The sequence below is a fragment of the Rhinolophus ferrumequinum genome, chromosome 24 (genome assembly GCF_004115265.2).
Source record: "Rhinolophus ferrumequinum isolate MPI-CBG mRhiFer1 chromosome 24, mRhiFer1_v1.p, whole genome shotgun sequence".
Taxonomy (NCBI): domain Eukaryota; kingdom Metazoa; phylum Chordata; class Mammalia; order Chiroptera; family Rhinolophidae; genus Rhinolophus; species Rhinolophus ferrumequinum.
Genome location: NC_046307.1, coordinates 17244255 through 17388433, shown reverse-complemented (window position 1 = coordinate 17388433; position 144179 = coordinate 17244255). Strand labels below are relative to the sequence as shown.

The 144179-nt window shown below is 39.2% G+C and overlaps 1 protein-coding gene and 1 non-coding gene across 7 annotated transcripts; one reads left to right on the top strand and one right to left on the bottom strand.

Moving 5' to 3' along the window:
• The first annotated feature begins 46067 nt into the window (after positions 1-46067).
• NR3C1 (nuclear receptor subfamily 3 group C member 1) lies at positions 46068-141914 on the top strand. Of its 6 annotated transcripts, none has more exons than XM_033095911.1 (9): positions 46068-46284; positions 50637-51821; positions 119300-119466; positions 125470-125586; positions 129531-129809; positions 130971-131115; positions 135852-135982; positions 140137-140294; positions 140891-141914. In XM_033095911.1, exons 2-9 carry the CDS (start codon positions 50650-50652, stop codon positions 141041-141043), a joined length of 2322 nt encoding a protein of 773 aa, XP_032951802.1. In that variant the 5' UTR covers positions 46068-46284; positions 50637-50649; the 3' UTR covers positions 141044-141914. The 6 variants fall into 6 exon arrangements, with proteins under 6 accessions (XP_032951802.1, XP_032951805.1, XP_032951801.1 ...); XM_033095914.1 differs by lacking the exon at positions 46068-46284 and adding an exon at positions 46887-47052 and having other exon boundaries at positions 119300-119463; XM_033095910.1 differs by lacking the exon at positions 46068-46284 and adding an exon at positions 46923-47052.
• TRNAI-GAU (transfer RNA isoleucine (anticodon GAU)) lies at positions 134319-134392 on the bottom strand. The gene has a single exon. It is a non-coding gene; the product is annotated as a tRNA-Ile (tRNA).
• Positions 141915-144179: the final 2265 nt, after the last annotated feature.

Sequence of the window (144179 nt, the reverse complement as noted above, 5' to 3'; positions counted from 1 at the left end):
ACAGGGATCTTGAACCTCTTTGCAAAATCTCTACTTAGAAATCAATCATACGAGTAAATGTCCCCTTGATTAATATGCTATAGGTTATTGCCAATCTTTTGCTGTTACGAACAATCCTGAATAACTATTTACATAGACCCTTCACACATGTACCAGCACAATTGTAGGATAAATTCTTAAAAGTGAATTTCTGAGATAAAGCATATATGCTAATTGATGTTGTCAAATTGTCCTCCCTAGGAGTTTACCGATTTACATATCCACACGCAAAAAGAATGGCAGTATTTGTTTCCCAACAGCCCTCCAAAGAATAAGGGATCAAACACTTGGATTTTTGCCAGTATCATAAGTAGAAAATGGTGTCTCAACATAGTTTCTCTTAAGTGAAACGGAGACTCTCGTTATATGTTTAAATGCCATTTGTTTTGCCTTCTTCGTGAATTGTCTGTCCCTATTTCTTGCCCATTTTTCTACGCAGTTGTTGGTCTATTCTCAGTTTCAAGTCATTCCTTATATATCAGAGAGACAAACACTTTGTAATATAAATTACAGTTACATTTTCCCCGTGTGTCATATGTATTTTTTCTCTGCTTATGGGATTTCTGCCATGCAAAATTGTTTTTAATTTTTACATTCTTTAATTTATTAGTCTTTTATGGCTTCTAGACTTTGAGTCACATTTAGAAAAGACTTCTTTATTTATTTTTAATTAAAGTTTATTGGGGTGACAATTGTTAGTAAAGTTACATAGATTTCAGGTGTACAATTCTATAATACATCATCTATAGTATATCACATTGTGTGTTCACCACCAAGACTTCATTTTTAAGTTGGTCGGTTTCATTGTACATCAGATCACATTCCAAAAAGATCCAAGATTTCAACGTAAAAATGGAAACCTTGGGAGTTTTAAAAGGAAAGACAGATGCTTCTTGGTTTGAATTGAGTCTAATTTAACTGACACGTTTTGCATGTTTGGAGACATACTTAACTCCACCTGGGGCAGAGAGGAGGCACTTTGTTAACTCCCCTGAGGTCATACTTTCGTTACCGCACTGGCTGAAACATTTACCCATCAGCTGAGGCTGACTGCTGCTCTAACCATGAACCCATGTCTCTCACTGTATATGGTTCAGATGCTTCTTCTGTTTAAGTTGCTGTTTTTGTTTCTTTTGTTGTTGTTCTGTTTTGTTTTCTCGTGAGTAGGAAAAAACAAAGCTGTTTTCAACCAAAATTACTCCGAGACCCTTATCGTTGCCTTTTTCTGCCTATCACTAAGGGACAAGAGGGGGAATTAAATCGTTCGTTTATTCATTCATCCAACAAATAAATGTATTGAGCATCTATTAAATGTAGCAGACATGGTGGGGAAAAAAGCAGACAAAATACCCTCCTGGAGTTTATATTCTAGCAGGAAAGAGAGATCTTAAACATGTGATAAGAGGTAAGTGCCAGGGAGAAATATAGGGTGTTGTGAGAGTTTATAAAAGGGATCTTGTCCTAGTCTGACAGATCAGGGATGAATTCCCTGAGGGAGTCTCTTTCAAACTGAGCTCTGAAGACTGAGTAGGGGCTAAGCAGGCGAAGGCAGAAAGAGATTTCCAGACAGAGGAAACAAACAGGAAGACTAATGGCCTTGAAATCAGAAGGAGCATGGTACAGTATAGGCACTGAAAGAAGTGTGAGGTGACTATGTTGGAGGAGGACAGTGGCACCCCAGTTACATAGAGGCTGTTGTCAGCTGGGTTCCCTGGGTCTTGGGATCACTAACTAGGGAACTAGTGAGAGAAGAGGAGGAAGTAAGAGTGGGCAGGGGGAGGACTTGGGCTGTGGTGCCATCAAAAGAAGACTTCAGCCAACACTGCAGGGAGCTCTCAACTGAGATGGCCCTTCAGTGTTGGGACAAGAGGGACAGGCCTTCACGTCCCCATGATGAACACTCAGTGGACATAGGCTGCTCTCTAACAGCCAGGGCTAATAGGAGAGGGCTATGAGGCCGCAGCACTCGCAAGAGTGGGAAGCGTAAGTCCTTTTGTCCTGGAAGGGAATCTAGGCCCCAAAATACAGCACCCACAAATGGAGTCAAGTCATTCTGGGCCTTTTAGGTCATGGTAAGGAATTTGAATTTTATTCCAAGGGCAGGAAGAAGCCAAAGGAGAGTTTTAAGCAAACAAGAGAAATGATCTGTTTGTGCTTTTTGAAAGACTAGTCTGGCTGCCCTATATATATGTTTTTAAGTGAACAAGTATGGAAGAAGAGGAAGCACCAAAGAGGCCACTGCAATGGTGGCATGGACTTAAGTGGCAGCAGAGGAGAGAAGTGGGAGGTGGGAAGCAATTTGGCTGGGTCTGGCCACTGTGTCAACAGGATTTACTGATGGATTGAACATGGGTTGGTGGAGAAAAAGCGAGGAATCACAGATGATGCTGAGGTTTTGGATTGAGCCCTTCATAGATGGGGGTGCCATTTAATAAGATGAGACAGACGGGAGGGGACAGTGTTCTAGGACATCTCATCACATATCCAGGAAAATCAACTGGATGCTATACCTGTCAGCTATTTGCTATCTTTGTGCTATTCCTAAACCCACAAGGACTCATTACCTGTCCTTTGGGCCATGGTTTTCACTTGAAATACAAAACAAAATCCTTCTCATCCTTCAACGTCCAGGTCCAGTGCTACCTCCTCTGTAAAGCATTCCTTGACCATTCAAACATTGGTATATAGAGAGATCCTGACAGTTTATGATTGGGGAAACAACCAGGAAATTAACTGACTTTCCCAAGATCGTACTGGATATCAATAGAGCTGTGACTAGACCTCAGGTCTCCTGATTCAGTGGCTAAAAATTGTGTTAAATCAAAGAAGAATAGATAATCGACAGGTGGGCATAGAGAATGCCAGATCAGGTAGGAATTTATGACAGACAACCAAGCAAGAAATGATGGTAGCTTTGCCTAGGGAGAGAGAGAAGAGAAGTGAACACACGAGATCTGACAATTAAGTGCGTGAACTTGTTGCAATGATGTTGCTAACCTTTTTTTTGATATCAGAAGGATTATTCATTATGAATTTGTGCCAACTGGACAAACAGTTAACCAAGTTTACTATTTGGAAGTGCTGAAAAGGCTGCATGAAAAAGTTAGATGACCTGAACTTTTCGCCAGCAATTCATGGCTCTTGCATCACGACAATACACGGCACTGTCTGTGAGGGAGTTTTTAGCCGGTAAACAAATAACTGTATTGGAACATCCTCCCTACTCACCTGATCTGGCCCCCAATGACTTCTTTCTTTACCTGAAGCTAAAGGAAATATTGAAAGGAAGACATTTTGATGACATTCAGGACATCAAGGGTAATACAATGACAGCTCTGATGGCCATTCCAAAAAAAAGAGTTCCAAAACTGCTTTGAAGGGTAGACTAGGTGCTGGCATTAGTGCATAGCTTCCCAAGGGGGTACTTCGAAGGTGACCATAGTGATATTCAGCAATGAGGTATGTAGCACTTTTTCTAGGATGAGTTTGTGAACTTAATTGTCAGACCTCATATGTAAGACGTTTCCAGGAAATAGAATGGTCAGGATGTGGTGTTGGTTTTGAAGAGAGGGAGTGAGGGACAGGCCGGTATCTAGGATAACTCCTTAGATAATCTGATGTCATTCACGAAGCTTGGAAGCACCAGAAGACACAGTTTAGGGGAAAATATCATCAGTTTGGTTTTCATGTCAGTTCAGACCTTCAAGGGGGACTGCATTGTCTGAACTCATATTTATAGGATTAGGTGCATGACAAGGGGAGCTCTTGCTGGGATCACCAGGTGACTATCCTTCAACCTCTGAGGGGACACTGCAGGACTGGTGCTCATACTCTAATGGGTGCTTGTCACTGATACTTGGAACACCAGGAAACAATGGACTAGAGCTTGGCACTGCACCCAATCCTGCCTCCTGCCTCCCATTGGCAGAACCTAACTTGGAAGCTCAAGTGCCTGAGAAATGCATCACAGAACAGAACATGGACTCTGTGAACTCTGGGCTGGTTATTAGACCAATAACCAGCACAACAGGTTTAGGAAATGCGCCCTGGGTTAGGAAGCAGAAAACTGGGTTTTATTTCCAGCTCTGTCATCATCCAGCAGTGTGACCTTGGACATGTCACTTCCCGTCTCTGAGTCTCTTTTCCTTCAAATATGTAAACATCTCCTTGATGTTGCATACTTAGGTGTCCTTTAAGAAGCCTTCCCTGATCCCTATCCCTTTGTAAGAAGACTTGGTGTCGCTCCTGTTGCTCATATAAACATCTCTTCTACCTCTTTAAAAAAAAAAAATTGCTTAACGTTTTAATTGAAAAATAACTAGTTCACAATTAAAAGCATAGATCTTAAATGTTTGGTTTGATGAGTTTTGACAATTGTATATATCCATGTAGTCACCAACCCAAACAACATATAAAACATTTCTTCTTCTCCAAAAGATTTTCCCTACCCCTTCCCAATAAAAATCCCACAATCCCAAGCACATACCCTCTCATTTCCAGGACTATAAATCAGGTTGCCTATCATTGGATTTTCGTGTAAGTTTAGCATGTATATACACTTTTAAGTTTTTTATTTTATAAAATATATATAAAATAAAATTTGCCATTTTAACCATTACTAAGTATACAATTCAGCAGCATTAATTACATTCACAGTGTGTACGGCCATCACCACGATCTACCTCTTTGTATCAGGTTACATCTTACTTGCCTATTGATGAGTCTGAATCCCATAAGAGAGAAATCAGCCCTCAGGGACCAGGATCATGTCTTATCCAGTGATTGACATTTAGTAAATACCAGTATTTGTTGGTTGGTTACCTGAATGAATGAATGAATGTCTAAAGTCTCACTTTAATGTGTCTTTCTATCTTCCAATAGAGTCACCAACTTCTCCTTTATTCCTCCTCCATTTCTCAAATGTTTATTAAGTGTCAGCAAGGTATCTATGCCAGCCTCTAGAAATTAAAAGATGACCTAAGCAAAATGTCTGCCCCATAAGACCACAGCCAGGTTTAGGATCCAGACAAGTAAATAACATGTAATAAAACAATTAATCCTTGAAAGAAGGATGAATAGGGTGGGATTTGTGGGTGCAGAAATGAGGTGATGCCTTATACTGCCTTATACATCGAGGAGGCTTTCATAAAGAATCAGAGTTAGTGCTGCTGGTGGCCAGGGGTGGGAGGGTGAAAAGTGGGGCAGTGCAGAGAGTCTAAGGAACTGCAAGGAATTCTTTAGAGCCAGAGTCAGGATTCTTCCCCCTCCTGGACTCCGACTTTCTGCCTCAATGCCTGAAACTATGCTTGGCAAAAAAGTAAGACAGTTACACTAATTTTTTTAAGCTTGATAGGTTTTGCTTGTCCCCTTCCCATTGTACTTCCTCTTCATTAAAGTTCTTCCTTATTTCTCAGTATTTTCCTATTTCTCAATGTTACCTTTTCTTTTCTGTGTGTGCTCTCCTTTAGATAAGTGGCTTTTAATATTTGTGGCTTCTCATAAAAGGTCTTTGGTCAAGACCTTGGGGTTTTCCCAAGAGAAGTCTTGCAAATCTTTAGAATAGTTTTACATATTTATTATTCAAAAGTAGCTGCTGAATAAATCTGTACCCTTAGTTACTATGTGTACTGAAATTCATACCCACACAAACACGCTTTCACCTGTCCTGCACTCTACCCCATTCTCCCACTTATATATGATTTAAGAATTCAAACCATGAAGTAGTTGTCTATGGTCAAAATGGTGCTAATAGACTTTAAATATTAGGTTGGGGACCAAGACTCTCTTATTTAAAGGGCTGGATGTTTGGATGGATAGATAGATGGTTGGATGGATGGATGGATGGATGGATGGATGGATGGATGGACGAACAAATGAATGACAGAGACAGTCAACTTTCTAAAAGCTAGCTAAGGCCAACTTTGATAACAACCCCTGGCACAGAACTCAAAATGAGTGTTGGCAATGATGATGAAAGGATAATAGTACTGATGATGGTGATGATAGGTGCTACAACAGAAGAATGAAAAAAAATGTTCTGGGAGAGAATGGTAATGAGATTCCAAAGAGTTAGGCAGCGCTAAGACTTAATGCTCTCCCTCCTTTGCTCATTAAAAAACATTTGTGGAGTAATCTTCTCAGGTATCACCTTTTATTCAACCCCCTGCTTTGCATTTGGTGAATACAAAAGAAGTATCAGATGGCATCCTTCTCTGTTTTAGGGTAATTCATGGCCTAAAGTAAGAGAGTCCTTTCTCGTTAAACCTAAACTAAGTAATTAATTCTTTTAAAAGAGTTGGATGAAAGATTCTGATCTCTAAAAGACAGAGATCATCCAAAAGTGTTTTTCAATAAAGTTTTTTTTTTCATATACTGAAGATAATATTAAGTAATAATATTATCCATACTGTTTTCTTGGGTTCTGCTTATAAGTTTCTTTCTTGAATTGTTCGAGAAGGCCAAACAAGACCATACCCTGTTTTAGGAAGCACAGATAGAGAGGTCCGTCTACATTGGAAATTGTAGGTGGGGGGTGGGGGTTTCCAAAATGATTTATATAGAGAAAGATATAAAGATGTCGAAGAATATCTCATGCTTTCCTTTCTGCCTCTCGTTGTAACTAGGGTAAATTATATATAACAATGGAATCATCCAAGTGTTGCATTACCCTGAGGTCCAAAACCTCACTCTGTCCACATGAAGGAGGGATTGTCATGTGGCGATGGCCAGAAAGACGTCCAGAACATGCAGAGCATGGTTATCTGGGGACCCTGGCTGCTGCCCAATAAGAAATTTGACTCCAGTTGCAGAAACAGGAGTAACTCAAACGTCATACAAGCCAAAAGTGAATAGATGAACTGACCTAATCATCTTCCCTCCCTTATGAATGTGAAGGCAGAACAATTAGAGAATAAGTCCATCAGCAGAAGTAGCAGGAGCTGAAAAGACATGAAGACCTGTATGCAAGATAAATTTACATTTGAGCCGAAAGTATAAGCAAGCAGAAGCTATGAGGTAGCTAGCTGTTCGTGCCTGGAACGCGTTTTCCCCAGATACTCATTAATCCTATGGATCTCAATTTAAGAATCACCGCCTTGAAAAACCTCTAATCAACCCTATCCTCATGCCGCCTCCCTGCCCCACCCCATCCAGACACTTGGTCTTTTTCACTGACTGTTTTAAACTTTAGCTGCATTACTCTGTTTTGTTATAGGTTATTGAGAGAGAAAAAGGACCGCAATTGATATTTTATTAGTTGTTATATAATAATTTGTTTTCAAAATATTGTGTGTTTTTTTTTTTGTTTTGGGGTTTTTTTATTTAGGATACTACACATGTCTTTCCTGTTTGGGAGAGAGAGAAACGTACTGAACATCATGTTCAGATAAATAAGTGAAACATCTCCCTTCTCTTCAATGGTGCTACACATGATGTTTTATATGATTAATTTAGATATCCTGGCTGTTAAATTGTCTGGTTTTTCTATACTTTTTGAGGAATAAGGATTTTCCTTAAGGAATAGGTAGAACATTGCTCTGACGCAGGGTTTTTTGGATCAGATAATCTTTGTTGTTGGGGACCGTCCTGTGCATTGCAGGATATTTAATAGCCTCTCTGGCCTCTATCCACTATATGCCAGTGGATCTATCCAGCCCTAGTTATAACAATGAAAAATGTGTCCCAGCATTGTCAAGTGTCCCTAGGGGGCAAAATCACCCCTGCTGAGGACCACTGTTCTAGAAGGTGATAGAGGCCGGCAGGCAGGGACTCTCCTTACCCTTCACAAAGGCAGACCTAGATGAGGCAAGACTGTCACTGACTTCTTTGGTCATATATATTTTCCAATCATCAATTTGTTCTCCTTAAACCACTTTGGACCAGGTGCAAAAATGATTCATAGAGTCCCATTTTTCAGTGAAAACATGGAACAGAAAATGACATTCTGAAATCCTGGAGGCTTCTTTCCCCTTACAGCAGAAAGAATACTGTATGGTGATCCAGTCAGACAAGCAGTCTGCCTCTTATAGTCTGTGTGACCTACGGGGAGTCCCAAGTCCCCCAACCAGTAGGGATACAATACTTGGCTTCATATCAATAAATGGTTGGAAGAATCAAATCAAAAGGTACCCAATTTTGTTTTCCATAAGTGACAGAGTCAGACCAAGTAATACCTGTCAATATGTTGCCCTCTCCTGACGAAATTATCCTATCCTCAAGGAAGGAATAAAAGGCAGACCAGAGCATGGTTACGGAGCTGGTCTTTGAAATACAACAAACCAGGGCTGAAAGCAACTACCTCCATGTAGTAGCCTTGTAGGTGGTATACCAACTAGGGCACATAACCTCTCTGAGCCTCTTTCCTCGTCAATAAGATGATCCTAACATCTACTGTCTGGGGGATGGGGATTGTGAGAATTATAGAATATATGCAAGGCACTTTGTACAAACAAGTGTCCAACAGAGGGTAAGCACCCATAAATTATGTTTGCCATTGCTGCTATTATCGTTAATAAATGCAGAAAATACCATACGCTGCCTGGCTAATGGGAGAGACATTTGGGAGGAGAGTTTCCTTGAGAAGCCCTAAACCACAGCTTTGACGGGAACTTCCATTTCCATGGCTTTGCTTAAAGCCAACAGCACGTTGGAAAGATTGGTCCTTTATCAGACTTTGATGGCAAGAGCTGTGTCTTATTTATATCTATAGTCAAGCCACCTAGAACAATGCATGGCTAAAGTAAATGCATCCATTTCTATGCTTAACAGCTTATATTTTGGAGCATCTTCTACGGTCTGGGAGAAGGAGCAATGATGAATAAAAACAGATGCAGCCACAGCCCTCATGGAGATGACAGTCCTATTACAAAGATTGCAAATCAAGGGTGGCCGGTTAGCTCAGTTGGCTAGAGTGTGGTGCTAATAACACCAAGGTTGTTGGTTTGATCCCTTCATGGGCCACTGTGAGCTGTGCCCTCCTTTAAAAAAAAAAAAGAAAAGAAACAAAGAAACAAAGATTGCAAATCAAAAATTCACAGGGAACAGGCCGGGGCCAGAAAAACCACACATCTTTTTGGTCTCTTGAATTTTTTCACTTCTGATAGACATTTAGTTATAGAGAAATAATTATCTGCTTTAAGAACCCCAACAGTACATGAATAACAATCAATGACAGATGCCATTGTCTCAGTTTTAGAGATAATAGGGAGTGGTGGGGAATGTGGTAATCTAGAGAGGAGAATGTCACTGTTGAACAATAAAGGTGACACATTCTCCAAATAGTTTTTAGATTTCTGGTTCTGTCAGAAAAGAGCTGAGTTGTGACAGAGAGCTGTTGTACTAGACAGATGATGGTGGACCATTGGAAGGGATATGGGCAAGGTACAGCATGATCCCCGGGAGACTGGGTTACAGGAGCCAGCTTCCCTGAGTCCCCAAGCCCACCAGGCTCAGCCAGGTACTTGACAGTGTAAGTGATGTCACACAACTAGGAGATAGATAATGACTGTCCTACCTCTTTATAAAGAATTTTAAAAATATATTTACCCAAATTCTATGAATTGCATTGGGAGGGAGAGTCCTTTTCATTCAATCATCCTGAGAAGACTTTCAGAAAATTCCCCTCTGGGTGATTTTAAGCATCTTATTCCTACAGGAAGAATACAATGGGATTAAGTGTCATACTGCCTAGATTAAATCCTAATCCTTTTAGAATGGGTAATTGTCTATAAGACTTGTTAAATGGCTGGGGATGGTCTTACCCTCCTGGCTGGCTATGATTATTAGAGTCTTGGCAGAGTTACACAGGATGCTCCAAGAGAGATTGGGACCAGGCTGTGCCCAACTTTTCTGTTTTGTTTTTTTTTGGTTTTTCATTTGTTTGTTTGGTTTTTTTTTTTCAGGCCAAAGGGAAAAGTAATGAAATAGAGATAGGAGTATAGGGAAAAGAAAAAGGAGCTAAAAGACACTGAGAAAAGAGATTTCAAAAGAGTTTCATGATGTTAAAATAAATGCAAAACTAAATTTGAAAATATGTATTAGGACAATTAGCTGGGACAGTCTTAAGAAAAAGTGCACCATTTTACATATAAGGAAATGTAGAGTTTTGTGGCCTTTTCCTGCAGGTCTCAGAGTTGTCTGTTTTTCTTTTGGTGCACTTATAAAAGCAAAACAAAAGTAAAAATTGAATGCTATTTAAATAACCTTTATTTAAGGGTGCAGTATTATATATTAGATATCATTAATTGTTTCCTACCCCATATTTATTTCCCACTTCATAGCACTGCTTTTTACATTAGACAGTTAGGCAGAAAAGTGGGTCAAAAATATAAAGCTAGCCCTTTTTTTTTCCAGACATCCGGTAATTAGCTCAAGTTTTCATCTCTTCACAGCAAGATCCTGCTGCACAAAACAGAAAAGTTTTCTTTTTTCTCAACATGTTTTGGCCAGATGTTTACACACACACACACACACACACACACACACACACACACACAATGTAAAAAGTTTTTTGTGAGCACTGGTGCATATGACTTTATTTTTAATGACGACTTCAAAATGCTCCTCCTCCTTCATTAAGGGAATTAGTTCTCCCCCAGTTCCTCTGTAAAGAACATTATGGTCTCTGTCTTCACAGTCTCTCAGCATTTCAGCCATTTGTGATTTGCCATGTGCCCTCGAGAGGAGTCAAACTTTAAGCTCCTTTCACACTCATTCTATATTTTCTGCACAACAAACCCCAAATAACCTTTCGACAGAAGAAAACTCAGTCACTGTAAATTAACATGGGAAACTGCTGCTCTCTCTTCAGTTTATGTTACATTTTTGTCTTCTTAGGGAATGTGTTGAAATATTAGGATAAATGTGCACCAGTGTGCAGTCAGGCACTGTATATTTTATTTGAGATAGCAGTGTTTTCAGCTTTGCTAGAGAATATTTTTATGTTTTTAAAAATATTTTCCTTCTTTTTGATCTTACCTAACTCTGCCATCCACACAGAATTTTGTATGGTCAATACTGGAGGTGGCCTGAGGGGATCTGATTCAGCCTCCTTATTTGATAGCTGGCAAAACTCAGAGGAGGGGAGTTGCCCTAATCATATGATTAGTAAAGACTTCTTGACCCTCATTCTATATCCTAGATCTGCTAATAACAGGTGGCACTGAATTTTCATATGGAAACCTAAAACAAAACTACAGCAAGAAAATCCTATCACCTTTTATCAGTGGCATAAGCTTGAAATCATTGGCCATGATGCCTATATGTATTTCCTACCAGTTGCAAGTCAGTATGCTTTGCTCCAGCTATCTCATGGGTTGGGCTGATCTAGCCACACCCTTGTTAATAAATTTGGGATACAAAATGAGTGTCACAAGGATGGATGGCATATAGTTGAGACTTTTAGTGGAGGAAAAGCTTTGTACACTAGTCGCCTCTTATCTGTGGGGCATATGTTCCAAGACCCCCAGTAGATGCCTGAAACCACAGACAGTACCAAGCCTGTATATAATATGTTTTTCCTAGGCATACATACCTATGATAAAGTTTAATTCATAAATTAAGCACAGTAAGAGATTAACAACAATAACTCATAATAAAATGGAACAATTATAACAGTATACTATAATAAAAGTAATGTGATTGTGGTCGGTCTCTCTCTCTCTCTCTCTCTCTCTCTCTCTCTCTCTCTCTCTCTCTAATAACTGATCTGATAACCGAGATGGCTACTAAGTGACTAATGGGCGGGTAGTGTATACAGAGTGGATACTCCGGACAAAGAGATGATTCACATCCCGGGGGGGATAGAATGAGATTTCATCATGCTACTCAGAATGGTGTGCAATTTAAAACTTATGACTTGTTTATTTCTGGAATTTTCCATTTCATATTTTCAGACCATGGTTAACCACAGAAAGCAAATCTGCAGATAAGTGGGGACTTTATCTCTTATAAACGATGACCTGGGAAAGGTTATTCCACTTCCCCAAGCCTCAGTTTGCTCATTTAAAAATTAGATTAGTAATAGGAGCTTCTTCATAGGACTGTTGTAAAGAATGAATAAATGAATTGATGAGCATAAGCCTGCATATACAATATCTGACACATAGCGAGTAGCTGACATATTAACACTTTTGTTAAAGTGTTAAAATCACAAGGGTTGGTGACTGCCTAGATCAGTAGGTGGGGAGAAAGGACAAGAAGGCAATGTCACAGATGAGGCTGAGGTTTCAAACCCAGGTAACTAGACATTCCTAGTACTTATATCCACCTTACTAATACCCGCCTTACCTCTCACTCCTAAGTACGAGAAACATTACATTTCCTTTATTTATGACAGGTGCCCCCCTTCCTGTGAGGTGGGGCCAGGGCCAGAACTAAGGTGTGACCAATAAGTTGCCTCAGGTAAAAAACATAAGGTAAAAAACACTGGCTCTCAGAGTCACCCAAGTGCCAATCCTGTGCTTGCATAACCCTAACAGGCAATGCCTCCTTACATTTTACATTAGGTGCTTCACCGCTCTCACCCTAGTCCCAATCCTGGGAAAGGCCATGTCGTAAGGTCTGGCCAGTGAGCTGCACCTGGAAGTGACACTTAAGAGCCAGCATTCAGTGAGTCTCCATGCCATCTTTCTCTGCCACAGCAACGAGGAGATCACCTGCTGTAAACAATGGAACTCAGTGACTATACAAAGCAGTTCAACCTATATGATCAGGAAGCATGATCAAGAAATAAAATGTTGGGCCGGCCCGGTGGCTCAGGCGGTTAGAGCTCCGTGCTCCTAACTCCGAAGGCTGCCGGTTCGATTCCCACATGGGCCAGTGGGCTCTCAACCACGAGGTTGCCGGTTCAACTCCCCGCACAAGGGATGGTGGGCTCTGCCCCCAGCAACTAAAATTGATCACGGCACCTTGAGCTGAGCTGCCTCCCGGAAGGCTCAGTTGGTTGGAGCGCGTCCTCTCAACCACAAGGTTGCTGGTTCAACTCCCCCAAGGGACGGTGGGCTGCGCCCCCTGCAACTAGTAACAGCAACTGGACCTGGAGCTGAGCTGCGCCCTCCACAACTAAGATTGAAAGGACAACAACTTGACTTGGAAAAAAGGCCTGGAAGTACACACTGTTGCCCAATAAAGTCCTGTTCCCCTTCCCCAATAAAATCTTTTAAAAAAAGAAATAAAATGTTGTTGTTGTGATAGGCCACTGAGATTTGGAGAGTATTTGCTACTGCAGCAAAACCTAACCTATTCTTACTCTTACTCTTAGCATTATCCCAATCAAAAGAAATCACTCCTTTTTTGTCTCTCTAAGCATGAGTATTGAACCTAGGCAGAGTAAAGTTTAAATCTTAGCCCTGACCCTTTCCAGTTGTATTTTCTCTGAGCCTCAGTTTTCTCAACCAATAAAATGGCCCTAAGCCATAGCTTGCCACGTTATTGTATGGAGTAATTTGCATCCTAGTTGAGTATAAATTGGCATGTCCTTCCTGAGAAGTTTCTTATGGGCAAAGAATATCTCTATAACCCCAAAGCCTCGCCCAGTGTCTTGGCATATTACAAAGGTTTAACAGATGTCTGTTGATTAAGTAAAAGAAGATTTCGGCTTACAAAATACAGCAAATTTTCTACAAGGTGAAAGCTATGAGCCACCTAGGTTTCTATAACCAAGAAAATGGCCCAGATTTTCTCCTGTGTCTCTCTGTGAATCTGTTATTATTTCAGTGCCTGCGTCAGCAAGGCTGTCAAGGTTACACTGACCATCTTTGGAATATTATTAGATGTTGACCCATATTGTGTCAAAATTATACCTAGATCTGGATGTATGTTTCCCTTCCCTAATGATCTGACTGTTGTCACTCTCTTTTCTGATCTGTTTCCCTCATTCTACTGTATTCAAATTTGTGAAAGATCTTACAGCTTGGCTATTCACCAGAATGAGATAATATTCTGTATTATACTGACTCAGTAGGATTTCAAGGGACTTAGATTCAAACCATGAACGAGTGGCAAAGTTGTTTTCTTAGCATGTAGGTGAGATTCTACCTTTTCTTTCTAAATGTGTAGATAGTGTATGGAGTTCTCCTCATAGTTATGACCAGTTCTCTTCCTTTCTTAAGCTGCCATCCTCCTCCTCCTCTCCATCACCTTCATCACCATCATCATCACGCTCATTACCTCAGCAGTTTATTTATTTGGTCCTATGTTATGTCATCTGCTAAGTACTGCACATGCATTTTATCACTCAAGCCTCACCACAACCTTATGAAAGAGGTGCTGGTATTAATCCTATTTTATAGATGAGAAAACTGAGGCTCAAGAAAATAATGTAAAGTACAGCATAGGGAATATAGTCAATGGTATTGTAAGAGCTATGTATGATGTCAGAGGGGTAGTAGACTTGGGGGGGTTATCACTTTGTGAGGGGTGTAAATGTCTAATTATGCTGTTTTGTACACCTGAAACTAATACAAAAATTTTTTTTTAATTTTTTAAAGAGAAGAATAAATAACTTATCCAAGGATACATAGTTCTACATATCAGAGCTAAGATTAAACCCAGGTTCAGTTTGACTTCAAATCTTGTGATCTTAGCTTTTCATTGCACTGACTAAGAGATAAAAGTAAAGGGGATCTCAAAGATGGCCTGATTCCTTCCAGTTTTGTTAAGTTTTAAAACTTACATTTGAAAAATGGGAATGATACTTCAAATTCTGAGTATTTTAGTAGGGATGGGAAAATGGGAAGGATAATTGGTGACCCAGTCTGAAGAACTGGGATGAAATAAAACATGACTCAGGAAACTACCCTCCAATTTCTTTATAACCTAGGCTTTTAAGAGAACAGGAAGGGAATGTTATTTGGCAAAATTGTTTATTGGGAGGAAGTATTTTTAAAGTCACTTTTAAAGGTATACATAGTAAGATTAAAAGTTAAGGAAGAGAAAATATACAGTAATATTATTCTCCAGGCCAATATAAAGTATTATACCTTGTTAAAAATAACAAATTTTCTTCAACAAATGACCTTTTCATACTGAATTTAATTGTTGAAGTTTAGCATCTTATGTGTGTTGGCCATCTTTATTTCATTCTGTGTGAATTATCTGTTCATAAAATCTGCCATGTCATATTGAAATATATGTGTACATAGAAACAATTTGTAAGAATGTTTTATATATTATAGAAATTAGACCTTTGATTGTCCCTATATTATAACTATTTCCCTTTTGTTGTTTATACTTTGTTTATGGCATTTTCTGTTGAGATTTATTTTTCATTTTTACGTGTAAAAAGGCAGTTTCGATGCTTCCTATGACAGGGAAAGATTTCGGCTGTCAAACCTAGTTCTACAAAATCTATTTCATGCCAATAACAAGAAGGCAGGGAGCCACTGTATAATTTGTGAGGCAATTTGCAGACGGCTTCCTGTTGGTCTCTGGGCATCATTAAGTAATAGCCATGTGCGGACTTGGCCACTTTCCATGCAAGGCCTTAAGGCCACTCTATCTGCACTCACATCAGCTCACAACGCCTGGCTGGTCATAATAGGTGTTAACACCAGCCCATAAAACCACTGCTACTTTATGGATTTGTTGAAATGTCAAGTGATTTGCTGCTGAGGGAAAGAATGAAAGAAAGAACGGGAGGGGGAGCGGGAAAGGAGGGAGAGAAAAAAAGAGTAAAGAAAAGGAAAGAATAAAAGAAAAAGAAAAGAAAAGGAAGGAAATAGGACAAGTAAAAAGATAAAGAAAAAAGTAGGAAAGAGTTATTGAAAGCAAAAGGAAAGGTAAGAATAAATGAGAAAGAATAGAAGGAAAGAAAAAAGTAGAGAATCAAAATATAAGGATGGATGGATGGGAGGAAGGAAAGAACGGAAGGAGGGAGGGAGAAAAGAGAAAATCAAAAGTAAAAAAAAAAAATTTAAGACTAAATCCATTTCAACTATACAAGAATCAGAAATCCTAGGGATGAAAGAGAATACAGAATCCCTTTAAGTGTCCTCTTACAGGAAGAAAAACTCAAGCCCAGAAAGGTTGAGTAACTTGCCTCAAGCTCACACAGCGATTCATAGCAGAAAGAGAACCAGATTCCAGCCAGGTCTCCTGATTCCAGTCTAACCTGCCTTCTCTCACACTTTTTTGTTTCACTGGCAACTTGCTATTGGTTTGAACTGACTTCAAGCAATATCCAACATAAATAATATTATAAGCCAAAAAATGAACCTTCTGCTAGATCAGAAAATCTTACCCCGCGTGATTTTTTAAATTGTAGCACATTGCCGTAACAGAAATGTGTAAACTTTAAAAATACAAATGAGCTAGCAGTTCCTTCCTATTAAAAAAAAATTAAAGGAAAGTTTGTATCTTATGATACAAAAATAATGTACGTCAAAGGAAATTACTTAAGATACCTTAGGAAAAGGCTAAAGTCTTTAGTGCCGTTCGGTAGAATTTTTATTTTTTGCCGTAGACACCTGAGGGACACTGTACTTTTTTCTCTTGCTGTTTGAGACCTGATGGTCATAGATAAAGAGAAGCAGGAGGTTGATGTCATCACTGTTGGCTTTTCATTTCAGTGAGTGTGATTTAAGGTAGAGATATGAATTTTTCCTAAGAAGGGAAGCGGATGGTGAGTTGTTGAACGTCAAAAGGAACAATTGTGAATGACTAGAAAACCAAAGCATCTCTCCAAATGCCCAGAAACACAAAAGAGATCCCCTTTCGCATGATTTAAGTGTGCCCTCTTGTTCTTGCAGTCAGGAGGCTGGATTGCGTGACAGCTCAGATTTCCTTTCAGTCCCATGATTCTATATGATCCTATAACATTAAAGAATGGAAGGGAGAAAGGAAAAAAAAGAAAATCCCTTTGCCCTAATTAACTGGTTGTTGCTTTAATTTTCTATTTTACCTTGGCAATGGGGACCTTGTTTCATTCTCTTGATTTTAGGTGGCACTCTGTTACATTAGCTTAGCTGTTTAGAATTTGTGCCAGTGAGGCCAGAGTATTTAGTTTTATCCATATTTATTGAGCTACCTACCCATCTGGCACTGTTTTAGATGTTGGACATAAGCATAAACAACACATTTTAAAAAAAAAAAATCCTGCCCTCACAGAATTTGCACTCTAATGGGGAAAGGGGTTTGGAGGGGACAGGAATAGATAATAAATCCATTGGTATGATAATATATAGTATTTTATATTAGGTAGCAATAAGTGCTATGGAGCAAAATAAAGCAAGGATGTAGAGACGGCCAGGGTAGTAGAGGAGACTTACCTTTAGGTAGAATGATACGTATTTCAAGTAAGATGGTCTCTCTGGTGACAAAACACTTGAGCAAAGACCTGAGAGAGTTAAGGAGTGAGACATGGGTGTATCTGAGGGATCTCTGTAGGCAAAGGGAGCAGGTCTGAGCACTGACAGTCAGGAGGCATGGCCGACACACCAGCAGGGATGAGGAGAGCTCAGAGAGGTCGGGGGATCAGGTTGTGTGGGGTCAAGTAGGCCATTGGAAAGACTTTGGCTCTAGCTGTCCGTGAGATAAAAAGAAAAGCAACCACTGGAGCTGCCTGAGCAGAGGGACAGGATCCACATTTTCACGTGATCCCACTGGCTGCTCGGTGGAGAAGAAACAGCATGTTCAAGAGCAGGGCAGAGTGAGCACTAAACGAGGCTACGCCAACCCAGACAAGAGATGATAGATGATGGTGACTCGCATCGTGACAGTAGCAGGTGCAGAAAGTATAGAGCAGATTCCAGATATGTCTTGCAACTTAAGAATAACACAATTTGTTCATGGATTGGATGTCAGGTATGAAAGAAAGGAAGGAATCCAAAGGGTGATTCCAATATGGGTCTGGTTATCTTTATTCCACTATAGATTCAAATAAATCTCCAGTGTCCACCACAACCTTCTTCTTTTCTACCTCCTCCCACCCCAGGTCCAGCTGTATTTACAACCAGTGTAAGTTGTCTCCCACTAGGACTTACAGGATCTATTCAGATTTTCCCCTTTCATGAGTTAAGAGAGAGCCCAGACTGAGTTGTAACTGTAATTGTAACTAGGCTTTTGTCATACTTATTTCTTCCTCATTTTCTATGGTTTCTAGGATTTTATTTATGTTTTAATGGGCTGATTACATATGAACCTTTTTTGTTGCTTTTAAACTTCTAGGGAAGCATATATGGAAGGGAGAAAGGAAGGGAGGGAGGTAGGGAGAGAGGGATAGAAAAAGAGAAAGAGATAGGCAAACAGAGGGAGGGAGGGGAAAAGGAAGAAAGGGAGAGAGAAAGAGCGAGAGAGGGGCAGAGAGAGAGAGAGAGAGAGAGAGAGAGAGAGAGAGAGAGAGAGAATATTTGAAATGACCAAATAATAAATAGATAAGTTGGTTAGAAAATAAAGAAATAATTCAAGGACACAGTTACTAGGCAGACAGAGTGAAAGAATCTGATGGATCAGAATAGATTCATCACCCCTCCTGGAACTATCTATCTATCTATCTATCTATCCATCTATCTATCTATCTATATATGATACTCACTGACAGTTTGGCAGGAGTGTGTCCCCAAGTTGATGACTAATAGAACCTAAGATCATAGTTCACATTAATTTATTTTGAGGCAAAGGATTAAAAAGGGAGAACAAAAATTAATTTAAAAGACTAAGAAGAAAACCTAAGTTCAGTATGCACTGATTCAGAAAAGAATTAAACTGTTTTTATAACTTCAAGAAGGAAGACAACATTCTAAATTTATTGTCCTAAAAAGAGAGCAAGATAGGATAACTAGTAACACCAGGGTGATGATTTTTGATGAGACCATGTTTATTTATATATTCATGCTCCATCTCCTTGTATGACAGCTTTTAAGAATGTATATAATAGACAAAGAGAAAAGAAACAGTTGAAGGAATCAGAGTGAAGAGAAAATATGGATAAGAAAAAAAAGCCAAGGATAAAATTAATGCATCCTCCACTCACCGCCCCCCACAAAAAAGAAAGAAAAAGAAATGCCAACGTAAAGTTCTGTTGAGTCACTAGAGATAGTCTGTAAATTTGGTTGTGAGTTTCCTACCAACCAAAGCAAAGAGGAAAATGTGATCATGAATAAAAACCTACAGTTTCTATAAGATTAAAACAAACCAGTGGTGTTACGGAAACTAAGACTAAATCTAAAGAAACTACATTCTCTGGAGCCATACAATATAGATAAAGACCTTGAAAACATTCTTTCAACAGAGACAATCATAAGTTTCTTAGAGGCAGTTTCTTCTTACGTTCTTAATGAATTATTCATCTTCTCTACTTCTTAAGCAAAACATCACCACTTAATTCTGGTAACTTATTTCACGTCGATTTTTTTTTTTTTTAGAACAGTTACAAATGTGCCATAAAATGGTTCTTACCACTGTGGAACAATTTGACCTGGCTGTCACTTTGTGTAGGCCAGCTAATGGGGTAATAAGGCAACTGTTTGTAGGCGTAATTTCCACAGGTATTTTGTGTAAAACAATGACATTTTTGCAACTTCTGCCATTTGACTTGCCAAGAAAGTTTTCTGGAAACAAATCCATGTGAATGATTCTACTGTGATTAGCAGCGAATGCACTAGATCAAAACCTTCTGATGGAGTCCAAAGCCAAGATCATTGGTTCTGCTGTGGATGTTCTTGGGATGAGATAGCTCCGGCCAGTCACCATCATCAGTAGCAATATGGCCATCTAATACATCTCTCTTGCTCAACCATAACAAATGTGCTTAAAATTGCGCTCATTTACATTCTAAATGCATGTGCAGGATGGTAATGGCGGCACTGGGCTAAATTAGGTATTGTGTTTTAGGGGAAGCAAGAAAAATGCTAATACGTTATTCATCTTCAAATTAACTATAAATTGTGCATCCTTGTACAGCTCCTCCTCAGGCAAATGAGGAGGTCCTAGTTATTAAAATTAATGTATAAAAATCAAAATGAATTTTTTTTTTCCTGACACCTGCTTGATGACAAAGAATTATAATCAATAGCAAACTTGCTCGGGAACACAAGTTTTTATTTCCTTCCCCTGGGTGGTCAGAACGTACATGAAATTTGTTCTCCGCCCCTCAAAAGTCCCGTCTTCCTCTTCTCTTGCTCTCTAGGCCCATCATCCTTTGCCTGCGCAGACGTGTGGGTAAACCTGATCACTTTCACTTCTGCTGGGGAAATTACAACACACTTCTTTAAATGGTGGAGAAAAGGAGAAAACGTAGGTCTTCTGAAACCAAATCATTGGACTTTGGAGGGTTAGTGATCTGTCAAGCTCAACAGGACCATAAAATGCCCATGTGTCTTAAGGAAGCACTGGGGCATGAATGAAGATGAAAGAAAAGAAAAAGAGTCAGAAAGGGAGTAGGGGAAGAAAGAAAGAGAAAGACCTGAAGACAGAAACCACTTGTTGAGTGTGACTCTTCCTGCAGCCATCTATTTTACAAATTCTCGTTGAGCATCAGAACGTGCCTGGCACCAGATATCACGTGTTTGTTTCCACGAGGGTCTGACTCAGAATATCTGCTGATTCAGTAGCTCTGACCCGAACCAGAAAATTCACCAAAATTAGGAGAGTCGTGGTATTAGTCAGAGTCAGTCCAAAAAAAGTTATCCCCGAGAGGAAGAATCCTCTGATTTGAATTTTTCTCCTCTTGTTAAATTCCGTTTCATGTTCAAAGCAAAGAATACACCCATGCTAGCTATTTGTTCAAGCAATGTGCAATTGGCTTCTTCTGGGGAAAGAAATCTGCATCACTTCTAAGTCAGATTAGAAAGGGGGCCAGCTGCCATGATGACTGGTGCAGAAGCATGTACAGTTAAATGTCCCACAGATATTAACTTTGATAAGCACTTTATGAATGCCTACTCTGTGCAAGAATGAAGGGAAACAAAGCACAGCGCCCACCCGCCCAGGGATTTAACTGTAAGTTCATAATGAGAACTTTCATCTGTGTGGGTTCTTCCCAGCAAAGAACAAAGAAGACTTTAGAGGCGATTTCATTAACGTATCAAGGAAGGCCAGAAGGTGGTATTTTTATCCCCATTCTACAACTGGGTAAAGTGAGTGCCAATGAAGTCAAGTTACTTGCTAAAGGTCACCCAGAGGTGAGAGCATCAGAAAAACAAACAAATGAGCACAGGACTGATGTCATGTGCTGGGTAGATAAAACTGAAGAGGAAGAAAACATTTTTTGTGTGTGGGCTTATCTAAAAAGAAAGGTGTTGCTCTGAGTTTCTCAGTTTCATTTATTCAGCAAGCAAGTGCCAGACACTATTCTAGACAATGAAGATACAGCATTGATCAAAACAAAACTCACATGATGTTTACAACTAGTTAAGACAGCCAGACAATGCTTTAAAAAAAACAAACATATATATATGTGTGTGTGTATGTATATATATATATATATATATATACATGTGTTAGGTGAAAAGTGCTGTGAAGAAGATGAAAACATAGTGAGATGACAGAGAGCAATGCGGGGGCTGTTTTAGATAGCGTTGGGTGAGGGGCTTCTTGAGGAGGTGACATTTGAACAGAGATCTGAATAAAGTAAAGGACAAGTTATGTGTATATCTGGGGGACTCCAGGGAGGGGAGCAGCAAGGAGAAAGGCCTTGATGTAGGAAGGTGCTTGGCAAGTTTGGGAAATGGCAAGATGACCAGTGTGGCTGGAGTGAAGAACTTGGCAGTGGCCGGGAGAGGTGGTCAGCAAGGCAGCCAGGGACCAGGGTGTGGACTTTGGCTCTGACTCTGAGTGAGACGGGGAGCTATCGAGGGTTTCGAGCCAAGACTGCCATGACCTGGCTTCGTTTGACTAAGATCCCTCCGGCAGGTGTGTGAAGAACGGACTGTAGAGGACAAGTGTAGAAGCAGAGAGAGCCGTCAGGGAGCTGTTGCAATTGTCAAATGAAAGACGGTGAAGACTCGGGGAGGGGTCCACTGGTGGCGATGGTAAAAGGGTCATGCTCAGCACGTATCTGAATGAGAAGGCAGGATTTGCTGAAGGACTGGACATGGGGGATGAGAGAAGGAGAGAGGTCTACAGATCAGATAATTTAGCCGAGCTGTAAGTCCCTCACAACATAAGATTCCAAGACACCCAGAAGGGCCAAGGAAAATGCCCTTGTCTTGGACACTCGACTCTTTGGCCAATATGAGGTGATATTATCAGTGTAGTCCTGGTCCCACCCAGTACCAGCTGAGAGACTAGGGCAAGTGAGTAGCCCTCTCTATCCCTCAGTATCTTTGCTGCAAATTAAGAATGATCATTTCCATTCTATGTACCTTGAGAGGATGTACAGAATAAAGTTCTGAAGTTCAGGCAGCACATGCTTCAGGATTACTAGTTCCATCATCAGTACCGTCAGAGTTAACTTGATGAGTCAGTCGAGTTGTCTTTGGGGTATCATTAATAGATTCCAGGAAGCTCCCCTGCCCAAAAGTCTCCCTCCAACGGCCTTGTCATGAGGAAAGAATTTACAATTAGCCTGATTCCTTTCTCTTAAAGCATTGCGGACCCCAGACATCCTCCTTTAAAATAGAAACTCTAACTTGAGCTACTGCTGGTCATTTGTCATTTTAGGTTAATTTCCCTATCAGATAGCTTCTCTGCCATTATAGTTAGCTTAAGTGTGGGAGAAAGGAAAGAATAAATGTGGGGCAGAGAACATAGCAGTTGGAGTGGGGGAGTTGCTGAATATACTGTGGACAGATTGAGAAGACCCCTTGAGGGAGGAGCCTCCAGAAACAAACTCTGTCTATGGTGAAATATTATCTTGATTTGCCTCACGTCATGGTGTTTCTCTCATCTAATAAAAAATGAAATCCTAGAAGGGCACCTCCTTGAAATAGTTATAACAAGTAGCTACAGAAGACAAATCACTCTAGAAAAACACACGAATTCGTGGAGAATCAGATGCTTTAATAGCCCCTTTGGCTTGCTTTGTTTAAACAAACTGGTCCCCAAGCATTTCACACTTCTCCAATTATGGGTATCCCTGCTTTATCTCAGCCATTTAAAGAATCCCATTCCCCCTAACTATTTCTGGAAATGCCAAGGGGTGCTGACATAATTCAGGGGTTCAGAAATAGTTCTGTTGAGTATCCTGACCATGGTGGGAATCCACAGAGCTCTGATGTTGCCATCAAGATGCCTTTTGGGACTAGATGTCTGTCTCCATCCCTGTTGCGCTCACAGTGACCACCTCCTGAAATCCTGCAGGCCCAGTGCTGATGAATTTGGAATACCTGCCAGTTGCTTAAGCTGGAAGCCCCAGGCCCCACTCATTAAAGTGAGCAGGGAACACGTGGGGTTGTACTCGGCTAGGAGTCCCACAGCAAATTTGCTCAACCTTAGATGCTAATGGCTCATGGTAGGGCTTTCTCACCGGGGGTGTGGTGAGCCCAGCAGGGAAGTAGTTACACCAGACCCTGACAGTTCTCCAGATGTCCTGCGTCTCCATGCTTGAAACTCTGCGCCTGTCATCTTTGCAGCTAACCATCACCACCTCAGGGAGAGTCATCTCCGTGCCCAAGCCAATAAAACTGTGATTCAAAGCCCAAGGATTTAATAGCTATAACACTCTCAGCTGGGGGCCCCACTGCAAAATTGCTTGAATCCCAGTGTGTTAATATTTTTTAGGGTTATCATTCTCCCAAATCCCACCCACTGCACCTTTCTCCAAGGCTGTGACCTGGGAACATGTCAGGACAAGTTCTAGTGTTAGTTGAGAGACTAGCCCACTCTCCACTAACATCAGCCTTTATCACTGGAATTACAGTGCTGTTTCCTTCTTCCCTGGAAGGACCTGTTCCTCTCTACAATCTGCCCTATATTTGGAGCACTCTCATTTCACAGACATAGGATTGCAGGGCATTGGTGGGCAGGATTTCAGCCTTCTTTCTGGGGTTTTCTAAGTCCCCCTGTTGAAAATCAGATGCAAATGAATGCACTGGGGAAGGTTATGATCTACCTCCACCCCCAGAAGCTCCAGAACCACAGTTCCTGCCCAGACCTGGCATCCTGTCTGAACCTTTCCCTCTTCTCCCCTGAAGGGACACCAAACAGTACATCCCATGAAGCCACAAAAACTAAGACCTTCTCTTTCCTCCTCACATCTCTGCTCAGGTAGCATTGTAGAGGATTGAATTCAAGACATGGTTAGCTACTACTGATGGTTAATTAGAGTTCCTAAGTAGAATTCAGAGTTACTTACAAGTTCAAAGTGGAAGTGTGTTTTTAGTGGGTATATACGTGACATAAGTATATATTTTTAATAAGCATAATATAATTGGATATATTAGTAAGTATTAGGTTGGTGGAAAAGTAATTGTGGTTTTTGCATTTATTTTTAAACTTTTAAACCACAATTACTTTTGCACCAACCTAATATAAATTATATATGTGCATATATATTTATACATACATATATATTCACACATTATTTTATTGTGAGCATTTTCCCAGGTAATTAGAAAACCATGATTTTTGGTGGCAGCATTGCATCTTATGGATGCAACATAATTTATTTAACCATTCTCCTATTGGTTGATATTAAGGTGGTTTCTAATTTTTTTTATTATCACACACTTCCTCTCTTATTCTTAATGAGGTGGGGCATATTCTTAGGAGCAGAATTTCTTTCTCAAGGGATATATATATATGTCTGGCATTTGGGGAGATATATAGCCGAAATGCCATCCAGGTAGTTTGTTCTGATTTAGCGTCCACTGGGTTCTAGGTGCATGGCTGTGCTATAGAGGAGGCAATTGCATACAGTTCAAGTGTAGCTTTTGCTCCCAACTCAATTTCTGCGGTTTCAATTACCCGCAGTCAACCATAGTCTGAAAATACTAAAAGGAAATTTCCAGAAATAAACAATTCATACGTTTTAAATTACATGCCATTCTGAGTACCTCACTTCATCTCATCACATAGGCATTGTAACATCTCACATCTCAAGAAGGGTACCTACAGTGCAGTAAGCTATTTTGAGAGAGATCACAGTCATAAAACTTTTATCACAATATATTGTTCGATTGTTCTACTTTATTATTAATTGTTGTTAATCTCTTACTGGGCCTAATTTATAAATTAAACTTTATCATAGGTATGTATGTATAGGAAAAAAAAATCATAGTATAGGTAGAGTTTGGTACTATCTATGGTTTCAAGCATCTACTGCAGGTCTTGGAACATATTCCCCGAGGATAAGGGAGGGGACTACTGTATTTCCTCTGCCTTAAAGTGGATATATAACCCTGTCAAATCACTTACTTTTTCCTGCCTCAGTTTACATATCTGAAAAATGAGGATAATCTCACCGATTTTGTAATCTGTAAACTACTATACAGGGATGAGATATTATTAATAGTTTAATCGTATAATATGCTTATAGAACTAAAATGAATTAATTAGTGGTCTGGTATCAGACTGCTGGTTTTAATTTCTGGATCCATCATTCATTACTTATTATTATATAATTTGGGCAAGTACATAACTTCTCTTTTACTCAGTTTCCTCATCTCCAAAACGGAGAACAAAGGCCCTTACCTCAGAAGTGAGGATTAGATACAGTCATGCATGTAGTATGTGTTACTATTATTATCATTGTTAGTTATTATCAATCGGTAAATTTAGACTCGATGTGAAACTGTTTGGAAACCATCAAGGCTTCCTGTTGAATGTTCTTAAAGCCTTGGTGGTATGAGTGTGTCTGTATCACGTAGTGACAAGTTTAATCAAAACACCAAAGTAACTTTATTCAAAATGTCAAATCACATTAGTAAAGTCCACATTTTTCAAAATGTGTACCCTAAGGTTATAAGTTCTACAGTGTGCCCCTGGGGCCCTTGGTGGGGATGAGGTCATAATCACAGCAGTAAGGGTAATGGTGTGTAATGGTGGTTTCACAACCCCAAGCACAGAGCAAAAATTGCTAGCTGTCGAACAAATCCGTTTTTTCTACCTGGACTCACAACTAGACCTCATTTCCTAAGGCCCGTGCAGTTAGGTGTTAGCCATATCATCTCTGTCTCAACCACTCAGCTCTGCTGCAGCTGCATGAAAGCAGCCATAGGCAACAGAGAAACAAATGCAGGTGCTGTATTCCAACAAAACCTTACAAAACTTTGCTATAGTCTGTCAACCCTTGGACTAGATAGAGCCTGGCGGGCAAGGGAGAATTGTACTCTCTGGTTGGAAAGGCGGAAATTGCCGGATAGTAAGGACCTTGTGTGAAGTTTGCTTTTTATCCAAGGGGCAGGAGGGAAGACTTCAGAGGGTTTTAGGAAGAGCTATGACCTGATCTGCACAAGCCCAGGCCTCAGTTAATCAGTATTTCAGCATTCAATCACCATGTAAATCACTGGTCCCGTTTCATTACTTCCTCTGGAGAATCTCCTCTAAGGAAATTCAAAGCAAGCACCTAACTGAGATCTTCAGGGAAAGACCAGCAGCACGCAGACCCCAGGGGGCTTCATAGGGTGGCATTTCTAACTTTGGTGAATTTGTCACGGCTTTAGCACTAATCCACAGGCAGGATCAGAACCCCGAATCTGGCAGGCCACCATCCTCTCTTCCTGTCAGACTTATAAGTTCAGGTGATTAACACATCAAGTCAGAAGCCCAACTTAGTAATTGTCAATGGAAATATAATTGCCACCTCCGAGCAGCACAATGACAGTAATCACAATGGTTAGCATTTATTAACAATAAATTTATGCCGAGCACATTAGGAAGCACTTTACATGATTGCCTCATTTAATCTTCACAACAAGCCTATCAGGTAGGAACTGTGGTTAAGTCCCCTTTACAGAGAAAGTCAGCGGTTATGTGACTTATTAGATAACAGACTGGTGAGTAGTAGAGCCGGGGAACTGAACACAGGTGGGGTAAACCAGAGTCTGGGCACTTAGCCATTACAGCAGTGTCCCATAGAGGGTTAATATGCTCAGAAGTTTGCTAGTGGACATTGAATCTGTGGGGAAAGGAAGGCAGGGAAGTCCAGTTTTAAGGTCATCAGGTGCAGCTCACATAAGAACGGTGTAGCCAACAGGTCCTCACCTTGCAAAGTTCTTTGTTTCAACAGTCTGTCTACCTCCCCACTGGCCACAACCTTCCTACTGGGACAGGAATTCCCAGATCTTCTGGATGGGGCTGCAGGAAGCAAGCTGAGGTTTGTTTTGCCAGCCCTCTTTTCTCTCTGAGTCATCTTACCTGCCATTCTGCTCCTTTAAGATAATACTTTGCATCCGTTTTATGTGAGTTTCTTAAACTCTGCGGGTAATTCCCTCCCGTTCTACTCCACCATCAGGGCAGTCCCCAACGTGATTACTCGTTCCCACCCAGTAAGATGCAAAGTGCTACAGAATCTTTATTTATATCTTCACTTAAAAAAAAAAAAAAACGCCATATATGGAGTGAAATGGTCAGTAAGAACACAGTTTGTCACACTCAGTAACGAAAATCCTAACCTCGCACAGTGAAGACCAAGGCTCCTCCTCAGGGATTAGAAATGTGACACTTGCCAAGGTGTGCTTGGGAGTTCACTGAGGAGTGTCTTAGCTTTTGAACTCCTTTAAGAGAGACCAGAAAGGAAGGAAAAGATCTGCTTTAATACACAAGACTAAGTCCACATGATTTATGAATTATTTTCCCACGAACAAATCAAATCGCACATCCATGACCTCGGACACGCCACCCACAGAATACTCGAGGAGAAAGCACTTGTAAGGAAAGGAGCAGATGGTGGAGTCTGCACTACCAGGAGACACAGTGTGAGGAGGCGATAATGCACCAGAGCCCCGTGAGTTAGCCCCAGACTAACAGCTGTTCAGTGACTACAGGAGCTGGTACCTGTCTCAAAATGACTACCTTGTACCTATGAAACAGAATTTGACCCACTAATTAGTGTACTGTAAAGTTTTAACAAAAACTATTTTTTTCAAAGTGCCGCTTTGATGAGCCCATGAATTATCATGTGGGAATTTAAAAATTAGTCAAGGAGTCTTGACAACCAGGTCCTTTAAACTTGGCCTTCCCTTGGTCCCTGACTACTCTTCATCATAATCTGCGTGAACTTTTACTTCTCATCTAGAATGGAACATGTGTCTTTTTATAAAACAAATCTAAATGGCATAACCCTTTTGCTTTATGGTTTTAGCTGATATGTATCAATGTATCAACAGTCCAAAGAAAATAGAAAGCATATGTTGGTTTTTAATAACTATTCTTTTTTATTATTACTGTTGATATATAATTCATTTAACATAAACTTCACTATTTTAAAAAGTGTAATTCATTGGGGCTTAGTATCATCTTAATTCTGTACAGCCATCCCCACTAATTGCAGAACATTTCCATCACCCCAAAAATAAACCAGGTACCTATTAGCAGTTACTCCCATTTCTCTACTTCCCAAACCCCCTGGCAACCACTAATCAATCAACTTTCGGTCTCTATGGATTTATCTAGTCGGGACATTTCATATAAATAGAATCATATAATATGCGGCCTTTTGTGTCTGTCTTCTTTCACTTAACATAACGTGTTAAAGGTTCATCCATGATGTAGTCTCAGTACATCAATCCTTTTTATGGCTGAATGATATTCTATTGTATGTATATACTACATTTTGTTTATCCATTCATCAGTTAATGGACATTTAGGTTATTCCTACTTCTTGGCTATTTTCAATAATGATGTTATAAACATTCACATATAAATATTTGTGTGGATATATGCCTTTGTTTCTCCTGGATATATAGATACCCAGGAGTGGAATTGCTGACTCATACGGTAATTCTGTTTAACTTTTTGAGGAAATGCCACAGTGGCTGCACCATTTTATAACCCCATTGGCAATGTTTAAGGGTTTCGTTTTCTCTATATCCTTATCAACACTTGTTATTTTCTTTTTTTTTTTATTATAGGCATCCTAGCAGTTATAAAGTGATAGATACCTCATGTGTTTTTTATTTGCATTTCCTTCAAGAGTAATGATGCTGAGTATCTATCTATCTTTTCATGAGCTTATTGGCCATTTGTATGTCTTCTTTAGAGAACTGTCTATTGAAACCATTGGCCCACTTTTTTAAAAACAAGGTTGTCTTTTTATTACCAAGTTGTAAGTATTCTTTATATATTCTAGATCTATACCCTTATCAGATATATGATTTGCAAATGTTTCTTCCATTCTGTGAGTTATCTTTTCATTTTTTTCATAATGTCCTTTGAAATAGAAAAGTTTTAATTTTGATGCCGTCCAGGTTATCAATTTTTCCTTGTTTACTTGAGTTTTTGGTGTCATAGTTAAGAAACCTTTGCCTAATCTAAGGTTATAGAGATTTATACCTATATTTTCTCCAAAGTGTTTTATAATTTTACCTCTTACATTTGTCTTTGATCCATTTTGAGTTCATATTTGTATATGGCATGAAGTAAGGATCCGACTTCATTCTTTTGCGTATGGCTCTCCAGTTATCCCAGCACCATTTGTTCAAAAGAGTGTTCTTTCTGTGAATAGTCTTGACATTCTTGGCAAAAATAAAAAAGACTATAGACATTGACTTTCTGGACTCTCACGTCTATTCCATTGATCTATATGTCTATCCTTTTGTCAGTGCCACAGTGTCTTGATTACTGTAACCTTGTAGTACATTTTGAAATCAGGAATGGTGAGTCCCCCAATTTAACTCTTCTTTTTAAAGATTATTTTGCTACTCTGGGTTAGTAACTGTTTTAAACATCTAGTTAACAATGAAGCTGCAACTCTCTAAAAGAAGACAACTTCAAAATGTCACTGTAACCTATGCTCGGTAGGTAGTGGGTACTTTTGAAAATATTTGTTGCTTGGAATGGATGAATTTCATCTGTATTCTAACTCTGGATACCAAAGTCACTTCTTTGGAGCCTTTTTTCAACTCCCTTCCCTTTCTAAAAAAACCAATAATTTTTGCATTAATACTCTGTATATATATATATATATATATCTATCAGAGGACCTGGAACACTTCATTATACTATTTACTTGTTTATGTATCTATTTTCCCCATTAGACTATAACCCATAAAGGACTAGACTCATGTATAATTCATCCCTGATTTCCCAAAGCCATGTCCTGAGAAGATAGCCAATACACGTTTGTCGGAAGGAGAGAAGGTAATAATGAAGGAAGGGAGGATAGGTGAGAAGATGAAAGGGAAGGAAAATTACAAGAGAAAGAGAAAAGAAACAGCTAACATTTACTTAACGTTCATAACATTCCAGGCATTGTTTTAAGAGGCATTATTGCATGCATTCTCATAGCAACCTCATGAGATAAGTATTCTTATCATCCCCATTTTATAGATGAGGACAGTGAGACACAGATTTAAATAACGTGTCCAAAGTCACACAACTAGCAAGTAGCCTAGGCAATCTGGCTCCTTGGTCACGTTCTTAAATACTACACCATGCTGCTGCTCAGAGAAGGGCCCTGGGCTCTACCCTTAGAGTGGGGTTCAGTAGGTGTGAGGTGGTACCCAGGTATCTATACTTTAAACAAATTCCCAAATGATTGGATGGATAGCTCGGTTGGAAAGCAGTGCTCTAGGGGGCGGCCAAAGAAAACACTATGGAGGGCCAAAGCAGGGAAGGCTTTGGTGAGACTTCACACTTGGAAGGAAGAGCTAGGAAAAGTAAGAGAAAACTGGGTACTAATAAAGATGAAGGGAAAGGAAAAATAAGATATTGGTAGTCTAACCAAGAAGGAGAACTGATAGCATTTTAGCCACTCCCTGCCTTGGCCTCCAGCTGGTCTTGGCTGTGACTGTGTTGCCGAAGGTACAATGGCATGTACCTTCTACCAACTCTACATCATACCTAAAGTCTACTTCAGAGTATCCTATGAGCAAATGAATGAATCATGAGAGCAAATAAAAATGAACACAAAGAGAAGCAACTAGCATTTATTTATTGCTTATATGTGCTAGGCTGTGTTCCAAGTGCTTTATACATAAGAACTCACTTAATCCTTCTTACAATCCTGTGAGGCAGAGACTGTTGTCTCCCCTCTTTTTACATGTACAGAGTGTGGGGCACACAGAGGTTAAAAAGTTATTCAAAGTCACATAGGTAAGAAGTGGCAGAGCCAAATTCAAACCCAGGCAGGTTTGCCCCACAGCTCATCCTCTTAACCACTTTGTTGCTTCTAGAAGAAAGAAAGAAAAAAGAAGGAATGAAAGATGAGGCCCATGAACACTGCAGTTTAGCAAAGCTACTTGGAGCAAATTCTCATCTGGGAAAAATGAGCACAAAAAGCCCACTGGGTGCCCCTGTTGTTGGTCCAGCTCTGGCAGGAGTGTTAGGAAGACCATCAGAACTCCAAGGGCACTTACCCTCCCCGTGGCTGCAGGAGCCCACCTTGGGTTGGGTGGCTAGCCGTTTGTGTCCTTGTGGCCGTGGAGACAAGCCAAGACTGTTTCAAGTTTCTGTACTCCTGAAAAGGAGACTCCCAAATTAGGGCTAATCGAGTCTCTTTTGGGCGAATTTCATTAAAATCACCACCTGAAAAGGAGGATGTTGGTCCTGAGTTCTCCGTGGAAGGGAAAATTATTTTTTTGTTTTTAATTCCACTGTTTTGGTAGCAAGAAAAGTTTGAATAGTGCTACCAGGGGCTCTCAAAGACTTTTGTTTTCAGAGGAGATGGTGAAGGTGTAAAATGTCTGGAGGATACAATTTTGCGCTGAATTTAGGCTCTTTGGAAATACTGCTTTACTGTATTTCCCGCTGATTAGTGAAAGTGATCAGTACATGGGCCACATCGAGGGTAGGGACTGGCAAACTTGTCACTGCTGACATTTGCGGGTAACTTTCATGGGGGCCTGTCTTGTACCCTGCAAGGCGTTTAGTACCATTCCGGCCTCTGCCCACTAGATGCCAATGAGACTTCTTCCCCCTTCCATCTGCGACAACCGAAAATGTCTCCAGGCATTGCCAAATGTCTCCGGGGGCAAAAATCACCCCCAGTGGAGAACTACTGATCTAGGAGAGACTATTCTAATGAATGGCACCACTGTTATCTCTTCAAGGTATTATATGGAACGTTCACATTTTTATCACAGTGCTTTAAATACTTGGGTGTTATCAAAAAATATTTATCAACCAAATATATTTAATAGCAGGCTATGAATATGCTTGTGTCCTTGGAAGAGGGAGAGGGGACAATATGTTGTTGGCGATAGTAAATTGGTAACGCCTCCATTATTATTATTACTATTAACTACTACTCCTATTATCATGTCGAGGATAGTGCTAAAAGTAGCATACATAATCTCACTGAATCCTCACAAGGACCCTATTTAATGGACAAGGAAACCGAGGTCCCCAGCTCAAGCTCACACATCAGAGCCTGCATTCTTTCTAGTTCTGCCCTAGTCCGAGGCAGTTCTGTTAACACTGACCATCACTCAAGCCTCACACTTTATCTGCCTGCCCCCACCAACTCTTGTTCGTCCTTGAAGTCTCAACCTGTCTCCTCCAGAACCTTTCCAATCCCTGCCTTCAGCCTCTCACCTCCTGTGGTCCTGGCACATCCTGGGCACCTTTTGTTGTTGATTTTTTTGCATTTACTGTATCACATCCTCTGTGCTTCTGTCCCCTTTTCACTGGCAGAACAGGAGCCTCCCTTACTCATCTCTCCAAAGCGTTGCGTATAGGCAGACAGTAGAAGCCCAATAAATACGGGCTGTCTAATAAAAGCTTCGCAGCTAGAGGTAACAAGAGGAACATAATTGCTTCTGTGCGGGTTAAAAGAGGTGGGGAGTGAAAGTCCAGAGACCTGAGCAGAGAAAGAGAGTCAAAAAGAGGAAAAGAAACTTACCCAAGATCATGCAGTTGGGGATCGGGGAGGGACAGCAAAAGGTCCTAAAGCCAAAGCCAAAACCCGGTCTCCTGTCCCTCTCGCTCAGTGCTTCACCCTGTATGTTATACAACCTTTGATGATGACATGAAAGGGTTTTTGATGGCATTGATGTAAGTAAACAAACGGATTTGTGGGTTGACATATGGTCAGCAATAAATTCATTAAAGGTAAATATTGACGTCTGCAGGTTGTATATCACTGTTTTAGTGCGTTAGGAAAACTTGCATGTTCATTTTGGTTCCTTGGCAAATCAGTGAGAGTCCAGACAAATCATTCCATTTCTCTGGGCTTTTATTTCTTTTGGCTGTAGAATTTTGCTGGTTAAAGAGCACGTGATCAACTTCTATGCTTTTAAATGTCTTTCATTGAGCATGCGCAGCTGGATATGGAAAATCTATGGTTCTCTTGGGTTTCATAAGGATCAAACCCCACAGCAATATGTAACTTGTGTGGTTTATAGAATTATGGGACCTCAAAGCAGTGAGGAGCCTGATAAATCATATAGTTAAAATTCCCAGCTTGTGGTTGAATTTCTTTAACAGAATCTCCAGCAGGTACTCACTGAGCCTCACTTCACAATCCATGATAGAAGGAAAGTGGTTTAGTTTGAAGGCAGCTAGTGTAGTGTCTGTGTGTGTGTGTGTGTGTGTGTGTGTGTGTGTGTATAAGAGAGAGGGAGAAGGAGGGAAGGAAGGAAAAAAGGAGGGAGGGAGGGAGGGAGGGAGGGAAAAAGGGAGGGAGGGAGGGAAGGAGGAAAGGAGAGAGGGAGAGGGAGAGAAAGAGAGAAAGAGAGGAGTGTTTTCTGGTCGAGGTATGCCTACAAGTTCATTTCACTTTCTGCAGGGATGATGATGACTTCTTGGTTTCTTTGCATTGCCAGTCCTCCCCTAGCACAGGGCTTAGTGACAACAATAGTCATGTAACATAACAGTACTTAAGAATTGTCAGAGACTGTGCTAAATGCTTTCCAAAGAACAGCTGATTTAATCTGTATAGGAATCTTATTAAGCAAATACTATTATTACCTTTATTTTTCCAATAAGAAAATTAAGATTCAGAAAGTACTTTGCCTAAAGACACGTGTCTACTAGAGGTAGAGTCCCAAGTCTATTTCAGACAGAGCTGGAGCTAATAATAACTAAATAAATGTTTATTGAATCCAACTAATGATATCCTTATCCACTACCATGCCTATTCCCTGGCTACATATGACAGAAAAGTATACATAAGTAAAACAGTAGCAATATTTGTATAAGAATTGTGAATTTAATTCAACTAAGGGAATAATTTTTCATATTAGTGAACTTTTCCATTCAGCTGTCAAGTTTGGGTTTCAAAAACCCAAATAATAAGAAGATATTAAAATATTTTAATACATACTTCACTAGACCATATTTACAGATACTCTATTTAAGTTAACATATTATCAAGTCTACTATAAACAAAGCAATAAAATATAAGGCTGGATAGATATGGAAAGCAGAGTAATAATTTAGGCTGCTCTAAAGAGAAACTTGATAAGACATTTCTTTGGGAGGATCACCAGGGTTTTTGTTAGTGTTTTTTTGTTTTTTTCCTTTTACAGCATAGCCTAAAATAGAGATGCAATTTCTATATTAATAAAAATGAAAATCTGAGGCAGATAGGGCTAAAATGAGTGAATTAACTAAAGGTTGATATTCTCATTTAAGTGGGTGTATTTTAAATAAAGAAGGAGTTTGACCATCTCATTTATTAATCATTAACAGGAAACTCTAGCCAAACTTGTAAAGCAGGTAAAGTTTAGGCATTCAACTGGCTTCTCTCTCTGGCTTCCCTTCTCTTTTGGGGCTACCCTAGAGGCCTAGTAAACCTTAGCCTGCCTCTCTCTTCCAAAAGGAGCAGCACTCCATATTTTAGGCCTTTACTTCTGATGTCAAGATGCTTTCAGATGCAAGTGTTGAAAGCTAACTCCAACTGGCTGAAAAAAAAAAATTATCAGAGTGTGTAACGGTCAAGTCTAAGGGTAACCCTAGCCTCAAGATTGAGACATTTGAATCATATAATTGGGATCTATCTCCAGATCTCTTTGCTTTTTTAAATTTTTTGTCAACCCATTCTGATGGAAGCTCTAAAATGGTAGAATACAGCTGCTCCAAACTTGCATCTTATCAGCTTAGCTACTCCAGTTGAAAAAGGGCAAGTTTCTGATCCCCCAGAAGACCTCGAATGAAGTGTCATGTGCCCATCTCTGAACTAAGGCTGCAATAGGCGAGGCCTGGCCCATCCATAGATTTCAGGATGGGGTTAATACCACCACAAACACCTGGACCAAAGGTGGGGAAAGGATACCTTTCCAAAGTAAAATTGAGGTCCCAGTGCCATATGTGGAGAGTGGCTACGTGGCCAGCAAAAACCATTATCTACCCACCATGAGGTCATGATCAAGGACACACCAGATACCCTCATAGGATGGAACTTGGTCATCAAAAGTATTGTGGTGGCCCTAAATAATCCCTTGCAGGTGGTGCTTCCCACTTCATGTGTAAACCGATCCTTTTGAATTTATAATATAGTTACCATGAGGACGGATTCAGCAAAACTGGGTCTATAAGCAGCACACGAGGGATCTTCAGGTTGTCGCCTGTTCTGCATCGCCATCCATGAGTCCTGCTCTAATGGAATTTTTGTAGAACGCCTAAAAGAAGATGAAAGTGGAAAATGAGCTGGTAATGGACAAGCATTTTTTTAATAAGCCCATTAATGGGGCACATTTGGGTGCTTAATGACTGTTATGAATCACACTGGCCTGAGCATTTTAGTACTACCGAAGTGCTTTCACAATGGTGCAAAGATCCACAGAGGGCACCAAAAAAATGTACACACATTTTAAGAAAGGAAAAAACTATTAAAATTACGCTCATGGTAACCACTTTGAGCACCTCTTGTAATTGCAGAAGTCAAATGTGACTTGTATTCATCTTTTGTTATCGGTATATATTGAGTATTACAAGTTTAATACAGTTTTTTCCTTTTTTAAAATGTGTATATATATATCTTTTGGCATCCTCTGCACATACAAGAATATTCACTGTAACATGGCTTACAATAATGAAAAATTGGAAACAAATATTCACCAACAAAACAAAGGTTAACTAAATGATAACATAGCCAAACAATAGAAAACTGTCCTGTATTACCTGAAAATATTGACATAAAAAGATGTCCAAAAACATGTAATGAATAGAGTTGAAAAATGCGTATAGTAAAATCCCATTTTTTAAAAAATTAAGTATGTGTATGCAGGGACACACACACACATTCTTAGACAAAAAAGATCTGTAAGAATGCATACCAGCTCTTAAAAATAGTTACATCTGCAAAACGGGATTGTGTGGGGCAGAGAGTTTTTACTTTTTACTCTATGTATTTCTGCCCTCTGTATGTTTAGATTTTTAAAATAAGTACGTATTTTTTTAGCATGTATTATTTAAAATTAATTTTTAAGACAGAAGTAATATCTAAAATTGTGTTTTGTTTTCCTAAGGCCCACAAATTTTTCTTCGGAGCTTCCAGTCTTCCTTCTGTAAAGTCTTTCCCCATTTGTCATATTCTTAACTTACACCCTCACTCCTCACTGTTCTCCATTTACTCTGCAGAGTGACCCAGTCAGGACTTACAGTCTTATTAAGCATTATTTCTAATTAAAAAAGACTGACTTGTAAAGCACATGTGGAATGTAATAATAAAATAGCCATTCAATAACCTTTTTCTTCCTCTTTTTGTTCACAATATATTCCCTCACTAATTCCAGACAGATCTTAATTCATAATAAAAAATAAATTTAGATATAGATAGGAGATCGATAGATGATAGATAGATAGATGTAGATAGATAGATAGATAGATAGATAGATAGATAGATAGATAGATAGATCTCATAGGTGAAATAAAATTGAGTAGTTAGAAACTGATCAAAGAAGCTCTGCTGGTCTGATGAACAGAAACACGTGTTGAAATTACTGAGAGGTAAAATAGAAAATGAAAATCAGGAGCAAGGAAAGGGGAATAAAAATATGCTGGACATCATTCAATAACAATTTGCTGATGGTAATTTGAGGGATGGAAAACCCATCAGGCCTATGGAGCTAAAATTAATCAACAAGTATTCATGGACTACCTCCTTCTTCTATTACTGGTTCTGGCTTCCTGCCTGCTCAGTGCCCAGGCTGGAGACATTTGCATGACATTCAGTTTGTCAAGACAAAAGGAGAAAAATAAGCAAGCAGAGGCTCCCAGCAGCCTCTATACCTCATCATGTTCGTTGGAATCACAGTCAAGCGAGACAAATCTCTTCTGTGAAAGACTATAAAACTAGCTTAAACATTGTAAACATCACCACATCGCCTGAAAAAGGCCCAATTAAGTAGAAGTGCTATTTCTGCAAAGCAACAGTCAATTCATTTGTGTACTCTGAAATTTTGTAAGTACAAATCCACATTCTTTTACTATTCAAGCCAGGAAAGGAAATTAGTAGGACGTGTAACAACCACACTTAATTTTCCGGGTTCTTTCTCTTGCTGACAAACATTTCAGGTCATGACTAATTCCCTTAAAATGTAAAATATGATGTTTTTGTCACCGTTAATATTTTGATAAATAGCTATTGTAGTGGACATCTGTTGTTTTCTTCGTGCCCTTTTCTCCCAGTTTAATTCAAAAGCCCAATTACTTGGGGGAGCATCTCTCTCTCTCTCTCTCTCTCTCTCTCTCTCTCTCTCTCTCTCTCTCTCCCCCCCCCCCCCTTTTCCCTCTCTCTCTCTGATTTGTACCCCACTCCTGGATGTCAGTGGTGGGCACTTGACCTAGGCTCTGCCAGTCAGAGTACACATACGCATGTCCCTTGGTCATAGTAGTAATTGGTTCAGGGATGAGCATATGACCCAACTAGATTAATGAAGCCCCTCCCAGGGACACCATTAAAAGTACTGGGGGGAAAAATAACTCTCTCCCACTGAAGTTACTGAGCTGGTAGGATATTTTAAATCCAGGTGCTGCAGGCCACCAGGTGGAGATAGCCTTCCCAGGAATAAAGCCAAAACAGGAAAGTAAAGCTAAGAGATAGAGTCCAAGCCCTTTTGACACCATTTGAGCCCCTGGATCCAGCCTGCCTAAAACCGAACTTCCTCTGGATGTTTCAATAAATTAATACACTTTCTCTTTGCTTTCACAGTTGCGTGTTTTTTAAATGTTCCAAAAAAAAAAATGTTCTGATAGAATACTAATGACAAGCTTTCCTTATAAACGTTATTTTCCACGAGAAATAACCAAATAACTTGGAGGACGAATTCAAATCAGTCATGCTCACCTCCTAGAAAGCCTCCCTGATCACCATCTGCATGCAACTCTTACCTCCGTGTCCTTCAATATCAGATGATATCTTGAGGCATGCGCCTCTGTCACCACACTTCCACAATTCGGGATTGTTTGACAATGGCTTGTTACTGTACCTGTCTCCATTTCCTCCAGAGTACAGATGGAATCTTAACCGTTTCATATCCCTGCAGCCTTACAGTGGAGCCCAACATGTAATAGTGGCTATTTTGTCGAAGGAATTGTATTTTGCTGAAGACATAAATGAACGGGAAAGAAAATTACTTGGGGAAGTCCCTTCTGTTAATAAGGATTCCACGATTAGTTGAAACCATCAATAAGATAGCTAAACATCAGAAGAACAAAGTGAACCAAACTGATATATACCCAATTGACACTGAATCCTGAAAGTGTCAGGCATTGGTAGCTATTTTGTTGAGAATTTGTCCTTTTTCTGGTCATTGGAGTTGAAAGGATGGGTGAATGGAGAGTGGTTATTCTTTCTTTTACAAAACATTTACCATTTTTAAAGTGTCATAAAATTTAATAACCTCTCTTGCAAAATGTTGAAACCAAAACACACAGCCTGCAATGTGGAGTACAGGTTGTAGGTTGTAAGGGAGGAAGCAGGGAGAGCACTGGTAGCCAGAAACCTTCCAATAATTCATAGGCAGCGCAGTTGAGTGGCTTATTTAGGGCCCTTTTTTATGATCGAGCGTGGAAAACCTGGGAATGAGGTCATGAGAAGGGTAAAAACAGGCAGGACTATCTATGTAGCACAGAATGATTGAGAGAGTTTCACAATTAAAATGGGCAAATGCTAGAAAAAAACATCTCTAATTTGGGATAGGATCAAGGCATTGGGGTGAACAAATAATCCCTCTATGTAGGCAAAAATCTTAATAAAATTTCCAATGAGTAAGAAAACTTCTGAGTACGTGAGTTCCAGTTAAGACACGTTACTGGTGTTTGGAGTTTCCCTTCCTGCTACAAGGCAATGAAGCCTAACTTTCTCCATGTGCTTCAAAGACATTTACTTAAAACTCCGGAACAGACTTACCTCCTTCCCTCCTTCCACATGCTGCTCCTGACTCCTTTTCTCAAGTGCAGCTTTCAGTGTGCTCACCCACTGAACCCTCCTAGTCTTTGCCAGGTCTTCCTTTAGCATAGGCAGTTCCTGAAAGTCCATCTCTTCCATAGAGGTGCCCAATGACTGGTTTGCCTTCCTTTGGCCTCCAAAATGTTTCCCCCGTCCAACCATAGCTTCCCACCTCGGCTGCCACTACTCCAGTACAAATCCCCATCTTTCCCAGGGCCAATGCACCTGCATCCTTACTGCTCTCTTTGCTTCCTCTTTTAACTCCTAGAACACAGGCTCCACGTTATAGGTGGAACGATCTTTTCAAATGGCCAATTAGATTATGTCCATGAATGTACTGAGAAATGTTTAACAACTGCTGGGAGGGGCAGTATGTAGCTATCTATTACAAATTTTACTTATGTAAAGTCTATATAGCATACAATTTATTTAAAAATATAAAATATGTAACACTCTTAACCTTTTGAGCCTCTTCTTTTTTTTGGCCTGTTCCAAACTCTTTGGAGTGTACTTTTTCTCCTAATAATGCCACCTTGGGCTCTTGAGCCATTCTCTGCTGCTCGGGTCCGCTCCTTTGGAGTGTACTATCTCTTCTAATAAACTACTCTTTCACCACTGTAAAATATATATATATATAATTTATTTATATTTATATATATAAATATATATATTTAAATATATTTCTCCATGTGCTTCAAAGAGTGTATATATATATAATATATGTATATATAACATATATATACTCTTTATAGTAAATTCTATATAGCCTATTGATTTTCACAGAATGGTTTCAGTGATTTTTGCTAAACTTTTGTATTCATAGTAAACCTACAGCTGTAATTCAACCAAGTTTGGGGAAGTGGATGACACATAAGTGTTTGATTAATATTCGTTTCAGCAAAGAAGTTGTTTATGCCACTGAAGTTCAAACAGGAATGTCGGATGATTTTTTTTTTTTACATTAACAAATGAGATGAAAGTGAAACAACAAATATGTATGATGGTCTATACTCATTTGTCACTGATACGAGCAATTTCTTTGCTGATCAGGTAATAATTTTCAAGTATGGGAAAATATTTCCTCAATATTTTGTGTTATTCGTAAACTAATACACTTTTGAGTTTAATCTCTATAAATAAAATCTCTTCCGTCACTTTCTAAGTTTGGACAACCAAAATAAATCAAGCCTGATTTGTAGTGTTTTCAAATTTCTATAGTGTAAATACTCCACCAGGGTTGATTTCAAATTACCAAAATAACATTTCTGAATGCAGAGTTAGAAAGAGATATGCTTTATCACACCATTCATAGTATGTCCAATATACAGAAGGAAATAATTTTATAAAGCATAGATATTAGTAAAGTAGTAAAAAAATAGTAAAATAATTAAGTGAAATTTTGAGCATTTATTATATTAAAAAATATTTGTTTGTAAATAATTTAATGTTTAATATTGGCCATAATTAACAACTGACTTTTTAAAAATCCCAAAAAATGTAATAATCAGCTCCTGAAAGCTGGCACAGCTGGCTCCAGCACACCACTCAATGTCACTTCTCTGCTTAAACTTCTGGCTACCTGTTACACTGATTATCTGGGGAATTACTGAAGAGAGGCAATGATGATTTTCAATAAAATTAGTAATCACTGTTGCTGTGGTGAATTGATGATACAAAAATTTTTCAATTCCCTCCCTATTTTCCCAACCAAGATTAGTGTTTAAAAACTTTTGTGTGTACCACCTCATTTGAGGTTTACAGATTTCCTGTGAGATAGGTGGGGTAGTTATCATTATCCTTCCTGTACAAATGGAAGGAACAAGAAGTCTGGGAAGAAGTAAATGACTGGCCTCAGCTCATTCAGTTAAGTCAATTGCAGAATAGGATTTCAAACCCAGGTCTTATGTTGAAAATTAAACAAGAGGCTAGAGAAAATTTAATCGACTAATACTGACATCAAATTTTAAAAATTGTGAAAAATGCCCTTTGTAACTCTTTAGAATTTGATATGAAGTACATTCATACGTTGTTCAAGGATCCTTATACCAAGGATGTTTTGACGTTTTAAACTCCAGTATTTCTAACTTAGCTTTAAAACAAAATAAAACCTAGTTTGAGCTAATAAATAAATAGGATGTAAGCACAAAAATGAAAATTTATATTCTCAAAAATAAGCTGTTTCCACCTAGAAATTGAGCAGATTGAAACAATCTCTACCAAAGAACATGGGACAGAAAAGGAGATTAAATCAGAAGAGGAAGAAAGCTAATGACATAATGGACAGCCACAAATGCCACAAATGAAAAACAAAGTACGTAATACTAGTGACAATTATTCAGTATGCTTGCTCTAATGTCTCAAAACACTAAAAACATTAGGTTCCTGCTTATCACAAAATTTATCTCTTTTATCTGCTGATACTTACCTCATCCTTGAATCAAGTGTTGCTTAAACTAAATTCTGCCAGCATAAATAGTATAGACTTCACAAGATATAGAGCATTTCATGCATATGAGCAGTTGTGATATTGTAGGTTGTTATAATGAAATCATTGAGAGTATCATGAGAAACAGCAAGACACCAGGGATGTGGGTAACAATTTAGCATTTCCCAGCTCATGTGGGAATATTAATTCCAATTACAAAGAGAAGTACCAAAATGTAATTCACTATGATTCAGAACATGTGAAATGTTTATAACAGGCATGTCTGGTGTAAAATATAGATACTGAGGCAGAGAGACCAGGCATTGAAAACTCAGCTGGGTTCCCTTGAACTCTTATCTTACAAAGTTAAACAAGAATAGAAGTGTTTCCTAAAGTCAAGATATTATTTTCAAAAAGGCATCTAATAGCTATGATAGGTGCAGGAATAATTTTTTAAAGTAAGTTCTGACAACCCACAAAAGCTGCTTGTGTTGGTTTAATATAAAATTAACATATCCAGTGAACTATCCTTCCAAAATTATTAATACATACAAACATGATAAAAATTTGATTCCAATTTACTTGTAATATCATATATTTAAAGTGTGTGTGGGGGGGAGATAGAAAGATAGAATAACTGAAACTGGACTATAAAAAGGAATTATGGACTTTAGGAAAATAAGTCACAAGAAGGTATCCTTATGTAAAAGGAAATATATGTGATAAATAGTAGAGGTGGGAATCATGTGTGACCTTTCTTCCACAGGATCTCTCTTCACCGACACTACTCAATGCATTCATCTCAACTAATCCAAGTTCCCTATTCTCCCTGGAAAACATACCAATTGATGCCCAGGGCATTCTGAACACTGGAGCCAAGGTTAATTCTTGTACTTCACACATTTCTTCTCCCACCTATTAAGCTGTATGCTAATAGTTTCTTATGGTTCCCTGCCCCAAAAAATGTTTATTCCATTTGTGCTTGTTATTGTAATTACTTAAATATTAAGTAAAAGAATGAAATATCAGTAAAAAAAAGAAATAGTTGTTCTATAAAATCTAAATGGAAAGTTGCCATATAAATAATTGCTGTCAAATTAGGTGGCTATAAGACAACTTTGAAAGATTGGGGTGAGGGCAAGGGGGGATGAATCATAAAAATCTAGAAATCTACAATCATATTATTTTGTTAAGTACTTTTAATTTCTTGCTCTACTTTTAAAAAATGGGGAAAATAGTAATACTAAATATTAATAATAATTGTTAAAATGATTAAACACATACTGTGTCCCAGGAATTAGTCTAAGCACTTCACATATATCGAAGTTGTTTAATCTTTGTAACTTGAGTTAGTACTGTTATCACCCCCTTTTTACAGATGATAGAAACTGAGGCACAGGTGGTTAGGTTTCTCAATGTTACATTCTTCATGGCAGTACAGGGGACCCAGCCAGTGTACTGATGCAATGTGAGTGTAGTTTATACATGAACAAAGACATGAAACTCCAGACAGTGGTCTGACATAAAAGCATTAGAGTTTCATCAAAGGATTAGGAAACAAATGTTCAATTCTAGATTTTATGTTTTAAAGCTTAAACTTTGCAGGTATCATTTTTTTATGATTCCCTTGCTTTAACTGACTTTAAATGAACTACCAGTCCAATCACATCAGCTAGAAGGCTTTGCCTGCCCTAGAAAGGGGCAGATAAAAGACGATGGTCTTAAAAACCAGAATGGGAGTTGGGGTCTGTACACACTGGAATAAGAGTTATTGTAGATGCTTGAGCAGGAGCATGGCATGATTTCACCGATGTTTAAGAGTGATCTGGCAGTGAGGCTTGAATTATTTTAATGAAAATGGGTATAATAAAGCAGATGAACAGAGTGGGAAAACTCACTTGGGGGGAAATAATGTATCAATTGCTGTATAAATGTAAAAGGTGGTTTGGTTAATATTTAAGGTTTTATTGGCCTTAGGATATAGTCTCAGACCCTTTCTATTCATTCATTCAACCAATATCCACTGAGCACCTACTATGCACTAGTGATAGTGGTAAAAAAGAAACACAGGCCCTGCCTTCACTTCACAGAGCTTATGTTCTAGTGGGGGAGACAGAAATTTAATGAATGAGTCCACAAATAATGAACTATCATTATAATGTGCTATCAAAGTACAGGACACTATGAGAACACATAATAATGGGTCTTAGTTGTTTTTGTTTTGTAGAAGGGGAGCACGCAAGTGTTTAAACACAAGACAATAAAAATGAGGATCTTCACTAAATCTTGTACACTCTTCATTGACTCATTTGGCCTCCACAACAACCCAGTAAAAGTGGTATTGTGCCTCGTTGACTCAATGTCTTATGATAACTCTAAAATGTTTGCTGAGTGCCCACTATGCACGTGGCTGTTCTAGGAGTGGGACATACAGCAATGAATGAGACACATCAGGAGTTTGGATGTATCACCTTCATTCCCACCTCTACTTCTGAGACAATCAATTATATCCTCCTTCAGATGAGGATTCATCGTATTTCTTCTTTTGTAATTATAACTTCCCAGGTTACAGATAATTGTCATAGCTAAAGACTTAAGATAGCGTATATAAAACACTTTCAATAGTGCCCAGCAGACAGAAGCTCAGTAGATTTTAACTACTAAAATTGCTATTATTATAATGTTTAATCTCATGTCCTATTATACTGGATTTCATTTCTTGAACTAAATTCCACACACACTTATTGCAAGCCTATCATAGGGATTTACATACTCTTTCGTGGGAATTATGAGATCAGTAAAGAAAAATCTCTTTAATATTGTCTAATTCTATCCTCCACACTTAGGAGCAGTGGAGGAGTTGTGATCTGGAATAAGCATCAATCTCTGTAAGCTTCAGTTTCCTTATGTTGAAAAATTAGAATTATACCCGTGTATTCAGCTATTGTCAGCAAAAGTGGGTAGCAGAGTTGGGGGAACGGGGAGTCAATACATGTTATCCATGAAGCATAACAATTTAACTCTGAAAAATGAAGTTAATAATCTACAGTTTATGCATGTTTTTCAATGAAAATGAAAGACTGAAGAAACTGCTTTTTCCTAAACAATTCAAAATTAACAGACATATTTAGACCACTGAAAAGAAAAATTAGGAAACTATCACACTTTTGCTCAATTGAAAGTGTTTTCAACAGCAAGTTTTTATTAAAACGATGTGAACTTTCATTTTAAAGATGGTCCGCTGGAAAAAAAATGAGTGGAGAAAAAGTTAATTAGGAACTCTTGTAAAATTGGATATTATTTAAATGCAGAGTACCCACCACCTGGAATTTGAGCAGGTAAACAGAGATGAGGCATATTCTCTTCTTAGAGCAGAGATTCACCTATAAAGTAGGTTTACGGTGTGGGGAGAAGTATTCTATTAGGTAACTTATGACCCCTTTATGTATGTATATACAAATTATTATATATAATATACATTTACATATGAAGTATTTATATATAAAGAATCCCTAGTATAACTTTTAAGCAGATTTACAAGGATAATCATGTTAGCATGAGTTACTTAACTCACTTTTAAAACATGCATACCATTATTCTACGTTTGGGTCTTGATTTCCCCCCGCATAATGTTGTGGTGGCTTGGGGACCCAATCCACAGATGACATCTGATTCTAGTACTTGAGACTTGGAAGGTGGAAAAACTAGCAAATTGGCAAGCAGCGTTCTCCGAGTAAATTCTCATTTTTTTAATCTTCTATGAACACCCAAGGCCTTCCTATAGCTAGTTCGCACCAAGTGAAAGGAAAAGAGGAGCCATCTCTTCTGGATTCAGAAGAGGGTTTTGTTAATAACTGGGTTGCTCAGCGCCCTTCACGAAAATTCTACTTGCGGAGGGTTCTACGTTGGCAAAGGTTTTGGTTCCCTTTTCTGTGGGCTTCGGACAGCGGGCTTCTCTTCCTTTGCCAATATGGCGGCTCTAAAGTCGTCTGGAGGCGGCCCGTGTAGATCGTCTCCGGACAGGCAGCTAAAAGCCTAGTTCTTTCCTTTCGTGTTGGACAATACATAGGGCAGCAACTACTCTCAGAACCGAGGAAAGGCGACTTCGGTTGCCACGGAGGAGAATCTTTGCCAAGATGGTGGCCGCGCAGCCGGGCCGGCGTCAGCCTCCTTTACCAAGATGGCGGCAGGCGGCTTCCGGCATGCGCTTCCCCAATCCTCTTCAAGATGTCAGAGCAGAGGCGGCCGCCGCCGGAGTCTGAGCGCGGCCTGAGGGAGAGTGGCTGTAGCCGAGCGCCCCAGCAGGGACTAGGTGGAGCTGCGGCAGCCTCCGCCCCTGTCAGGAGCTGGCAAACGCTGTCACCTGTGGGGGCGCAAAACTTACCTCCCGAAACCCTAAAGCAACACAGCACCACCTTTCCCCGAGTCACAAAAATCATGTGTGCTGCACAAGGTAGGAGGCTCGGTCCCGGCGTCGCCCAAGCTTTCCCGATGCGACGAGGTGGGGCAGGGGGCTGGTCGGGGGCCTCCGGCGCGGACACCCCTCGCCCCACGCCCCTCTCCTTGGGGATTGGCCACGTGTTTCGCTGGGACTGAGGGGGAGGCGCGTAACGGGAACAGCTGGAGGGAGTTTAATGCTGACATCTTGAGGCTGCGTGTATTTTGTTTTATTTGGAGGGGTTGGGGGTCCCGTGAATAAGAGAGGGTGGGCGACGCATGGAGTTGAGAGCAGCAAGTCAAGATTCGGGGATGGGCCTCCACGGGACACTTGGACGCGGGCCCTGGAGGGGGTGTCAGGAGAGGTCAGGAGTCTTTGCGGGCGGGGGGGGGCGTACTTTGCAAGCAACTTATGCCATTTCGCCTGCAACTTGCTTTTAAGCCTGCCACCCCCTGCTTTCCTTAAAAATAATGATTAAAAAGTGCAAAGAAATCCAGCTCGCCGGAGGTTTTGCATTTGGCGTGCAACTTCCTTCAAGTGTGAGCGCGCTGGGAGGGAGGGAGGGGTGGGGGTTGAACTTGGCAGGCGGCGCCTCCTTCTGCCGCCGCCGCCGCCTCGCAGACTCGGGGAAGAGGGTGGGGGACCGCTGGGGCGCGGGGGAGGGTGGATTCTGCTTTGCAACTTCTCTCCTGGTGCGAGAGCGCGGCGGCGGCTGCAGACGGGGCCGCACAGACGATGCGGGGGTGGGGGACCCGCCGGCACGCGACTGCCCCCCGGCCCAGAGTACGTATGCGCCGACCCCTCCTCTGCCCTGCTCTCCCTGAAGCGTCCCCAGAGGGCGTGTCTGGCCGGCCAGCCCTGAGCGCGGCCGACACGCTGCTGCCCTGCTTCCGTGCAACCCCGTAGCCCCTCACGAAGTGACACACTTTGCGCACCTCGGCCCGGGGGCGGCGGCGCGGACCATCCCCGCGGCTCTGCTGCGGGCCGCGCCCCGGCTCCCCTAGGCAGCCCTATGTCACCCGCCGGAGTGCTGGCGGGGATTGCCGCCGAGGGACAGGGCGAGCGCCCGAGTGGGTCGGGAGTTGCGGAGCAGGGCGGGGGCGGGAAGGAGGCAGCAGAAGAGAAACTAGAGAAACTCAGCTTCCCTCCTAATCTCACCCGGTAGAGACCAGGTTGGCCCCCGCCTCCTCCTCTCTTTTTCCTGGGGGTGGGATGGGTGAGCGAGGAGAAGCCCCGTGCGCCCTGGGAGCAGCGGCGGGCTGCTCCGGCGGGGGCCATGCCCCGGCCGCGGGCGTGCGGGCGCCGTCGGGGCCAGGGTGGCGGGGCCCGCGCGGAGGGCGTGGGGGCAGGGGCTGCGGCCTCCCGTGCAATTGCCGAGCGTCGCCAACAGGTTGCACCGTTCCCTGCTGCCGCCGCACGGCCCCTCGGGCGGGGAGCGGACGGGGGTGGAGTGGGAGCGCGTGTGTGCGAGAGTGTGCGCGCCGTGGCGCCGCCTCCGCGCGCCCCGCCCCCCCCGCTCCCCCCGCTCAGTCCCGCTCGCTCGCCGCGGCCGGGCGGCCCTTTCGCGTGTCCGCGCACCCTCCCCTCCTCCTCCTCTTCCTCCTCCATTTTGCGAGCTCGAGTCTGTGACGGGAGTCCGAGTCGCCGCCCGTCCGTCGGGGACGGATTCTAGTGGGTGGAAGGAGACGCAGCAGCCGGAGCGGCCGAAGCGGCGGAGCGTCGGGACAGAGGACGCGCGCCCGGAGCCCGGCCCGCAGAGAGGGCACGGGGCGGGGGTCTGGCTTGTCAGCCGGGAGATGGGAGACTTTCTTAAATAGGGGCTCTCCCTTCCCCCCATGGAGAAAGGGGCGGCTGTTTACTTCCTTTTTTTAGAAAAAAAAAAAGCTCCTGCTGCTCCTGCTTTCACATGCTAAGTTGTTTATATCGGCTGCGTTGGGAGCTGCGGACGGTCGCGGGTGAGCGGCACCTCTACCAGAGGTAAGAGGCTGGGGGCCGGGACCCGCGCGGCCGCTGGGCCCCCCGAGGTGCGATTCGGGAGCCGCCGCGGGAGTCTGCAAACTTTTATTAGCCTCCGGGAATGGGGGTGGGGGCTGGTGAGGGCCGGGTGACGGTGACGAAAGGGCATTGCGCGGGTGACAGCGCTGGCCTCTTCCTCTCCGTCGGCCTCCTTCCCCCTGCCAGGCCGAGGGGGAGGAACCTAGGCTGTGACTCTGCGAGTGGAGCCTCGTCGAGCTGCCCCGGGTCTCCAGCCTCTCGTTCCCTGGCGCGGAATCCTGGCCCTTTTTTGCTTTTCTTTCAAGTTCCCTTCGTTTTCCCTCCCAGGGGGCCGCCCAGACGCCCATTTTAATGGTGAAGGTTGAGCCGCTTCCGAATTCTACTCGCCCGAATATTTCCACTCCACCCTGGTGCGCCCGAGCGCGATCAGGGTTTCTGTCGAGGCTCCAGCTCGTCTTAGTTCTGGCGGGCGCGCAGGGTGTGAGTGTGCGTGCGTGTGTGAGTGTGTGTGTGTGTGTGTGTGTGTGTGAGCGCACACTCAGGGGGCTGACAGCCTGCAACTTGGAGACTTCGGTCAGGTCTGGCGTTATCGGGTAGGAGTGGGCGTGTCGGAGGGAGAACTCAACAGGTCTGTACACATTTCTCTTTTAACCTCGCACTTCACCCCCCCGCCCCCGCCCCCACAGAAGGTTTGTTCTTTGGCGCTTGGCAGCATTTCGAGTCTGACGTTTATAAGTGGCCCGTTTTCGAAAAAGACCCTCCCTAACCGTAATCGTTTTCTGGTGCGATTTTTGACAAGCGCGAGTTTGACGTTTGGGGTTGCAGACTTGATAATGGCAGCCTTGTAATACCACTTAAGACCCCTTGGCATGGTTCATTGAGGCCCATTAATGTGCCAGGGTTGTTTGCAATTTAGACTGGAGGATAAAATCGTTGGAGGGATCGTTTCGTTTTATGAGCTATTGTTTTGGTTTCGAGTTTGAAGGCAGCTGTCAAAGCGGCGTGGAAATTCATTAGGTTCCATTTGATACCTGGTGTTTAGAGATCGAGATCGTTATCAGATAAACGGGGCGGTGGCGTGGGGATATAAGCAGTTTACCCTCAAGATTTGTGTGGCAGGTTCCCACCCTTCTCTCCACCTTCATCACTCTTCATTCTCAGTAAGGGCCAGTGAAGTTTATGTTTCTTAAAGTCTCCGTACCGGAAAAGTTTCTTTTCATTGGATGGGATTTGACTATAATGTCGCAAATGTGTATATATCCCGCCTCATAAAACATTCTGATTATTAACAATATGCTAGCAACCTAATCCTCTTGAGAATAGCCTCAGAATTGGGATAGGTGAAGGTTTAGAACGCAGAGAAAATTATTCTGAGCATTTTATTGGATTTTTTAAAACGTGGATTGATACGAATGTGATTTTTTCCAGTTCTGGGTTTTCCTGTTTTTGAGTACTTAGATATTCGGAAGAGAAAAATAATAATTTAAAGAATAATAGTATTTCATGCTGAGGGTCTTAAGCAGTTTTTAAAATAAATGTATCTTCTATATGTTGTGTTGTAAGGGTTGTCAGGAATTGCATTTGTTATATTTAAACAAGCAAAAATTGTAGTGAAAAGCTACTACATATTCTCTTCTTTTTAAAATCTAAATTTTAGTTGGGCTACATATAATGTATTTTATTTTTTGTATGTCCAAAATTTGAAGGCAGGCACTATTCAACAGGTACATTCAATAAGAAATACTGGTTAAAAATAAGAGCGTTTTTCTAGCCTATTGGAAGATGAGCAAATCATCATTATTTATTTTTCAAATAATACGTCCACGGTTCACCAGCAGGTTGTACTAAAAGGTTTGAATGTGTGGCTAGCTGGTAGGAGGGGAATTTGAGAATAATTAGAGAATTCTAGCATATTATTTGTCAAATTTTATGTGTATTCTCAGAAAAGCAAACAGCCTTGATTGAAAAGAGGTAGGAATTTTAATGACCATACTTTTAAAAATTAAATACTTGGACATCAACTTGAACCTTTAGAATAATCAGATGTAATGAATCATAACGTCTGTGATTAACAAAGTTATAGTTCTGTGACTGGCAGGATGAATAACCTAGCTTAGTTTGACGCAATTTTGTCCTGAGCGGTGCAAATGGACTGCATTGTACTTTTAAATGTGGCACACTGAATAGAAGCGGGAGACACGGCTTTTTTTATTCTGAAAGACAGAAACTACTCTTCTGATAACAAGGAATTAGAATCGGAGTTAACTAAAAGGTTCATTTAACAGGCTCTTGCTTACTAATCGGATCACAGAGATAATGTGACTTTATAGCTTATTGTGTTTTCCTTCTCTCTCTCTTTTTTTTTTTTGTAGCTGATATTCACTGATGGACTCTCAGGAATCACTAAGCCCCCCAAGTAGAGAAGAAATCCCCAGCAGTGTGCTTGGTCCGGAAAGGAGAAATGTGATGGACTTCTGTAAAACCCTAAGGGGAGGAGCTACTGTGAAGGTTTCTGCATCTTCATCCTCACTGGCTGCTGCTCAGTCAGACTCCAAGCAGCAACGACTTTTGGTTGATTTTCCTAAAGGCTCAGGAAGCAATGCGCAGCAGCCAGATTTATCCAAGGCAGTTTCACTCTCAATGGGACTGTATATGGGAGAGACAGAAACAAAAGTGATGGGAAATGAACTGGGATTCCCACCGCAGGGCCAAATCAGCCTTTCCTCTAGAGAAACAGACTTTCAGCTTCTGGAAGAAAGCATCGCAAACCTCAATAAGTCGACCAGTGTTCCAGAGAACCCCAAGAGTTCAGCATCCGCTGCTGTTTCTGCTGCTCCCACAGAGGAGTTTCTAAAAACACATTCTGATGTGTCTTCAGAACAGCAAAATTCGAAGAGCCATACTGGCACCAATGGGGGCAGTGTGAAGTTGTATACCACAGACCAAAGACCCTTTGACATTTTGCAGGATTTGGAGTTTTCTTCTGGGTCCCCAGGTAAAGAGAGTCCTTGGAGATCAGACCTCTTGATGGATGAAAACTGTTTGCTTTCTCCTTTGGCAGGAGAGGATGATCCATTCCTTTTGGAAGGAAACTCGAATGAGGACTGTAAGCCTCTCCTTTTACCGGACACTAAACCTAAAATTAAGGATAATGGAGACCTGATCTTACCAAGCCCCAGCAGTGTGACACTGCCCCAAGTGAAAACAGAGAAAGAAGATTTCATTGAACTCTGCACCCCTGGAGTAATTAAGCAGGAGAAACTGGGCCCAGTTTACTGTCAGGCAAGCTTTTCTGGGGCAAATATAATTGGTAATAAAATATCTGCCATTTCTGTTCACGGCGTGAGTACCTCTGGGGGACAGATGTACCACTATGACATGAATACAGCATCGCTTTCTCAACAGCAGGATCAGAAGCCTGTTTTTAATGTCATTCCACCAATCTCTGTTGGTTCAGAAAATTGGAATAGGTGCCAAGGATCTGGAGATGACAACTTGGCTTCCTTGGGGACTTTGAACTTCCCTGGTCGATCGGTTTTTTCTAATGGCTATTCAAGGTAAGATTAATGTTTTCATATTTCTTACGTTTAAGACAGATGGATAGATTTAAATATTCACTTATGTGTATGTGTTCTCCAAGGAGTCATGTACGTCTTTTTGTGAAGAATTTGAAGTGGTCTTTAGAAAGCAGGCATGGTAGACAACCTAAGTGAATTATACGTACATAACCGTTTCAAGTTTCTTTTTGAAATAATGGTATTCAGTATCCCATTGGCCAGTGGTTGAAAATTTTATTAAAACATGTAAAATCCTATTGCTCATCACAGGTATTTTAAATAAAAAATGTGTAAGTTCAAGGGGGTATAACGCTTGATAATACGTTTATTGTACATGTTCATTTCATCTATTTTAGAATATGCTCTTATATTAGAAATACAAGTACCCTTCGTGCTTTGCATAATCAGAAGTTGTGCTTCTGTATTTGAACATTTGTGAAGTGTTAAGCTGAGGAGACTAAAGGGTTAAAAACTAGAAGTACTGACAGTCAGCTAAAGCGGTGCAGTGAGCAGTATAGTCACCACAGTATTAGACCTGGCACTTGCCCACAGGGTTCCTGATCCGAAGTTGTCACGTCGTGTCTGCTGATCAATCTCTTTAAGAAAGAATTGGGGGAAACATGGTGAAAAACAAAATTTTACTTTCAAATGTTCCCACAAGTTCTCGCATAGATAACTGATGGCCGACATTGTGCAACTTCAGTTCTTGGCTATGGTTTGATGTGTTTGTCCGGCTTCTTTTTTCTCAGTTATTTTTAATTACACTGACATTACTCTTTGACCTCAAATAGGTCTGTGAAAATGAAATTACCAGAAAAAAGTTTTGTATTTTGATGTATCTGTCGGTAGGGGTTAAGGTGTCTCCCTTTACCCTCACCCCCAATTCAGATAAGTACTGGTTGTACATCACATTTTAGGTGTGAAGGAAAATATAAAAGCGTGATTGTAGAGACAAAAAGTTGATTAATCTCAGTGGATTTTTTTTGAAAGGCATAGTGGACACTGGTTTATTTGTACATAGCATTTCAGGTTTTTTCTTAAATGTTAGTGATAGTCATTGTTACCATTAACTAGTCATTGAAGGTTGAAGGTTTTTATTTAAAACACTCTTTAAAATACTTTTTTCTGTTAAAGAGATATCTTAACACTGAGGTGTCTCTTTCTTTAAATAGGAAGCTTTTTTGGGGAAAATTTTAGACTTAGATTTAGGCTATGTTCTATTCTTTTGAAAAAGCTTAGTTGTTTCTCATCAAAAGAAGAAAAAAAAAACTTTAGTTCTTGTGTGTCTTAATGTAAAAGACCTAATCTGTTATTTAAATAATATCTTTATTTAGAAGGACACTACTTCAGTTTTTTTTATTGCTTTCATTCTGAGCCGAAGGTTTAAAATGTTTTCAGTAAGAAGATTTGAGATGTTTCTTATTGCATAAACTGTTGTGTTTAAATGTCAGAAGTCATGCTGTGTTTTAAATTTTTCAATCTCAAGTTTTTGTCAGTGGAATTCATGATTGAACATGCTTGGTTGATTTGACTAAGCTATCTGTAGGAAATGATTGCATTGGTTTATATAAAACTTGTAATTGTACAAAGAAAAGTAACGTATTTTAGGAAACTCTGGGGGATTATTAATGCATTATGTTCTGATAATCACCATGGTATTGTTTTCATTTTCCTTACTATAAAAAAGTCATGGAACAAGACTTGCTATTTACTTTTCTATTTACAATGAACTTGCATTAAGCCCCATGAAATCTGGAATCTGGAGCCTAAGTCTTAGGTGAACATTGTTGCCCATAGATCATTAAAGGTAATTTTAATACCTTTTGTTGTAATTTATGACATATAAAGTGTCTTCACATATTTTTAATTTGAGCCTCAGAGCAACCTTGTACAGTTGGCAAAGCAATGATGATGTGGCTCTTTCAAGATTGTTTAATATCCAACGAAATAATTATTTCTATGCCGATGTATGACTTGGAGTTCTAATGAAAAGGTGTGATATACCAAGGATCATTTGGTAATGTTTGAAAATTTTATACCTTTTGTCATTAACTTGATATTGGGAACTATGATTACCCAGAACAAAGCCTCTTCCAAATAAATTGAAACAATGCTTCTTTTCTAGCCACCACTGAATTAGTCTATTGTTTCCAAACAACAGCCCTGATATAACTAAAATTGGTGGCTGTCTTTTCTCTATATGTTACTGTGGTTCTAGCCAAACATTAGCTGTGACCAGTGGCCCTGAGTGATTAGCAGATAAGTCATCACGTTGAGAACACAGCTGTATTGAATACTGACTTTCTGACTTCTGATATAAAAATATTAAATGCCACTAATAATTTCACTTGCATGCCTTTTAAATTAAAAAAAAAAAGCGTAAATCATGGTTTGACTTTTTAAGATGACACCTAAATTGCTTTTTCTCAGAATGCTTAAAAAAAATTTACACTCTGTTTTGAAGGGGAAAGTAGTTTTTTCTGATGTGTCAACATAGCACAATGTGCAGTTATCAGATTAAATTGTAAAATTAGGTATGTCATGATTGAGCAAAGTATTTTCTTTTTAAGGTTTAAGTTCATTGATAGTAAAACAAGAGAAACCTTATTTGATGCCCAGTACAGTCTTTAAGTAAAACAAACTATCCATTCTAACTTAATATGCTTTTTAAATATTGAAATTCACTAAATTTAGCATAAACTTATAATGCTGATGAAGGCACATTTCTGCATAATTTGATTTTCAACATTGTTTCCCTTCAGCATTAATGTCGAAACTGCTTATAAAAGGCAGAGAAGTAAATAGTTTCAGGTGGAATTAGAGCCTTTCTTGGGATTATATTGAAACTTTAGTGTTAAAAAGTTGACTCTTTTCTAAAGGGTAAGATTATTGGAGAGGAAGAATGATGCAAGATGAATGTGTAAACTCAGTTTTAGGTGGAGTTTAGCGCTCTGATGATTGGCGCCTAATGAAGCTACAAAAATTTATATAGGTTTTAACTTCTCTTTAATTTATATAGATATTAACGGTATCTGTGTCTAATTTTGTTAATGTAATGAAATTGAAGACCTGTACAAACACAGGATGAGTGAAGCAAATTCTGTCCTTTTCTCATTTTTCTTGTTAACATCATCATGAATGTTTTTTCAAAATGAGGGGAGCGATAAGGAAGAGATTTTGTTTGAATTCGATTTACCCTTTTTTTAATGGATACTTTCTTTACTTCCTAGCTTTTCTTTTTCCTTTCCTTCCAAAGGTTCTGGCAGTGTTTCAATGTCTTTTAAAACTTAACATTTCTGATATTCATTCAAAGAACATGATTTCTGAATGTTAAAGGAGGTTTGCCTTTGGTTATTCATTCTCAGCTTTATGATAAGAATTTTTTCTTTTAACCCTGTACTATGTTATGGCTAAATTATTAGTAAAAGATTAAAAAAAAAAAAAAACAACGCGCACTGTGTAATCAGGTGTGTCAGTTGAGTGTGGAATGACTCCGATACAGAAATGTGACTAGCATGTGGTCAGATTTTATTGAAATTACTTCTGGTGATGTTTCTTTGGCTATTCCATTGTTTTGTATCATAATGCTGTTTTGGTTTTGTCCATTGGTGTTACAGATATTTTAGTTAGTCTGACCACTTTCACTATATTATTGAATGTCTATAAATTTTATGAAAGACTTATTTTGAAACATACCTTGCATAAATGTAGGTTAAATGCAAATTGAATTAATCGTGAGATTCATATGTGGGTAGAGATCACTTTAGAGGCCTTTTGAGATTTAGTGGAGGAGAGATTGGGTCAAAAGGGTTTATTTTAGTATGAGAGCCGAATGTGAAAGAGCTTCTGTATTAATTGGTTGGTTATATAAGTCTTATCCTCTCTGGCCTGCAGGTGATTGAAGTAGCCTAGTTGTTAGGAAATCTTAATTTACATTGTGTTTAAAATAAGTCTGGGGCATATTTCTTAAAACATATTTTTTCTTACTTTAAAGATCACACCTAATTTTAATTAGCAGTGACTTCTCCTTACGTAGTACTACTTATATGAGCAAATTAAATGGGCAGAATAGGTTTGTGCTGAATAGCATTTATGCTTCTAAGGACTTCCTGATAATTGTGTAATGCAGTATTTGCCAAATTAATGGGCCCTTGCTTCTATATTTCTGTCATGGAAAAAAAAATATATACACACACACACACACACACACATATATATAAATTCTTTTGCAACATGATATATCTATATATCTGTACTGTTATGGCTAAATTATTATATATCTATCTATATATCATGTTGCAAAAGAGTTTTCAAGAAATATTTTTGAATTTAGCTATAACTGAAAAAAAAAAAAATTTACTTACTGACCTTACAGAAGTGTTTGAAAGTCCATGTTCTCCTTATTTCTGTAGTTTCAAAGAGCCAACTGCTCTCATTTTCTTCTGGCTTATTCTATGTGAGTTTTGTGTTTTTCAAGTAAATAAAAATATTCCTATGGAGAACTTCCATTTAAAAAAAGAAAGAAAAGATCCATTAAGCGTTCCTTTCCCTTTGAATTGTGTATGATGATTTCTATGCTAAGCTGGATTAGAGTGAATTTTGTATTCATTTTACACATTAAGATATATTTTAGAAAATGTGCAATTTTTTAGCAGTTCAGAATTGTAGACAGTTATTTCAACCCCCAAATACCTAATTTTGACAGGTTGTCTTATTCTTCCCTACCATCACAAATGTCCCTGAAATAAATACAGAATTTCCAGAGGAGTTTGTGAATTAATGGACGTCGTGGGGAATGGGAGCGGGAGAGGGAGGAGCAGTAGAGGTGTGGGATGCTGGGAAGTGAGTTTAGAAATATCAGGAACGATTCTGAAAAACAGCAGTTTGGATCAACTGTCATGAATTCAGAGGACTAAAAAGAAAGAGATTTGGGGCTGTGTTTATGTACAAGGGAGAACACTAAGCAGGATTACAATTGAGTTTCTTTCATTTGAGATAGAAATCTAAAGCTAATTGAGGCGATATAGTCCTGTTTATACGGGTACGTTGGTTTTTGCTGTGCTTTAGCACCAAAAAAAAAAAAATGAAGGTGGAATGAACATTTTAATTCCTTTTAGATTACTTCAGCTAATATCAAGTTCATATTGGTCGCATTTTTATTTAAGCTACTATGTAATCAATGAAAAGCTAACTACTGGAATGCAGTTGAAATAATGATGGTGTCTTTATGTTGCTATAACTACTTCATATTTCATAGTGCACTTTTACATGCATTGTTATCTGACTGTGGAGTACAGACAGCCCTTATATGTTTCCATGGGTTGTGTATTTTTCTGCTGGTGTATTGAGGAAATTGAATTCTTATTTAATGGTCCATATATAAACTAAATTATGGGGTTCTGCAATTGTGAGACAGTCATTTAAACTATTTAGATTGCAATATAGTCCTTAAAGCCAATTATATTGAATGGAAGTGTGTTATCCCCTAATTTTGTCTCTTGGCCAGTTAAAATATTAATGACTTATCTTGGTAGAGCTGCATGCTTAAACATACTTTTACAGAGTAACTCAAATATTAATTTTGAGTGCTTTAAAATATTTTTTCTTTTGAACAAGTTTCAGCAAGATTAATAGAGTCTACAGGGCAGCAAATTTCGTGAACAGACCTCTTATTTTAGAGCTCATTTTCATTTACCCTATAGGGCATCAAATATATACACGTAGAGGGTGCCGGAAAAATGGGGCGCCAAAAAATTGTGTATACGTTTTATATAGATTTAAGGGGGATAGAAAGTAAATATAAGGGGAGAGAAAGGTTTAATGATATGATTAGTTGTAGATGTTCATTTATCACAGATGCTTACATTGGATTTTTATTTTTGTAACTAACAATTTGAGAGTTCAGCCTAATGCAGTGTTTAAGACATATAGTTTGTTGCAATAAATGTTAACTTTTATTTCTTTTCCTATTAAAATTAGCCTTTATTCTAGTTGATTTCATAATTTTCCATAATACTTAACTGTGGCTATTATGAAAATATATTTGATAGCCAGTTTTTAAAAGCTATTGTGAAATGACAAATAATTTACTACATGATTTATTCATGCTGGTTGGGGCAGTGCAGTGACTTATGACCTGATGATCGTCACATGTTGGACATCAAAGTTCTACTGGTTTGTTATGAACACTTTTACTTCGTTGTTGTTTTTGTGTTTTGTTTTGTACTTACTGGGCATAAGGCCTTTCTTAATTTAAACATGATTTAAATAGCAAATTTGGTGCTTTTTAAAAAAAAAAAAAAAACCCTCAAATCCTTCCCAAACATTATGATTTAGTTATTCAATAGTAAAAATAGGAGAAAAGAATTAGGCTACAAATCAGAAGACTTGAGTTCTAAGGCTGAACTGAGCCAATCTCTGTCCTTGAGTAATCAGTGTTTTGGAGTCAGAATACTTTCTTTACAGTTAAAAATGAATTATTTTCAAGATATGTGTTCGTGTTTCTGTTTCTAAAATTCGGTGATCCTCTTAACCTGTCACTTTAGTGAAGGAGGCGATTGTGGTAGGGAATGATATACTGAAGTTGGTTCTTTAGTATTTTTTTGTACATTACAAAGTACAAGACAAAAAAATTAACCCAGATGTGATATTTTTATGAGGTGTCAATTTAAAATAAGGTAGTTGGTGGTACATAAAAAATAATACATAAATACTGTTGTTGGTAGACCCAGAGAGGTGAGGGGCCCTGGAGGTCTCAGAGCTTGCTTTATTGTATTAAGTACGATGGTTTTAGATGAGAGCTTAAAGAGACTTGAAAGTGCATGTAGTGCTCACCTCTTATTTTTTTCCAATGAGGAAATGAGACCCATAGAGAGTGTCTAGAGAAAGATCACAGAACTAGTGGTGGTGCTAGATTGAGTATCCTAATTCTCAGTTGCCTAAACTCCCCAGCAGACTTCTCTTAACATCTGGTCTCTAGTTCTAGGGACCTGAAACATAATACAGAGCAGCCAGGTGTTTTATAAACGTTCACATGAAATCAGCTGGTTTAGATTTTTAAAAATACACAGTATCCACATTCTTTCTCATATATTGTTAACCTGTTTTATTCTTCTAATAATGTTGAACACTGATTATGTGGCCACGCTGTGCTGACGACTTGGTATGTATTCATCTCATTTAACCCCCTTAATAGCCTTATGAAGGTTTTAAATTCTAGTTTCTAAATTAAGTTATTGATTCTGTCAATATCTGTAGTACAGAGGCAGCTGTTATTTACCTTAATTTTACAGGTGGGGAAACTTTAGACATTTAAAGAGGAAAAAAAGAAAAGCATAGTTGGGACAAGTTAATACTGATCTGCAGGGAAATAATTTAATATTTTGTTAGAAATTCAGCATGGATCTTTAAAAATTTTTATTTGTCAGCAGTGACTCTTTAAACAATATATAAAGGAGAAACGAGATGAAGCCTCTGCTCTCCTGCATGTATCTGTGTAGTCACTTTATTGCTTTCTGTCAAGTTTCAAGCTTCTGTAAAATAGTAGGAACACCCAGCATTTTTGCCTGACACCCATGGGTGTTTACTTTGAAAATTAAAGTGTACTACAAAAATTCAAGGTGGAATTTTTGAAGCTCAGTCAAGTCTACTTGGCAAAAATCAGCATGTCTCTCATTGGCTAAGTACATTAGGGCGTCAGTATTTCCTGTTCATCAAACGCTTAGACTTTTACAGTGTCTACTATGTATAATCCTTGAAGGAACATGCATCCCAATGTCATAAAGGCGACTAGATTTAAAGCCTTCAGGGGCTAAAATCATTATATTTACATTGATTTTTTTTTTCCAGTTTTTTTTCTGTTGTTGGCTTTTCAGTGGGTTTAGTTAAATATTAGGTAAGCCATCTAAATTTAATAGCCATAGCAATAACTTCAACCATATTGTTATATTTTTATTAATAAGTGCTAGAATATCCCGTTTCTGTTTTGTTGTCTGGCATTCTTATAAAATCAAGTATGGAAAGAAACTTTGCAAATGCATGAGAATGAAGTTACCAGTTTAAAAATTTTTTTACATTTATGATATTTATCAAAGCTGTGTGATAAAGAGTTTCTGACTATATTGAATACCAAAATTATCCTAAGTGGCTAAATTTGGGAAGGTTATGAAACTTATTTCACTGCATTTACTGAGTTTTTTCTTTATTAATTAAGTGGTTGAAAAGAACTTGAGTAAGACAAATTTGATGGATTAAACCAAACCTATAAATCTCTTTTTTATATGATAAAGAACCAAGTACAGAAACATGTTAAATGACATGTTAAATTCATAAACATACCAATGTAAAATATAATGTATTAACTCTGTAGGCAGCTTTCTTCAAGGGAAACTTTAAAAAATTAAATTAGAACTCTCTGTGAAATTTGTCATCTGGAATCCAGCTGAGTTTATTAACGGACAAGGTGTGACTATAAAATAGATTGTTTTTTTTTTTAAAAAATGGAAAACCCAACATGAAAGTTGTATTTCTAACCTTCTACCTTGGGAGGCTATGTATATATTATTGCTTAATCAGAAAATATATTTACTCCTTAGCTTGGTCATTTACCTTATTGATGCGATTCTAAATGATGTGAGTACTTCCAGAAATTTAGAAATTTAATCTTCTCCCAAATTACAGCATTTGTTTTCGCTGAGGTTATTTAAAAGAACCCGTGTAGGTATTTCTATAGGTGTTTGAAACTGGGTTGGATATCCCTGAAATAAGTGCTTGGCCTCCCGAGGTGACTAATCTGAAATGGGTGATGCCCACGTGGTTAAATTCTGATTGGTTTTCTGTAAGCTATGGAGGAGCTTTCTGTTAACATTTTGTATATTCCCTTCTCTTCACACAGTACAGAAAAAATAGGGATTACTCACCCCTAAGCCTGATTTTTCTGTGTTTATTTTGTGTTCAAGTAAGGTAGGCCTAGCTTTGTCTTGGCCTTGAGGGAATGTGATGGTAGCAGATACAAAGTAAATGCAGATTCCTGCAACGACCTCCTGTGTAATTTCCCATCCCTGTTCTCCGTGTATCAGGCAGGGAACTAACTATATGACAAGAACAACTCAAGTACACTAACGTTATTTATACCCATGCAGTAGTTTGACTTATATAAAATTCACATATTTTCTATTTTGATGCCTCATCACCTGAAAAGAAAATTTCTATTTACGTGAAAGTATGGTTAAAAATCTAAGTGACTTTTGGTTGTCATTACTGGTTTGTTTGTTTTTTTTTTTAATTTGATCATGTTTATTATTCATAAAATGCTAGGATTTAATGGATCCCAACCTTTGAAATCATGAAGATACATGCTGTGACACTAAAAATAGGACATACCTTTTGTAACCATTCTGTTAGTGCTGAAATTCTTTATGAGAATAGTCTGCTTAAGAACTTCAGGTTTCATATATTTGTACTGAAAACAACTTGTTTTCTCAGGTATTTATTCTTTCTCCCTCCAAAATGACTTCGGTTTTCAGTGGCTAAGGAAAGGGGATAAAGAAGGAGATCTGCTTTACTGCTAACTTTGGCTTTTTCACTTTTTCATTAGCCCTAACTATCCTAGTTTGTTCCATTAGCTCAGAGGCTGGTAGATTTTTCTGTTAGATAGAAAATGCTTCTTATAACTAAACATGTACAATGGGTTAGTGCTGGCGCAGCCTGTGGGCACCAGATTTTAAATACAGTCCAAGAAGAAGAAATATTTCAAAAGGAAGGTAAGAAAAATAGGTGAAATAATCTCTAATTCAGTATATTAGAAAAAGTGTGATCCTTTAAAGGATGTGTCTTTTAACAGGACTGCACAGTGCTTTGGGGGTGCCACAGACATATTTAAAAAACATAGTAAATGACTGAAGCCATAGTGAAAAGTTAGAACCAAGAAACCCATGGAAAAAGAAAATGAAAGTTCTAAATTCCAGTTCTAGTATCTGGTGAAGTTTGATTTTTCTAAGGCTCAGAGTGTCTGTATGAACACTGGAAAGTGTATAGTGATCTAGCTACATTGTGTTGTCAATAGGTGGAAGATCTTAAAATGCATGTTCCAAGAAAGGAATCCTTGAGATCGGTTGAGTGAGAGGTTATCTCCATGACCTCAAAGGTTCTTCCAACTGCCCTAGCAGCAGCCAACATTTATTGAGCTCGGCATTGAACATGCAGAGATAAAGAAGGTAAAAATCCCCAAACCACAGCCTCACAGAGCAGTCCAGGGGTGATCTTCTGGTGACTTTCATACCTGCTCCACCCCATGTGCTTTTTGAAATGTGCACTTGAAGAATAGTAAGCTTTTTCCCAGGAAGGCATGACTGAAACTTCATAGAGGAAAGTGTGTGGATAAATGGCAACAGCAGTTGATTCAGCTATGTGGAGTAAAAAAAGGGGTAAGAAGCAGTCTGAGGCAGAAGAAGGAAACGATGGAAAGTCTGAGCCGGTGAGATGAGGGCTGAGTAGTTAGTAATGAGCCAGCAGGTAACTTCAGTCCCGTGTGGAGGAAGCCGGTGTGTGCACGCTGTCATCCTGTACACTTGTGATACAGCACAAGGAGAAAACACGGTTTTCCTCCCGACTCGTAACCTGAGGTTCTGCAGCCCAGGTATAGGGCATTTATTTTTCCTTCTAGTGCCTTAAGAATATCTTCTTCTCTAGAAGAAGCATAGTCCTCTTTCCAGGTCCCCTGATGCATTTTTGCCGGTCAACATCTTCCCACATACACTCCATGGCTCATTCTCACTTTGCTTTAGGTTTTGTCTCCACTTAACTGCCAGCTCTAAAAGAGAGACCTCTGACTGCTCTGTCTCAAACAGTGGCATCTTGCATACATTGTTCCCTCCCCTCAACATTGAATATCTAATTATTTCTGTGCGCCCCTGCTAGAGTAAGAGCCCCAGGAGAGCAGTGATACTGTGTTGCTTGCTTCTATATCCCAGCGTGGAGAAGAGTGTCTAGCACATAGTAAGACCTCAGTAAATACACACTGAATATACGAATAAACAAACTTGACATATAAACCGAGACGTGTAGGCATGGGTTGCACTTCTGTCTTTCTGGAGAAAGGAAATGTCAGCAGATCGTGACTATCACTAAGACGGATGAAGGGATAGCCCCGGTTAGCTTCTCCAGAGAGTACGTCAGTTTTGAGATGGACCAGTGCTTAAGTATACAGAGAGAAAATATTCATAAAGAAAATGTATTTTTAATTGGTGTCAGTCTTTAAATTTGCTGTGAGGCTTTGAAATGGACTGCTTTTCAGAGTTTCTTAGAACAACTCTGGTACATTTACCAGTGAACAAACTAGGGTAACCAAAGCTTGGAGGTGAAGAGTTTGAGGTTTGGCTTTGTTTTATTTATCTTGCTCAGGAGAGTAACCTTTTGTAGCAGAAGCTTTCACCTTTATGTTTTTTACTTGTTTATGAATTGTCTAATGTATACATTTGTGTTGACTTACCTAGAAAGTCAGGTAAGAAATTGATTTGCCTATTTTTCAGATAAGTGTGTGTGTAATCAATCACTGAATACCCCAAGAGAGGAGAGGGCTCCTAGTTTTGCCTAAATTTCTAGACTATCTTTCTTCAGATTATTTATATTTTAGATTTGACTTATTCTATCTATAGTTTTGTGGGTTTTTTACTTACCTGTAGTATGTAGCAGCAATTTAAAAGGTTGGCAAAATAAGTTGTTTCTTTCACTGAGAGTTGTGGGAGAGTTCAAGCTAATATGGTAAAGACAGCAAAGAAAAAAAGAAAATGCAAGGTAAGTAGGTATTAGCTAAAGCAAGAAAATCAGATGAGGTCATTTAAGAATGAACTGCTTTAGTGTTCAGGAAAAAAAGGGGAGGACCAAGGACAGGGCTCTGGAAGACATCCAGAGAGTAGCCATGAAAGATACTGAATGAACAGTTGGAGACTTAGGAAACAATAATATAAAACTGGGGTGGGGAGAGCGTAGTTTGTGCTGTCGAGTCAACTAGGGTAGAAGAGAGGGAACAGAGTATCCTAATTATGAGAGATTGTTGTTGAAGCCACTCCTTAAAATATGTAAACATTCTCAAAAGTCGAAGCCAGAGAAATCAATGAAATCCTAAATAAAACAACACCATAACTAGTTTATAATGTTTTGAAAAGAAGGAGCCGTAAGTTTGAGAGCCTAAACAGTCTTTGAAATTTAGATTAAAATATTAAAGTGGATAATAAGAAACATGCTTCTGAGACCGCAGAGACCCCGAGACTGGGTTAGGAGTAAGACTGGAAACCAGCGGGGCGTGGAGTTTCTGTCCCCCCCGAGACGCCAGCACAACAGCAACAAACTGGCGGTACCCTAGTCCAAACTCCTGCCACTTCAGCAGTCCCTGAAATGTGTTCTTACTTTTCCCCTCTCCCTTCTCAGTCCGTTCTGCGCTTCCTGCCAGATCAATCCTCCTGCACCAATAAGCTTTTGGTGTTATTCTCCTAATCAAAAAATATCTGTGCTTCTGTTGCTCATAGCATAGTGGTTCTCCGTCTCTTCCCACCACCACCCATATGCCAGACGGCAGCCGGCAAACAGCCACATCAACACCCCAGAACCCCTGAAGGATTTGGGTCGTGCACAGTTTCATGCAACTCCACCCTGGTCTGTCTTATCCACGAAACCATGTCTGAGTATAAGCAAGATTACAGGGACAGTCTGTGGGTTGGCTCTTGTTAGAATTGTTTTTATTCATTATTATTTTCACAAATGCCTTTTCAGAATTTGCAAGACTAATGTGTTCATTCCCTTCAGTAAAATTATACCAAGAAAAGTTAACAAACGTATTCACATCGCCTCTCCTTTCCTCTTTCCTCCTGCCCTTCCTGCCTGCCTCCCATTATCCTCCACGTTTCTGTGCGATCATCTGAGCATAGATATACACATGGAAGGCATTCGGGGCTGTTTCCTTTTAAGTCAGAACAGGATCGTCATATGCCAGTTTCTCTGCAGCTTCCTTGTGTCACCTAACAGTGCCTGAGCGTCCTTTCAGATCACCAGCTGTGGATCCCATCTTTCTAATAGTTGTGCAGTGTTCCATTCAGCTTGTTGCATGATTTTTCCCACTACAAACATAGCTCCAATAAACATCCCTTTCTATATGTCTTCACGTACAGCAACTTTGTTTCTAAGCATGTAGATTCCCCCAAAGTAGAGTTGTTGAGTCAAGGGTACATATATTTCCATTTTTAACAGATACTTCCGAATAACTTTTCACAAGGATTACAGCAAATCACAATCTAACCTAGCAGTGTTTATACTTTTCTTTACAATGAAAATACATAAATCATTATTACTAACAAATCTCTTGCCACAGATATTAAAATGAGCCACAGCATGCTATTATGCCATGGGATGTAGCTTAGGACTTTTGCCGTCTGAATTCAGGCTCTCTCTGCTTTTGATGTTGCATGACCTTTGAGACTCATTTAATGCTCACCTACTTTGTACACTTTCCTCTATGCAGCTCCCCCTGCACCATCCCCTTTATCTGCTGGTGTCCTTTAAAGACAAGGAATGTTTTCTCTACAGCACCTGGCACTTAAGGCATTCAATTCAGGTTGGCTGTTTGAACAAAGAACCATGGAGAAGAGGAAGCAAATGGCATGACCGTGCCTTTCATCAGACGTTTTACCCCCCTTGGGGGCACATTGGGACTGTAGGAATCCAGTAACAGCAGTGACACCAGCACTTGTGTTGCGCCGTCACTGTGTGTGAGGCACAATTCAGTTTGCAAGGGACGCAGCCGTGAGCAGGGCTAGTATGGTCTCTAGCTGTTACCTGTAAACGACTTGTAGGAAACTCTAAGGCAGTTCCAGGCTCTTTCCCACAGAGGCTGTGGAACACTTATCCGTTCATTCACATTTACGTAGTGCCTACTCTGCCAAGTGAAGAAAAAGCCCGGGGCAGCCGGACCTCTGCTGCAAGGTGGCAAACGACCAGCGGGACTGCTTTGTGGGTGGCAGACTTACTTCCCAAACGAGCTTCACCACTGTGCATACTGTGCATAAAGGAAAGGACTCGAGAGAGAGGTGAATGTTAGCATGCAACTCCAAGGCTGTTCTTTTTAGGGACACATGCCGTCGCTACCCCAAACACAAACCACGAAGGCCCGGGCCTCTGTTGTTGTCACAGAATCCCAGCTCAAGCCAGTCTGGATATCTGGTCCTCACCTTTCATGTGAGGAAAGACTAAGGCCGGGTACAGTTGGTTAGTGCTGTGGGTAAGAATTAGGGCTCTGCAGTCAGAGTCTCTGGGTGTGAATCTGGTCAACAGTTGTGTGACGAGAGCAAGTGCGTCACCCTATAAACCCTCAGTTCTCTCTCCTTTAAAATCAGCACAACGAGGTGAGGCGTGCAAACCGCACAGCACAGCGCCTGGCAGGTACCAACCACTCATGAAATACTAGCTGTGCCTTCAGTGACACGGCGCAGCTCAGGCAGCTCGTAATGCCAAAGGTTCTCCTGCTCGAGAGCGCTGTCTGTTGTGCCATTCCACCCTATTCATAAACCTTCTTCATTAATTGTTAGTTCTTCAGCTGGCTTTCAGACTGAGTGCAGGCATACCTTCTTTTATTGCATTCGTTTTACTGTGCTTCACAGATGTGTGTTTTTTTGGTTTTTTTACAAATTGGGGTCAAGGCCCTCCACCAGCAAAAAGATTACGACTTGCTTTATTGTGGGAGTTGGGAGTAGAACCAGCAGTATCTTCGGGGTATGCCTGCAATTGTACTTATGTAATGGAGACTTTAACCTCTGGTACCATTATCAGATTTTTTTTTGGCCATGAGTTTGAAGAGGAACTGAAAAATGCATATGTGATGGATATTTTGTTAAACCGAGTGCTTCCCATCTGGCTCCCACACCCCCACCCGCACCCAGTTCCTCTACTCAGAGACGCTCTTCCACTACTTGCACCTCTTAGGATCCTGATTGAGGTAAATTAGAATAAATCTGAGGAAGAGCAATCCCCTACATCTTCACAAATTCTTGGGGTTTTATAAATAAGTTAATTGCCTGTATTATCTGATCTCTTTATGTACCTTTGGCTTCTTACTGTGAACTCATATTACAAAGGTTCTATCTCATGAAAAAAGGACTTTAAAAAATAGTTTTTGTGATTCAGTATGAGTTAAATCCTACAGTTAAAAGGACTTGACTTTCTCCGTGTAGATTTCCAAGTACACAATTGTTCATGTTCATATCTAAACTTACTAGAAACTCTGAAGCACTTTGCAAATTCTTGATGGATCAAGTCATATGTTTCAGCCTTATTTTGCAAATTTAAGTCAAGTATTTAAGGATTTGTTGGACATCTCTTATTTTAATACCAACAAGCTTTTCCACGTTGGGGCCCATCGTTTTAAAGCAACTTTTTGTTTCACTTTCTCAGCTTGCTCAAAGTGGGTTTGTTTGGTAGTTGTATCAAGTAGTATCTGCTCTATAACAAGCTACCCCCAAATTTAGTAGCTTTAAAATAACAACTATTTATTATTTCTCATGAGTCTACAGGTCAGCTGGGCAGCTCCACGGATCTGGACAGGCTCAGCTGACTTCAGCTGGGCTCACTCAGCGTGTCTGTGGCAGCTGGCTGGTTGACGGTGGCAACGAAGGCTGACAGCCACATGTCATTATCCAGCAGGCTCTCCAGAGCTTGTTCACAGAGTAGCAGCAGGGCTCCAAAAAAACCAGCAGAAGCCTGCAGAGTTTCTTAAGGCCTAAACTTGGAACAACTCTTATCTCCACCCGTTCTATTGATCAGAGCAAGTTACAAGGCCCATCTAGATTTGGGAGGAGGAGGAGCTGCAAAGTTACCCTGCAAAGGACTTGACGACCAAAGGGAGGGGTCGCTTTTTAGCAACCTTTTACAAGTAGTTACAGGAGTTGGGTGCATTTGAAATTCTGATCCTTCAGTTGGTGATATTCTAATTGCTTATGAAATTTGCTCAAGGTGGAAAGGCAGAGTCATTATAATCAAAATGATAAAAGCTTGGAATTTAGAGACTGAGGTTCAAATTCTAGCTCTTATCACTTACTTCTGCAATCCTGTACAAGTTACTTAACTTTCCTGGTAGGTACTCAGTAATGGTTGATTCACCTGAACTTCAGATTCGTCACGTATAATTTCTTATAAAGAAAGGGCCAGGTAAATACTAAGAACTTTAAATAATGGCTTTTATTCATATAAAATAAAATTTAAAAATTGCTTTTATTCCTGTCTCCCACACTCCCAGGTACTTCCTTGGAATAAAAAGGAAGGAAGGGAAAGTGTGTTAGGGGAGGGAAGAGACCTTAGAGTCTAATGTAGGGATTTTTTAAGCAAAGAATCTTGTTGCCATGTCGTGGGGACAGAGTCCCAGAGAGTAGTTTCCAGGCTCTCAGCCTCACATAGAAAGGTGCTGGCTCGGGTAGTAGATGGCCATCAGCTGTGGCTAGTTTGACTAATTGTGGCCTCAAAATGAAGTGACACCTCACTGGAGTATTATCCTGTCAGAAAAGAATGACTGAGACCCATAGTGAAGAGATAACTTTGGTACAGTTCACTGTGATTCATGGGGTGAGAGATGTAACATTAGACACAACCCAAATCTACATTTTTTTGAAAAAGAATTCTGGCCCCTCTTAGACACACTGGGTGCCTTAACACTAGACTTAGGAATTGTTAGCACCCAGGAATCAGGCATTACCTGAGCTGGGGGGAAAAACAGTATCATCCCACATGATCAGTTTAAAAATTTTAAAGAGACCACCTAGAAATAAAATCACATGAATTTCTTTTCCTTGTGTTGAAAACAGTTGTAATATTGGGTAGCAACTCAACACTGAAATCTCTTCATTCTAGTAGGAAATAGAAAGAGGCTCGTATGTACGTGTGCACTCACGCAAAGTAAAATGGGATCAGGTTGAATCACACAAAGACCTGGCTATTTCAGCATCCAGACAATGAGAAATGTTAACTGGAGTTCTGACTGCCTCTCTTCGGAGAGGCACCAGGTAAGTATTCTCAAAGAAGTGAAAACTGGGATTGAATCGACTGAGGCACTAGCTAACCATGTGAATATGAGCAAGTCAGTTGCTCTGTGCCTTAGCTAACTTTCATATTTAATAATTCCCGTTATTCTAAGAAAAGAAAGTTTGAGTATAGTTTTTTGATTAATGACAAAATATTTCAGTGTGGACAATAAAAGCATTTGGGGGCTTAGAAGTGCTTAGTCTTTTTTTCTTTTCTTTTTTTTTAATGCCAAACTACTGGTCTTTGTGGATTTCAATCTTTGCTTTTTTTTAAATCAACATTTCCCAATTTCATTCTTTACAAAGACCAATTTCACCCATAAACTAAGGGAAACTTCAGCTTCCCCAAACGTTTTCCCCAAATGTTCAGTGCTAATTTCATACCACTACATGTTTGAAGAACCCACGAAAATAGACTGTGCTGAGGAAAGAATCTTAGCTTGGGAGGGCAGTTAATTGGAAAGAAGAAAATTTTGACCAGCAAGTAAAGTTCAGTGCTCAGAAGTGGAGGGTCATAAAGAGGTGGCACTAGAAGAGTGTTTCTCCCCAGTCTTAACCTGCTGGTCAGGTGGGTCAGTAACTGTTACTGAGGACCTCCCACCTGTTCAGTGCTGCGCCTTATGCTCAGGGGAGGAAAGAGCACTCCTGGGTTCTTTCTGACCCCCGTGGTTCTGTATCTGGCTGGGGAGACGTGATTCAGATACATGAGATAATTAAGGAACAGTTAGCTATCGCAGGCGCTGAGGAGTATTCCAGGAGCTCAGGGAATGGGGTCAGCTTTCCCATCCTCTGAGCTCCCTTCTCTCCAGAAGGGGCAGTCGGCGTGTCAGGTGGTTCTTCCTTGTGCAGATTGACGTTTCCTGTGGGTCAGGTCTGGCCTAGCACACAGCGCCATAGATACCGCCCAAAGGCTGGCCTGAGGCATGTTGCAAAATCTGCCATATTGAGTCATGGCCTTTTAGGGGGTCATCCTTTCCCTCCAGGACCAGGGTTACAGTGCCCTCCATAGCCTGCTTTGTTTTAGTGGCCTGTGGAAAAGAAGCAAGTGACTTTTAGCTGCATCTGTGAAAGATAACAGTTGAATACTCAGGTGTGTTTCTATTTTAACAAGTGACACAACTTCAAGGAAAGAAATCACAATGGTGGAATTTCAGGCATTTCACTTTTATTTTTTTTAAAAGTTAGCGAGCTAATTTGAGGCTAAATAGCTTTCCCAGTGTACCTCAGTCACAGCACCTACCTCATACATGCACGAAGCCAGTGCTCCCTGCCTTGCTCACGAAGCAGTACGTGCCTCCTTTTCCTCCCTTCCCGTCATTCTTCATCTTCAGGTGCCAGCTGCACCTTTGCTAAACACCTTTTCTAAGTCACAGATCATTCAGTACTGGTGTTGAGAACTCATGGTACCCAGTTCTTCCTGGGATACTATAGAAAATTATAGCTTCTGTACATTGCCTCTCCTTCCGACCCCACCCCTATTTAAGAGGTCTAGGACTAAAGCCCAAGAATCTGAATATTTTCAAAAACTCTAGAAACTGTAGATGATCACCCATGTTTGAAACCGCTGCTCTGAGAAGGACAACAAAGACGCCAATAAACTCTGACCATGGGACTTGGAGCCCTGCTGACAGGAGAAGTCTGCGATAGACACATAGTCCCTTGTCCCCAGCTTACACAAGAAACCCAGAGCAGCTGGGCAGGTGGGCTCTGGCTCCACACGCCCACTTGTCTGGCCTGACTTTCTCCTCGGAGGTCACCCGCCTAGTGGGAATGTGGGCAGATAAAGAAGTAGTTCTGAATGGAGAAGGGCCAGAGAAAGGCTCCCGTGCAACAAACAGGTTCCCTTCATGTCCCAGCTCTGCGAGGGCCTCCGTGACTCAGTGCCTAAGGTTCTTTTCCATTCTTGTAATCCGGTTCTTACTGTGTTTGGGAGACAGAGAAAGGCTGTGCTCTAACCCCCTTCAGTTTTTTAATTTTTCAATGTATTTCTTCCCACCGCGTTTGTGTGCCAAATATGAGAACTTTCTCAGCTTTCTGTAATCCTCCAAGTTTACTGTATTTCGCCTTAGAGAAATTCTGATTGACACACAGACCTAATTTCAGGGAGCCTCCCTTTAACAGCTGACTGACATTGAGGGTTTATGAAAATATAGAGGAGCATTCATTGTGCCTACTTTAAAAGAGAAATAGCTAAAAGTTGCAGAATACCAAACCGGGCCCTCTGTTTTGTATTCTCTCAAATATTTATCCAAAGACTATTAAGAAATTAACATGACTGTTTTGAAATCAGGATTTTTTTTTCCAGTTTTCAAAAAAAAGCACTTTATACTTTAATTCTTGTTCCTCTTTCATTAATCAATTTAGCAAATAATGCAAACTGATATAGTCAGGTCTCAGAAGTAGAGTCTTGATAGAAAGTCTTAAGTGGCAGTGTGTTATGATAAGTGCTAATCTTTTGATTACTTTTGATTTTTTTAATACTTTCTGGAAGTTGAAAATTTATAGTTGACCTTTGAACAGTGTGGGGCCAAGGGTGCTGAACTCCAGTGCAGCAGAAAATCCTCATATAACTTTTGACTCCCTCAAAACTTAACTACCAATAACCTGTTGTTGACGGGAAACCTTACTGAGAACATAAACAGTCTATTAACACATATTTTATATGTTACCTGTATTATGTACTGTATTTTTTCAATAAAGTAAGCCAGAGAAAAGCAAATGTTATTAAGAAAATCATGAGGAAGAGAAAATACATTTACAATACTGTACATATTTACTGGGGGGAAAAAATCTGCATATACATGGACCGGCACAGTTGAAAACTGTGTTCAAGGGTCAACTGTACTTGTAAATAAATAATCTTTAACTCTTTAGAATTTTTAACTTTTTGAGTAACATTCTCATTTGTAAATGTGTGTGTGTATAAATTATGTCTCTTAAAAATGTATCATGGACATCTTTCCACTGCTTCATTCTAACAGCTAAATGGATATACTCTAATGTATTTAACCAGACCTCTGTTGAAGGGAATTTTGATTAACTCTATTTTTGCTATAATAGTGTTGCAGTGTGTGTGTGTGTGTGTGTGTGTGTGTGTGTGTACACATATATTTTTCCCCCTTTCGAGTATTTCTTTAGGATTAAATCTTTGAAAAAACAGGTTTTAAAATTGCCTTAAGTAACATTAGCAGCATTAAATAGGTTTCTTGTATTTTTTTAATTGTGTTATCTATACAACTAGCTTTCAGTAATTTTTTTCTGCATAAAATTCCTGAAATCTTCAATTTAAGTATAGGAGGGATGACTAGACTTTCTTTGCTGAGAGAGTGAGGGCCTGTGAAGGACTTTGGAGCAGTGTGTCCAAATACGACTCCTGACCTAAACGTCAGCCTGGAGTCTGCCAAGGCGATGTGTTGAATCTAGCATCTGCCGGCAGGCCAACCAACACCCCATTACTGAAATTTGTGGTTTCCAGCACTTCATGGTAACCATCCCAGGTTATAAGACGGAGCCTTTGAACAGAGGTAGAATATGAAGACCCAAGGAGCTTGGGGAAAGAAGCATAGTCTAGATACTAAATAAAACATGACCTGAGAACTTAAGTCTCAGGCTCTGAAGTCAGCTCCCTTCTGCTGTCCTTCTTTTTGATTCACCGTAAGGTTTTAGTCCTTTGGTTTCATTTACTGCTCTGTAAAACACTCCTGCTGATAGGAGGCTGAGGCAAACTCTTAATGATGTAGAATATGGGAGGGGTAACCAATATAAATACTGAATAGTGAACATCCTGAAAAGAATAAAAAGCAGTAGCATATTTTATATATTAATAGAGAGGCAAAATAAGACAGCTGTCAGAGCTGAAAGACAGGAAAGAGAAACTAAATTTATGAACTGTCTTGAAAACACATCTGTTTTATCATAGGCACCATAATTTTTTTATTGTTTTATACATATAGAAAAAGGTATAGATAACTTACGTGCATGATTTACAGAATATTACAACAAGCAGGTCTTTGTGTTCCCCACCTAACATGAAGAAGAGACCATTAATATTACCTTTGAGGCTCCCTGGATGCCCTTCCCACTCATGTCCTCCTCCTTCCGGATCTGTGCTAACTATAATACTGAATTTTGTGTGTTTGTATTCTTTTGCTTTCTTTATGACTCTACTACCAATTTATGTACATTACAGGCAGACCTCAGAGGGTTATGGCTTCAGTGCCAGACCATCACAAGAAAACGAATATCGAAATAAAGCGAGTCACAGGAATGTTCTGGTTTCTGAGTACAAATAAAAGTTATGTTTACACTATATTGTACCCTATTAATGTACAATAACAGTATATCTAAAAAACAATGTATCTTAATTTAAAAAAATATGTTATTGCTACAGCTAGTTGTAATCTTTTTGCTGGTGGAGGGTCTTCGATTTGTAAAAAATGCGTCTGTGGAGCATACTAGAACGAGGTATGTCTCTAGTTCTAGGTGTTTTTTAACTTCATGTAATGGACTTATATTGAATATAGTCTTTACAACCTTTTTTTTTTTTTTAAAACAACATTGTAATAAGATTAGTCCATGTAAGCTGAAGTTTATTAATACAGACATATGTTTATGCCTTTGGATGAATATAGTACACACATTTGTCTTTCTCTTGTTAATGGACATTTGGTATTTTGAACAATGCTCCTGTAAAAATGTCTCGTGGTCCAGACTATAAGAGCATTTTCTTAGGGTGTTATATCTAGAAGTGGACTAACTGGGTCATAGGGTGTACACCTACAATTTCTAGATAATGCCAGATTGTTGCCAAGCAGTGTTGTAAGTGTCCTTTTTGTCCCACAGCCTCACCAACGTGATAGTGCTAGTCTTACTCTCGTGCCACTATGGTGGGTGTGAAATACTTACATTTAGGTTTTTCATGGCACCACTTCAGTAGATTGAAAAAATATTTAGAAATCAAGGCAGTTTTTTTGTTTTGTCATGCAGAAATGGAGATTAGGCCTTGGAATAAGCATTTGTTACAAAAGACTAAAAGGAAAAGTCTTTTGGTGTTCTGGAGTTACTCTGCCTGAATGAGAAAAAACTAGTGTGTTAAATTATGCATGTGTGGTTTAGAAGTCAGAGCAATAATCGTGCTTGTTGAACAGAATGATAGTAAACTGTTTCTGGATGATAGAAGGGATTGTCGTGGGTCAGTTTCAGTCCCCCCCCCCCTTTTATATGCTAAAAGTTTGCAACAAGTTTTAAAGACTCATGTTAGCTGAGCAAGATGGTGACCAACTGGTAAAACTTGGGGAAGCCCTGCAAGAAGTTTTGAAATTTCCTATTAAGTGTTAAATGAAAGCTGAGAAACAGGTGGGGAAAAGGTTGAAGAGGGTCAGTTCAGCAGTACGCAGGCAGGCAGAACGCTTACTTAGAAAAGGAAAAAACATGTGATTCGTAAAGTACATTTAGCAACAGTGGCACAGATAATGGTTACGCTCCAGTCCATGGAACTCTGCCCATGTATAGAATATTCACATTTGTAATCTCTCATTTAACGGAAAAGCTGACGGGAAGGTATCATTTAGCGCTGCTTTACTGATAGTCAAAAGGTAAGAGGTGAAACAAGTGGACCAAAGACACCCATCTGGTGAGGGACAGAGTTGGGGTGTTTCCTCAGGGCTCCTCTTGCCAAGCCCATGGTTCCATTGCTTCATACTTTTCTGCTTCCTCCCACCACAGTTGCAGTTTCTGCTGTGGGTAATGTGTGTTGAGAAGCATCTGTCCTCTGCTTTCTGAGTACTCCTGTGTCCTGGTACGGACTAAAAAGAAAAAGCCAGATTCCTGCCTGGGAGCTCACCATCTTACAGAACTACAAAAAAGACAGATACGAAACAAAAAGAGGTCAAAATGGTTTCTAATGAAATGCTAGACTGTGTAGTAAAAATCTGCTTTTGTTAGAAATCAAAAGCAAGCGCACTTTTCAGAGTGGAATAAATGTGAGAATTGAAATTCAAAGTAATTTTCAAAATTTGAATTGAGTTTTCTCTTAAGGAAAACACTTAGCTTTTCATTCTGGTCTTTAAGGTATTACTAATTTGTCTGGTAGCCAGCTAATGTAATGGACGATGTATATATAATGGAAAAAATATATTTTTTTAAAGGCAGCTACTGGATCTAAAGTAAAGTCTTTCCCTTTAGTGGTCTCTGGTCAATTAGGAACTCAGATAGTTATCAGAGTAAGACTCATAGAAAACACTTCGTTACCTATATTTCTGTACTTTTGTTAATAGCCCTCCATGCCTGTCACCAGACTTTGCATCTGGCCGTGGTCTAAAGAATCCAGGGACGTGTAAAGGACAAATTTTAACAGCTTTATTCTGAATTGCTACGTCTCCAGTATCAGATGGCCTTCACTCTCATATACTAAGCTTCATACCACATACATATAGGCTCTTGATCATTTGCTTTTATGTCGACCTAATTTCACTTCCTTTAAACTCTAGTTTTTATTTCCTTCAGTTACTATTTTATTGAATTTTTGAGAATCAATAAAAACTTCCAAGTGGGAATTTGGAGGCTTCTGCATCTGTCATAAAGCTGCTCTCGGATAAGTAGGTGTTTGAGTAGGGGTAGAACCAGTAATAGCCTGAAGCCAGACTAATACGGCCTCCGCTAAATGCCAGTCATTGCTGAAGCCTGGGAGGACGAGCGTGTTGTAACAGACCCATCTGTAGCCAGTGTCTTTAATACCCTGGCTACATGTCTCAAGACTCTCTTCCCTAAAAATGCTGCTTAAGAAATTCAACTTATCCTTCTGCCCCAGAAGAGATATTCTCAAAATTAATTTATCCGTTCATTTTAAGTAAAGTTGGCTAAGTAATGGCATGTTTACAATTAGTGAATTTTGAGAAGGATGATGATTATGCACTTCTTCCTCAGAATTAACATGTTGCAGGTCTTTAAAAACTAAAGTCAGTGGGCTGCCTCTGCCAGAGGCTGTGCAAGGGGTATCGTCTTGTCATTGGCTCCTGGCTGTCAGCCCAGGATGACAGAGAGAGAGAAAGCTTAACAAATCGATAACGTCCTCAATGTGGTTCAGAGTTTTTTCGGAATCTTATTTTTGGGTAGATACTAGAGACCATCTTTTGCGGGGCATTAGGGGAAGAGGGGTTGGAGGGACTATTTTTATGAAGGTCGTAATATCTTAAACCAAAGAGCCAGTTTCTACTTTAATCTCTTCCATGAATTTTTAACTTTGTTCATTTAAAAAAAAAAAAAGCCTCCATTGAAATGCATTCTTTATTAGGCAAGTGATTATTTATTAAAACATCTTTTATAAATGGTATTATTGTTTGATCCTTATAATCTGGTGAAATACTTTGGGCAAATTTAATTTTAATTATTCCCATTGTTTTGAGTGAGGAAACAGGTTCAGAGAGATTAAGTGATTTGGATGTTTCTTCAGTGGAGTCAGGATTTGAAACTAGGTCGTGACTCTGACTCGGCTCCTTTTCCCGCTGCACGTTAGTAGGAGCTTTCTGCTTCTCAGAATTAATACACATCAATGTTTACTTCTCCTATTTTTCAGAAGTGCCTGTGTTTGGTACATTAAGGCATTTATGCCCATGTTCATGGTTTTCAGACGCCTTCACCCTGAGGACTCCCTTTGAAAGCTTTTATGAACACCTTTTATCTCGTCTTTCAAAGAAGCATAAAAAGACTGGTGGTTGGTCAGCTTCCAGTTCCAGGGAAAAGATCAGATCATTACACAGGTACCAGGTGCTCACAGCTTTTGTACAGTTACACACATTATTCTGTAGAGCATTACAGCAAGCTGCACACATGACCACGCCAACAAGTCCTGGATCCCAAATCTCAAAAGCCATAATCTCATCTTCTCCAGTAACTGGAGGTAAATGTACAATAGGTTGGCGATGTCTACAAAAGAAACATCCTTTAAAAAAGTTATAAAAACACTGTGATGGCATTGAGATTTCCTGAAATCCTTATATCTAATATGGTCAAACTCATCTCAGACAAAGAAATTTATTTGAATTGTAAGATCTTAAAGGTGTCTTAAAATAGGCAACCGTTAAGGAAAGCTCTAAACTTGAGACTGATACTTGAACACTCCTTCACCATCTGATTCGATATTGTCAAAATGCGTGAAGAATTCGAGCTCTAAGAAATTTGGAGTACTGTGTCCCAAAATGATAGTGATGTACTTTTACCTGATTGGTTATTTTTTCCTATTTAATAGATGCAACTTCAAACAGAGTTTTTCAGCCTCAGCAGCACTGACATTTTGAACTGGGTCATTCTTTGTTGTTGGGGGATGTCCTCTTCATTGTCGGATGGTTGGCAACATCCTTGGCAACCATTAATCTTAACTTTCTGTCTCCATGGGTTTGCCCATTCTGGACATCCCGTGTAAATGGTACACAGAATGTGCCCTTTTGTATCTGGCGTCTTTCAATTCACATGTTTTCAAGGTTCATCGTTGTCTCATTGAACGATACTTCATTCCTTTTTATGACTGAATAATATTCCATTATATGACAGTACCACATTTTGCTTACTCATCAGCTGATGGACGTTTCTGGCTATTCTGAATAAGGCTGTTACGAACATTCATATACAGTAGGTCCCCCTTATCTGTCAGGAAATTCTTACAAGGCCCCCAGGGGGTGCCTAATACTGCAGATAGTACCGAAGCCTGCATATACTATGTTTTTTCCTATACATACCTATGATAAAGTTTAATTTATAAATTAGGCACAGTAAGAGATTAACAACAAGAGCTAATAATAAAATAGAATAATTATAACAGTATACTATATTAAAATTGTGCGAATGTGGTGTCTCTCAAAATGTCTTACTGTACTGTTCTCACCTTTTCCCTTAAAGGAAGCACTTTACGGCTTCTCTTTGGCACATCTGAATTGCCAGCATCACTACTCTTGTGCTTTGGGGCCATTATGAAGTAAAATCAGGGTGACTTGAACACAAGCCCTGTGAAACCACAATAGTCGATCTGATAACTGAGATGGCTGCTAAGTTACTAATCAGCAGGTAGACTACGCAGCGTGGGTACCCTGGGCAAAGGGATGCTTCGCGTCCTGGGTGGGATGGAGTGGGTAGTGTGTGAGATTTCATCACGCTACTCAGAACAGGGGGCAGTTTAAAACATGAATTATTAATTTCTGGAATTTTCCATTTAATGTTTTGGGACTGTGGTTGACCACGAGTAACCAAAACCGTGGAAAGCAAAACCGGATAAGTAAGGGGAGATTGTAATACAAGGTTTTGTGTAGACATGTTTTTTATTTCTCTTGCATAGATACCTAGGAGGGGAATCACTGGTTTATACGGTAACCCTATGTTTAACCTTTTGAGGAACTGCCAAACTTTTGCAGAGTGGCTGCACCATTTTCCAGTCCCACCAGCAATGTATGAGAATTCTAATTTCTCCACATCCTTGCCTGTGCTTGTTATTATTCGTCTTTTTTATAATGGCCACTTGAGTGGGTGTGAGCCTCTCGTTGTGATTTAGATTTGCATTTCCCAGGTGACTAATGATATTGAGCATCTTTTCCTTGCTTCTTGGCCATTTGTGTATCTTTGGAGACGTGTCTGTTCAAATCCTTTGTCCATTTTTAAATTCAGTTGTCTTTTTCTTATTGTTTGTAACAGTTCTTTACATATTCTGGATACTAGACCCTTTTTCAGACGTATGATTTGCAGATTTTTTCTCCCATTCTGAGGGTTGTCGTTTCACTTTCTTGATAGTGTCATTTGACTCACATTTCTTAATTTTAATGAACTCCAATATAGCTATATTATCTTCTAATGCTTTTGGTGTGGTATCTTTAAAAAAAAAAAGCCTAATCTAAGGTCACAGATTTTCACCTATGTTTCCTTCCAATAATTTTATAGTTTTGGCTCTTACATTTCAGTCTTTGATCTATTTTGGTTTAATTATTGTACGTGTGTGAGGTAAGGGCCAATCTTTATTCTTTGGTATGAAGATACCTAGTTGTCTAAGGACAATTTGTTGAAAAAACCAGTTTATTCTTCAACAACACGGGTTAAAGGCGCTGACCCCCTGTGCAGTAGAAAATCCACATATAACTTTTGACCCCCTCCCGAACTTAATTTCTAATAGCCTATTGTTGACTGGAAGTCTTACCAATAATATAAACAGTTGATTAACACATGTTTTGTATGTTATATGTATTATATACTGTATTCTTACAATAAAGTAGAGAAAAGAAATAGAGAAAAGAAAATGTTAAAAAAAAGCATAAGGAAAATACATTTACGGTACTGTATGTATTTATTGAAAAAATCCACATATTTGTGGCCCCTCGCAGTTCAAACCCACGTTGCTCAAGGGTCAAATGTAGTTCAAATGTAAACACAAAATAATTTTGTAGAAACAAATCTATATATGTCCGTCGTCATAAATGTAAATGCACTAACTTTCCACTTGAGAGATAAAATTGTCAAGCTCTATAAAAAAATACAACTCTTCTTTCTGTAAAAGATCAAGGATATAGAACAGTTGAAAGACTAGAAAAAGATCCACAGGCAAATGTTAAGACTTTCTCCATAAAACTCTAGCAATTAAAACAACTTGGTAATTGTGCAGGCGCTCATGCCACACTTGAACGCTGAAGCTAGGGACAAAAGGTGGAAGGGCAGTGGTGTTGGTGATAGAAGTGGTTACAGTATGAACTCTATTCGTACAGTTCTAGTAGGTTTGCTCCTCAAGTTCAAGAGAAGCAAATTTATTGCTTGGTGGTGGCAGCAATAATTTCCTCATTGAGACCATTTCTGCAGTGTGATTTTGGATGTTTTTCCTGGAAAATTACCTGGAGGTAGGAATTCTGTGAGCTACCCTATACCTTTAAACAAACACTTTCATGCTGTGCCTTTTCATTCAGCCAGCTTTTATTACTTGCAACTAAGAATCCTGGCTCGTACAAAAAGTGCTTTCCTAAGAGGAAGAAGAGAAAAGCTCCTCAAGGTGCTTGACCCACAATTGTTAACTGGGACTCTGTCTGTCATTTTGATCTTTCCTGTAAAATGGGGGCACATTTTCTGAATTTCCTACTTTGCAATGATTTCAGCTCCTCCATTTTCCAACAAAATGTGAAAGATCAGGATCTATGTTCAGAAATATCATTGACCCTTGAGCAGCGCGGGGGTTAGGGACACCAATCTGGTGCATAGTCAAAAATTCATGTAGAACTTTTGACTCCGCAGAAACTTCACTTGTCCCTCAATATCCACAGGGGATTGGTTCCAGGAGAGAGACACACACACACACACACACACACACACACACACACACACCCCCGAATCCAATCTGGTGCATAGTCAAAAATTCATGTAGAACTTTTGACTCCGCAGAAACTTCACTTGTCCCTCAATATCCACAGGGGATTGGTTCCAGGACACACACACACACACACACACACACACACACACACACCAGGACACACACACACACACACACACACACACACACACCCCGAATCCAGGATGCTGAAGTCCTGAATATAAAATGGTATAGACGGATGCATACAGTTGGCCCTTCACATCCACAGATTCCCAGCAGCTGCTCGAAAATGTTTTTGATCTGCGGTTGGTTGAATCCGTGGATGTGAAACCTGGAGATACGGAGGGCTGACTGCATATTTATTGAAAAAAAATCTGTGTGAAAAAAAATCTGTGTATAAATGGACCTGTGCAGTTCAAACCCATGTGTTCAAGGGACAACTATGTTCTCTCTCCGTTGAATGATTCCAATACCCATGTTAAAATCAGTTCACCATCAATGCATGGGTTTATTTCTGGACTCTGAATTCTGTTCCACTGGGCTATGTGTCTAATCTTATGCCACTACCACCCTGCTTGGATGACTATCTTCATGTTAAATTGTGAAAAATGAGAAATGTAAGTCCTCCAACTTTGTTCTTTTTTTCAAGATTACTTTGGCTATTCTGTGTTTCTTGCAGATCAATATTTTAGGATCAACTTGCCATTTTCTGAAAAAATAGCAGTTGGAATTTTGATAGGAATTGCATTGAACCTGTAGATACCTTGGGGAGTATTGCCATCTTAACCCTATTAAGCCTGCCAATTTATGAACACAGAATGTCTTTCCTTTTGTGTAGATCTTTAATTTCTTTCATTAATGTTTTGTAGTTTTCAGTATACAAGTCTCGTACTACTATGGTTAAATTTATTCCTGAGTATTTTCATCTTTTTGAAGCTATTGCAAATTTTTTAAATTTCATTTTCAGATTGTTCATTGTTACTGTATAGTAAATCAACTGACTTTTATGTGTTGATTTTGTGTCCTGCAACTGCTGAACTCATTCATGAGTTCTAGTAGGTTTGTTTAGGTAGATTCTTTATGATTCTCTATGTATAAGATATTGTCATCTATTGGATGCTGTCTTACTTCTGCCTCCTGCCTAATTTCCTTAGCAAGAACCCCTGGTCTCATGCAGAATGTTAGTGACGGGAGTGGGCCCGCTCGTGCTGGTCCAGATCTTAGGGGGAAGACTATCAGTTTGTGTTGTTAGCTGTGGGTTTTTCATAGATGGCCTTTATCAGATTGGAAAGTTCCCTGTTTTCCTAGTTTTTTTAGTGTTTTTTTCATGAAAGGGTGTTAGATTTTGTGAAATGCTTTTTCTGCATCTATTGAGATAATCATTTGCTTTTTTGTCTTTCAGTTTTTGGATACAGTTTATTCATTGATTTTCACGTGTTGCACCAACTTTGTATTGCTCGGATTAATCTCACTTGGTCGTGGTTTATAATTGTTTTGTATGCTTCTAGATTCAATGTGCAAGTATTTTGTTGAGGATTTTTCCATTTATCTTCATAAGGGATATTGGTCTGTAGTTTTATTGTGATCTTTGTCTGGCTTATACATATCAGAATAACACTGACCTCAGACCGAGTAATGAAGTGTTCCCTTCTCTCCTATTTTTTGGAAGAGTTTGAGAAGGATTATTGTTAATTCTTCTTTAAACATTTGGTCAGAGAACATACTTTGTATGGATGATTTCAGCATTTTGAATTTATTTGACTTGTTTTATGGTGTTATGTACAGTCTATCCCAGAAGGTGTCCCATGTGCACTTGAGAAAAATGAGCATTCTTTGTTGCGTGGAGTGTTTGATACATGTTTCTCAGATCTAGTTGTTACATGACGGGGTTCAGTCATCTATTTCCTTGCTGATTTGTCAACTTATTCTGTTACTTAAAGTGGGATATTAAAGTCTCCAACTAATATTATTGGATTGTTTATTTCTCTTTAATTCCATTTTTGCTGCATATATTTTGGGGCTCTGTTGTTAGGCGTATATATGTTTATATCTGTTATTCACTGTTGTATCATTATACCATGTCCTTTGTCTCTGGGAACAATTTTTTGGTGCCTATTTTGTCTGATATTAGCATAGACACTCTCTCGTTCTCTTGTATCCACTTTGCGTGGAATATCTTTTTCTGTGTTTTTCTTTTCAATCTATTTGTATCTTTAAATCTAAGGTGAGTCCATTAGCGTACAGTTGAACCATGTTTTTTATATCCATTCTGCCAGCCTTTGCTTTTTAATTAGAGTTTAATCTATTTATATTTAATGTAATTATTGATAGGCAGAACTTGTCACATTTTGCTATTTGTTTTCTTTATGTCTTTTTTGTTTCTCAGTTCCTCCATTACTACCTTCTTTTGTATTGAGTAAATGTTTTCTAGTGTGACAACTTTAATTCCATTGTCATTTCTTTCACTCTTATTTTTTAAATTATATTCATACTGGTTGCCCTGGAGAGTGCGTTAACTTCTTTATTAGTAATAATGCTCTAATTTAGGTTAATACCAACTTAATTTCATTAATGCACACAAACGTTGTCCCTGTATTTTTCTGCTCTCTCTCTTTTATGCTGTTATTGTTACAGATTTGCTCTTTATACATTGTGTGCCTATCCACTTAGATTTATAGTTATTCCTTATGCAGTTGTGTTTTGATTCAGACACACAGAAAAAGGAAGTTACAAACAAAGATACATTTATACTGTCTTGTACATTTCCTTATGTAGTTAACCTTTCCTGGTGTTCTTTATGTCTTCATGTGAAGTTCAGTTACTGCCTAGTGTCCTTTTATTTCAGCCTGAAGGACTCACATTAGCATTTGTTGGAGGGCACGTCTGCTAGTGATGAATTGCCTCAGTTTTTGTTATTTGGGAATGTGTTAATTTCTCTTTCATTTTTGAAGGATTGTGTTGCCAGATAAAGAATTCTTGGTTGACATTTAATTCTTACAGCACTTTGAATATGTCATCCTGCTGTCTTTTGGTCTGCCCCTATGTAGTTTCTGATGAGGAATAAACTGCTAGTCTTACTAAGAAGCACTTGTACACAATGAGTTGCTTCTCTGTTGCTGCTTTCAAGAGTCTGTCTTTAGTTTTTCCTAGTTTATGATGTGTATAGGTGTGGATCCTTTAAAATCTGTCCCATTGAAGTCTGTTGGGCTTCTTGAATGTTTTTCATCAAATTTGACATATTTGACCATTATTTTAAATATTCTTGTTGCTCCATTCGCCGCCTCCTGTGACTCCCATTATGCATATGTTGGCACATTTGATGCTGTCCCATAGGTCTCTGAGACTCTTGTTTGGCTTTTTCATTGTTTTTTTTCTTTTGGTTCCTCAGACTGGATAATCTCATTTGAACTATCTTCAAGTTTGCTGATTCTTCTGTCTGCTCACATCTGCTGTTGAGCTCCTCGAGTTAATTTTTTTCATTTAAGTTATTATACATTTCTGCTCCAAAATTTGTTTGGTTCAGTTTCATAATTTCTCTCTTAATTAATATCAGTTAATGAGAACTTTTTTTTACTTTAGTCCTTTAGACATAGTTTACTTTATATCACTGAAGACATTTAAAATAGCAGATTTTAAGTCTTTTATCTAGAATGTTCAACTTCTAGGCTTGCTCAGGCAGCTTTTATTCTTTTTTCCTGTGCAAGTACCATACTTTATTATTTCTTTGAACACATTGTAATTTTTTTGTTGAAAACTCACCTTTTCTGAATATTATAATGTGGCAACTCTGGAAATCACATTTGGTCCCCTGTCTGCAGTGTTGTTGTTGCTGTGTCCTATAGATGTTGTTTGATTATTCAGTGACTTTTATGAACTAATTCTGTGAAGTCTGTATTCTTTGTCCATTGTGGACCCTAAAAGTCTTCATCCTGTTAACTTAGAGGTCAGCTAACGATTAAAGAGAGATTTTATTAAATGTCTGGAAGCAAAAAAATCTTCCAACCTTTGCCTAGTGGCTCACTGTGTGTGTGTGTGTGTGTGTGTGTGTGTGCACGCGCCTGTGCGTGTGTTGGGCGGGCCTTCCACTCTCACCCCTGGAGTTTACCGCTCTGCCTTAGCCTTTCCTTCCAGCTTCCACAGAGCATCAGATCGATAGGAGGTGAAAGCCTAGGGCCTTCTTAGCACTTTTCTGAGCATATGCACAGCCTGACTCATCCCCGGGGGCCTTCTGGATTCTCAGTAATATGTCAGTATCAGACCTTTCGAAGCCCCCGTCTTTCCTCCTCAGCTTTTCGGTTAGTCTGTTGTTTGCCCCAACTGTTACCCATCACCTCAGACAGAAGCAAACTAAGACATTAGCACGAACGTTTTCAGTTCACCTCCTCCGCCCCAACCCTGCCCTTGAAGCGTAGCACGTCAGTATGAGGCCCATTCTGAGGTACCGTGTTTCCCCGAAAATAAGACTGGGTCTTACAGTAATTTTTGCTCCACAAGACGCATTAGGACTTATGTTCAGGGGGTGTCATCCTGAAAAATCATGCTAGGGCTTATTTTTCGGTTTGTTCTTACTTTCGGGGAAACACGGTAGGCAAAATAAAGACAGTGTTTTTGATGTTGTCTTCCAGGGAGCCACCAGAAAGGTCAGGACAAATTATTAATTACAATTCTTTGCAAATGAGTTCATTCTACTACCTCAGGCACCAGGAATGTGAGCTGTTCCTTTCATGGCTCTTGCTGAGGTTGGGAGCAGGGGATAGATGGGACTGGGTAAGTTAAAACACTTCAAAGTTCACTGTTTCCAACCAAGAATCAGCAAGTGGGTGAGCTTGGAGTATACCTTCCCTGGGTTACTGCAAGCTTTTGATTCATTTTCAGAGTTCCAAAAAAGTTGATTCTGACAGTATTTGCTTTTTTTTCTTTGCTCTTATATACAGATGGAATCTGGAGTTCCTTATTCCACCATTTTTGCTGACTTCACTGTCTTATATTAAAAGACTTTTTGTAAAACCCAAATGTTTCCTCTGAAGTGTCTCCCAGGGCCAGCCCAGTGGCTCAGGTGGTTGGAGTGCAGGGCTCCTAACGCCGAGGTCACCAGTTCAATTCCCACGTGGACCAGTGAGCTGTGCTCTCCACAGCTAAGATGGTGAACAATGGCTCTGCCTGGAGCTGGGTCCACGAGAGCTGCTGTGAGCGGCGGACCGGTGACCGCTGTCTCTGCCGGGGGGAGCGCAAGGCTCCTAACACCAGCATAGGCCAGGGAGCTGTGTCCTACACAACTAGACTGAGGAACAACGGCTTGAACCGAAGTGGGGCTGGGGGAGGCGGAAAAAGGGGGGAGAAATCAAAAACAAAACAAAAAAAGTCTCTCCCAATTATGAATAATGAGAAATACTATTATGGTCTTTGGTTTGGAAAATGAATTCATATCAGCCAAAACCCAGTATTAGAGCTCTTGCAAACTGTTTTACTGTTTGTCTTAACTTTATCTTTTGAGGCTTGTATATTATCTAACGTACAGGTGGTCCTGAACTGTCGTAAGTTCAAGTTTGGAACAAATAAGTTTTTTTGTAGAGGAGTGTGGTTGTTTGAAAAGTACATATTGATGCCTTCTTCACCAAGGTGCTTTTCATGGGAAATCTAGAAATTTCGTACAGCATTGGACAAACACTTCAGGTCACTCTGTGGTAGTACCTCCTGCCAGCCAGCAGTTTCAGTGGTAGTGCCATTTTTATCTGTATAGTGGTATTTGGGCAACTGGTTTATTACAGTCTTTTTCAGACTATTTTGAGGAACTGTCAGAAACTATAGTGGTAACTCGGGGAGCTGGGGTCAAGCAAAGAGAAACCTACCCATACCTTTTATTCCATGCCTTATTTATAGTGAACCTTTTCTTTGAAGAATTCTATAGTTTTTAAAAATTTAATTTCAAATGCCACTTGTTATATTTTATTTTTAAAAATTAATTGAAAATAGAAAAATTGTGGTACTGATCTAGGGATTAAAATGTTGGGCTTCTATAGTTAATAAAATTAGGACAGCAGTAGAAATTGTGAGTATGCCCCAAGCAGTCTTCGGCATCACGTGTGTGCTCCTTACACCTAATTAGGTTGACTGTTCAATAAAAAAGGAGGAAAATCCAGAACGTGTATGAAGTATGGAAACATATCACTGAATATCGTGTCTTTAGAATATGTCACTGAATGGTGTGTCTACAAATAGAGATGGTGTAGTATCTTTCAACTCTCTTGCAAAAGAACATTCCCTTATCCCCCCCCTCCCACTCCCTTGTGAAGAGTAAATCTTTTCACTTATCACAAAAGATTTTAAGAACGTTTTGTTTGTATAGAAGTAGGGAATGCCTGTGTTTATCCCTGAATCAAGACTCTCCATTGTCTAGGAAATAATTTATAGAAAACTTCTGCCAATTAACTTATCTTTCTTTTCCTTTTGTAATTCTATTAAAATTTAACTTTTTATTATGCTATCATCCAGACCAAGGTTGTATCCAGTGAAGTTCATTCCTGTGTTGCTGCCGCCTATTTTGTCTTCTGTCATTCAGCAGTGCTTTCTATCTCTATTCATTAAAACTAGCTTAATCTAACAATCAGAAAAGAAAGCTATTGCCTACATTTAGAAAACCCCTCTACACTGTTTCCAAACTAAGTATCCAATAGACGGTCCCGTTGCTGAAAGGAAAATGCTCCCTCCAGAATAGTTGTAGGTGATGTTCCTCATCCCCATTCCTCTTCTGTGGGATTCTGTACTTGTTTTAAATTGTATTCCGCGTGTTGTCACTGTTTTGTGTTTTCTTTGTTTCTATTTTTCACTGGGTAGACTCAAAACAAAACTTTTTAGGTCCCCTACAGCAGTAGCTGTTAGTTTATAATAAGGCCGACTTACATAGAACTGGGCTGTGTGCTTACGTGAGTCTAACTTACAAGGCCCTCTGCTTACTGTTTATCAGTTGCTTTACCAAGTCCCTAAATGAGACAACAGAAACTATGGGAACATCAGTAGGTGGAACGATGTCATTAATGTTTCATTAAATGTTATAAGTAAGATTGCCTGGTATCAGTTTTGGCATCTACAGTATGTGACTAAACACCGTATTCCGTTATTTTATTATCAGCAGTGTTTCTTTTATGTGGCAGTTAGAAAATTTATAGACTAGGCTTAAGTTAATCAGCAGAGATAAAAGTCTGACTATTCTAAAGATTTTGTGTTTCTAGATAATTTTACATGATCTAGTAAGCTACTCTTACAGATATGTAATTGATAAATTTGAAAATTTCATTCTCTTTTAAGTTATCTTCTTGAATTTTACATCTTTTAAAGCTGACTCAGGTCCTTTGTGAAACAAAGCAAGAATCTTTTATGAATTAAAAAAATAGCTTGACACTACAAAAAGTTGCAGAGAAAGAAACTTATCTTTCAAAACTGAATCATATATTTAGGGTAGATGTTGAGGACAATTTGCCTTCATTGGTTGATGTGAGCTTTTGTCAATTAGCTTTTATCTGTTCCTGCATGTGAGGTGATTTCTGTGTGTGATCAGGGGGTGAGTAAATTCCTCCTTTGGTCTCATTCTCCCGAGCAGGGGAGATGTGGGATGAGTTTGCTTTTCTGTTTGTTCTGTGAGTGGGGGTTGAGTAAATTCCCCCTTCCCGCTCTTCATTACACTACACAAGCCACTAGAAGCAGTTTTACTAAGTTTACAAATAGTGATAGAGATTAGAACTCATGCATTCAGTATATTTCAAAATTTGATCAAATATTGTGCTATAAAAAACACTTTGAATTCATTATTTTTTAATCATGTGTGTGAAAAATGTAGCTTTTCTTTTGCAGCCTAGTAGCTTTTCTGTGTAAAACTGTAGCTTTTAAATTTTTGGTTCCTCAACAGGGTAAGCTGAAACCACCAATACCACTTAAGTCAAACTGTATGCATTCATACAAGCTTTTTCTGTAAAATACATGGGGCTCACATTTTCATTTTTGAAATTCAGATATGGGTTTTATTTTCCTCAATAGAAATAAAAGCTTGATTTTCAAAAATCCAAACTGAGGAACCAATTGTGTACGTTTCTCTCTTAGTGGTCTTGACCATATACCATGTGTCCCATGCATTAATAAAGTCAGTCACTTCAGGATTCAGGTATGGCAGCAGTCATTGAATACTTTGGGAAATAAGGTAGAAAGCTGTGTTGAGGATGGTTGGGGAAGATTCTAAGGCAATAGCGAGCACAACAAGCAAAAATCTAGAGACTCATTATAGGCACTTAGAACATATTCGTTAAATGAAAAAATGAATGAACTTGGCTTATTGAGAGACACTGAAAACATACTGATTGGAAGACGGTTCCTGCAAGAAAATGGGGAGGAAGCTATTAGTCCAGATTTTGGTGGGCCTGTTAAAGTTTGGGCTTTATTTTTACAAGGAGAAGATTTGATTGAGGTCTGGAAATGAGGGCTGGAGCTGATAATAGGGACACAGTGAGGTTTTAGGACAGTGGTTTCCAAATTCTGTTTAAATACAAAGTTTGATGGTAAACCAAACCTGACATTCCGATTTCAGGTTTACTGGTTTTATTGAAACAGGCCCATGATCTCACGGCTTGCTTCTTGTACAAATTAATATCATAAATTTGAATGTAGAAAATATGTTTTATCAGTATAATATCACTTTTACCTGTTTTTATATATTGGGGGTTTAATTTTTTAAAGGAAAGGATTTTTCTGCTGAGGTCTTAAAAACTTGTTTTCGGAGAGATGGATTAGAGCAGTTCGAAACTACAGGCAAAGAGAACAGTGAAGAGGCTCTTGTTTTCAGAATCCTTTGCTAACATTTACCCAATAGAATTCCTCCCGTAAATATTTAATGTATCACATATTAGATGGCCGTAATAGCTGAAGTGTTCAAAGGATGCTGTCATATTCATGACTTATGATCAAAATGACATTAAGGCTATCCCTATTCGGAATTAAATCATTTCCTTGTGTGGAATACTTGCTGTTAAGGTAGATGTCCCAGGGCCTTTCTTCCTTTCTAATGTCCCCTAGTGACCTGTCCACTGCCGAGCTAATAGTGTTGGTCTCACTAAACATGATCAAGAGAAACGTCTTTTGGGAGGGGGGGGGGGTCCTCTGCATAGTCAATATTAAATAATAATGTCTTTTGGAAAATGGCAGTAAAACATTTGAAAGGATGAATAAAAAAACAAACTTAACAGTTATATAAAAGTTTTGTTTATTGGGGGTGGGAAATGGGAAGAGCTCCTAATAAGAAAGGATATGAAGAGAAGCGATAACCTACCTTCATTTCCTTCTAGCCCCATTCAGCCAAATCCTAACATACTTGACTGAAAATAAGTTTCCTGTTCAGTAGCATCCAGTGCCCTAAAGATTCAGACATCTTAACTTGGCTGTTTTCAGATGAAAAAACTGTTCATTTGGCTTGAACAGATACTTGTTCAAGAAAATAGCTGCCTAAGTTTTTTCTTGTTTACCTCAGTTTTTAGGCTGAAATTTCAGAATTAGTTTTAGTTCTGGAATTCTACCAATGCTATAGGGAAGGTGAGAAGTAGGGGAAGATGAAGATGAGACGCTATAGGGAATTGATGGACCACCTTAAAATAGGAGACAAGTAAATTACAGTGAAATCGTGAAGGATATATTTTTTACTGCAGACAACTAATATATTACCACAGAATTTTCTTTTTTATTGAGTGTTAGAAATGTTATTTTAAAGGTACTACTTTGAAAAACTTTTTAAAAAGTAGTGGGTAAGGTGAAGAAAGGAGAAAAAAGGGAACATAGCCTAAATTGCCCTTCCTTATTAATTCAGCTACAAGCTGAAGATTAGAGTTTAAAATTTTTAAGGAGATAATTATTTTTCACTTCTTTTGATTTTCTTCAATTTCTTGCTTTCTCCTGTGATCAATTTTGTATAGAATAAAATTGTTGTTTTGTTAACCTAACTATACAGTGTTTTTTTCTTTTTTCAATTTTATTTTTTTATATTAGTTTCAGGTGTACAAAACATCATAATGGGTAGATATTTATACCCCTCACGAAGTGATAACCACCCCCAAGTCTACTGCCCCTCTGGCATCGTACACAGCTGTTAGAATACCACTGACTATATTCCCTATGTGGTACTTTATATCCTGTGAATACGTCTATATCTATATGCGTATCCATACATCTATATATCTATATCTATATCTGTATATTTATTTATAGTTGACATCAATATTCTACTTGAACTTAAGGTGTACATGGCAGTCGTCAGGCATCTACTCAGTCTATGAAGTGAAGCCCCTGATACGTCCAGTGCCCATCTGCACCCTACATAATCTTTACAACATTATTGATTATATTCCCCATATTGTATTTCACATCCCCGTGGCTATTTTGTGACTACCAATTTGTACTTCCTAATCCCTTCACCTTCTTTCCCATCCTCCTTCCCATCTAGTAAGTTTTTTTCCATTGGTTAAAATTAAAAGGGAACGTTAGAAATTTATCTGAGAAATGGAAATATTCCTATAATAATTATATTTATCAACCTATTAAATTTGAATTTTGTCAGTACTGTGTATAACTTTATATCAAGGTATTTATCATTGTGTTGAGAAACCAACTTGCTTTCCTGTAGCAAATGCACTAGGAATACACTGCAGATATGAAATAAAACTTTCAACCTATTTAATGAATGGCCGATGATTTTTAGCCTTTTGGATTTAGAAATGACTGAGGAAGTGAGGAAGTACCACTGCTGTTTCAGCGTATTTTGAAATCCTCTTTATAAACTATAATTTCTAAGGCCATGAATCTGGCACCTTTCCAGGTATTTACTATAAGAACAAAGATACAATTTGATTTTATTTACCTGCTTACTGATTGAAGTCTAATTTAAACCTCACACCCTATTGAGATCTTAAAATAACATAGGCACTCTGATCTGTAACTAATCCCAGTACCTCTGTGTGTATTCTTTTTCATTTGGACTCCTAAAAAAATAAAATGAATTTTAGTATGATGATCACTAACTCTAATACTTCTCCCCCCTGCCCCCCCCCACACACAGATTTAGAAAGTAGTATAGGACAATTTAGTGAGTTCCTTGATAGAATTCGCACATCTTTATTTGAAGAAATGGAAATTATGAGATATACAAAAAGGTAGAAAGAACAGTATATTATAGGGCCAAAGGTTGCAGGAACTGAAACTCCAAAAATAGTGAGCATAATGGACTTCAGGCAGGGAGGGAAAAAACAAAACAATACGAAACAAACTAACCCAAATAGCTCTGAGGGTCTAAATAATCCCCTATTGTTATAATAAAATGACTTGTTCTGCCACTTGGCCTTGGGAATTATGTAAAATTTCTGAGATACTAAGAAATGGCTGTTACGAAATGATTTATTTACGCTACTGTAATAAACATAGGTCTCCAGAACCTACTGAAAAATTGGCTCAAGAAGCATATAAGGAAGAAGCCAGAGAAGCCAAGCCCCACAAGACAGTGCTTTCCGCCTGTTTTACGATAGCTAGCTTTAGTTGTTGCTGTGGTATTATAAGCTTCTTTCTCTTTCCATAGAGGCTGTTGAAGGTATCTATCATTTCTGTGGTTGGTCGTCTTTTTGCCACAGATGTGTGGCTTTAAAAAGTACTTTTGGTTAGTAGGGCCCTTTGAGCTGGGATTTGTTCAGAAGGCTTGTTGACTTGATTCAAATATTAAGTTGATGTTGACGGAGACAGCCTGAGACATTCCCTTCTTGTCTGTCACTCATTTTAACATTCATTGAACACACTGAACTTTTCAGTGGCAGCTGATATCAGCGATGGCATGTAACCTTGGGGGGACATTTTGGGAATAGCTGTAGTAAACCATTTGGTCCAAGAGAAAAAGGTTTCTTATGACCCGGTTTTCCCTGAACTGGCCGGTGTGGGTGGGGAGAGGCTCACCGAAGGCCGAGCAGCCAACGCGATTTCTGCGGGCACCAGGAATCACTCATTGGAATCCTGGTGGTGTTCTTACCCACTTCTTTCATGATAATCAGAGTTCATTTTCATTTTCTCTGTTTTCTACTTCTTCTCGGGATATCCTATTTCTTTTGTTATTCTCAGTCTTTATGCTAAATACTGCTTATTTAAAGGTTTCAGTCTAACGGATTAATTCATATCCATTTTAAGATACATATTGTGGCCTTTGAAAGTTACACTAAAAAGGCACTTAAAATGATTAGAGGATACCAGCCATTCCACTGATAAACTAGTATTTTAAGATTGTCTATTGAGGGGCAATTATTTGACTGAAAAATGCAAGATCATGGAAACTGGATTGGAATATTTTGGAGCAGTATTAAAAATTAATACCTCTAAGAATTTAGTCAAGCTTAGAAACCCCGCTATCTCTGTTGCTGTGTCTTGAAAAGACAGTCTGACTGTGTCTGGAGGCATTTCTTCTCTGTGGCGTGATTGGTAGACAGGGAGTAAACAACTTACTGTAAACGGGCACCGTGCCAGCTGGCTTCGAGCAGCATCAAGCTTGTGATTTGCAGTCAGGGTTAGGAAAATGCCTTTTAACTTGTTCATATCTGCTTCTTTTAAATGGGGGGGTGGGAGTGGAGGGGGAGGGGGGAACGCACAATTTATTAAGCACCTAATAAATTTATGAAGCATCACGTACGATCTTTTAGGGCTTACAAGACCTTTTAGGAATCCCTGGGAAATCGAGTACTGTTTCACTGGATCTGAATACCTCTCACATAATAACTACAAGTCTTTAAATGGCAGTTTTAATCACTAAAAGGAATTTATCAAGTTGGTTTGCCCTCACCTTGTCCGATTATTTAGGATTATATTTGGGAGTTTCTCTGACCTACTTGCAAAGTATTTAATTTGCTTTCCAATACTATTTTGGGAAACAGTGTCATATGATATAAAAAACTAAATGTTTCTTTTTTTATTTAGATAAGATACACCAAACATAGATAAGGTAAACAAACAAACAAACAAATCTTAGAGAAGAGGAAAAGACCTCTCCTTTTTCTCTAAAGATGTATTATGCCCAAAGCATTTTGTTCGAATCTGGTGAATCATTTAACTACCTAAGCCAGCTGAGTGTCACCATGCGTGAAAAGTGGAGGCTGCTGAATTGTACAATTTTTTTATGGAAAAAATTAGTCAATACCTAATGGTATTATGAATATCCTATTATAGTGTACCCCACAACTCAAGAAATGCGTGTGCTTATGTTTTTTTAATTAAGATTAGAACAGATTTATGGAATCACATTGCTAATTGGGAAGTTTCCAAAAGACTTTTGCAGATTTTTATTTACTTATAGATTGTACGGAGAAGGGAATTTTGTCCAAATTAAAATTATCAAAAATTTTTTTTTAAATGTGTGCATTTTTTGACACCCTCTGTGTGTGTGTATGTGTGTGTAAAATTAAAACATTAAAATCTACGAAGAGTATTTTTTAACTATAAAACCTTACATACTTAAAACTATCACTTAAGAATACAGTAACATAGTAGTTTATATTGTTCACCTTTAAACACCTCAAAATCTGGTTTTTTTTCCATATCTGAAAGTCTTTCAGGGTACAGTTTAACTAACTGCATGATGTAGAATCTGATTATTAAAACAAATTAGTAAGTTTTCTTTAGGTGAAAAAGACATTTATTAATTTAGCATATGTTTCCCTTTACAAGATCTCTTAAATCTCTATCCTTTCAATGCATTCAAACTAATAAACCTGCAAGCTGGAAACAGAAGGATATTTGACTTTAGATAGCCTGCCCTTCTTTCATTGTTAAAATATGAAAATAATTTTTTTTTAGTGTGTACAGTGTATTTTAGTGAGCCTTTTGGTTCTCCCTGAATCAGTATATTAAAGGTTTCTTGGGCCATAAACCCCTTTGAGAATCTGATGAAAGTAATTGACCTTCTTCCCAAGAAAAAATACACCAAACACACATACTTAGGAACTCCTTGGACCTAGCTAAAGCTTATTCATGAAACTCAGTAAGTCCTATGGTTCTGTCTACATTGCAGATAGAACAAAATCTGGGAAGCTTAGGTTTGAACGTCTCTATTGTCATCAATGTTTCAGGAACTCAAATAATGTGAAACTCCTTTCTTCTGGAAAACTAGAAAAGCAAGTCAAAACTGGGATTAATATTTGCCATTTTGTACACTGATGCTTTATTTTAAATTATAGCAATGAGCTTAAATATTAGAATAGTTGATGTGTACAATACTGCGAAATTGGCTGTTACCTCTAAAAAAGTATCCATGGCAGTTTCCCAAAGAAACATTGTCAAGACATTCATCTTGATTTGAATTACAGTAAACAACAATGGCAGAGGCACCAAACAGAAATTATTTTGATTGTGTGCCCCAAGTATATGTGACAAATGATATGTTCTGTCACTTCTAATTGCTGCAAAGACTGTGATGAGTAAAAAGTGGATCCTATACCTACTCCCCAAATCAGAATCACCTGGGAAATCCTCAGGCTGCGTGCCAGATTTACCAAATCAGAATTTGGAGGCTTGGGATTGGTTAGCTATAATTTGACAATGCCCTCCAAATGCTTCTGGTATTTCTTCTGAGAACCATTGGTAACATGGTTAGCTGTGGCCATCATAGGAGTACTCTCTCATACTTAGATATTAATAATATTTTGTGGCTGAAAAATAAACCTCGCATGTAAAAAAGGTAAGGAATGTATATTACCGAAGATGCTCAGATTTCAGCAATGTGAATGAAAATGGTTTCTCTCTAATTGAGAACATGGTAAATTATAATTGCGGGGCTGAGGGGTGGGGGGACAGACTTCATGGCGTTCTCTGTTAAACCACAATGTCCAGAACAATCAATTCATGCTATTAAAGGAAAATGTTAAGTTCACAATGATAAACTGTTCACTGTGCCAGTCTCAGTAGGATTTTTTAATATTATTGTTTGGGATACAGGGTTTATAAAGCCCACAGTAATCTTCTGATGAGTGATCCTGTGACCATTTCATTTATATATCTTTATATATCTAGAAACATACATTTATGTAGAGTCATTTATTTCATTCACCATGAATTATAATGTAGTACCAAGGCAAGGAGAGTAAATTATAAAGGGGTAACATCTTTGCTATGCATTTTATTATCACTGCACTGTATTAAGTCTCTGTGTGTGTTCACATGTGTGATTGTACAAAATCTTAGAAAGTTACAAAGAAAAAGTGAAGAGAATGGGAGTATTGTGAGGGAGTCAGCTGTGCTTAAAATTACACAACAAAACCTGCTTGATCTGTTAGGTTGTCTTTAACTTGTCTCTTAGACGTGTCACAGGCCTCTCTGATCTCTTTGGATTAAAACTGGTCGAAAGTCTTAAATGGCTTCTGACCCATACAATTATTTCCTGATAAGCATGTGGTATTACGGGGAAGCTGTAACACTTTCTGGTTGTTGCAATACGTGCAAACTACCATCTTCCAATTGGCAACCGTTGGATAGCTTCTGCAAGATTGATGGGGACCTTTAAAAAGAAAGGCATTATCTCTTTTCTTTCTCTTGTTATTTTACTTAGCTGAGAATGTAGTAGAATGAACTGACAGAAGGGTGGAAATATTTTCTATAACAGATTAGTATTTATAAAATGCATTGTTAAATGTTAAAAACACAATTTCCTCCCTCTTTAAGCCGTGTGTTTCATGCCATGACACAGAGATTATCTGTGTTATATGACGATTCTGCTTTCAGATGTTGTTTGTTCCTTGTGGTGGGATAAGTAAAGAGAGCCCTGGACCCGTCTTTTTTTACTTTATTTTTTAAAAAGTAAAAAAATTATTTTCACCTACATGCTCATCGTGAAAATCTTGACCTTTTAAATGTTTGATTTTTTTTTTTTCAGCATTTTTTACAAAGTCAGGTGTATGGAGTGTGGGCGGTTTGGAGTGTGGGCAAAATGGTTGGACATATATATTGGGAACAAATAATGGAAGCCTTTGAATGTTATACTAAGGAGTTCCGAGTTTTATTCCGAAGGCAGTCGAGAACCAGTATGTTTTTGAGCCAGGATTGATTTGCTCTAAGCTGCATCTTGGAAAGATGACTGACAGTCATGTGTCCAATGCACTATATTTTGCTTTGTTTCATTTGGGAAATGGGGAGCTGTAGAAGAGACAGTACATGGAGAGGTGGTTATATGAGCCATTCACACAGATCAAGCAAGTAAAAGCGTGACTGGACTGAGTGGCAGTAGCGGAGAAGGATGCAGGGACAGACGGCGAGAGTCATTTGGAAGACATGACGAGGCACCAGACCTTGGAGAAGCACTGCTTTCTGTCTGCACTCCATTGACGGCTTCCCAAGGTTACCAGTTACTTTCTCGTTAAATTCAGTGGCCACTTCTCAGTGACCTACTGAGCAGCAGCCATGTACTACATTCCAGGATCCTGTTTGCAGAGTTTTCTCTGGTTTTGTAACAATGCTCTTTCTAGTTTCCCTCCTACTTCCCTGGCTTTTTCTTTGCAAGTTCCTCTTCCTTTTAGAGCTTCTCAGAGCAGTGTCCTAGGCTCTCTTCTTACTCCCTCTCCGAGTAATCGTATCCTCGTCTATTGCTTCAGTTACCATCAATCCATATGCAGTGGACACCCATATTTTCTTCATGTCCAGCTCAGACACATTCTCTTGGCCTCCTGACCCTTACAATAGTCCCCCTTATCTGCAGTTTCACTTTCTGTGGTTTCAGTTACCTGCAGTCAACCACGGTCCAAATATATGAAATGGAAAATTCCAGACATAAGCAATTCATAAGTTTTAACTTGCATGCTGTTTTGAGTAGCGTGATGAAATCCTGTGCTGTCCCTCCCACCTGGGACGTGAATCGTCCCTTTGTCCAGAGCATGTGCACTGCAGACGCTGCCCACCAGTTAGTCACCTAGTAGCCGTCTCGGTTATCAGAGCAACTGTGTCGCGGGATCACACTGTTTGTGTTCGGGTCACCCTATTTCACTTCATAATGGCCCCAAAGTGCATGAGTAGTGATGCTGACAGGTCAGATGTGCCACAGAGAAGCCGTCAAGTGCTTCTTTTCCATGAAAATATGTGTCTGTATAGAAAGAAAACGTCCACATACAGGGCTTCATACTATCCACAGTTTCAGGCATCCACAGGGATCTTGGAACATATCCCCTGAGGATACGGGAAAACTACTGTATTTTTAACTACCTACTCAGTGTCTTCTCTTGGCTGAGTGATAGGCCCCTCAAACGCAGCATGTCCAAAATAATTCATCACCTTACCCCAAGCCATGCTTCCTCTTGCTCCCGTATTCCTTATCTCAGCAGATGTGCAGTACTTTGTCAATCCCGTTCCCCAATGTAGAAATCTGGACATAATCCTCAATTACCGTTTTTTCTTCTCTTCCCATATTTCAGGCATCAAGCCTCATAGATTTTACTAACTGGATCTCATAAACCCATCTACTCCTTACTATCTTCACTGCCAGTCTTAAGGTTAGGCTGCCATAACCTTGTAGCTGGATTACTGCAACGTCATCTTGACTGGCTCTCTTGTCGCCTTCTCTCTGCACTCTGTACTGCAGCCAGAGCGTTCAGACATGCCGACAGTGATCACACCATTGCCCCGTTTAACACCTTGGGGTTCTCACTGCCTCAGGATAGTTGTAACGGTTTGCCATGACTTCCGTGGACTTTGATGATCTGGTAAGCCGTTTTTGGTGTGACCTTTCCAAACTGCTTTTACTTCCCTGTTTCTTGCCTCCACCTTTGCATAATGCTGTTCCCTGTGCTTCACCTGACCTCTAACTCCCACGTCCTTTCCACCTGCCTGGTGGCCGAACTGGTGGCCGAAACCCAGCCAAAGCCTCACATCCTCCACATCTGGGTGAGCTCTCCCTCCTCGGTGCCATCACAGCGCCAGGCCTTTCCCGTCCTAGCATTTACCTCCTGGTACTGCATCTATCTGCCTAGTGTCTCTGACTCCCACGAGTCTGAAAGTTCTGAGAATAGAGGGTTGTGTCTGTATTTTTGAGTGTGTTGTAGCCCAGTGCCTGGTACATGATAGGCACTCAATAAATACTTGTTAAATGTATGAAGAAATGAAAAAGTGAACAGGAAGATGGTGGAGGTTTTGAAGGTAAGAAAACAAGACTATGAAAGATGCAGATTAGGAGGTGGAAGAAAAGTTGAGTTTGTTTTAGGAAATGCTGTGTGTTAGACCATGATAACTAAAGAAAAAACCTGAGGCCTGGATGTGGGTAGAGGCAGCAGACAATGGATAGTGGTAGGTGGCAGGATGGAGAGGAAGACAGCAAGGTTCCAGAGTCGACCTAGAAGGAGTGAGTCCTCTAAAGTGATAAGTGATCGCAGGAAGGATTCGGGATGGAAGGACACGCCTCCGCCAGCGACGGTCCCCAGCATCAGGGATAAGTGTGCCATGGTGAAGAGAGGCACACATTGTAGGGGAAGGAGGAGATGGCTCATCCCTCTTCCAGGCCTGACTCGCACACTGAGGCAGTGAGAGAAAGAGCAGCATCCTCAGACAGTGTTGTAAGAAAAACGGTGTCAGTGGAGAAACGGGGTTTTTGTAAAGCTCAGAACGTTGTGTGAACGTTGTTTAACCACCACCTCCACCAAACGACAGCGTGATCATGTTTGTCTCTCCCCGTCCTTTCTCAGGGAGTTGGAGGACTAAGAAGAGAAAAACATGCATGAGAGGCTTCTTCCTCCACCCCCCTCACTTCAGTTTTACCACATAGTACTCAGCAATAATTAGGAATTTGTATAAAATTTCACGAGGATGGCGTGCATGGAGAGAAGAGTAACTATTTGGATGTTTTCCTCTGCCAATGATCCAAGGAGTATTTTTGGAAAAATATTTACAAATATAGTAAGACACATTCTCTTTCTATAGTCATATAAAAATTTTACATTGAGCTCTTACATTTTTTTTTAAAGAAAAAGCCATTAGTATCCTGACAAAAAAGTACATGTACATAGTCATCCCTGTTGAATGGCTGATGTATGAATACACCCATAGGCGACTGAGGTGCATAATGGATACGGGTGGTGGATACGGGTGATGCATCTACATCTGCCTCAGGTTGGCAGGCGACAGCCCACAAGCCAGACCTGCCGTTCAAAGCCATGAGTTAAGAATGGTTTTTACATTTTTAAAGGGTTGTAAAAACAAGTGAGCAAAAAAGAATATGTGACCCGTGGTCTGCGAGCCCTAAAATATTTCCCCTCTCGCCCTGTGCAGGGAAAATTTGCTGACCTCTAATGACCATCCCCCTGCCTGATGGCCGTACAACATCCATCACGTGGATGTGTAGTCGATGTTCATTATTCTCTCTAGTCGTGTCCTAAAATAGTCTCAGTGAACAAGGAACTAGTGAATACTGCGCCGTCGGTTCTAGGAGAAATACAGGCTTAGGTTCCTACAAGCCTCTGGTCACAGTATTTTTGCCAACCTGTCGGTACATAACCTTGTTTTACGTATGTTTCTGCTTAGACACCTTATTTCATACATATCGTTGATTCATGGCCAACAGCCCTGTAAATCATGGCTGGTGAAAGCTTGTCTGATACACATCCTTCCTCGTAACGTACGTACGTCACAGCGTTTTGTGCATGGGCGTACTGAGAACTTCAGCACTACACTTGGGGGCTGTTTTAAACAGGAAAATCAACAGCGCACAAAAATACAAAAAGCATGGTGCTAAATAGCCCAGGAAAAGGTCATTTGTTTACAGTATGCAAGCTGAAACAAGAAGGAGGTGTCGCTTTGATTGACCTCAGCTGGGAGCATGCGCAACAAGCAGCTCAAATTTTCCACCACTCTGTGCTTATCCCCAAATGGCCAGGAAAGCACTGCACGTATTGATTTTGGAGTTCCAAATAAATTTTCGCCGGTAGGCGAACTTGCAAATATGTAATATGCAAACAGTGAGGATCAAATAAGCTATACCAGTTTATTTGATCATTAAATCAGCTTTTCAAAATAGCATTACAGTACCTTTCACCCTGCCCTGATTTTGAGTCACTCCCTGATTGTCGTAGTGTATAGTTTCAGTGGCCATTTTCAGTAGTTTTATCAGAAGTCACATTTCAGATCTTATAACTGAAGTTTTAAAGTATGCTACCAGATACTTGAGTTGATGCCGTGAGGCAAAATCAACACAGTCCACCATCATAGCTATAGCTCTGTGTGCTGGAAAATGTTTAAACCTTCGTGGCAGCTCTGACATTTGAGTGGAACACTGGAGAACTGTGTGCAGGGTAACTCTGTCAGGCTACCTGTATTTTGAGGGTCTAGACCTCAGACCGAAAAGACGTAAGTGGACAGGAATTCAGATGACCTGGTCGGAGGACAGAGATTGAAAGCTGATACTGGAGTGGGTGCTCAAAGTAAGAGCTCAACCTGGAGAGGCAGATGGGGCAGCCTGGAAATCTGTATTTGCTAACTGAAGAAATTTGGACTTTGTCTTCTACAAAACAAAGCTATTGGTTTTTGAAGGGTTGCATAAAAGCTGCATTTTAGCATAGATTTGATAGAGCTGTTACCTGCCTGAAAGTATCACTGTCATTTCACCAAACGAAATTCCTGTGTCTCGTTTGGCCTAAGTTTCTAAATGGGAATGTGATTACATATTCTTGATTAGGGTGAAGAGATTGCCTTTTTAGGCTGAAATTCTTAGGTAGCAAAAGTTCACACCAATGTAATTAGTTTTTAAAAGTACAGTTAACTTTTGAAGTTTCTAGTCATTTAAGTTTTGCTGCCATACTTACTAACATCTTTCAAGAATGTGCCATTTCTGGGATCTGAAATTCATTTTGGTGGCAGTCTTCTCCATGCAATCCAAGACTTTCAAATTTGGGAAATTGCAATTTCCTAGATTTATACCTTTCTTGCAAAAAGACAAAAATCTAGTTTCCTATGTACTGCTTAAGGCCCTAGGCCTTTTGTCACGTTATTTTAAAGTACTGAAGGCATGATAGATGGAAAAATCATCAGGTGAATTAAGGTTAAAACGCTGTCTTTATTGAGTAGCTGGGTAGAGACTTGTTTTCCTCTTCTGTGATGTCTCATCTTTTCTTCTGGAGACCACTCGGTATGGATTGAAGGTTTGAGGTCTGCAGGACGAAGGTAGGAACAGATAAGGAGGCTGTGCCATGTTTGAAACGGCAAATGCCACAGAATTCTGCGCTTGTTGGAAGGGGCGGGGGAAGGCCTCAATGGAACGGTGACCCTGACACAACCCTCTGGTTGACCGTATCTGCTACCTCATTCAACCAAGTGGGTATCAGCTGCTCAGTTCCTTGCCAGTTGTCTCTAGCTTTTCAGTAACTTAGATTTAGGATTCTGACAGCAAGCAATGCATGCCTCATCAATAATGGGCTTTAGTAAAGGGCTACACTGTACGGTTAGCATAGTGGTTAAGAGCTTGACATCCAGAGTGGTCTCCTTCATTTGGGGTCCAGATACAGCTATTTGGGGATCTAGATATAGCTATTGTCTGGTTTTGTGACTTTCTTTGGGAAAATTACCTAACCTTTCTGTACTTAAATCTTCATCCATAAAATGGGGCTATAAATAATGTGTATGAGAAATGAGAAAGTTGACTCCACTAATTGCAAGTTATTTGACAGTGGGCATGTAATCTCTCTGAGTTTGCATTTCCCTTGTCTGTTTCGGGATAACGATAGTATCTAGTGCATATGGTTATGGGAGGATTGAATAAGATTTTTGTAAGGATTAGACTGAGATAACATTTATAAAGTACTTAGACTCATGTCTAGCATATAGTGTAAGTACTCAGTATTAATTGTTCTCATTGCTATTATTTTGATGTGGTTCTTGTTTGGTTCACCTGTGTGCTGACAGGATACATTGAAATAAAGTGTAACTGGCTTCATGTTAGAGAAAAGCAAACTTTTATACAATTGTGAGCATAGAAGACTGTGTTTGGAGTCTTTTCCTGTCTTTCATGTCTAATTTATCGTAGTCCTTTGAAAGCCTGGATTTCCCAAACTAGACATAGCAAAATATTTAAATACTCAATGCTATATCGTAGTACAGCAGCTTAAAGGTTGCTCCGTGTTATACTTATAAGAACATAACTAATAAAACTATAATTTAGAAAAAGGGCTAGCCTAAAATTATTGATTTATAAAGGTAAATAAAATTTTACTAACATCCTTTTACAAATTAGCCACAAAAAGTTGAGTGAAAACATTTGCGCTCGCTCTCTCCCTCCCTCTTTCCCTCCCTCTTTATCTCTCTCTCTCTCTCTCTCTCTCTCTCTCTCTCTCTCTCTCTCTCTCTCTCTCTCTCTCATGTTGGCTTTGACCTGTGTAATTAGCTGGATTTGGAGGAGCCCAGGCATGGAGGTCAGGAAACTTGGATTCTGGCCCCTGTGCGTCGACTGACCCCTGCCGGACCTCAAGAGCTTCAGTTACTCTTCTCTGAAGGGATAACAGTACTTATTCTACCTTCCAAGAATGGTGTGAAGCTAGGACACAGTGCTGATGTGAAAATACTTGGAAAGAGCTGGCTGTGACCCGTGTCCATAGGGTAACAGTACTGGGACTGTCGCTACTAAGAGTGCGTGAGGCTTCCCAGAGCACTGGCGGCTGCTGAGGGGCGTCCGCTCTGTAGCTGGGGTGCCTAGGAGAGCAGTCAGCTCCACTAACGGCTGGTTATATGACCGGCGGCAGGACACTCCTGGTACTTTGCATTTTCCCTGTCTGTATGGGTATGATAATACTACCTGCCTCATACGGTTGTGAGGAAGGGTGAATAAGGTAAGGATTGTCAGGTGCTAGCACATTGCTCGGTCCTTAATGCGCAGTGTTAGCTACTGTTACTCTTGTTCAGCTCTGGTTGTGTGTCATCATGTATCTTGTGCTGAGAATCATGGATGTTAGAACTGAAAGAATCCTGAGAAAATTACCGGGTCCAGCACCCTCCCCCAGCAAGGCAAATGGCATTACCTGTGAGTCATAGGAGGAGGAGCTTGAAGTCCAAGAAATCTAAATGAGTGGTTCGTGGTCACCGAGTTGTGGCAGGACATCTGCAAGCTCTCTGGTTGCCCATCTCTGGGGGGGCGGTGTGCTTTGCCTTCTAAATATGAGAACGCACTGGACCACCGTGTTAAGGTGTCTGTCTTACCACCTTCGTTAGATGCTGTCTGACGTTTGCACTTTATGAAATTTAGCCTGTGACTTCCACATCACTTTGGAACCTTGGATAGACAGTATTTTCAACTGTTGTTGGTATTTTTGTTGGTCACGTTCTGTCACCTTTGCTTTGAGTTTCCCAGAAGAGCTGTACTCTGTGTACCAAGAGGCCTCTGCACATTATCTTCTCTCCCTCGGCCTCCCTCCCCTACTTACCTGTCCGGCCCTTAGCACTGATGCCATGGCCTCCAGGACGATGTCCCTGACACCTCTCTACCCAGAGGCCTGTCCGTAGTCTCCCATGGCAGCATCAGTGCATGATAATTGTCCTCGTCCTGTGTGTCTCCTACAGTGTGCTGTGGAAGCGTCACGGAAACAGCATCTGTGTCCGGCTGACTTAGAATCTCAAGTACGTAGTATGGTTCCTCTTTAAGAGTCCAGTATTCCTCCCTCCCTCCCTTCCTTCCTGAGGACTTTCTGATTCCATCTCAAAACATTTTGGGACATCTCCTTCTCTTGCTTTTGCTAGTAACATTTTATCTTGCTGCCATGAAACCTTTTGATAACTTTCTCCTAAAGCTGATTCTTCAAATGTGTGTCCATAGTAAATATTATCAATATGCCATCGAAATGGAGGGCAGTGACAGAGTGCAGTGAGAAACTCTTCAGCGAGAGTTCTGAGAATCTAGATTCTAGTTCTCACAGAGCTGCCCCCTTGGGGGCCTTGGGCAGGTGACACTCTGAGCCTGTGCCCTTATCCTTAAAGTAAGGATATTAATAGAACTCATTCTCAAAGATGTCGCCAAGATGAAAAAACTAAGATAATTCCTGTTTGGCACAGTGCCTGACACATACTACCGTGTTTCCCCGAATATAACACCTAGCCGGACAGTCAGCTGTAATGCGTCTTTTGGAGCAAGACTTAATATTATATTATATTATACCCGGTATTATATTATATATTATATTATATTATTTTACTATAAGACCAGGTCTTTAATACAATATAACATATAATATAATACCGGCTATAACATAGCATAAGACCAGGTCTTACATTAATTTTTGCTCCAAAAGACACATTAGAGCTGATTGTCTGGCTAGGTCTTATTTTTGGGGAAACATGGTAAGTGAAAATTAGCAACAATTAATTGTAGATTACATTAGGTAAATTAATTAACATTTTAAATGAGGTAACCGAAAGGATAGAAATTCTGTTACTCTTGAAACATACTATATTCAGAACTGGTTTCCTGTGAAACACCTGCATGGCACCTTGCTGTTCGTGCTCCTGATTGACTGCCTTGGATTCCTGTTCACCGTCTGAGAGACCAATCTGTCATTTTGAACATGGCATCAGTGGAACAGCTTATGACTCAGTCTCACCTTCCTAGACAAGCATCAAATGGGCGTGAGCTAGGACATGATGTGATGAAAGACATTCATTTCTCCCCTCTTCCTTCTGTTTTCTTTACCACAAAACTCTATGCATGTCACGGCCGTAGTAACATTTCGATTGAATTTAAAATAGAAGTGGAGGGCATTTGCATTTCTTATTTGTTGTAAACTGAATAATTCTGTATTCAAGCACAATTTATTTGAAATAGGGTTTTTCTTTGCCAATGATTCTACTTTGATAGTGAAAGAATATTCTCTAAGAATATTTCATAACAGGTTTATATTAAGCATATAATGTCATTTCACTTTGAACTTTTAGTAATGCCGTAGGATATGATGCCCGTATTCTGTCAAAAGAGTTCTGGCAGTCAGAAGACTTTCTTCTTGAGCTGGAAAGCCATGCTGCTTAGGGCACTTGTGAGCAGTGTATACAGATGTCCCTGAAAAGGCCATTGGTGGATGCAGTTCTTTCTCCTTTTGTCATTCTTTATTAGCATTCTGGTTGGTGAGTGACTGACTTCTGTTTTCAACTCTTGTCAGACACACTCCTGTTCTAATGGCTTTGCTTAAGTGGATCATCTCCTTTTGCTATAAACCATCAGAGCATTGCCGTCTAATTTTTAAAAATACTCAAGTGAGAACCTCATAAATTAAAGAATCCCTATAATTCTCAGTTCACACATCCAACCAAGCCTTTGGCAAAAGGAAGTTTCCTTTAAGTTGGTTTGTTTTCCTTTTAACATTCTACTACCCAGTGGCCGATTCTTTAGAGCAGTGACTTGTTTAATATACTTCAGGCTTGTGGCTAAACTAAATAATATAGATTATTACTATTTTGAAACTACAACAGCTTACAAAACATCTAAAAGAAGAGTTTTCTATATGCCCACAGACTGAAGAGTTGCTTCAATTTTAATGGATGAGTTGCCTTCATTGATATCTTTCATGCATGGCACTCAAAAATATTTGGTAACTGAAAGACATCTTTGGAGATATTTAGTCCTGCCCCAGAAGGCAGAGCCACGGTATAGGAGCTCTAAGTATTTGCATTTCCATGTAAATTTTAGAATCAGCTTATCAGTTCCTACACACACACACACACACTGGGATTATGATTGATGTTGCATTGAATTTATAGATAAATTTAGGGAGAACAGACATAACATTGTATATCCCTCTACTTAGTTAGGTCTTCTTTAGTTTCTTTGAGCAGTGTTTTGTAGTTTTCTCTTAGAGCTCTTGCACACCTTCCCCGCCCCCATTTATTCCTATGTTTTTTGTGTGTGTGTTCTGCTGCAATTGTAAATGACTATTTTAAATTTCATTTTTGAATTGTTTGTTGCAATATATAGAAAGAAGGTTGGTTTTTGAAATTGTGCCCTGTGACCATGCTTAAATGCATTGTTTCTAATTTCTGTGTAGCCATTACTTTTTTGAGTATCTTTCTGCTCCCTTCTCACTGTCTTCTTCTGGGACTTCACTTAACATGTACACTAGGCCATTTGATATTGATTCTCAGGTCCGTAAGTCACTGTTCACTTTTCTTCAGTCTTTTTTTCCTCTCTGTTCTGCGGACTGTATGAACTCCACTGATCCTGGGTATGGAACAGCTCGCTTAATCCTCCTGCTGTTTTTGTAAGGTACCTTTTACCCTTCACTGTGCCTGGGATCCTTCAGTCCACAGCTCTTCTATTTTGCTCTTTGCAGAGAAAGGCCTCCGGCCCTCTGCTTTGAAGGAGGGGACAGACAGGGTGAAAGGAAGGATAACTTCTAATTTCAAAAACAGACATCAAAACAAACAACTAAGAACCCACTTTGGAGGAAACAGAAAATATACAGAGAGAAGGAACCTCCTAAGACCTATCATTTATATGTTTGAGAGAGAAGAAAAATGCTGCATTCATAATAAATAAGAGTGAAAGGGGAACACTCAGAGAGTAACACTGAACTCTTAGAAATTAAAATGATGAGAGCAAAATGAAAAGCTCAGTAGAGGACTGGGAGATAAAAGTAAGAAAATAACCCAAAAAGAAGAGCAAAAAAGACAAAAATATGGAAAATAGGAGGGAAGATGAGAAAGTGAGAGGATCAGTCTAGGAGTTCCAAAAAGAGAGAATGTAGGTAACAAAAGAAAAGAACTCATCAGTGCCTGGAGGAAGGGAGGTAATATAAGGATTAAGTTACCTGCTTCTTTTCCTACTTGTTTATTTTGTTTAGAATTTTTTTAAAAAATTACTGTGAAACAAAGCATATGTAAGAATAAACAAGGCACATGTATCTACAATTTAATGAACAATTATAAAGCTAGCACTTGTGTAACCACCAACCAGGTCAAGAAATAGAACACCACCAGTGCCCTGGAGAACTCCAGTCTGACCTTCCAAGGTCACAGCCCCATTTTCTCTCCTCCCCCGAGGTAACGCTGCCCCGACACCTCTGTGAATTATTTTCTTATTTTTTTTTTCATTATCCATATATACATCCTTAAAGAATATAGCTTATATTTGCATGTTTTTTTAACTTTATGAGTGCATTATTAAATATTTCTTACACTCTACATCATACAGTTCATTTATTTGAGCTGTTGTTAAATATAACTGTAGTTCCTTGCTGCATAGAATTATACCCCTGTTTATATATCCATTCCAGTACTGTGAACATTTGAGTAGTTTCTATTTTTGGTTTACTACGAAAAATGCTGCTGGCCATGTTCTTACACATTTTACTGTGTACACACATTAATTTCTTGGAGTATATATTGAATGGTGGAGTTGCTGGATCATAGGGTAATCTTCTGTTCAGCTTTTCTGGATAATGCCAAACTATCTTCCAAAGAGATGTACCATTTAAACGCAGACCCTTATTGTCAAATGTTTACTTTTTGCCAGTCAGGTGAGTGTATAATGGTATTTCATGGTGGTTTTAATTTGTATTTCCCTGACTACTAATGAGGGTGAATAACTTTTCATGTTTATTGGCCATTTGGAGTTCCTGTTTTGTAAACTATCTGTATAGGTTTTTTTGTCCATTTTTCTAGTGGGTTTCTGTCCTTTGATTTGAAACCCAAATTTGTGACTATTCTCAGAGTACACGTGGGTGGGTGGTTTTTCTGAGATTTTAGTCTAAGTCCTTATCATTTTGTCAGCTCACTGGTGTTTTTAAGGAGATTTTAAAAAATATTTTTTTGCGCAACACCTTGTTTTTCACAGGCAGGTTGGCCCCCATCACCTGGCCTGCCATTTCTGTAAAAGAAAAACGTGTAAATTTTGTTAAACAGACATTGAACTGATTTTGACTGCTACCTTTATCCCCCGTTTCTGAGCCTTTTGGAAGTTCTATCATATCCTGTAGGTTGCTTCTTAGCTTTCCCCACTGGGGACTTAACTGATCCCAGAATGCCCAATTCGTATAAAGTGATGCTGGTTTTATCTCTTTTCTTCCCTCTCCCCCCAGCGTTATTGTGCTATAATTGACAAAATATCACTTCTGTTGCCTTTATTCTTTTATGCCTTTCAAAACAAGTGCCATTACTTTCATTTTACTGGGTTCCAGAGGGAGCTGAAATAAAAGCATATATTAATGATACCATCTTTAACTACAACTGTATTTGGCTGGTCATTTTATTTTCAAGCTCACATACACTTCAGACAGTAATATGGCTAAAAGTGTCACGTGAGCAGTAATAGGAAGGGCTCAACATCACGGGCTGTACCATCAAATTTGAACTATTTTAAAATGTGACTGAAAATTAGGGCTCTGTAGGGGTGTTCTCAATGGACTGCGTTGAGATAATATCTAAAATATTCTTACAAATCAAGACGACGGTCGCAGCCCAACAGAGAAATGTGCGGTGCTCATCAGTTATTGACCAGATGTGTTTTCTGTCAGGAGCGAATACAAGGGGATGCGTGTGCCTGCTTTCCTGGAACAAAGGAGGGTAGGCAGTTTACACCTGTGAAAAGCCCTAAAATTGTCCCCTGGCATTCCTTGCGCTTCTAGGAATTCAACTTAAATATGTAATCAAAGATGTTTGCAAAGGTTTGTACAGTGATAGTTATAATCGTGAGAAAACAAAAACAAGGAATGACCAATAATGAGGGAATAGCTCAGTTACAGCCGGATACTTTGCAATCATCAAAGAATGACGCACTAGAAGATTGTCTATTGACATAGGACATGTTTCTTAAAATGTTAAGCAATGAAGAGCAATGAAAAAGGCTGGATACGAAGCAGTAACCTACAGTGTTATCCCTATAATATATGTTGTTGTTGTTTTTAAAGATTAGGGATATGTGTTCGCTGGTTTTCTCTAATAAAAGTATGGGGGCTTTATTTTCTAATTTAAACTTGATGTTTTTCAAATTTTCTAACTAAATATTTATTTTGGTAATTTAAAAAGTATCTTCCAATTTAGATTTATTTGGCAAATTACTTTTTATTGCATCTAGTTGTATATTTGTAAGTGAATGTAAAGCAATAACCTTGGAGTAGATTATGGATTTAGATATAAAGAAATGAGCTGTGAAAAAAATAGTTTGGGCTTTACGGACACAGTAACAAGTTTTCCCTAGTGTGGGGATCCTGGTTATATTGAGTTTTTATTCATTTTTCTTTTCCCACATGAGTGAGAAGTGGGGCAAGCCCGTACCTCGAACCTGCCTTAGCATGTTAACACTGCGCTGTCCATGGTGTTTATTTGTGGGTGCCAGCAGGGAGGGAAGGGCATTGCTTCCTGTTTCACATGAGACCCTCAGGCCCACAGGTGCCGTCACCCAGCCATTTCAGCTGCCCACCAGGGTGGCAAGAAAGTGTGAGCCCTTTAAGTGCTCTGTTGTATAAGTTTCCCTTAGTCACCATTTTTCATTCTTTTTAGGTTTAGGGTTTATGATGCATTTAAGAAATCACAAAAATTTTTCCTTTATATTCTTTTACTCTTTTGGGCACTATGAGAAAAATTAAAATGTCCAGTAGGGATGTTTTTAGATACTATTTACACCCTTTTGCCCCCCTTTTTAGGAGCAGATTTCTTCCTCAGGCTAACTAGGCAAACTTGTGCTAATCACCTCCATTATAATTTTGAAAGATTCTCTCTTCCTCTTGCTCTGGGTCCTCTTAATTTTTATGGCTTAGGTGTGAAGAGCCAGTCTGTGGTTCTTATAGGTAAGTGATTGATAACTAAAAACCCACCAGGGTGTCCAAACTGTCTTAAAATAAGCCTGGAACAGCTAACCTAACAGGGAACAGCCGACACTGTGATGTATTGTTTTACTGTCCTAGAAACTTGTCAGCTTTCAGTATTAACGTGGGAGAATATTTATCAACAGTGAAACATTTAGTCCAGATATTTATGCTATAAATTAATGACATCCTTAAACTATCAATTTTGTGATTCATGTTTTGGCAGATGGTAGATGTTTTGTATTCTGTTTTTAAAAATGGATGAAAATTTTGTCAAAGTTATTGTTTCACTGTTTCCTTTTCTCCCCTGTCCCCGCACCCACCCTAAACCCTGCAATTCTTTTCTTGCTGTTTGTGAAGTTTTTTTGAAGTGATCCTGTTGAAAGTTAAAAGTCTAAAAAGTACCTTGATATTTTAAACTGAGGACTTTATTTTCAGAAGTTTCTTTTCTCTTAGACTTTGGAGCTCTGGTGTGATGAGATGGTCAGATCCACACTGGTGTTCATCAGGTTGTTTCCTGCATCGCAGAGCTTACTGCTCACATAGAAACCCATTTTAAAATGCTTTCTCATGGCTGACTATTCACATGCTTACTCTTGTGAGGAAGGGATTTGGTTTAGTCACAATAATAAATTTGGTGATATATTTGTGAAAATATAAACTATGACAGAGTTTTTAAGACAAATTTGAGAGAATACAGTATTGGTTTTATTTTTAAATCTGCGAATTATTTTAGAAGTAGAATTAATATTGCTCGTCAGAGCTTCCAGACTGCAAGTTTCTCCCTGCAACCATAGTTACCAATTATTCTCAAAAAAAGTGCTGCCTGGTGCCTTGAAATTCTTACGTTCTGAAGAATACCCCCCAAAACAAAAATTACATCATCACTTGCTTTCAAAGTTTCTTTTCCATCCCCATATGGTTTCTAAAATGTTAAGATACCCTTTTAGAAGAAACCGGTTACTTTTCTAATGAATATTCTAAAATTAACTGCATTAATACGTATATGGATTGTGAAAAACAAACCAAAGCTTGCTTTTTTTATGGCTGAATTTAGCAAAAATGAAAACTACGTGATAGCTCATGTTGCTTACCACTGTTACGAAATTTTATTGAGAAAATGGTATGTTTCTGTTGTAGTTGAGGTGGAAATGAACGGTGGTTTTGTGGGGTTTTTTTGTCATCATTATTCAAGCACTTCACAGCAGTTATATTACAAATTACAGTAAATGTTCAAAAATTAAATAATCTACTTCAAACTAATGTAAAATGAAGTCACATACAAACCATCAGTTTAACACAAATCTAAATTAAACTACAAATCCAAAATAGACCGTAGGTGATGAAGTCTGCTCAGTCTACAAAGTGGACAGACATGACTAAAAGCAAAGAGGACTCCCAGTCTCCATAACTGAGTGTACAGGATACAGAAGATGCAGGTGGGAGGCCAACTTCAAGCTTCCAGTGTGATTACAAAGAATTGTAGCGGTGGCATTCAGGTAGGGGCCCCAACACTGCAGCTCCTTATGGAACAGCACCAGAACTGAACCAGCGGAAGATAGCATATCATCACCCCACTCCCTAAAATTAAATCCACCAAGATTGCAAATACATGGTATATGAGAAAAAGCAAGTCATGAAAGGACATTAAAAACAGTTAATCACAAGTGAGATTCAAGCTCAAAACCATAACTCCACAGCCATCATTTCCTCTCTCTCTCTCTCTCTCTCTCTCTCTCTCTCTCTCTCTCTCTCTCTCTCTTTCTCTCTCTCTCTCTCTCTCTCTCTCTCTCTCTCTCCTATATTAGAAGAAGGCAATTAGTGTACCATTGTCTCAGACCCATTCTTGACTTCTTTGAAGGTGTCACATCCGTAATTCTGTATGTGCCAAACCATAATTATCCTTGTGTGCTCGTAAGAAGTGAGGACGCATCAGGTAGAGCAAAATCAAGTCTTCCTTCGAGAGGTAGCCATGTCATGAGAAAAGCTCTTCCACACTGTTCTTGCTCCTGCCTCTTGGTCTTCCTTCGTCCTGCGTTTGCCGCACTGTTAGTACGCCTCGCTAAGACTCACGCCCCCTGCTGCAGGCCTGAGCACACAGAACTGAACACGTAGCCTGAGAAAGAAAGGGGTGCTGACAAGATCCATCTGTGAGGAGCTACAGTACCTAACATAAGGGCCAGACTGAGGCTTCCATCATTTCAGCTGTGACGCATGTTCGATTAAACATGAAGCATAAAGTGACCATGTTCTCTCTTCATGTACATGAACATACAGGTTCAAAGAAGCTACTTATGACCCAAGTGTATTCTCCCCTACCTCTACTCCTACCCCCACCCCCACCCCCACCTTGGAAATATGGATAGCTTCTTGGAATTTACTGATTCAAGAACCCTCATTTTACAGACAAGGAAATTAAGCCTTTTAAGTGGAAAACCATTGGTGTCTCAGAGACCTGAAAAAGACCTCTCCTTCACTCACCCTTTATTGAAAATGTTCCTGACCTATTACAGTACAGATTTTCCTGCTCTAACCTCCTCCTCAAGATGAGTGTGTATAAATGATGCATAGTTTGGGAGAAATGGCGTGATACGCACCGCAAGTTAAAACCAGTAGAAACCTCTCTCAGCAAATGCAAAGCAAAAAGAATAAGCAGTCTTTCTTTGCTAAATAAGATAAAATGCATTCTACTAAAACCATTCAGTGGAAATACTGTAAAACCCTTCCCCCAGAGTATTTTTCTATTTAATTTGGAAACTATTCCATAGCTGATTATCAAACAAATCAGTAATCTTTTAGCTAATTCAGGGATAAATGGGCAGTCAGAAAGTATAATCAGCTGGTGTGTGCAGCTGAGTATTTACATTTTTCCTAATGAACAAAGATAAGAAAAGTGCAGGTGACTTTAATGTGTAAAAACCACCATTTAGGGCATGTGCTAGAGGGAAAAATAAAAGTAAATTACTGATTCAAGCTAATCACTAATACTGTATGGTTCCTGGCCTCAGCCCTGTTTTGAATCTCTTTTTGAACTTGTCTTGAGTCAAGGAATATTTAGGACTGCCTCGGTCAGGTGGTTGCTCCATTTTTTTTTTTTTATTATTTGGGAATATTGGGGAACAGTGTGTTTTTCCAGGGCCCATCAGCTCCAAGTTGTTGTCCTTCAATCTGTTTGTGGAGGGCGCATCTCAGCTCCAAGTTCAGTCACTGTTTTCTATCTTTAGTTGTAGGGGGCGCAGCCCACCACCCCATGCGGGAATTGAACCGGCAACCTTGTTGTTGAGAGCTCGGGCTCTAACCAACTGAGCCATTCCCCCCCTCCTCCCCGTTGCTCCATTTTTAAAGACAGTTTGGAAGGTTTTAATATGTTTCTTGTCCTTGTTGAATTTTTTTTCTCCAATTTATGTTGCTTAAAGCTTGATAGCAAGGGTTTCTGAACCTCAGCACTACTACCATTTGAAGCTGGATAAGTCTTTGTTATGGGGGGGCTGTCCTGTGCATTGTGGGGTGTTTAGCAGCACCCTAGACTCTTTTCACTAGATGCCAGCATTTCCCCAGTTGTGACAATCAAAAATGTCTCTAGTCAGTACCAACTGTCCCCTGGGGAGCCAAACTTTTCTCCGTTGAAAGCCACTGCTTTATGATACTGGGACAGAAACTGGTCAGCCAATGAGAATATACCTACTTCCACTTGTACTTGGTAAAAATCCGGTTGTAGCAGCTTGATTTCCAGGATCCCCCCCACCCGCCCCATGTTAATTAATACTTGTTCTCTGAGGCAATATCCTTTTTTGTTTTTCTTTCCAAATGGACTTCTTGCATTTCATTGAAAATCAGTTGATTGAATTAACTTAAATTGAAGGCTAAACCAACCATGCCAATTGGGTTTGTACTAGTTTGTCATCTCTGTTCCTTTCTCTCTGGGGGAAAGCCTCTGACTTAGTAATGCGGTATTGTTTTGCCAGGTCCAACACAGCCTCCATTTAGAAATAGGGCAGTTGAGATTTAGAGAGATTAAAAGGTCACCAAGCTACTACACTTCAGTTAGGTAGTGAGTTCTAGCCTGTCTGACAGTCCTTACTATTCACAACAGCAATTCTCAAAATGTGGTCCATGGACCCCAAGGAGTCCCCAAGGTTCTTTCAGAGCTCTTTCATGATAATAATAGTCTTCATTTATGTGTTGCTATTGTCACTGATAGACCAGACACACTGATGAGTAACTGCTGACATCTTAGGGTACAGCAGATACGGTGTTCACTGCCCTTCACTCATGGTTCTAAAAGAAAGTTCCTTTTAAGAATATCCTTGGGGAAGCAAAATATTATTAATTGTTAAATCTCCACCCTTGAATGTATGGGAAGAGGCATAAAGCACTTGTGCTACATACAGCATCTGATGGCTATCTCAAAGAAAAGCCCGGGTAAGATTAAGTTGTGAGCTGAACAGGCCACTTTTTTCATGATAGACCATGGATAAACTATGATTTTCAGCCTTGTGTTTTTGGCATGTTTTCTCAAAAATGACAAGTGAGCTTATCACTTCAAGGAAGACAACTGACAGTGTTTGTTGCCAGTCGATAAAAATTAGAGCTTTCCAACAAAAATTAGGATTTTAGACATAACTGCCACTGTGAGCTTAATAAATGTGACTCCTTTTTATTGTATAATGAACTCTGCCAACATGTGGACAGTCTGCATAACTTAGGGAACCAACGTTTTCCAAATAACTGTAGCATGGTATGCAAGGTAGTATAACATCATGCTTTACAAAATGGAATTGTCGAAAAGAATGTCTGCAATTACCTGAACTGAAGCTTCTGGGACCCTTAACCTTCCCCTGGCTCACAGGGAAGGCTATTTATAGCACTTCTCTTTCCCTGGAATATTCCAGAAGGGAAGGAGGAACTGGGGAGGGAGAAAAAAGTTAACGTGGGGGTGTGGGGAGGGGTGAGGAGAAACGTATTGCTTGATGATCACCAGTGTATGCCAGCACTTTATATAAAGCTGATGTTATGCCACCCACACAGAACTTCCTAAAATGGCACTAGCAGGAAACAGACGTCCGCCAGCCACTGCTGCACAGCGGTTAGAGCCCATAAGTAAGGACTGCAGCCAGAGTCGTGTGTGTATAGAGCTGATTCTCTTCCTAGCAGTTCTCACACAGAGGCGGCTAAGAGATACTCTGTTATTCCTACCTAGATTCATTACTGTTTGAGGAGTGCGTTTCATGCATGACATGACTTCCTTGTAAGATAGGACCTCTGTATTCTCACAGTGCCTGGCCTTCAGGTGACAGGACATCTATGCTGAATGAAAGCGTGTAAGTTAAGTTACCTGCATGTTTTAGATGCGTCTCAAGAGGTGTGATTAACTTTTATAATCCATCCGTGATTGTCTATCCATGATCCTCCTTTCATCGGTTGCTTTTCTTGGAAGAGAGTGCAGAAAACCAAGACTTTTCTCTCATAAGGGAAAAAACAAGTTTATCTCAGTAGCCTCCAGAATAATTTGGTGTCCAACACGCTCCATTCTGAGTGGGAAGCAGCAGTCAAGTATCCACCTAGAACAAGCCATTCTGTTCCCATGACTGTTCACTTAAAAGAAAGCTGGAGGTAGTCAGTTCATACCAGAACCTCAGCGTTTTCCGAATGTTTGGCACAGCTGTAAACACAGTCACACTGAGGGAAGACCACGTTATTTGAGCTTGTTCATGCAAAGGGGGTGTAATATGCACTCCTACTATGGTATGCTTTTTATTCTTTTCTGCCATGTATTCTTATTAAAAGATGGTGATTCCATATGGTTTTCATTTGAGTTCTGACCATTTTGTTGTACCCAGCCCTTTTAGCAATATTGTAGCGTCCCATTTGCAGTTGAGTACCATTTTGCATTCATCCATTTCTCCCAGTGGTGTTCATCAGAGGCCATCATAGTCCTCATATTTGCGTGACAAAAACTGATTTTTCCCACTGATGTCTGTGGTACAACCAGCAGCTTTCCACGTACTCAGTTCTTATCTGATGTAGCCCGAATGATTGCATGAAGGGACGCCAAAAGCCTGGCTGAAGTTCCAAATTCTTTGGACAATTCTATCGATCCGTTTGTTCATTTAGTTTTAACTTGCCCTTTTTTCATCTGTAGCTCCCAGTTGAGTGGCCTGAATATGTTTTGCACATGCTCTAATTTATAAGTGAGAATTTGGGCATGCTGCCCTAGGTTTTAGACTTAAAACTACTTCCCACTGCCATAATACTTATATAATGCTTTTTATTTTTAATATAAAACCTCATTTTCCTAAAAGAGAAAAGAATGAACATTTATCAAGTCCCAGCTAGATGCAGGAACTGTGTGCTTGACTTTGTGTGTTGTCTTTTTTCACAACATACACACAGGTGATGTGTTTCCCAGTTTACTTAGGCATGAGGAAACTGAGGCTCAGAGTAGCAGATACCTACCCCAGGTCACACAGGCCAGTAAGTGGGAGAGCTGAGATCTGAAACATGTCAATGTGACCACAGATAGATGGTCCACAGATAGATCATTCTCCTACTGCGTGACCTCATCTAGAGCGATGCCATCCTCTCCACAGGGTTGTTGACAGATGAGATTCTGTTCATGAAAGTGTAAAATTATGCAGTGCTACAGAGTGCTATTGAAAAATTATAAATACATAAATATATGTATATATGATTATGTGTATATATATATATATAGTTGTATTTATATACATATATATATTTAAAATTGGTTGACAGTTAATATTTCAACTCTTTAAATATTGAGCTCATTTTCCATTAACTAAATACGCAAACAACTGGTTGGTCCCTAAAAATAGATGTCAGATGACAGAGGTTGTCTGAGCAAGAACAGGAGCATCTTCAGAACAGAAGCCAAGGAAGTTTCTGCTTCTCTGACACACTGCTCCCTTCACTCATTCCGAGACCTTCCTACTTCTCTGCAAAAGTCCGGTGCAGAGCAGCCCCTACATTAGTCACAAGTTCCCATTCATCATGGGTGGCTCGAGCCAGGCCTCCAGCAGAGGCATTTCAGGTTGTTCTCTTTCACTGCAGGCTTTCAGCATGTACTCAGGCCACTCTGTCAGATCTAGCAGGGAATCAATTCCCTGTGATCCGGAAGCATCCATAAATTCTTGACAGTGTTCAGAGAACAATGTGAAACCCTGGGGCCCTTTCCCAGAATTGGGGTGGTGGGAACACTGTCCTGTTGACTAAGCCTCTTAGACAAACACGGGTTGGCAAACTGCAGGAAGCTTCATCTGAGGACCATTCAGGGAGGGCTTTTGGGTTTACTGGCCTAATTACTCAATGTGACATTATAAAACAAATTGTCATTCTGCAATTACCTTTTAACTTTTATTCCTAAAACAGAACAGCGACGAAGATGTTACTTAATAAATACAACTTGTAACCATGTTGATAGCCAAAACAATTTCTCAAGTTAGTGTGCACTATGAATTAGTTTGAGCATATTTGCAATTGAGATTTAGTACAGTAGGTCCTCACTTAACGCTGTCCATAGGTTCTGAGACTTGAAGCTAAATGATGAATAATGAAACTGTGTTGAACAAAACAACATTATTCAAGGTGCTGTACTGTGATTGGCTGTAATTATAAAGGAAGACAAACACAACTCATACGATCTAAGTTTATTCCTAAATGCCATCTCTCTTAGAGAATAGGCAAATTAAGAAAACTTTAGAGAGACATAATGGTGTGTTTATGAACTTTCTTATACAGGTGACAAAAAACACACTAATATGTATAGTTCCAAAATCAACAAATTGCTACCATCCCTATTTTTGAAGAACACATAACGAGAAAAGGAATGGCCAGTCTATAGAAACTCGTTTTAGAGACTCTTTTTAGTTAGTCAAACTTAGAAGATTAGAAACTTTTGAGTTACACAACACAGTTTTGGTTCTTAAGTTCCTTACGAAGATGCAACATTGGAAAGCATTGTATCATTTATTATGAAGTGAAGTGCTTCATAGTAAACTTTTCCTCTGGCATTAAAAGGATCACTGTTTTGTTGGCTTATATCTTTATAAGCAAATGTGGCAAAATGTTAAGAATTGGTGAGTATAGTTAAAGGGTATATATCCATTGTACAATTCTTTCCACTTTTGTTTGAAATATTTCAAAACAAATTAGGAAGAGAACATTTATCTTTAAACACTAGTAAACTCTAGACCTGCGCTCATTGTGGTGAGAAGTCTGCAGAATGAAAACCGAGACCTAGTGGGAAAAGCACATTCTCATTTCCCATCTTTCTCTCCAGGGCATATCTTCATTGAGTGGGGAGCGCAGAATGGTCCTTACTATTGAAAGTCTCGTGCTTTTTCCAGTTACCGCAAACCAGACAAGAAGGTTAGAGGAAGGAATATTTCTGTGTCAGTCTTTTTTAAGTCATAAGAAACTGTGGCTTCAGCCAAGATGATGCTGGGGATGAAAGATGTAGGACCAAACCACCGCGTGTCCCCGAAAATAAGACCCAGCCGGACAGTTAGCTCTAATGCGTCTTTTGGAGCAAAAATTAATTGAAGACCCGGTCTTATTTTACTATAAGACTGGGTCTTATATAATATATATAATACGATATATAATACATAATATAATATCAGGTCTTCTATTAAGTTTTGCTCCAAAAGATGCATTAGAGCTGATGGTCCGGCTAGGTCTTTTTTTCGGGAAACATGGTAATAATGTAAAATGTTTTGACTCTAGTAGAGGACATGAAAAGAATTATAATAGGACTTGATTGAATTTATAAAGATGTCTGTGTAAGATCTTAAAATTGGAAAGAAAAAAAAGTGGTGTCCTTAGCAATTAAACAGGTTAAGAGGCATCTTTTGGGGGTGATAGGTATATACTATCTCTTGATCATGGTGGTAGTTACACAACTATCTACTTAATAAAACTCATCAATTCCACACATAAATGGTGAATGCTACTGTATGTTAGTGACACCTTAATAAAGGTGATTATAAATATAAACAAATTGTAAGCAACTAAAAATTATAATTCCTAAGTGAAGCACAATCTCACCATTCTTTTTAGGGGATACTTTAAAGAAATGACCTCACTCTTAATTTTGTGTAAAAGAATCGATCATTATTTGAATATACTAGATACATAGGATGTTTAATGCTTGCTAGTACTTGAAGCCCAAGCATGTGAATGTGCTCATCGACCAGTGAGAAGGTAAGAGAACTGTGTGTTGATGCTCCTTGGACAGTCGTGGAGTCACATAGTAACACCGCTCTCTTCCTTCTGTAGCGCTGGAATGAGACCAGATGTAAGCTCTCCTCCGTCCACCTCCTCAGCAGCGTCGGGACCACCTCCCAAACTCTGCCTTGTATGCTCTGATGAAGCCTCGGGATGTCATTACGGGGTCCTGACCTGTGGAAGCTGTAAAGTCTTCTTCAAACGAGCAGTGGAAGGTAGTGTGTGTTTTGAAGAGTTTTATTTTTCCTCTATTTGGTTCGTGTTTCTCCAAGTGGATTTTGAAGTTTCTAGTATAGGCAAAGCCCATTAAGGATAGAGGTCAGTGAAGGGGGGAGAAGAGCGCGGTTCCTACCGTGTCTCCCCAAAAATAAGACCTAGCCAGACCATCAGCTCTACTGCATCTTTTGGAGCAAAAATTAATGTAAGACCCGAACTTATTTTACTATAATATAAGACCGGGTCTTATATAAGTCCAGGTCTTATATTAATTTTTGCTCCAAAAGACGCATTAGAGCTGATGGTCCGGCTAGGTCTTATTTTCGGGGAAACACGGTGGGTCCTCCAGTGGGAAAGAGATTTTTAAAAGCAACATAAGCAGAACTAGAATAAAATAGAGAAGTATAAACTGAAGGGAGGGGCTTGGTCAGAGAACAGAAGGTAAGTAAGTGTAAGAAAGGGCTGCCATGTGAAATGATGGAGTTAGATAGTGACATAATGCTCACTGTATTAGAATCATGGACTTTATTTAATTCCCATAAAGTAGTTGGTTTTAAAACCACCAGCCATTCCAGTCTGGCAAAAATGAATGACATTAAGAACTGGGGGTTTCTGTTTTGGGTTGTTTTTTTTTTTCCTGTTGAACCAGAGCTCTGTGCTAAGTGGTGTAAATACAATGTGAGACCTGATCCCTGCCCTCTGGCAGGTCACAGTCTACTCGAAGTGACACATGAGTTAACAATTACAAAGGACAGAGATTATAAAACGTGATGACCTTCCTGAGGGGTCCTGAGGGGGTCCGGAGAGAAGGGTTTTAGAGAAGGTGGTTTCCCTGTGTGGATGTTGTGTGAGTATAAACTTGACCCTTGTCGTGGACTCAGCCTGCTGACCCGGGCAATAGCATCAACTCTTTAAAGAAGGAGGAATTCTTTCCACAGCTAATTATTATTGGAAGTCACTAAAATGTTCTCATATTTCCAGTGAATCCATTTGGAAAAAATTATGTAATTTAGTTACAGTAAAGCAGTTTGAGGGCAGTGTGGCCTGAGTAAATTACCTAAAGATTACTCTGAATATATTAATTTTTAAAGAAATATAATCATTTATTCATTCATAGTATGAGAAGGAGTATTAGTATTATTTGGCTAGAGTTGTATTTACATATCCTTGAGAGTCACTTTCTTTTGTTTGGATTACTTTTTTACTACATTAGAAACCATGAAATGACTCGTGCTGACCCACAGAGCAGGCGTGGCCCAGCTGGTCACCCCCCGCCACTGAGCACAGCACACGCAGAGCCCCCCACCAAGGAGATGTTCTTACTACAGACCCAGAAGGAAGCCGCTTCCTGTCCTCAGTTTACTTTATTCAGCACTTTAACTGATTAGTTATTTCCATGATATAAATGTAGTGCTGAGTGACACAGTATTGCTATACATAACAAGTAGTATCAACAAATTGATTTCTGAGGGTGAAATTCAGAATAACTCCATGGAGCCTTGAAAGAAATGTGGATATTTTAAAAAATATTTTTCATTCTCCGCCATTTTCACTACAATTATTCTTTAAAACAGGGCTACAAATTCAAATGTCTGCAGGGACCAAGTATCTCATTATGGCCAAATAGAACCAGGGGAGGGCAGGTATGAATGCTAGAGAGCCAAGCACGCCCTACCTAAAAGCATCTAAATGCAACTTTTTAAATAAAACGTAAGCTAAACTACTTCCCAAATAAAACACCACTGCAGGTTATATGCCCCCTGGTTTAATCTGATTTAGAATTAAATTCTTGTATTTGTCTTTAGGTCAAATTTCATTGAACACTGGCTATACTATTTCAAAATGTTTATCATTGAAGTATTTCAGTTAAGTATGATAGCTAGATTACATGATTAACGAGGAAAGGTTTAAACGTGGACTGTATTAAGTAAATCCTTTCCTTGGATTTTGTAATTAAACAGTTACAAAGATGTAGCTTATCTGATTTGTATTATACTTAGCACTCCATTTGTAACACCTGCTAGAAACTATAAGTTATCCCCAAAATTGGCATAGCACAATAAATACCCAAACATTTAACTACCGTGTTTCCCTGAAAATAAGATCTAACAGGAAAAGAAGCCCTCCCATGATTTTTCAGGATGACATCCCCTGAACATAAGCCCGAATGCATCTTTTGGAGCAAAAAATAATATAAGACCCGGTCTTATTTTTGGGGAAACATGGTATTCTTAGCAAATTTGCAGCTTTACTTATTTATTGCCCATACAACCCAGATCAAGGACGGATATTTTGAAGTTATTTTTATTTGTTATTCTGGGAGTTGCTTTTCTGCATTCAGAAAAGCACTTCGGGTAGCTCCATTTCTTTCGATGTATACTAGGTCAGTGATCTTCTTTTTTTCCTGATTCCCTTTTTCTTATGTTCCCTTTGCACAAAAGTACATCTAATCTTTGTTGGTGGGTCATAATGGAGACAGGCATCCGCTAACCTTAGTTTACCCGGCACCAAGCACTGTGTTTTATGTCCGTCATACCATTTAATTAGCAGCTCTGTGAGCTCTTAGATGCCATTATGATCCATATTTGATAGATTAGGCAACTGAGGCTCAGAGAGTTTAGGTGGCAGAACGAGTTTGAAACACAGCAGTCTCCAAACAGGCTCTTCAGTGTCACACTGACTCCCCGACAGGTACATAATTGTATCTTGTCACCTGGCAGTTTATAACCTAGTTTGATACTGAGGAGTGACTGCATTTACTGAGTGCTTACCGTGTGCAGGTGCTGTAGTAGGAACCTTTTACACAACTGCTGTAACCCTTGCAGAAGCCTAGCCAGATAGGCGCTAATTTTCCAGACTTACAGGTAGATGGGGAAGCAGAGGCTCAGAGAAGTCAGTAAACATTAATGAGATCACACAGCTAGGAAATAGAGCTGTGAGTCAGATCAGGGGCTTCCCGGCACCTTCCCAGTGCACGTTCCACTACACCATGCTGTTTCTGAGAGCAGGTACAGAGAGAAGCCCAAGCTGACCATCAAAGCTCACATGTAAAACCCGGACACTTCAAACAGGTAGAACAAGCTGCAGAAAACCCTAGAACATGCCCCTTGCTGTGTTGCCCATTTACTGCACCACTTCCATGATCTGGATCATATCTTTACATCACTGTCCTATTTATTACCTAACACTTTGCTTGGATCACTCTTTTTTAAAACTTAATTTTTAAAAAACCCACAACTTGACTATCCCTACCGTATTAATAGATTATTGCTGTATATCACATTGCCCCCAAAATGAGTGGACTGAAACAAGAAGCATTATGTCGTGCAGTTTCTGAGAGTCAGAAATTGGGGAGCAGCTTATTAGCTGGGTCGTCCTGGGACTCTCAGGAGGCTACACTGGCTGTTGTGGGGCGGGGGGCGTGCTGCAGTCGTCTGCAGGGTCCACTTGCAGCCACTAGCACTGCTTCTGGCAGGAAGCCGCAGGTCCGCAGTGCGTGGGCCTCCTCTAGGGCTGCTGTCAGTTGGCATCCCCTAAAACAAACGGTCCACGAGAGAGAGGGACCAACATGGAAGCTTTATAACTTAATCTCAGATGTGACATCCTGTCACTTCTGCCATATTTTACTGGCCACAAAGACCAGTCCTGGTATAATATGGGAAGGGACTACACAGAGACCACTGGTGACCATCTTGGAGGCTGGCTACCACACTGACCATAAATAGAAAGCAGAAGCATTCGCCAAAAATAGATTTTAGCCACAGAAATAAATACAATGCAAACAAAACAATGTTAAGCAATTCCAGCTGGCTTGAAGGGTTTTCTGACGTCTCTCCATTAGCTGGAAGGGAATCGACCAAGTGGTGTGGGATGTAGGAACTCCAAACTAAGACGTCTCATCGTCTTGTCAAAAGGATTGACAGGGACTGACTACCAGTGGCACGTGCCCAGGCCTTGTAAACCGTGACCGCTAGTTGAAAGTCCTCATGTTATAGATGAGAGCGACAAACTTGCCCAACTTCATACTAATAACCAGGTAGGATTAATTTTAACTTAGGGATACAATGCTCCCTGATCCTGTAGCTCAGATTCTTAGATGTGCCTGAGACATACCTGGGATAAAGAAACCATTATTAGCATAAAATGTACGTTGATATTTCGGTTGGATATAAATAAAACATTGGAATTTTTTTCTGTTTTTAGCAATGAATTGAGTAATTTTTTCAGTTGTCTCTTCCAGTAACTGCAGGACAATGATTTGGTGATTTTTTTTTAATTAGTTTCATGTGTACAAAACAACAGAATGACTAGACATTTACACCCCTCACAAAGTGAACCCCCCCCCCAGTCTAATACCCTCTGACACTGTACACAGCTGTTACAATACCACTGACTTTATTTCCCCGTGCTGGACCTCACATCCTTGGCGATAGATATTCTTTCTTGCATAGATATTCTTTCTTGCGGAGTAGAACTTCTTTATATTGTAACTGTTTCAACTATGCATTCATCCATTGACCCTACTTTCGCTTTAATAGAGGATAGAATTATTTGGTTGATGCCTGCATTTCATGTTCAAGTAAAACAGCTAGGAAACTTACACCAACACAGAAAGGAACTGAAACAGCTGGCAGAGACATTTGGCATTGGAGAGCAGCTCTGGAACAAAGCTCAATTGTCGACCATTAGTCAGCTCTGTGGCCTGTTCCTGATACAGTTAACCACCTTCCCAGACCAATGTGTAAAGAACACTGTGATTTATCGTATGAGGGAGAAGTAAATAATAGTTTGTTTTCATCCAAAGCAAGTCTTAGGTTGTCCTATGAGTAAAATATCTTTTCCCAAAAATCAGAACTAGGTATTTTCAACCTAGTAAATGGAATTTTTCTCTTTGCTTTGCATGTGATTTATTTCTGAGAAGAGAAATAGCTTGCAGTCTTGTGAAGACCATCCCCTCTAGAGTAACTAAGGTACATGGGTTCTCAGTTACGAGTGCATTTATTCAGCCATGCTGGTCTTGTGGAGGAGGGTCCTTTCAGTTTTTGCCAGGCCAGCAGATCCTCAGAGAGTTTTCTTCAACATTCAATAACCAGATGAAAACTACAAGAACGTGCATTTGGGGAGAGGGTAGGGAGACTTATTCTTTTCCTAGAAAATTTTTGCCAGGTGAAAACCGCACTTCCCTCTAACACCTTATTTAATAACTGTGTGTCAGAAAATTTTAGACAGTCGTGGTCGTTTAATAAATATTTGGGATCAGTGGTGAATTCAAATATACGTACATTCTAAAAGCATGTGAAATAATTAGCAAGCCTCTGAAAGATCCATTAATATATGCAGTAGTTTAGTTTGCCGAGTCTGTGATTCACCTAACTATTTGGTGGCAACCTTAAGTGTTTGCCTATCATTTCATTTCATTTAAAATTGGGAGGGGGAGCACATTTTATTTGTACGTGGTGGCATAATGTAGAATTAAAGTCATTTTCACTTTGGGACTCTCACAGTATTTTTAAGCCAGTTTCCTCTTTCTTTAGTTCTCAGCATTAGGTCAGAAGTCATAAGAAAACAGTGATTGCAGACATCTGTAACTGTTAAAAGAAGAAACTTCTTAAAGCACACTTTATCAAGAAGGAGGTTACTCTTGGGGGGAAAGGAGTGGAAAGGCAAGAAGAGGGTTTGTAGGGCACTGCTCTGCTGCTTGATCTGAGAGCTGATTACATGGAGGGGGTCATGAAAATTTATTTGGTCGTACACTTAGGATTTGTGCATTTTTCTGTAGATATGCTGTCGTCAAGATTTTTTAATGAACTATGTTTAATTTGTTGAACAGAATAAGAAAGAGACCTTCTTTTTTTGAGTTGACCGTTCAACCTTGTAATCGCCATGTAAGAAGTACACCGTACCTTCCTTAATCGATGCCTGGCTATGTTCTATCTAAAAGAAAAACAGACAGAGTCACTCCAAAGACCTGGGAAATTTTAACAGTGTCTTTATTTCCCACATAGGACAACACAATTACCTTTGTGCTGGAAGAAATGATTGTATCATTGATAAAATTCGAAGAAAAAACTGTCCAGCGTGCCGCTATCGAAAATGTCTTCAAGCTGGAATGAACCTGGAAGGTAATGTAAATACCTGAAAGGAATTATCTCTGCATCATCTAAAAAGTTATTTTACTGTGCAGATGTAATAGTTTAGTTATTATACATGTGCTTGACTAGCATAATTTTATATTATTGCTTAGTAAAAGTAGGATTTTTTTAATGAATATTTCATATTTTGCTTAAGTTTATTCACCAGTTCTTACTACTGTATTCAGTATAGCCAGACTACATACTAAAAGAGAAATTATGTAATAATGAAACTTACAGAATTTGAAGCAGCATTACTTTTATAGATCTGCAGAGGAGGAATTCCTCAAGGCAGCATTGGATGGCTTCTGTTATCTTTTTCAAGTAAAGAAGAACCCTGAAACTAGTTCTAAGTTTGATTTTCGTATCCCTTTTGATGAAACAAGTCATATAATTAACATTGACCTCGTCATTTAAAAACTTTCCTCTGCGAAGAGTTTGGAATTCTGCTTTAACTGAAATTGCAAGTTCCATGAAGGTGGTGATCTGATAACCCATGTGCTTCGTATTTGTTGTGATGGAAGCCTTTTATTCAGCAAGTGCTCAGTGAGGCAGGCATTAGACATAAAATTGTGCCTGTATTCAAAGAGTTGACTGTCTAGTTAAGTTACAGAGTCAGTCACAAAACGAACAGAGCCACAGAGCAAGAGGAGGGTCACCTAATTCTGTTCTGAAAGAAGCAACATTGAATTTTTAATCTAGAAAAGCTGAATAGGAATTAGGTGAAAATAAGGGCAGGGAAATGAACAGATTTGTATTTTGGAAAGACTAGTCTTGGTTAGAGAGACCAATTAAACAACTGGAGAACTCTAGATAAGACACAGTGATTGACATGAGAGGAAGAATGGGAACCATGTGTTTCTTTTGATAGAAGTACCATCTGTCCCCGAAAATAAGACCTAGCTCTAATGCATCTTTTGGAGCAAAAAGTAATATAAGACCCTGTATAGTATTGTATTATATTATATAAGACCAGGTGTTACATTATAGTAAAATAAGACTAGGTCTTATATTAATTTTTGCTCCAAAAGACGCATTAGAGCTGGTAGTCCGGCTAGGTCTTATTTTCGGGGACACACGGTACTAACTGTTGGTGCTATCTAGCACACACTGGATGTGTATCTAAATATAAAGTAGATTTAAGGGTGCCACTACAGATAGATACTAAGTAGCACATATGTAGTTGATAATGTGTAGAAAATTTGAAAGGCTTTAAAAAATCTTAGAGTTTTTTTGTATATGTGTGGTTTGAGTGTTTGTTTTCTAATTATTGCAGTATGTATAAAACCTTTATTTGGAGTAGGTATGTGTGTATGCCAGAAATGTCTGGCGGACCATAATACTTTAAGAACAATTCATGCTTATTTTTTTTAACAATCTTTAGAAATATTCTCTTGCACATCCTAAGCCAGGTAGTTTCATGCCGGCCCCAGAGTAACTTTGCAGACGCAATCAGCTCTCCCAGCGCAGTTCCCTCCATAAATGTGCCTCAGTACTGCAGGTGGTGTATTTTGATACTGTTGCCCCATAGCAAGTAATTCTCAAGATTTATTTTAAGGCAGACTTCTTCACTGCCTACCATTTGAACACAGATAAAATTTTTAATGGTGATCCCAAATGTTTCAGATTTCATTTTAAGGTGTATTGTAACCATTCCAAAATGCAGCTTTATTTTTGGTATAGAGTCAAGTGGAACTTGGAGGCGGATGACATTATCAGATTTCATACCTGATACTTTATTAAGAGAGAAGTGGAGCTATCAGACTCATGAACACTTCAGTAGAGATCATATGTTGACTGCGAATCTGTTTGCTTCAAGGGGCCAGGAACTTTGTGTGGAGTAAAAATCTTAACTAATTCAGTTAAGAACTCCTTACTAAAATTACATGAAAACATTACTCCGTTTTCTTGCTCTAGTCAGTCCAACACAGTTGGGTGTGCTTTTTGAGCTTGATTCAGGAGCCTGCGTTCCTTCATTTAGGACTATAACCAAATAGTAAAGAATTAAATACTTACATTTGGAGCCATAGAAGATATTTTAGAGTCCTCCAGCTTGTCATTATCCTTTCGTCTTTGTTTTAATGTGGGATGTAGGAACACATATTCTAGACAATTTAAAGCTATGGTTAATTGAGGTTTTGACAGTACTATTTCAGTATATTGATGTGAGCCATGCATGTTGTTTTATTGTGTCAACATTCCATGATTTTGAGATCTGGGTTTCAGTAGGAAGCCTTCAGTTGTTTCTTACTGAACCCCCATAAAGGGTTCCCTTATGCATAGGAGTTCTTCTTTTTTTAAACTCTATCACTCCTTTATGGACTAGTATTCTCTGAATTCAAAATATTCTAAAACCGTATTCTACCAGTTGAGGTACTGACATTTCTTATAGCACTGAATGTGTGCCAGGAACTGTTCTAAGCATCTTACATATTTTACCAGATTTAATTCTCAACCACCCTATGAGGTAGGTACTAATATTATTCTCATTTTACAGAAGAGGAAACTAAGGCCCAAGGAATAACTTGTACAGATACCTGAAATTCAAGCATGTTGGTTTCAGATTTATGCTCTTTACAAAATATGCCATACTGTCTCCAACAGAGCATAGTAAAACAAATTAGATCTGTCCTGATCCTGATCCGGATCATATTTCTGTTTTGAAATGCTAACTAAAAAGCCTTAAAATGTCTCAGTACCACATTCAGCACAATAAGTAAATGGGACCATTCTACTGATGTAAACGACAGGCTTTTTTTCTCCCTAACACTGGACATTGAGATATATAGTTCCTGCCACCATACCTTTCCTCCACAAACTATTCTGTCACTTTAGGGACAGAAGATCTAATCCTTATTTTAAAGGTGATTAGGATATACTTTTTCCCTGAGCAAAATGGTTGGCATCTCTGGTAACGGAGGCATGTTCATTTCTTCATTTCAGTTACATGCCTTGCCCTTCCTTGGAGTTCTGAGTACTTTACAAATGCTGTAATTCTGTGCTCGCTTTGGCAGCACGTATACTAAAAAAGAATATATAATTTTTATTTATCACTAAAACAGAGTATTAGTGTGTTTACTAAAATATGTACAGAACCCATGGTGTAATGTGATTACACGGTTCCAGACTAAGTCAGAGATAAAAGCTTTAGTTACTTTATTATGTAATATGAAAATGGATGCTTTAGGTTTATAGAATCATCAATATAACTCTAATAAAGGGAAATGAATAATTTATGTGAAGAAATGTAAAGTTTTTCTCTAATCTCTCCAAGTGTTTTTACTTCCTAGTAGTACCCATCATTACAGGTTATTTGTTTTCTTAAAAATGAATTTTTCTGTTGTTAGAACTAATACTAGCTTTGGCATGTGATCTACTGTGTAATCTTCCTATCTTGATAAGAAGGGGACTTTGTGTAAAGGTATTATAAATAGTATATATATATATATCTTCACTATATACATCCCCCCCCATAATTTAGATTAACCCTTAGACAGATTTTCTAGTCTGGTATTACAAGCTTAAGTTCTATCTTTCAATTGATAGTAAAAGTAGTTTGTCTTACATACCAATGAAAATTTTGATTTTGGATTGAAAGTGAGACAGAAATTAATTTATGGAAGTGATTTGTTTAGATCGCTTTAACATAGTACTGTAAGACACTTAATTTTGTAGAAAGTATAACTGTAATAAAAATAAAGTAACTGGCTTATTTGTAGAGGAAATTAATATAGGAATAGGTTTCTTTGTCCTTTGCTTTCAGAAAAAAATGTTTTTTTCTCTTATTCCATGTCACTTTATCATAATTACTAAATAAAACATTTCTCCTCTTTCGATCTAAATAGTTTCAGAAATTAAAATGCCTCTTGAATAAAGTGTTCTACCTACACCTTCCCATTGCAACTCATTTCTGTGTATTTTTTAAATACCCACAGCTCGAAAAACAAAGAAAAAGATAAAAGGAATTCAGCAGGCCACTGCAGGAGGCTCCCAAGAAACTTCTGAAAATCCTGCTAACAAAACAATAGTTCCTGCAACATTACCACAGCTCACTCCTACCCTGGTGTCTCTGCTGGAGGTCATTGAACCTGAGGTGTTATATGCAGGATATGACCCCTCTGTTCCAGATTCCTCATGGCGAATCATGACCACACTTAACATGTTAGGTGGGCGGCAAGTGATTGCAGCCGTGAAATGGGCAAAGGCGATACCAGGTAAGATGCAAAAGATGACACAGCTAAGGCACAAACCTTTGTATTTTCCTTTTTTAAAATTATAATTGACATGCAATATTGTATTACTTTCAGGTGTACGACACAGTGATTCTACATTTTTATACCTTACGATGTGCTCACCACAATATGTCTAGTAATCTTATCTGTAACCATACAGAGTTATTTAAGATATCATTGACTCTTTTCCTGTGCTGTACGTTACATCCCCGTGACTTATTTTATAATGAAATTAGTACATCTTATTCCCCTTCACCTTTTTCATCCATCCTCCACCACCCTGGCAACCACCAGTTTGTTCTCTTGTATCTATGATTTGTTTCTTAAACAAAAACACTCTGGCTCTTTATTATCCGGGTCCCATGGTGGATATTGTTTCTTATACTCAGTTCTGGGGAAGAGCCAGGTAAATATGGGAGACTCTGTAATAAAACTTTTCAGATTACTTAGAGCACAGTCATTTCAGATAGGACAATATAATAGAAGAACTAGAGTTGCAAACTTCTTTTACAGTTAAGTAGGGGAAGAAAATGTGTTTTCCTTCAATGTATCACTTTTTACATTCAGGTGATTTGTAAAATTGGAAAACAGTCAGGCATGGTGACACTTTGTCAAAATGTACTGAGTAGAATGATTTCAACGCTTCACTCCATAAAATGGTACACATTTAATGTAAATTTTAATCTAATTGTTACGAAATAAAAGTTCCCCCATTGGAACTTAATGTGGAACAGCATAGGTCCAGGGGGACATTCACAAGCTTATGTTCACACACATAGTTAGAGGCAGAACGAGGATGAAGTGACCTGACCTATCAGTCCTACCAGGTCAAGGGGGAGAGAGGTCTGAATACCAGGGGAAATTTGTTTGTTGACTTAATTGAATGAATACTGTCCTCAGCCCGGACTCTTGGCTTGCTCTTTTACTTGACTGGGCAAAAGGTGACAAAAACTGGTTTGTTTTTGAACTTTGAATGCTTTTAAAAGGCACTGAAGTCTTATACATGTCACACGACAAAGGAGAACTGAGCCCACTTGGTGCTCCATTTCCTCTATCTGTTAGGGGGTCCCCCAAAAAAAGGCTAGTTCGTATCTGGTCTGGTATCACCAGCTTATCCTGACACCTTTATTTCTCTTAATTCAGGCTTCAGGAACTTACACCTGGATGACCAAATGACTCTACTGCAATATTCATGGATGTTCCTCATGGCATTTGCCCTGGGATGGAGATCATACCGACAAGCAAGTGCAAACTTGCTGTGTTTCGCTCCTGATTTGGTTGTTAATGAGTAAGTCATTTGTGAGTCATTTTCCCTGTATTTCTAAGGTATTTTTAAGCAGCTGATGTTTTCCTGGTGCACAGCTGCTATTGTGATCATTCAGGACTGAGTCGGTGCTGCCAGCAGCTATCATGTGGCCTCATTCCTGTCCTAGGACCTACTTAAGGACGTTACTGAAACAGTGAGCATCTCTGGGGCAGTACAGTCCGCAGCAAGTAAAAAGGAACCTTGTGGTGGCGTTGTGTTAATTACATAGCCCTATTGCAGAAAGGAAAAGGAGCATGACACAGTTCCATTCTGGTAGATATCACTGCTGGAGGGACATTCCAGCGAGGCTGAGGGCAGGCGGTGCAGCCAGAGAAAGAGGTGTCCCCACGTGGGCCTCCACACTGTTTGTGACTTAGAAAGAACACAGGCACGAGAATTATTTTTTTAATTGGGAGAGAAGCAACCAAGTATAAATGAGCCCTTTTCTGGCCTTCTAGGCCCACGCTCTATCGGGGAAATATGTCAGGTGTCCATTCCCTCTTACCTCATTGCACTGGTTTCCGAACTCATTTTCTGCTTCCGGTGTCTCCTCCATCGTGTTGCCTCGTTTTTCTTCCTAAAACAGAGTTTGATCACATCACTTATTTCCCTAGCACACAGATGTCCTGTCTCCTCACTGACCGGCCAGTACACAAGCATGCTTTTTGGCTTTCCAGAACCTGGCCTCCCTTTCTCTCTCATTGTCCTCACATACTCATTGCTCCCACTCACGTGACCCATTCTTCAAACATTCGATGTTCACGTCACCATATAAGCCCTCCCTGCTATATATCCCAACCAAGCTCTTAGCACTGTCTACTTTTGATTACTACTTTTTGTGCCCACAGCTAATCTCCTTTACTAGAATATGAACGGAGTTCACGCACACACATACCCATGGTCTGAGCAGAGTGAAAAAAGAGGATTTGTGTTTGTGTGAAAAAAGATGGATATTTATTTAACTGTGCGCTCTGGGTATTTACTGTTGACAGGGGTTCAAAAAAAATTAATGAAATCTTACACCACAGTACTGGAATAATAGTCCCATTATACTCTATGTGAGTCAAGCATCTTTAGTAGTTTGTGTTCAGAAGTGGATGCCATATTAAAAGTAACAGTGACAACTTTAAATGTCTAAAGCAGGGGTGTCCAAACTTTTTTCAACGTTTTTCACCAAGGGCCATATGTGGTAAAACACACAAACAGCCGGGCCACTCACTCGAGGTGAAGTACGTATTGCCTCACCTGGTTTATTTAAGTAAACTAAATATATTTTTGGAATTTGCTGCGGGCCAATTAACAATGGATCATGGGCCGCAGCTGGCCCGCGGGCCGCAGTGTGGGCACCCCTGGTCTAAAGGGACAAGGAGTTTGGAAATTAACATCAGTTGATGAACGGGGGATATTTGGAGGAAAACGAAAAGGAGACTTGAGAGCAGAAGATAGCCTAGATATGCTCTGCAAAGATAAAGCAAACATATTATCTCTTGGGAGTGCCAGGCTTAAAAATAATGGTAGAAGTTACAGAAAGTGTCTGAGCTGAGTGTTAAATGGGAGGGCCTGCCTTGTGATGTAGTAAGCTCGCATGATTGTAAGTGTTTTAGTGGAGACTGGATGATACTAGCTCCAGATATTTTAAAGGACATTCTTAGGTATTATGCAAGAAGCTGCAAGTAGGGAGGTAATGCTAGATTCAGAGCAGATCATTTTTGTACTACTACTAGGTAATTCCAAAACTATGATCTGGCAGGATAAATGGGAACTATCCAAAGCAGAGATTTCAGGTATTCTCCAGTGGGCTGCTGGACTACTCGGTGTTTCTCTGTGGTGCTACTTACCTTCCAGCACAGTACTCACTCAGTGGTATATGACTACTTACCAAGTGTCCAACACTATATTAGGAGTTTGATCTGTAACAATGAACACAATAGATGAAGCCCCTGCTAATAATCGATGGGAAAATCAAATAAATGACCAACATAATTTTTGTCATGATACAATACTGTGACTGAGGGGCAAGGAAAGGGCTATGTGCTACGTTAGATTTGGGGACCACAGAAGATCTGTCTAAATAGTTGAGCATTAAATAAAACAAGCTGTGAGAAAGGTAGGGCATTCCAGCCTAAAGAAATAAGTGTGAACCTTGGCATGTGTGAGGAACTAAGAGAAAGTCACGGAGGATATTGTATGAGTTTAGAGAAATGGACAGGGGTCAAGCCAAGCAGAACCTGTAGGCCATGATACAGAATTCAGATTTTATTCTAGGAGCAAAAATAACCAGGGAAGTGTTTCAAAGAGGGTAACATGATGGAGAATGGATTAGAGGGGAACAAATACTCATCATACCCTTAATACCGTGTTTCCCCAAAAATAAGACCTAGCCGGACAATCAGCTCTAATGTGTCTTTTGGAGCAAAAATTAATATAAGACCCGGTCTTATAGTAAAAGAAGACTGGATCTTAAAGTAAAATAAGACTGGGTCTTATGCTCCAAAAGATACATTAGAGCTGATTGTCCGGCTAGGTCTTATATTTGGGGAAACACGGTATGTTGCCTGGTACGTATTAGTGAAGAACTACAAGTATACCAGAGAACAAGCCAGACAAGGTTCCTCACCTTTATTGCTTACACACTAGCTGGGGAGACATACATAACCACCAAATAAAATAATTCGGACTCAAAGTTTTTACCAGAGAGAGGTCTGTTGCTGATAGAGTGGCTAATGACTCCTTGGAAGAGGTGTCATTTGAACTGAGTGAGACCTGCAAGAGAAAGACCAAGCCTCAGAGTGAGAAGTAAGAGGGCAAGAGGCATCTGACATGTATATGCTGCCATGTGCGTATTCCAAGAAAGGGCCACATCTCTGTCCTCAGCTAACACGCACTGCCACGTGCTGGGCCAAACCAGATCTCCACACAGACACACTCCAGGTATCTGTGTCAGAGAAAGAAGTCACCTTGACTGTTGCCAAAGAGAGGACAATTCAAACCACTGCATCACAATTTAACAAGCTTCTAATTGTATGATCAAATTTTAAATTATCTGATAAATATATGTAGTAAACTCAAGGACATTTAAACTCTTTAAATATTTGTTGCTTATTTCAGAATCCAACCATGCTTATTTATATTTTGGAGCTTGTCTTTTTTTTTGTTTTTTTTTTTAAGGAGGGCACAGCTCACAGGGGCCCATGCAGGGATCGAACCAGCAACCTTGGTGTTATCAGCACCACACTCTAACCAACTGAGCTAACCAGCCACTCCCCACCCCCAACCATGCTTACTTAAGAGTCACTTTCTTAAAAAGCAATTTGAAGTCATTCAATTGTGATTAAAACTTAACTGACACTTATATGAAATACCAACTTATCCTTTTATAAAATTTATCGAATTCAGAGTTTTTTATTTTGGCAACACTCAAATTTAGATTTAAACAGCGTAACCTGATCATGCCACATACGTTCCTTACATAAAGTAGGAATTACAGAAAAAATTTTCTCTCAGCTCTATTGGAGGATAAATGGCTCGTGCAAACAATAGTTTTGAAGAGGCCATTCTGACTTCACATTCTTTGTGCATATAAGCTGGGCAGGCCTCCTGTGCTTTTCTTTTAGCTTCCATGCTGCTCTGGTATCTTTGATAGGCAGATTTGGGGTTTCAGAAAGTGTACATTCAAGTTCTGACCATCTAGGTAACTATAAAGCACTGTCTCATCATTTCCTTAGGTCAGAATGTTGTGGAAAATACTGTTTTTCTTACATCCAACTAGAATGATTTTTTCACTCTACTACACTATAACTTTGTCTATAACTACCATGTATAAGAGACTAAAGGAGAAAAAGATACTTCCCAGAAAAGGAATGCTTAATTGCTGTTGAGGACCGGTGCCTCTTTGGGAAGAGATTTTAAATTTGAAGAGTCATGTGAACGCCTCTGTAATCGCTTTATCAGTATACAATTCATGTCTGATGTATTTTAACCCTTTTATTTTTTCTGTTAAGTCCAAGATTACTTTTGGTTAGAAACTTGGAAGTATTTTAAAAACCATGAACTGGGCACAGTTTCAGGCTCTTAGTGTCCTTTAAAACATTAGGAAACTTTAGAGATCTATTTGAAAATTGTAGATGTGATAATGACTGTTGAGAATCCTAACTGACAATTCACTTGGTACCTTTAGTTAGAAGTGTATTCAGTCACACAGTGTCTGTCAGAAGCAGATTTTGGGATATCAGAAAGCCTGGAGTCGAATTCTAGTTCTGACTTTCTGCTTAACTATAAACAGTATCACTTACAGTTGCTTTTAGAATGGAATGCTGTGGGAAAAAAAGAAAAAAAAACCTTTTGATTTTTAAATGGTAGGCTCTAAAACTGTGGTCTAGTTGGCTATATTCAAATGTTACCATAAAACATTGATTTAAATGAGCAAGTGGTAATAAATTCTGCACAATAAATAATACATGGCATGTACAATAAAAAAATAATTTCTCCAAAGTAAAATCAGGTTGTTTCAATCGTCTCTTTAGATGCTCTAAACCCAGGAACAAGTTTAAGGAAAGTTTTCCAAAATTCTGATCTGTGGGGAATTAGCACTCATAGTAATAGTCAGGTTTTTCTTTATGAGTTCAGCTTTGCAAAATAAAACAACAACAAAAAAATGTACTTTTTTGGAACAAGCACTATTTCTTTCTAATTCAAACACTGGTATTTGTCTTCCACAGGCAGAGGATGACTCTCCCCAGCATGTATGACCAATGTAAACATATGCTGTTTGTTTCCTCTGAGTTACACAGGCTTCAGGTATCTTATGAAGAGTATCTCTGTATGAAAACCTTACTGCTTCTCTCTTCAGGTTTGTAGAACACCTATTCACTTCTAAATATGTCAAAAGCATGAAATAAAGAAACAAAGGTTCATTTGTATGCGTAGCACTAATAATTATGCCAAGTCTACTGCTGTCTCCTGCTAGTCAGATAGATTTTCATAAATGTGCCATTAGAAAAGGCACAGCCAATGATACCGAGATGTGGACAAATAGGGTATGTGAGCTGCACAGGGGTCTCTGTTAATCTGGGTTATGTATAGATTTCCTCCTCTCTTCCTGAGACCTTTGGTGACGCCTCTACAGGAGACAAGACACACCCTCCAGAAGGTGTGACTATTAGAGGATTGCTTAATGCAGCGTTGGAGTTGGACTGTTAGGCAGATGTATTCTATCTAGAAAACAGCAACAAGGGTTTATAAAACAATCTTCAAAGTTTAGATCAAGTTACTGGTATATAAACTTCAGTGAGACTACTTTCAGCTAGCAAAGGCGTTACTTAGTTAAAATTAGAAAGCTTTTGAAGAATACAAAGTATCCTGTCTGTATTAGTGAAAATATGGCATTTTAAAGAACTAATAAAAGAAAAATGTGAACCAGTAGGTATTATAAATTTTAGGCCATTCCAGTAAAAAAATACCATTTCCATATACAATAAGTACATTTACAATTTTAAAAGTCTGTTCCTTTAGTAACTGCGGTTTCAAGGTTGTCAGATAACTTTAAGCTGCGGATGTTGCAGTAACTCCTCTTTCACACTCTTTTTGTTCTACATAAAGTTGTTTCATGTTCATGGATTTAAGGAGTATTAATATGAAATCAAAGCAAGAGAATTTTCCACAACCCATTAAAAGCACGTAAAGGTAAAGATTATTGCTAGAGACTCTTTAAAGGTTACCTGCAGCAGTACACTTGTTAAAGAAGTGAGCTTGGTATTACTTGAGTAAACGAAGTTCTGATCATGATTTTGATTGGTAATATCCAGGTATAAGTCAGGGTCAAGATACGAATCAATTTTATAATAAGTAGAAAAATGATGGTTAAAGTTTTATACATACCAGACTCACTGAGCTAGATGTATAGGGAATCATAAGGAGGAAAATATGTACCTTAAGATATAATTAGACTTATACTACTCTGATAGATTACTGGTATAGTACCCTAACCTCCCACTAAAAAGACTGGACTAAAACCTAAATGCAGGCAGGAACCCAAAGGGGGTAAGCTGTACTCTGAAGCTAGCTTTTTCTTACAATTGTTAAATGCATGTGTGTGGTTATGTATGTAAGTAAATGAACAAGAGGATGAAGAGGCATGACTGAGGGAAGTAACAGTGCGTCAGAACTTGAAATTTTCATGTCATAATGAAAACAGCATTTATTTGTACAGCATAGCACACTGCGGTAAATGAATAAGGCAACTTGCAACCAGCATAGCAAATCATTCTCTTAACCCATTCACAGGACACCACCAGCTGAAAAACAGCTCTGGCCTAACATAATCATCAGAGATCCAAAATGAAAATGATCGACAACAGGAAAAGACATTTAAAAGTTTTCAGGCATTTATCTCTTTGTATAAAGACACCAAACCCTATTATCTAGGCAGTACAATGAATTCCACGTAGTATATTAATAAAATCCAGCTGACTGAACAGAAAGGTTAACCAGAAAATCACTGAACAGGCAGAGAAAAAAATCTTCAAAGGAGAGGCAATTTAACGGAACAGCAACCGAGAAAAATGGAATGATGTTTTTCAAAATGGTAAGGGAAAAAAATGAAATGAAGATGGAGTTCTAATAAGTAAACAGCTTGGGAGTTATCACACTTACCCTCACAATAAGAAAAAGCTGAACATACTGAAATCAGTGACTTTTCTTAGAACCATTAGAGAACTGATGTCATAAGGTAAACCGCCAGCTCAAAATCGAAACAGGCAAATACAGAGCAGCACAGACAAGGTCAGCTTCCTGGGGACAGCAGCTTCTAGAGCCAGGAACTGGTAGGGACACTTAATGGTAATTTTGATAAATCCTGGAGACCAAAAGAGGAATAGCTGGAGAGTTAAAAAAACTCTTGGGATCCAGTCTTGGGGGCACATACGTCCTTGGCGTTTACCTCCAGAAGCTCGACCAGGTTCTCATGGTCTGACACCAAAAGCAAAAATTAATGAGTGGGACTACTTCAAACTAAAAAGTTTCTGCACAGCAAAGGCAAGCTACCCAATGGGAAATACTGAAAATTATGTATTTGATAAGAGGTTAGTATTCAAAACACACCAAGTACTCATACAACTGAATAACCAAAAAGCAAACAGTCCAATTAAGAAATGGGCAGAAGACCTGAAAAGACATTTTCCCAAAAACAACATACAAATGCCTAACAAGCACAAGTGGTTAACTTCACTATCAAATCCAAACCACAATGAGGTATCACCACACAGCTCTTAGAATGGCTGTCATCAACAAGTCAAGAAAGAAGTGCTGGCGAGGGTGTGGAGGAAAGGGAAGCCTCCCTCACGTACTATTGGTGGAAGGGTAAATGGGTGCGGCCACTATAGACAACAGTATGGAGGTTCCTCACTCAACAGGTTAAAAATAGAATTACCATACGACCCATTAACTCCACTTCTGGGTATTTGCCCCAAAAAAATGAAAACACTTAGAAAGATAAATGTACTCCCATGTTCATTGCAGAATTATTTACAATAGCGAAGACATGGAAGCAACCTAAGAGTCCATCAGTGGGTAAAAGAATAAAGAAAATGTGATACGTATACGTGTGTGTGTAATGGATTATTCAGCAATGAAAACGAATGAAATCTTGCCATTTGTGACAACATGGACAGACAACCTTGAGGGAATTACGCTGAGTGAAATAATTAGTCAGAGAAAGACAGATACCACATGATCTCAATTACATGTGGAATCTAATAACAACAATAGAAAAAAAAAAGCTCATGAATTCACAGAACAGACTGGTGGATGCCAGAGGCAGAGGGTGGGAGAAATGAGTGAAGTGGGTTAAAAAGTACAAACTTCCAGCAATAAAATGAAGTTAGGATACAGTGTACAGCATGGTTACTGTATTGTATATTTGAAAATTGCTAAGATAGTAAATCTTAAATTTTCATCACAAGAAAATAAGGTTTTTGTAACAATGCATGGTGATGGATGTTAACTAGACATTGTAGTGATCATTTTGCAGTATATCCAAATATCTAATCGTTATGTTGTATACGTGAAACTAAGATATCATGTTTTAAAAAATAATTTTAATCCAGTGAGAAAGACAGAGAGGGAAACAAATCCACAGGGCAAGTATGAATTAAATTAAGACTTTTTGCTCTGAAATCCACTGCTTTTCCTCTATGTTCTTAAAAGTCCTGAAATCCAGAAACCTGCCTCACTTTGCTTAAATTTTGACCATCAAATCCTTTTTTCCTCTAACCATGATTAACACAGAGCTCGAGTTGCTAGGGATACACTTTGAGAAATGTAACACTCTGCAAAAGTCATAATCTCTAAGATTAAATGAAACCATGATTAACTATTCACAATTCTTACTAGTATCAGTTTTTGAAGAGTAATTAAAAAATTGATTTTACATCAATTTTATGATGCAGAATCCATGTGATGTTTTCTCTATTTCTAAGTACGTAAGGGAAGGCAGATAGTTCCCAGTAAGCATACATATATGCTACGTTAAAAAAATTTTTTAAGTCAAGTTTCTTTTTAGATTGGAATTCATATCAACTCAGTATGTTAACACATTAATAAAATGTATTTAAGGTTCTAATTGGTGAGATCACAGATATTCCAAGGTGGACTCAGAGGAATAAACACTGTTGCTGAAGCCTTCTATATGTCTGTAACTAGAATTAAATTGAAGGGCAGAATGACAGTCACTATTTGGTCTTTAAACCAGCTCTGTGAACTAGAAAGGAAGGTGTCATCACCAGCTCTGGTTTTACAGATGAGAAATAAAGTGATTTACCCAAGGTTAAGTCCTCCAATTTCCTATTATTATCCCATATTCTCTTGGCTGTAGTTTCACGGTCCTTGCTTATTTTAACAGTGCATTAAGAGCATATAGACAAAGTCATGAAGTATGCTATTAATAAGACTTGCATTTATGAAAAGTTACCACAAAATTCTCTAATTGACTATATCTTAATCTTTTAGTTCCTAAAGAAGGTTTGAAGAGCCAAGAGCTATTTGATGAAATTAGAATGACCTACATCAAAGAGCTAGGGAAAGCCATTGTCAAGAGGGAAGGAAACTCCAGTCAGAACTGGCAGCGGTTTTATCAACTGACAAAACTCTTGGATTCCATGCATGAGGTAAGTAAGGGTCACACACAAATCTACATATCAGAAGAATTTTCTGGGATATAAAGTATGTTCTAATTAGTGTATATAATTATACACCAAGAGTTGATTTTGTTTTGTTTTTTTTCCATTTGTGAATGCTGATGGTTTTGGCACAAGCTGTGAACCTGTTTGGCACATATTTTTCCATAAGGCCAATTACGAGATTTAATTTCATCTAATCATGTGCATATAACATCATGATGCTACTTTGACAATTTAACAGCACTGTTATTTAAAATTTAGAATTCCCTGTTTTTGCATGATTAATCCAAAGTGAGAATACATCCTTCATATATGTTGGTACTGCAGTTCATCACAAAACACTTTTAATTCCATATAATCTTACATACAATTTAAGGTATTCAAGATGTCTTTGATTTTTACTTAAAACTTCTTTTTACTTAAAACTTCTTTTTACTTAAAACTTCTTTTTACTTGAGGAATTCCAGCAGAGATTAGTCAGATATTCTATCCAGGTCAAATGTTTAACAAAAGAGAGAGGCCGAAAAGTAGGAGATGTCCCTAAAGTTTTTAAGATTAATCATTTACTATATCTTCTCTTGCAGGTAGTTGAAAATCTCCTTCACTATTGCTTCCAGACATTTTTGGATAAGACCTTGAGTATTGAATTCCCAGAGATGTTAGCTGAAATCATCAGCAATCAGTTACCAAAATATTCAAGTGGAAATATCAAAAAGCTTCTGTTTCATCAAAAGTGACTGCCTTAATAAGAAAGGTTGCCTTAAAGAAAGTTGGCTTTATAGCTTTTATTGTACAAACTATCAATTTGTCCTATAGTGGTTTTGTTGTTTTAGTTTTCCTTTTTTGTTTGTCTGGTTTTTGTATTGTTTTAAATACGCACTACATGTGGATTATAGCGGGCCAAGATTTGGCAACAGAAGCAGTTGAGCCATCACTTTTCAGTGTTGGGAAAAGTGGAAATTGATAGTTCGTGGGTCCCGGAAATTAGAAACGATGTGGGGCTGATCTCCACTGTCAGAGAAGGACGGCACCCAAACCACCAGTGCCCAGTCTGCGTCATGAACTTTCTGCTCAGACTTTTCACAGTTGGCTGGGCAAAACTTTCTAGACTTTCTGTTGGTGTATTTTCCCCTGTATAGTTAGGATAGCATTTTTGATTTATGCATGGAAACCTGAAAAAAGTTTACAAGTGTATATCAGAAAAGGAAAATTGTGCCTTTTATAGCTATTACTGTCTGCTTTTAACAATTTCCTTTATATTCAGTGAACTACGCTTGCTCATTTTTTCTTACGTAATTTTTGTATTCAAGTTATCGTACAGCTGTTTAAGATGGGCAGCTAGTTCATGGCTTTGCTAAATCAACCTAAACATGAATCTTCTGTGTGAAAATGGGTTGGTGCTTCTAACCTGATGGCACTTCGCTGTCAGAAGACCACAAAAATTGACTCAAACATCCAACAGTGTCAAAAAGGATCATATTTTGTATATATCTGATTCAGTAAGGAATTAACAGGTTGTGCAAATTAACCATCCCTAACTGGTATAGAGCACCTAGTCCAGTGTGACCTGCTGGGTAAACTGTGGGTGGTGGTTGCAAAAGACTAATTTAAAAAAAAAAACAAAGGAAAACAAATAAAAATAAACATACAAAAAACTACCAGGAGGCCCTGTTTGTACCTACTGCCCTATCTCTGCAGTGATCAGATGGCACGAAAGTTGATAAGCTGTCTTTCAGGACCTTTTGTTGTAGTTTGTGTAACTTCTTAAAAGTTCCAGATAACCAGCTGAAACACAGCTGAGAGATTTTAATCAGACCTAGTAACAATTTCTCTCACTAAACTTGACTCCCCAAAATCAATCTCTATATATGGCAAAAGTGGCAGGACCCCCATTTTCACATTCCCATCTGTCAACAATTGGTCTAGCTTTCCTGGTGACACAGGAAAGCTCAGCTACTGATCTCTGTGATTTAGAACTGTATGTCAGACCTCCGTGTTTGTAAAACCACACACCCCTCATCCCTGTGTGTGCCATCGAATTTAATGAAAACCTTGTGAATTTCTCCTCACTCTCAACAATTATCATTTTACACAAGATAGAAGCTGTAGTAGCCCTTTCTGTGTGCACCTTATCAACTTTCTGTAAACTCAAAACATATTTACTAAGCCACAAGAAATCTGATTTCTATTCAAGGTGGCCAAATTATTTGTGTAATAGAAAACTGAAAAATCTAATATTAAAAGTATGAAACTTCTAATATATTTTTATATTTAGTTATAGTTTCAGATATATATCATATTGGTATTCACTAATCTGGGAAGGGAAGGGCTACTGCAGCTTTACATGCAATTTATTAAATGATTGTAAAATAGCTTGTATAGTGTAAAATAAGAATGATTTTTAGATGAGATTGTTTTATCACGACATGTTATATATTTTTTGTAGGGATCAGAGAAATGTTGATGGATAACCTATCTGATTGATAGTGTATGCAAGCATTCATACAGGCAGTGGTCTCGGACACCAAACAGGTTTGCTCCCGGGGAAGCAGAGGAGGTGAGGACTGGCCCTGTGTGCAGTGAAAGTTGCTGAGGCTCCGTCCCACTCAGATCAGAGGACGTCATCCTCTGCCTCCCAGAATGACCACCCTTCTTATTCCAATAGTGAGTCTGTCCACGCAGGTGTAGTTTACTCACTCTCCCCTTGTGCTCAAGTTGTGTTAACTGGAGACAGAAAGGTGGTGCTTAACATGCTTACAAGCGCCACCTAATAGCAGGGTTACTTTCACATAACAGCCTCTCCAACAGTTTAATAAAAACAGAGGCTTTAGAAGTTTGGCAATAATACGCATAGAGGTACCAGCAATATGTAAATAGTGAAGAATCTCCTAGGTTGCCAATAATACACTAATTCCTTTCTATCCTACAGGACTTCTTTTCCAAACAAAATGAGGACATGTTTTTTTCTTTGAATGCTTTTTGAATGTTATTTGTTATTTTTCAGTATTTTGGAGAAATTATTTAATAAAAAATGTAATAATTTGCTATTTGAATGCTCTCTAAAAGGGAATGTTCCTTTTGTATTGGTTTTAATTGATCTCAAAATATGTTAAGACGGTTTGTAACCCAGCTGGATGTGAAATGTTTGGTGCCTAAGAAATACTGCTTGAATATTATTATCAATGACAGTGTTAAGTTTCAAAAAGAACTTCTGAGAGGTAAATTATTGTTCATTTATAGAATGTTATATGGTTAAAACCAGAAAGCATATTACACAATGTTATTTTGGTCCCAACAACCTTGGCTCTCAAAAAAATAGAGCTCAGTGAAAAAAGATACATGCACTTTGTTCTTGAAGTCAGCTGACATTCATAAAACTATAGGAGGCTGTACATTCAATGGAAAAAGGTGTGCCCTTTTTGAATATGTGGGAAAGAAGAAAGTTATCTTAATTATATTGTTCTTCTGAGTATGATTATGGATTTAAGTGCAAAAAGATGGTGCTGTTTAAAAGCAGCTTCATTTTCTACGTATGTGTTATCTTGCTGTCTCAAACGATTTAAGTTTGTAATAACTTCAGTGAGAGTTGGTGACATGCCTAGGTGACTCACAACAAATCCTGAAAAGTATTTTTAATTACTGATGAAAAAAAAGTGACCCACTTGATGTTTTTAGGCCTTGCTGTGTGATGCTAGCAAGTGCTTTTGGGGTATATATACCCAATCATCTAAAACTATGAGAGGGGAACCTAAAAGAGCACCTACCTTCTGGGGAAAAAAAAAGATAAAGGCCGGAAAGGAAAACCAACATGGTGAGTGTCCATGAAGAGTTGATGGCTAGCATAAGATTAGCTCTGGGTGTGCAAACAAAGGA

Coding starts and splice junctions, on each gene's coding strand:
- NR3C1 (XM_033095911.1), top strand. CDS start 50,650: ATGGACTCTCAGGAATCACTAAGCCCCCCAAGTAGAGAAGAAATCCCC. Junction 119,467..125,469: donor CAAACGAGCAGTGGAAGGTA/GTGTGTGTTTTG, acceptor TTTCCCACATAG/GACAACACAATTACCTTTGT. Junction 131,116..135,851: donor CCTGATTTGGTTGTTAATGA/GTAAGTCATTTG, acceptor TGTCTTCCACAG/GCAGAGGATGACTCTCCCCA.